This window comes from Anomalospiza imberbis, unplaced genomic scaffold (genome assembly GCF_031753505.1).
Source record: "Anomalospiza imberbis isolate Cuckoo-Finch-1a 21T00152 unplaced genomic scaffold, ASM3175350v1 scaffold_74, whole genome shotgun sequence".
NCBI classification, from domain to species: domain Eukaryota; kingdom Metazoa; phylum Chordata; class Aves; order Passeriformes; family Viduidae; genus Anomalospiza; species Anomalospiza imberbis.
In genome coordinates, this window is record NW_027100356.1 from 315,265 (window position 1) to 456,810 (window position 141,546).

General features: G+C 51.5%; 3 protein-coding genes and 2 long non-coding RNA genes across 5 annotated transcripts; all 5 read left to right on the plus strand.

Moving 5' to 3' along the window:
• Positions 1–8,977: 8,977 nt before the first annotated feature.
• Positions 8,978–13,941, plus strand: LOC137467680 (serine/threonine-protein kinase pim-1-like). Its single transcript, XM_068179120.1, has 7 exons — positions 8,978–8,995; positions 11,185–11,209; positions 11,829–11,920; positions 12,141–12,191; positions 12,396–12,762; positions 13,374–13,550; positions 13,790–13,941. The coding sequence occupies exons 1-7, from the start codon at positions 8,978–8,980 to the stop codon at positions 13,894–13,896; spliced, it is 837 nt and encodes a 278-aa protein (XP_068035221.1). The 3' UTR covers positions 13,897–13,941.
• A 322-nt stretch (positions 13,942–14,263) lies between these two features.
• Positions 14,264–115,698, plus strand: LOC137467671 (uncharacterized). Its single transcript, XR_010995589.1, has 2 exons — positions 14,264–14,347; positions 115,476–115,698. It is a non-coding gene; the product is annotated as an uncharacterized lncRNA (long non-coding RNA).
• On the plus strand, positions 112,007–115,446 carry LOC137467661 (serine/threonine-protein kinase pim-1-like). Its single transcript, XM_068179108.1, has 4 exons — positions 112,007–112,104; positions 112,246–112,857; positions 113,507–113,744; positions 115,443–115,446. The coding sequence occupies exons 2-4, from the start codon at positions 112,602–112,604 to the stop codon at positions 115,444–115,446; spliced, it is 498 nt and encodes a 165-aa protein (XP_068035209.1). The 5' UTR covers positions 112,007–112,104; positions 112,246–112,601.
• A 9,801-nt stretch (positions 115,699–125,499) lies between the features above and the next one.
• Positions 125,500–128,107, plus strand: LOC137467681 (serine/threonine-protein kinase pim-1-like; the record flags this gene model as incomplete). The annotated part of the gene is made up of 6 exons (XM_068179121.1): positions 125,500–125,601; positions 125,760–125,810; positions 126,015–126,381; positions 126,997–127,173; positions 127,415–127,497; positions 128,102–128,107. Coding segments are annotated over 6 exons (786 nt in total), but the record flags the coding sequence as incomplete, so codon positions are not given.
• A 419-nt stretch (positions 128,108–128,526) lies between these two features.
• On the plus strand, positions 128,527–129,164 carry LOC137467672 (uncharacterized). The gene is made up of 2 exons (XR_010995590.1): positions 128,527–128,662; positions 128,946–129,164. It is a non-coding gene; the product is annotated as an uncharacterized lncRNA (long non-coding RNA).
• Positions 129,165–141,546: the final 12,382 nt, after the last annotated feature.

Consider the following 141,546-nt stretch of genomic DNA (forward strand, 5'->3'; position numbering starts at 1 on the left):
AGTAGCCCCTTGGCCTTTGCTGGTTCTGCTGAAGCCTTTGTGCTGGCGACAGAGTGGCTGTGCAGGGCTGGAGCTGCGGGGATCCCTGTCAGACCGGTGCCTGGAGATGGCCACAAGTCCTCTCCCAGCCAGGAAGCGCCATCTGTGTCCTCCTGCCCGTGTGTTGCTGGCTGCACACCCGGGCAATGTGTAGATGCAATGATTTCTGTTGCACATCCTGACCAGTATAAAGTAACGCCTTTGATTCTCTAACCCTGAATTTGCTGTTGGAGATGTTTCATTTTCACACAGTTTCAGTGACAAAGGGACCCCCCCGACTGAAGATGGGATCCTCAAAGCTCACCCCCCCTCCCAGATGGGAGGAGAAAACAGCCTTGGCCCTTTGCTGGAGGGGGGCACCCAGTAATCAGTGGAGGCTCCAAAATCAGCCCCCAGTCCCCTCCCCACTTCTAAAGACATAGAACACGTTGCCCCCCAGCCCTCCCGTATACCCTCTCATTCCAAAATGCTCCCACACCCCCAAGATGCCCTGAAGCTCCCCCAGCCACTATAGTCCCTGCAAAGCCCCCCGAGAAATTGCCCCGGACCCCCTGATACCCCTTCCCACTTCCAAACACATGGAGCCAGTCATGACACAGCTCCCCAAATCCCTCCAACCTCCCCTTTCCCCAAATTCCCCCAGCACTTCCAGATCCTCCAGGCCCCTTGGCCCTGTAGCCTCTTGAAAATCCCACCAGCCCACCCTAGGATGCCCCGAGCCCCCCCTGCACCTCCAGACACGTAGAGCCAGTCATCCAGCAGTGCAGCTGCATGGCTGAGGGGGCTGCAGGGGCTGTTTTGGGGGTGCAGCTGCTGCCAGCCTCCCCTGCAAAGGCTGAAGCTCCGCAGGTCTTTGGTCAGGATGCCCTGGCCAGCTCCCACCTGAAGACCACCAGCGTGTCCCCTCAGGCCATGGCCGTGTGTGAGTGAAATTGCAGGGGGGCAGGGGGGAGAATAAGGGTTTGTTTGAGGTCAGGGAATGTGATATGGGGCTTGGGGGGGCTTTGGGGAAGTTATGGGCAGCTGGGGTGGGGTCTTTGGGGGAGTTACAGCTGCGGGGTTGAAACAGGGGTTGGGAGGTCTCTGGGGCGTTTCCAGGGGCTGACAGGAGGGTTTGGGGGAGCTCTGGCGATGTTCCGGAAGTCTGGGGGACGTGACATGGGAGTTTGGGCTTTAAATCTGCCCTGGGTGAAGAACTTAATATTTATAATCCTGTTAGAAATGAACAGGCTTTTTGACACAATTAAATGGGGACAAAGTCTTCAAAGCAAAAAGAAACTTTGTTGCTATTTGGCACCAAAGGAGTACACAGAAGCTTGATGAGTTCAAGAGAGAAAAAGAGTTAATTTTATTTCTGACTTTGCAATATATAGAATTCTAAAAGTGGCAGTAGATTGGAGGATGAAATTGCCACTTCTGTAACCACACTGGTCAAACTAACAGTCTATTAATTTTCTCCTCCCACAAAGAAGAATGTAAAACAATCATTATTTGCATGAACAGTGCATGAGAACTTTAGTAGAAATATGTAAACATTATCAGAAGGCTAAGGAAGTTTTATGAGAACTTTAAAACTTTCAAAAGAACTATAAAAGAAAACGTAACACTTTTAAAAATGAGGGCAACAACTGTTCATTCATACCGATTCAGCCGGGCCGAATTTGCATGTCCCTCCCGAGAGCAGAACACACACACCTTCCAACAAAGTGGAAAATTTTCGGGCATTTCCCGGCTGGGGCAGTCCCCGTCCCCTTTCCCATTGGCTCGGTACTGGGGCACTTCCATTCTCTCCTGACCACCTGCTTTTCTGTCTACTCCCCCATCATCTGAATTCCTTTTTAGTCAGGGCTTCAACCCCGCCCCTCTCCAGCAACACCCAACAAACCAACCAGAACATATCCAAACCACAAACAACAACACATAGAACCAACAGCTTTCATTCTTTAGCTGAATAATCTTTTGGCTTCAGCAAAATGTCACCTCGTCTCTCACAACCCTATAAAGTCTTTGTTCTTCTTCCCTAAGTTCAGGAGTTTAGCATGGCCTTGGCTGAGGAGCAGTCCATGTCAATCAGTAAAACTCACTAAAAATATCAACTGATTTAGCTAGTTGAAATGATCGTGGATCGTGTGTTTTATAGAGGGCACGTAATGAGGGGGACATGATGGGCAGATCGGGAAGTCCCGAGTACCTTCCAAGTAGCTCAGCCAAGGGGGAAAGGGAATGAAAGAAAATGCAGCCGGGAAAAAAGAAAAGAAGGCTACTTGATCCAAGTGATTGGGAGACTGCGTTGGACACACGCCTGATGCACGCTCTCCCTTTATGCCAATCAAGGGACTTTTACAGGACTCCTCTGTCTCCTTTCTGCACACCACCCTCTAGCCACGTAAATTTGACGCTCTGAGAGCTGTCAGACCTTCACCAGAAGCTGTCAGACATTCACCAGGAGCTGTCAGACCTTCAAAGGAGCTCTCCGACCTTCAGCAGGAGCTGTCAGACCTTCACTAGGAGCTGTCACACCTTCACCTGGAGCTGTCACAGCTTCAGCAGGAGCTGTCAGACCTTCACCAAGACCTGTCACACCTCCAGCAGGAGCTGTCACACCTTCACCAGGAGATGTCAGACCTTCACCAGAAGCTATCACACCTTCACCAGGAGCTCTCTGACCTTCAGGAGGAGCTATCAGACCTAAACAAGACCTGTCAGACCGACAGCAGGAGCTGTCAGAACTTCGGCAGGAGCTGTCTCAACCTCACTAGGAGTTGTCCCACCTTCACCAGGAGCTGTCACACCTTCAGCAGGAGCTGTCAGATTATCAGAAGGAGCTGTCAGACCTCCAGCAGGAGCTGTCACACCTTCAGCAGGAGCTGTCAAACATTCACCTGGAGATGTCACACTTTCACCAGGAGCTGTCACACCTTCAGCAGGAGCTGTCAAACATTCACCTGGAGATGTCACACTTTCACCAGGAGCTGTCACACCTTCAGCAGGAGCTGTCAAACATTCACCAGGAGGTGTCAGACCTTCACCAGAAGCTGCCAGACCTTCAGAAGGAGCTGTCACACTTTCAGCAGGACCTGTCACACCTTAACCAGGAGCTGTCACACCTTCACTAGGAGCTGTCACAAATTCAGCAGGAGCTGTCAGACCTTCAGTAGGAGCTGTCAGACCTTCAGCAGGAGTTGTCAGACCTTTGGCAGGAATGGTCAGAATTTGGGAGGAGCTGTCAGACCTTCACCAGGAGCTGTCACACCTTCACCAGAAGCTGCCAGACCTTCAAGAGGAGCTTTCAGTCTTTCACCAGGAGCTGTCACACCTTCAGAAAGAGCTGTCAGACCTTCAGCAGGAGCTGTCAGACCTTCAGTAGGAGCTGTCAGACCTTCAGCAGGAGCTGTCAGACCTTCAGTAGGAGCTGTTAGACCTTCACCAGGAGCTGTCAGACCACCAGGATGAGCCGTCACACCTTCAGAAGGAGCTGTCACAACTTCAGCAAGAGCTGTCAGACCTCCAGCAGGAGCTGTCAGATTTTTACCAGAAGCTGTCCAACCTTCACTAGGAGGTTTCATAACTTCACCAGGAGCTGTCAGACCTTCACTAGGAGCTGTCACACCTTCACAGGAGCTGTCAGACCTTCACCAGGAAGTGTCACACCTTCAGCAGAAGCTGTCAGACCTTCACTAGGAGCTGTCACACCTTCACCAGGAAGTGTCACACCTTCAGCAGAAGCTGTCAGACCTTCACTAGGAGCTGTCAGACCTTTGGCAGGAGCTGAAAGACCTTAACCAGGCTCATACTGGGAGTGACTGGTCTCATACCGGGTGTAGCCGCTCCCGACCTCAAGACCCCATGATGTCCCCCTAAGGCCCGCCACGGCTGATCTCTGGAGCCCTGCCAGCTCCAAATATCCTCCGCAAAAAACCCCAAACCCAGGCAGCCCCAGGATATTTGGGCCGAGCTCCCCCTCCCCGGGCACCTGCGGGATGGGGGCGATGCTCCCGGGGTGCTGCGAGCTCAGGCAGCGCCAGGGCCACGCGATTCCTTCCCTCCTCTCCTCCGGCTGCTCCCTGCTGCCGCTGCGCCTCTTCCTCCCTCCCTCCTCCTCCTCCCCCGCTCCGGGATCCTTATCCGTGAGGGGAAAGGGGGCGAGGAAAGGGCGGAACCGTGAGGGGAAAGGAGCGGGGCCAAGGGGATGCGCTGTCCTAAAAAAGCCTGGTTTGGTTTAAAATCACCCAAAAGGGCATCAAATGCAACCTACATCCACATGGTTCGGCCTGACATCAGCCAAATGGTATTAAAAGTATCCAAAGGGCTCTAAAATCCAAACAATGGGGTCTAAAATTGCCTCAAATGTTTTAAAAGACACATGAAATGGCTTAAAATCACCCTTAAATCCCTCAAATGCAGCTAAAATCCACCCTGAAAGTACCTGCTTTGGCCTAAAATCACCTTAATGGCTTGGTTTGACCTAAAATTGCCCAAAGAAGCAAAAAAAAACTACTTAAATGGACACTAAATCACAAAAAAGGGACCTAAAATCATGCACACAAGATTAAGATTCACCCATATGGACCTAAAATCACCCAAAGGGATCTGAAATCCCCCCTAAACCCCACCAGATTCGGCCTCAAATCAGCCACAGGGGCTGAAAATCCACCCAAAAAGGCTCGGGATCCCCGCAAGGGATCTGAAGCCGACCCTAAACCTGCCCGGTTCGGCCCAAAATCCCCCAAAGGGGCTGAGCCCGAGGCCGAGCCCGGGATCGGCTCCGGGGTCGCTCCGGGACCTCCGCGTCCGCTCCGGGCAGTTTTGGCCGCGGCCCCGGACGGGCCTGGGCGGGACCGGGAGGGACCAGGGAGGGCTCGGGAGGGGTTTGGGCATCTGGGGCTTTTTTGGGCGTTTGGGAATTGTGTTGGGAGTTTACAGGGAATTATTGGGGTTTCTGGGGAGAATTACTGGGTTTGGACGCAGTTGGGGAATTTTGGGGAGTTTGGATTTTGAGGGGTTTTATTGGTGCTTTGAGTGGGAAGTTGTTTTCCTGGGGGTATTTGGGGCTAATTGAAATTTTTCCTGTTTTCTTTTGACTTTTGGAAGGTTTTACTGGGATTTTGTGGGGGTTTTGTGGGATCCTCTGGAATTATTTCTGTGTTCTATTGGAATGTTTAGGGGATTTGGAGGCATTTTATTGGAATTGTTGGGGCATTTAGTGGGATTCTTTGGGGATTTGGGTTTGTTAGGAATTTTAGCGGGGATTTTGCGGGGGGTTTTGTGGGTTTTTTTGGGTGTTGCCAAGATTTCTTTTGGTCTCGTGAGGATTCTGTGGGGCTTCATGTGGTTTTGGAGACATTTTTGGGGGGGGATTTGTGGGGTTTAATTGGGATTTTGTGGGCTTTTATTGGGATTCGAGGGTGTTCTAATGGGAATTTGTGAGATTTAATTGCGCTTTCATGGGGTTTATTGAGACTTTCAGGGGTTTAAAGGAGACTTTGGTGCCTCTCAGCCCTTCCCCACACCCTGGGAAAACTCCAAAGCCCCCCAAAATTCCACTAAAACCCCCCAAAATCCCCCCAAAATCCCAAGAAAACCCTCCAAAACCCCAAAGAATCCAACAAAATCCCAGTGGAACCCACCAAAATTTAAAAAAAAAAACCTCCCAAAAATTTCAATAAACCCCCCCAAAAAAACCCCACAAAACCCTAAAAAAATCATCGAAATCCTCAATTCCACAAAACCCTGCAAAGTCCCATAACCCCCCAAAGCCAGTAATTCTCTCCAAAATTCACTAATTCCCCCTAAGTTACCAACAAAATCCCCCAATGCCCAAAAATGCTGCCAAAATCCCCCCAGAATCCCCCCAGAGCGCCCCAGACTCACCGGGGGCAGTCCTGGATCAGGGGGCACCGGCCGGTGGAACAGAAGCTGCTTCAGGGGGCCCGCGGAGCTTTTTGGGGAGGGGGCACCATGGGAGACCCCCCAAAAACGGTGGAGGGGAACCCCTGTGGTACCCCCTCCTCCGAATGCCCCCTCCCCCGGTTCAGGAATAGCCAAACTCAAGAAAATGTAAACCAGGCTTGACTTTCCAGAAATTATTTTTGGCTGGGGTTAGCTGCATCCTCCAGGCTCAGGATCACCGGTGTATTTGCAGGTTTTGCTCTGCATCATCAGCCTGCCCAGACTCTGCTCGGTGTTTCACAAATGGAGAAGACAATGGATATTGTGCCAAGCTTCTTTGCAAACAGCAACACCTGCATCAGCATGACAGAAAAGAAGAAAAAAAAAAAAAAAAAGAAAATATTCACCGGTGAGAACAGGGCCAGTGTCCCACCATCTTCCCCTCCACTGTTATTACAGAGGCAAACCTGGGCCTAAAGCTTCCACCTCTCAGTTCCTGATGCTGTGTGACTTCAGCCTTGACTCCCCCTGATCTACCTGACTGCCGTCCAAGTGGGGCTGGGGATGCTCAGCCTGGAAACAGGAGACACTGGGGAGGCCTCAGTGCAGCTCTGCAGGACTGGAAGGGTCCCACAGGAAAGACGGGGACAGTGTTCAGCCGGGCCCGTGGCAACAGGACAAGGGGGGATGGCTTTCAACTGCAGGAGGCTGATTGAAGTTGGATCTGAGGGAGCTGCTCTTTTACACGGAGGCTGCTGAGGCACTGGCCCAGGCTGTGGATGCCCCATCCTTGGCAACAGGGCTGTGAGCAGCATGGGCTGGGGAAGATTGCTCAGCTCGAGACAAGATGCTCTTTAGATCCACTGTGATGTCACAGATGTGATGTTCCAGATGGAACTTCCAGCGTCCAGCAAAGAGCACAACACAACCACTGGCCCTTGTGTCAGCCCACCCTGTGCCAGCCCTCGTGCCAGCTCACCCTTCACCATGCTCCCTGTCACTCTTCTCGTCACCTGCGCCCTGATACTCCCATCAGTCCTGAAAGCTCTCTGTTGCCTGGATTTTGTCATCCGTCCCTGCAGGATGCTCACATTTGTCCTGAGGAAGGTACGGTGCCATTCCATGGAGGTGGACCCCCCCCAGCTGCCCGGCTGGGCTGGAGTTCTGTGGGGATGGGGTGGGACAGGGACCCCACTCTGAGGTGTTGCTACCTCTGCAGGCTGTCACCGAGAGAGAGGACGAGATGGAGGTGGACATGCAGGCTGATAGAGAGGAGGACATGGAAGTGGAAGGCGAAGAGAGTGGAGACAATGCGATGGAGGTGGACATGGAGATTGATACAGAGGAGGAGATGGAAGTGGATGGAGAAGAGAGTGGAGAGGAAGAGATGGAGGTGGACATGCAGATGGATACAGAGGAGGAGATGGAAGTGGATGGAGAAGAGACTGGAGAGGAAGAGATGGAGGTAGATGTGGAAGAGGAGATGGACGTGGAAATGGAAGAGTACCTTGAGGACATGGACATTGATGAGAAAGATGAGGAAGAGGCCATGATCTTGGGATGAAGACCAATACCAGCAGCAGGACAGGCATGTGGTCCCCACAGGCAGAGCGGGTCCCCTGCTGCCAGGCTGGGACTGGGCTGGGTGGTCCCTGCTCAGGGATGTGGGACCCGGTGCATTGGGTTCTGGTGGCCATCCCCAGCCTGTGCTGCGCTTGCTGGGCCAGCCTGGGGGCACATGGAAGAGCCCTCTCTGCCTGATTGGAGTGACTGTGCCTCTTGCTTTTCCTCAAGGACCGATGGAGATCCCGGACAGAGATGCCACCCTTTTGTACATATGTTGTAGAGTTTGTTGTTGTCTTTAGGCTATAGGTTTTAGGGCTTCTTTTTGTCTTCTGTAAATACGTTTCATAGACTTTTGTTAGATATGTTCTTGGGTATATATGTTCCATAGATAGTTGTTGTTACAAATATTCTTACAATGTAAATGTGTTCTGTGTTTTCTTTACTGTTTTTCTGAAAATAAACAAGCTTTATTTTTCACACCCCAGTTCTCTTTCCATTTGCTTCAGGCACAGGTAGCATTTGCAAAGTTGTGGTTTCCGCTTGCTCCAGGTTCCCAGGGCTGGAGGTCAGTGGGGGCGCTGGCACAGCCACAACCTTTTGTTTGGGGGCAATATTGAGAAGGGGGTGGGAGAGGGGGCACAGGGGGAGGTGGGACCCACTGAGGCTCCCCCAGGTCACCCCAGGACCCCCAGGCCCCGTCCCAGCCCCCCCAGTTCCCTCCGCAGCCCCGGCTGAGGGGGGCTCCGCCCAGGAGCCGCCGTCGTTCGGGGCTCCCCCGAGGGCAGCAGCCAACGGGAGAGCTCCCGGCTCGGAGAGGCCCCAGCAGAGGAGGGGATCTTGTCCCTCCTCGAGTGCCCTGAAGGGTCTTCAGGCCCCTCTGAAGAGGAGTTTTTCTCTTTTTAGGGATTTTTGGGGGGACCTCACCACTCCAAGGGTGTTTTTTCCTCCCCATTTTCAGGTGTTTGTGGGGCCACAGCCCCACAAGCCCCTTTTCAGGGGCGATCATGACGGCTTTAAGTGACATTTTTCTGGGGGACTCACTCCAAGCCGCTGTAGGGGATGTTTTGCCCCCCAGGGTGGATTTTTGGGTTTTAATGGCCCTCGCTCTGGTCGGGTCCCACTCTAACTCCCCTGAAGAGGCCAACACCACTCCCGCTGATTCCAGCAGTGGAGCCCGGGGAGGGTTGGGACTCCTGGGAGGATTTAGGGGTACCTGGGAGGGTTTGGGGGTCCCAGGAGGGTTTGGGAGTCCCGAGAGGATCTGGGGGTACCCGGGTGATGCCGATGATGGTGATGGGGACCCCGTGCTGGGTATAAATTTCATGATGGATTCCTGGGGGGGTTTTGTATATCTCCAGGGTTTTTCGGGTTCCGATGGATTTTTGGGGGGTTCCCAGGGGGGTTTTAAGGATTCCCAAAGGGGGGGATTGGGCAATCTCAGGGGGAACCCACGGCTGGTTTGGGGTACCTGCCGGTGACAGAGATGGGGACCCCCTTCCAGGTACGAACCTTCTCAGGGGGGTCTGGGGTGTGCTGGGAGGTCTTGTGGGAATTTTGATGTCCTGGGAGGTTTTGGGGGGTGTCTGTGTGGGGTTTTTGCGGTCTTGGGGAGTTTTTGGAGGGCCCAGGGATGGTTTTGGGGTCCCGGGGAAGTTGGGGTGTCCTGGAGGTTTGGGGGTTCCCAGGAGGGTTTGGGGCTTCCTGGGCAATGCCGGTGACAGAGCTGGGACCCCGTGCCGGGTATGAACCTTCTCACTGCGCACAGGCAGCGTCAGCGTGTCCAGGGAGATCCTGGGGGACCCGGGGGACCCCAAATGCTCAGGGATCCCCCCCAAACTCCCCTCACCGCTGGATCTGCTGCAGGCAGGGGGGCACCAGCACTCTGCCCCCACCCCTCACCATCACAGGAGGCTGTGGAAGAAATCTGGGGGTGCACGGACAGGTCGGGGGGACCCCCAAAGTCCTGGGAAAGGGGGAACACAGGGGAACTCCCAGGAATCCCCACTGGGGGCTTAGGGGAGATCCAGGAGGAGTTTGGGCGAGCTTAATTGTGTCACTATCGTTAGCAAAGGGGACTCCAAGGGTCCCCGGTGTCCCCATTCCCAGCGAAAGGTGGGAAAACCCGGGCTGGCTGGGAATAGGGGTCCCGGGTGTCCTCGGTGTTGAGTAAAGGAGGGTCTGGGCACTGGGAAAGGCAGGAATAGGGGTCCAGGGGGTCTCTGGGTGAAGGAGAAGGGGGCTCTGGGGGCTGGAGAGCCGGCATGGCCGGGAAAGGGGTGCAGGGCTCCCGGGGCCTGGGGCTGCTCCCAGCAGTAGCCCAGTTGCTCCCAGTTCTTCCCCATTATGATACAATTTGCCCCCAGCACTGTCCCCGTTGTTCCCAGAGCCATCCCGTGTGTTCCCAGTTCTCCCAGTTGCCCCTAAAATAGTCCCAGTCACTCCCAGTACGATCCCTGTATGAGTCCAGTATGATCCCAGCCTCTCACAGCAGGGCCCCAGTCACTCACCCTTGTCCCCAGTTGCCCCCAGCGTGGTCCCAGTTACCCCCAGCACATTTCTAGTGGCTCCCAGTGTGTCCCAGTCCTAGTGCTTCTTCTGGTGCTTTCCATGAACTGATTGAACTCTTGATTTATGAACCAATGCACTAGATGTGGAATCCTCTACACTGAACTCAGAAACACATGCCCTCTGTCAGAGCATTTTCATCTTCTAGATCACTTTCAAGATGCCCATGGCGATGTTGCAATGATTTTCACACAGCTCTCCATTTCTGGATGCAGGCTCTGCAGATTCTTTCTCTGCATTCAGTCAGGCTTGCATTCCCTGACAATTCCTGGTAGCCCGTCATGGTTTCTTAGGGCAGAACAGTAACAATGAAAACCTTACCAATGGCACAACTGCCCAGCCCACAAGGAAAAGAAAGAACAAGCTGTCAAGTTCTTCAAACATTTCTCCTGCTGTGCTGCAAGAGTTGAGCTGCACACAAGGTGTGGAAAGCCTAGAGAAGCTGCAGTTGGTGGCACATCTTGTGACAGAAGCTGCACCTCGTTCTCCAGGAAAGGTTCTTGGAAAGAGCAAACAGGAGTGTGGAGAAGATTCTGGGAAAACTGAAACAGCTTTTAAGAAATGAAATGAAAATGGAAAGAAACAACTGAAGATGTTTTTCTCTGTTTATTTTTATGCTCCTCTTTTCCATCTTGCACTACTGCTCCAACCTTAATCCAAATAGATCTCATCTCTAAGATCCATGACTTGGCGAATTTTAGACCCAGTAAAATACCATGAGCTACACACAGTTTGCCTTCCCCGTTTTCGTTTTTGTTTTTGGTTTTTTTTGGTTTTTTTTTGTTTTTGTTTTTTTTTTTTTTGTTTTGTTTTTTTGTTTTTTTGTTTTTTTTTTTTAATCATTGCTGGAGAGGTAAGTGCAGTGCCTGGGTAAGGTACAAATTCTGCATTCAGGGAATGTGCTCCGATAGGGTTTGATCCTCAGCGGGGACAAGGCACAGCAGCGCTCAAGGTGATTCCTACGCCCCTGTGCAGGAGTCCAGACTCTGGGTCTGGGCTGAACAGGGCAAAGTTCCCGTGTTTGGACAGGCTCAGGGGCTGCCCCTGGGGAGCGGGGGGCTGGGCGCGGGGGCGAGCGGGCAACGGAAAAACGGACACGGGGACAAACGGCCCCCGGAGCTTCAGTTGCAGCGGCAGCAGCAGCGGCAGCAGCGGCAGCAGAGAAACCAGATACTCTATCGAGTCCCACTCGCATCTCCTCTCCCTCTCCTGCTGTCCCGCACCCTCTCCTGCTCTCCCTTTCACGGTGTCCCCTCCTCTCCCAGTCTCCCTCTCCCCTGCTGGCCTGGGCCATGTCCCCAGCCCGTCACCGTCCCTGTCCCCGCCCCGGTTCCCGTCCCCGTCCCCGGCCGTCCCGCCGGGGTCTCGCCTCCGCTCGGCTCTGGCCGTGCTGGCGGTGGCGCTGCTGGGCGGGCATCAGTGCGTGGGGCTGGGGCGGCACCGCCGCCCTCTGGCTCCGCCTGGCCCGAGCCCGGCCCCGGCCCCGACGTGGGCTCCAGTCCCGGCCCCGGCCCCGGCTCCTCCTGGGCCCCGCGGAGGACACACGCGGCGCGGCCGCTCCCGCCGCCCCCGCTGCGGCTTCCCCGGCCCGAGCTCCGCCGCTCGGCAGCGCGGGCCGTCGGGCCCCGAGCCGCCACTGTCCCGTTCCAGGGACAGAACGCCTGGGGAGGGCCGGCCCGGGGTGCTCGGGGGGCGCTCGGGGGCCGCTCCTGGCCCCGGGCCGAGCGCTGACAGCCCCGTCCTGCCCGCAGGGAAGGCGCAGGAGGAGGCCCTGCAGGAGCGGTACCGGCTGGGTTCGCTGCTGGGCAGCGGCGGCTTCGGCAGCGTCTTCGCAGCCACGCGGCTCTCGGACGGCGCCCCGGTGAGCGGCGGGGGCCGGGCGGTGGGCGCAGGAGAAGGGGGCGGAGAAGGAGGAGGAGGAGGAGGAGGAGGAGGAGGAGGAGGAGGGAAGGAGGAGGGGGAGAAGGAGGAAGGGAAGGAGGAGGAGGAGGAGGAGGAGGGGGAGGAGGAGGGGGAGGAGGAGGATGGGGCAGGGCAGGGCGGGGTGGCGAGCTCAGCCTGCTGCTGCTCTTGGCTTGCAGGTGGCCATCAAAAGGGTGCCAAGGAACCGCGTCCGGCACTGGGGCGAGCTGGTGAGTGAGCAGGGCCAGCGGCAGAAGCCGGGCCGTGCCGGGAGGCGAGGAGCCGGGGCCCGGCAGGGTGGGAGCCGCTGGGAGCCCTGCAGGGAGAGCGGGCATGGGCTGAGCGGGGCATGCAGAGCATCCCGGGCTGGCTGAGGGGTTCCCCAGCCCTGGCACAGCCTCAGCCCCACTGACGGCATCGCGCTCCTCCCGCAGCCCGACGGCACCAGCGCACCCCTGGAGGTCGTGCTGCTGGACAAGGTGTCCTCTGGCTGCACTGGTGTCATTCAGCTCCTGGAGTGGCTTGAGCTCCCTGACAGCGTCGTGCTGGTGCTGGAGCGTCCGGAGCGGTGCCAGGAGCTGTCGGGTTTCCTGGCGGAGCGGAGGTTCCTGCCGGAGGAGGAGGCGCGGGGGCTGTTCCGCCAGGTGCTGGAGGCCGTGCGGCACTGCACCAGCTGCGGGGTCCTGCACAGGGACATCAAGCCTGAGAACATCCTGCTCGACCTGGCCACCGGGCAGCTGAAACTGATTGACTTTGGCTGTGGCGCCTTCCTCCAAGACACAGCCTACACCCAGTTTGCAGGTGAGCTCTGCCTGGGGATGCTCCTGGGCATCTCATGGCCCAGCCGGGGTGCAGCCCCAGGGCTCCCCCTATTGCAGCCAGGATGGGATTAATGCTGGAGCCAAGCTGATTTGGGTGGGGGTGTGAGGGGGGCCAGCTCCAGCCCTGCCGACAGCCTTCAGCACCCACTGTGGCCTGGGCTAAGGCTGGAGTTGGGGCAGCCAGCCTGACAAAAAACCCAGTGGGGGTAGCAGAGAGGGGCGTCTGACCCCGTGCCCTGGATAGTTTGGTGTGCAGGCGAGAAGGGCTTGGACTGCTCTGCTCCCATTGTTTGCCTTGACTGGTTAACATTTTTGGGGGGCCGTGCAGGCGGGGAGTAGAGCGGGCTTTCTCCACCACTGGATGAGTTTTGCTTTTGTGTGTCATGGTTGGGCCTTTCCCAGGATTTCTGCTGCCCTCTTCCAACACCAGTGGCTTCTTTTCCAGCCCCAAGTCTGTACACAAGTCCCAGGTGCTGGTGAGAGGGCAGCAGTCACCCTGTGTTCCACTGGGGCAGCCCCCACAGGCCATGGGGTGCTGGGGCCAGGCTCTGGGAGCAGCAGAGTCCCCCTGATGAACTCTGTGTTCCACAGGAACCCTGTCCTACAGCCCACCAGAGTGGATCCAGCACCAACGCTACCACGGCGAGGCAGCGACGATCTGGTCCCTGGGCCTCCTGCTGTACCACCTGGTCATGGGGAAGCGCCCGTTCAGGAGGGGCCAGGAGATCATCTGGGGGCGGATCTTGTTCCCACGACGGCTCTCTCAAGGTGGGTCCTCATCTCTGGCCATGGGGGCAATACCAGTGCTGGGAGACAGCAGCAGCTCATGAGCATCCTGCTCTGGCAGCTGCTGAGGAGGTGGCACATGTCCTGCTCTCCTGCTCTCCTCCAAACACAGAATCCATGGGAAGTTTAGGCCAGCTCTGGGCACACCCAGCATGGCCTGGGCATGGGAACAGGGGGGCAACTTCTCCAACTGACTGGTGATTTCTGGTTTGTTTCCCCAGAGTGCCAGGATCTCATTAAGAGGTGTTTGTCCATGCAGCCCTCGGACAGGCCATCCTTAGAAGAGCTTTTCCGTGATCCATGGGTGCAGGGTGGTCTTCTGCCCTAGAAGATGGGAGAGATCAACGTGCACAGTTGGATCCAGGGGCCTGGCAGGTAACAGCTCCACACTTGTCCTGGCAATCAGTGGCAAAGCCAACCAGACTGGTTTTGTCCTGCCTGTGTCACTGCCCAGGGGTCATCAGATGGGAACACGCAGCCCTTGTGCTGGAGCTGAGCTGCTCTGCCCAGCACTGGTGGCCACCATCTGAGCTGGTTTTGCTTGTCCTGGTTCCCTGACAGCTGGGGCCCTGGGCAGAACCTTGACAGCCTGGGCTCACCTCAGGGAAGGAGGAGGCGGCCCTGGAGAAGCTGTACCAGGTGGGGCTGTTGCTGCTGGGGACAGTGAGGACGACATCAAAAATGACAACCTCTTCCTCCACCTGGTCACCGGCAGCTGAAGATGATGGACTTTGATTCTGGCGCCTTCTCCAAAGCCAGGCTCCACAGGGAATTTGCAGGTGAGTCCACACGCAGGGGGATGCTCCCAGATTTGGGCATTGCACAGCCTGGCCGGGAACCAAAGGTTCCCCCTTTGATGGGGAGGATGCAGCTGATCCTTCAGTCGGCTGCCAGGCTGCTTTTGGCAGGGCTGGGGGGATGGGCTGGGGTGCTGATGAAATGGGAGTGGGCTCCTGGCCCTGCCAACAGCCCCAGCACCCACCGTGCCCCGGGCTGGGGCTGGGGCAGCCAGCCCGACACAAAGACACCCCCATGGTGGGAGCAGAGGTGGGACTCCAGAACCTGTGCAGGGGCTGCTTTGCTTTGCAGGCAAGGAAGGGCTTGGGCTGCTCCACTGCCCCTGTTTGCTTTGGGATCACCGTTATTTTGGAGGGCAGTGCAGGGGGAAGGGAGCAAGCCTGGGCTTCCCTCACCTGTGGGTGGGTTTTTCCCTGGCCTGCAGGGGTTGGGCCTTCCTTAGCCCCTGACAGAGATAAGATTTTTGACCTTTTTTCTTGTTCCCCTTTTTGTCTGTAATCTATTTTCAATAATTTGTTGTGTGTTTTTCTAGAGGAAGCGTTCCAGGTGGGGTCCAGTTTGGATGGGGAAATGCTTGGGAGCAGCTGTGGCGTGGATGGGCCGTGCCCTTGGAGAAGGCTGAGGACATCGTTTGGGACCAGCTTTTCTTCCAGCGGAGGATGGCGTGAGGTGGGTCCGGTCTGCTTGGCATGGTGGGATCAGAGCTTTGGGGAGATGGCAGCGAGCACAGGAGCATCCTGCTCTGGGCAGCTGCTGAGGGCTGGATGTGCCGTGGCTGGCTGCAGGCTGGGCACATGTCCTGCCCTCCTGCTCTGCTCCCACAGGCAGCAGGGATGGGCAGCTCTGGGCACAGCTCTGGGCACGGCCAGCATGGCCTGGGCACTGCGGGCGGCTGGGACAAGGGGACAGGAGCCTTCAGCTGACGGGCGCTTTCTGGTTTCTCTCCTTGCAGCCGGGCTCTGTGGGTGCTGAGGCTGCTCTGGGCTCTGCCAGGGCTCTGCTGGAGCTCAGCACCGGGCCGCAATCAGCCAAAGAAGAAATGGGGTGACCTGCAGCACAGACCTGCTTGAGCATTTCAGCAACACAGCTCAAGTTTGCAGAGTGTACACCTCCAAGGGCAAACATGCCACCACCCAAAAATTAAACTTGTTCAATAGCTTCTGAAATGAAATCAATCTGGGATGACCCCAAATGACATTTTGCAGCTTGCTCAAGCTGTAGCTCAGCCCTTCTCTGAACTGTTCTCTCCCCCACCTGCCTTTTACTTCCCAACTGCTCCCTCTTGTCCCCCAGTGAGTTCCCAGCCCATGGCAGTCTCCATCACACTGTTGCCTTCCTTGGTGCCCCTCACCATGAGGAAGGCCGAGCCCCAGGCTTAGGGACTCATCCTGTCACTGGCTGAGGAGCAGCAATGTCTCAGAGGTCCAGTGGGATTTTAGTGTCATTCAGAGCTGCTTTCCAGCCCTCAGCTGTCCTCACTGCTGAGTTCCCACTCCCTTTTCCTCGTCCTTGCAGCAGGATGAGCTCTGTGAATCCCCTTGAGCCTCCCCACTCTTCCCAGCCCACGCACCCACCTCAGTTATGCTGAAGCTGCAGCTTCTCTGTCTCCTGTGGCACACCAGTCCAGTCCCCTGTGCGGGGAGCCCCAGCCCCAGAGCACAGCACTCAGCAGTGCACTCCGGGCTGGAGCAGCTGCCCTGCAGCCATGGCTTGGCTCTCTGTGGCAAGGGAATGCTCCCTGTTTGCAGCTGTCCCTGCAGGATGGCCCCAGGGCAGAGCCCAGCCGGGCTCCCACTGCAGCCCCTGAAGCATGGGGCAGACAGTGGTCCCAGAGCTGGGGTTCACGGGGAGCACCCGGAGCTGTGGCTTTCAGTCAGTGTTGGCAAATGTTGTGTTCTCATCTCCTGCAGCCTGTGGGGAAAGCAACCTGTGCTGCCAGGCCTGTGTGTGCCAGGGGCTCTTGGATGTCTCTGTACCCATGGACAGAAGGCTCTGTGTGTGCCAGGGGCTCTTGGATGTCTCTGTACCCATGGACAGAAGGCTCTGTGTGTGCCAGGGGCTCTTGGATGTCTCTGTACCCATGGACAGAAGGCTCTGTGTGTGCCAGAGGCTCTAGGATGTCTCTACCCATGGACAGAAGGCCCTGTCTGTGCCAGGGTTTCCATAATGTCTCTGTACCCATGGGTATGGAATAGCATGGACACTGAAAGTGTCAGTCCCGTTGCTTGCACGCTCCTTCCTTTGTGCACAAGACACATCCAGGCACACCCCCATGTACAGATACATTAAAAGGACAGGGAGGGACAGAGATTTCCCACAGTACTCCAACTTTGGCATAACTCACCTTTTAGCTGGTGGCCAGGGGATTTTTTTTTCCCAGCTCTGTGTGAGAAGGTGTCCAGGAGCTGAAGGAGCAGCATTTAGAAGCAGTTTCAGGATTTCTAGGCAGGAAGTGGAGCTGACAACCATCCACGTAACTTGCCGTATTCATCAGGATGTGCTGCTGGTTCTTTGGGAATATGGCCCAATGGAGAGACGAGACTTGGAAAAATCCCAGCTCTCTGTGGGTTTGTGCAAAGGGGGAGCAGCAGAAACACTTTGTGTCTGCTTTGGGGACACAAGGTCCAAGGAGCTGCGGTGGCAGAGGGTGACCTGGGCTGGTGGCAGGTGAAGTCCTGGTTCATGGCATCCCAGAGTGGCACAGGACAAAGCTCCAAGCACTCCCAACCCCACTGATGAAGTCTTTGTGATGCTGCACATCCTATAGGAAAAGCTGCTGTCACACAATGCACTGGGATTTCTAAGTTTCATTTTAATTACTTTAGGTCCAAGTTTCAAACTGCAATGTTTTTGTTCTCAAGACACAGTCGTGCACAATCCATCTCTCATCCTCCTATTGCTTCAACACCAATTAAAAAAAATAAATCTTAATATTGGAAACAAAACCCAATGTCTTTAAAAAAAGAATGCTGGGGTCAGTCAGTAAGATGGATCCAGGCCATCAGAACAGGCACAAAGTAAATGAGTTCTCCTTTTAAAAAGATCAGTTACCTCTTAAATCCAAAGTTACAGAAGATTTCATTACACATTTGTTTCTTTTTGTTTTCTCTTTCATATTTTTCTCATTTTTAAAATTTTTTTCTATTTCTTTTTAAGTAGATAACACATCATGTAAAATAGGTAAGATTTTTCAGCAAAAATCAGATTTTTCAGCAAAAATAAGATTTACAGCAAAATAAGATACATTTCTGATAAACAATGAAAATATTTACTCCTCTGTTTAATTTTCTCTGGATACCCTGCGGTAAAAAATCTAGCAGATATGAGAAGAGGTGTCAAGTGTTTGCTTTGGACTAAGCTGGAGTTCAGCACTGCTGACATCCTGATCCAGCCAAGAGTTGCAGAATTCTTTTGCACATCCCGAATGTGTTTGCAGGCACAGCACCTGCAGTGCTGACACACCAGTGCACGTGAATAACTCTGTTATTCCCTCACAGAAGTTGGGCTCTGCCCCAGAGCGAGGTGCTCCAGCCCTTTGCTCCTGGTTCCCGTGGGGAGCAGCTCCCTTCCCTCTGGCTGAGCTGCTCAGGCAGAGCCCGGCAGCTCCTGGCCCTGCAGGGCTGAGGCTTTTCCCCGTTGCTGGGCACAGACTGATGGAGCAGCACCGCTGAACACGGGCACACACAGGGACCAGCAGCAGCTGCCTTTGGCCACCTGAGGCTCCAAGGCCCAAACTCAGAGCAGACAGGGCTGGAAGAGACTCACAGGCTCCCTGCTGGCTGTGCTGCCCCACTTGTGCCCACCTGGGAGCCCCCAGGGCCAGCAGGGACTTGAGATGGCAGCCCTGGGCTCCTGGAGCTTGTGCAAGGAGCGGGGCTGGGGACTCCCTGTCCATGGGGAGCTTCCAGATGGAAAAGGCTGCTGTGCCCAGGCAGCTCCAAGGGCACAGAAAGGAGGGTCTCAACCACGGGATCTGTGCCAGTCCCACAGTCCTGGGCAGCAGCCACCGAGCCCTCGGGGAGCAGAGGGCACAGCAAGAGGGACAAAAGCAGGCAAGGTCAGAGACTGGACAGAGCCAGACCCGGCAGCAGGAACAGCTGCTCCATTGCACTCTTGGAGAAAGCTCTTGGCTGCTTCAAAGCGCTGAAAGGCGTGCAGGGCAGAGAGGAGGCCACACCAAACACTGCTCCTGTTTGCACAGCCTCCCCTCTCCGTGTCCCAGAAGGAATTGGATGGACTGTGCTCTTCTCTCCGAGTGTCTCGTTCAGCACGAGCGGCTGAGCGCCAGGAGCTGAAGGAGCTGAAGCCTCAGGCCTCAAGAGCTGGGCCTGAGGAGACTTTGTGAGCAAATGAATGCTGCTAACATGGACCTGGCTGAATGCAGCAGATGGAATCATGGAATCACAGAATCCTTTCTGTTGGAAAAGACCTCTGAGCTCATCCAGTCCAGCCGGTCACCCAGCAGTGTCGAGCCCAGCACTAAACCACGTCCCTGAAGTGCCAAGGCCTGGACAACAGCCCTGAGTGAGGCCCTGAGCCAAAGGTGGCCTCTGGATGAACCTTCCAACCAAAGGTTATCTTTGCATCTGCTCACTTGTCACTGTAGAGCAGGACGGGAACGAAAATGACTCCAAATCAAAGGCAAAGAGAATGAACTCCGATCTATTTCAAATGCACCGCTCCATTTATAGAGAACATCGTGTGGACTGATTTCATTGGTCTTAGAGTAAAAACATCTCACACCACTGGTGTGCAGTGAATGACGCACGGTGGCAGAACCCATCTATAAACAATGTGAACAACAAGATAGATTAGAGAATTATTTACATTCTTTCCCAACTGTCTCCCAGGCTCTCGCCTGGTTAGAAAACCTTCTCTTTTTCTCTCTGACTGAACTGAGAATATCCACACCCTGCTTTCTGGGATTTCTGGCCCTGCCTCCTGTCCCAGAGTTTGGCAATTCCCCTTGCACAGCGTGCTGAGCTCTCCATGACCAGCTCGAGAGGTTTCTCAGCTGTTGCGTCCTGTGGCACGGCACAAGAATCTGCCTCCAATTAGCTCGGGAGCGCAGCTCCAGACACATGGGTTTGGTTGAGTAAATGCTATTTGTTTGGTGGGTAATGATGTTTTTCTCAGCTTATGCTTTATTCATAGCATGAGTGACATTTCTGCAAGAGGTAGTGATGTGTCTCTGGGTCTTAGTTCTGTTCTGGTTTTGGAAAATACACTTCAAACAGCTATAGCATTACACATTAGATAACCGGCGTATGAGTAAAATTACAGTAATAACTAGGGGCTTATGAATTAAATGAAATAAATATAGACACTAGGTTTTAAAAACAACAGGCCTTTACTATGATGAAAGGAATAATTTCGATTCAAGGGTGGAATAGATCTTGGGTTTGAATTTAATTATATGTTACAGTTTTGCAATTATCATTGTTGGATTACTCATGGGATTAAAATGCACATCTTTTAAAATGAAAGGTAGAAATGCAGCTTTTTAAACATTTCATTTCAAGATCATTAGGTACATTATTACCTCAGCTACAAGACAATTTCATTTTTGCTCTGATCCTCTTTGATTTCTAACAGATAGGAAACAGCCTTCAGTAGTCTCTCTTCATTGTGTTTCTTCTTCTGTATTCCCATGTCTTGGACTAAATTGCTTCTATTGAAGATCTGCAGTGGCCCAAATGACCATATTTGAGCTCTGAATTTGTTGTATCTCTCTTCCTGTTTTTTCTTTTGGCCTGTTTTCAGATTAATAATGTGAGACTAGATAAGCTTCATGGAAAAAAAAAAGAGTCTATTTCATCATGTTAACCCAATAATACTATCAGGCAGCATCAAACAAACAAGCTGTGTGTTTCTCCAGAGCCCTGAGATGAATACCTTTTTTGAAACATGGAGATTTATATTCCTGTGGGAATGTAAGTGATATCAAGGGCAGCAGATTTTGAGTGCAGCTGTAGTTACCATTAACAGAGGTAAGTATTTGAAGGAATTTTGATATTTCAGCCATGGTTTATTATCAAGGGTCTCTTGTGTGAAATATGCCAACCAGAACATAGATGACCATTGATTGCTACATTTGGCTTCATTAAAAAAAAAAAAAAAAAAGGAAGAAATTTCTTAAATGCATTATGTTTTTAATATTTAAGAAGTAAGTTCATGGAAACCTGGAAACTCATACTCAGGTGCTGTGAATCACAAGAGTTTCTTGTGGAACAAAGCACAGCCATCTATACTGTGTGTGTATCTGAGTGTGCGTGGGTTACTTTTTTGTGAATCGTGAATCTTTTCTATCTTTAGATTGTTATTAATAGAAGAACTTTAAAATTCCTTTCACATTGATAGCCAGAATTTTGGATCAAATACATAGAAGTGTGGGCATTTCTGAGGTTCTAGAGTTCCCCATATGACCAAGCAGTAGAGTTTATAATCTCTGTATTTTAACTTTCCTTGTCCGGTAATATGGACTAGAAAAATAAGATTTGTATATAGAGTCTAAAAGCATAGAAGATTAATAGTTTGAAGTACTGCCTTCAGCTTTCACAAAATTCATGGAGAAGTGAAGACTAACAACATTAAGGAGGTGTTCAATAGCTCTGTGTGATTGACCAAAGCAGTTTCATTAGATTTTCTTTTCCCTCTTTTTTTTTTTTTAATAATTTAAGCTGTGCTTTTGCCAAATGCCAGTCTCAGAACTTTGCATCCTACATTCTGACAAGAGGCAGCAGTATAAAAGAGGTGGGAAGAGAGGCTTTAGCAATATATTTTCTCCTTTTGCCATTCTCCCAAGGCAAAACCTGGAGTCTTTCTGAAGCCATTGGCCAGCATTTACTCTTAATCTCCAGCCTGTATCTACATATTAATTTTTTAAAAATTGTATTCAATGGATCATGTAAATAAGTCTGCTGTCCAGCAATTATTCATGTAAGATGCAATGCAACCAAATTGTATTGTGATTTTCCTATTGCAAAATCTTGTCCTTTTTAAAAAAATTACTAATATTTTATTTTTCTGAAGGCAGAGTGGATGCAGACAATGTACCTGCCAAAGTCAGAGAGATTGCAGACAGGGTTTCCAGCTTTTAAGTTTCCAGGGCTTTGTGTATTCAGATTCAGGCATTCTAACTTTGAACATGCAGCCATTTAATCTTGCAAAGACAAAGGTTGTATTGGCATGGAAGCAAATACAGAAATGCACTCTGTAAGGCCATGAAAGAATGTCACTGCATTACAGCAGCCTAACAAGGTATCATACATCAGCTGAAGCATTGTAATTGTCTGTCTGTGCACTTGAGCTTGCCCAGAGCGAGGTAAACATCCATATGCTCCAGGGATTACTCATTAAATGAAGCATTATGGTTTAGTACTGAGAAATCTCTGCTTCCATTTGAGAAGTACTCTCAGAAGTACTGAGAACCTCTGTCCTTCCATTATTTTCTACTTAAATGATAATTTTCTTCTGTATAACAGTAAGTTTTAATTACGCGATTTGCTGTGTGCCTATGTTGGATGTTTTTCAGTTGCTCATGCAGACTGTAGACAAACACATACATGTGTGCAGACACAACATTTTCCCTGCTATAATTTGGTATTTCTGGCACTTTGCAATAGTAGGGTCAAAGCCAAACTGTAGCTACCTCTGGAAAATCTTACAAGTAGCTGTAATTGAAAAAGGCAGTATAACTTTTCTGTTTTAAAACCTAGTGGAGACTTTTTTTCGGAAAATGGAAAGTATTTCATCATTGCTTCAATGTGAGTTTTTGATGAAGTCATGGAACTTTTGAATGTGTGTATTTTTTGAAACAATTCTGAAACTCATTAGGCAGTAACAGAAATGCCTTTACATTATCGTGATCCACTGCTAACTCAAAATTTGACTTTTGATAGATGTAGTAAAAAGAATGAAATTATTCTGAATTCTAAGTAAGTAAATACAACTAGTTTGATCCTCCAGGAAAATTACAGTTTATAATACTGAATTGAAAAGTTTATTGTGGTTGTAAAACAAAAGGAACTTTTTGATAGGGCTTACTGTTGTAGTTCTGTGAGATGCAATCCTTTTGGATATTTCCTACCCCTCATGATTCACTCTGTTGCTAATGAAGCTGTATTCTGACAGGCCTTTAAATTAATGCCTATGCCTGTATGAAGCACAAGTATGGAGTACATAAAGTACAATTGTTTTAAGTATTTATATTTGTCTACTGATGCACTAGAATCTAACAAACTCAAAGGAGGAATCCCTTTCACGAGCTGTAAATTTCAAAAGTTCTGACCTATTGACTTCATGAGAGTAAAAATTCTCCAGTGGGAGTAAGATGTTCATCATGCCTTAACATAAAGTCCAGGAGTCAGGGAAATGCCTGGCTGGAATAAACAAGCAGCTCATCCAGTCTGCCATTCTGGCACCAAGGGCAGGTAAGACCAGATGTTTCAACGGAAGGCATAAATCTTCACAATTTTACTGTTCTGTATTGCAAGATGATGTTTCTTACATCACTCACACCTTGAAACCTGAAGATTAAGAGAGCTTATAACTCTTACTTCCTCATAGTCAGTTTATAACATAAATCTTAAAGCACATTTCTTAAATTATTCAGTAATTTTGAAAGCAGATTTTGAAGATACATTATCAACTGGTGCAAAAGTAAAACGCTTCACCTCCATGCTGCCTTTATTAGAGTAAAAGTTGTGAATATGAGAAATCCTGGTCATTTCAGTAAACTAAAAGTGAATTTTACTGCAGCGTGAGAGAGGCAAAGGGCCTTGTCAAGGAGAGATGTGACAGATCTCCCCAGCTGCTGGGTGCTGGGATGCCTTTTCCATCCTACCTGCCTGCAGGTACTCACCAGTTCATGTGTGGGAACCCTTCTGCTACCAATCCTGAGCCACTGATGGCTGTGAAACTGAAGGGTTTGTCTTTCACTGATCTCAGCTCTGATTTTGCCCCATGTTTGCCAGCCTTGGCAAATGCTTACTCTGTTGAATTGAACTTAGTTTGTTCAAAGCTGATCCTGGATTCTCACCAAAGATTTAGTCGTGAAATATCTCGTCTTGTGCAGTGACCATAGCAAGATATTTCTCTTTGGCAGCAAACACTCATTAGAACTGATGACTACTATCACCTTCTTAACTTTCTCTTGACCAATTTTCACTTAATTTCCCACTCACTCCGTGAGACAATTATACAAAATAAATAATGAGGTAGCATGTGTCATGCAGCTAATGTTGAAACAGTTGGATGAGCATCAAACTAAATCCGAATTTTCCTTTTTTTATTGCCCAATGGGAGCTACTTTCTGGCTAATGTTATGAAGGTGGTGGTGTATGAGGGGAAATTAATACATTATCACATTGCACTATTGGTATTGGAAGTGGTTCTTCACACACTGGGTAGCAGACATATAAACTTGTTTGCCAGATGGTGTTGCAGATGCAAGAATTTTACAAGGGCTCAGAGGGATGCTGGACAAGTACTTGAAAGTGATATCTACTTGGGGGTTGCAAAATAGACAGGCCACAATAGGCTCAGGAAATCTCCTGAGCTGAAAATAGATGGAGAGGAGGGGGGGCACTAAGGGTAGGGAAATATCGTATATAAATGTTCTATATTTATTCTTCTTGCTGTTGAAAAGAGACCACTAGACTGGATGAGCCTTCAGTTTTGCCATTACAAACATTTTTATATTCTTATTTAAGTAACAAGTTGTTGTGTGAGAGGATTTTTCTGGAACAGGAAATTAATGTTGAAGGTGGAGAAAACCCAGAACTGCTTAAATGTAGAAAATTAGTAATATGTTTTGTGATCCATATTGCTAAGGAAAGAAAAATGAGAGACCACTTTAATGCTGAAAGAATATCAAATGTGAATACTTTCTCAGTTACTGACTGCCTAAGTTTGCAGTCTTGCCTTTTTAGCTTTTATATTTCACCTTATATTACCGTCAGGAATAGATCTTCATTGTTTTGTGGTGACTTCTACTGGTAGTTCACCAGGTACATATAAAAGGCATTTTCTGGTCTAGCTGTCTGTCTCCTACATCCTACATGCTTCTTTCTGTGGTAGAACTTAAGTTCCGTAACTTGCACTACAGTACGCATATACTATTGATAAAGGAAAAAACGGCTGTAGCACTATGTCTGCTAAAGATATTCTTCTTTTTCAGAAAGCAGATCCTTATGTGGAACAATTAAAGGAGACATGGTCAAGTTATAGTTCATGGGTCAGTTTAGTGTCTCATGATACTGAAATTTTTTATGCACTTACTTTAATCTTGCTTTTTTCATTTGTCTCATCCTTCATTGGGGTTGGCCTTGCATGCTGAATTCTTTTCTTTTTATTGCTTTATGGTTTTTAATGTCTGCACAAACTCCTCTGAAAAACAAGAGTGTGGTTGAGGTGCCTCTAAAGAAACAGAGATGCCAGGGCTTGAGTGGGCTTTTTGAATTCACTCACTCTGCATGTCCTGACTACCAGAGCTGGGTTATAACTGGTAAAAGTCACTAGAAACAGCTGACTTTCTTATCATCCATAAAATTTAAATTTGCATCTGGCAGACTTTTTGTTGCCAAAAAAGTTTAGGAAAAAAGTTACGGTTATCATTGTTACTATTGCCCTTCTTAATTTTATTAAGATTAATGATGATGGTGAAAATTATAACTGTCCTTACTCCCAGAATTGCTCTACTTGATATTAAGAAGGCCAAAACTCTGCTGCAGTGGTTTCTTTTGCATGTTTTAATGTTTTAATGGGTAATATCAGCTACAGACTTTTATCAGCTGCCTGAAGTTACTGCTTGCTGATCATTAGATTGACTACAACCCATGAGTTTATAGATATCCTGAAACCATTCAAGAATAAGTTCTGCGAGAAGGTATTTTTCCAGAAAATCTATCTGTAAGAAAAACTGCTTTTTGCATCCTGCCAGTGTATTAGTGGTGTGAGACAATAGCAATTCAACAGTCATTTTCTTGGTACAAGTTATTAGTCATCTTTGTTCTTTTGAGGAGATATTTTCAGTGGTTTGGGTTTGGGTGTTTTTTTTGGTTTGTTGATTATCTTCAAGATATTTATTGCACTTTATAAAGTTCATCGGCAAACTTTTGCTTGCTTCTTAAAAGTAGTCTGCTGTGTCATGTAGCCCATTTGACTGGGTAGAAAGAAGCATGTCATGTTTAAGATAGTGACACTGATAATTAGCTGTTAGTATCTAATTCCACTTCTTTTTTTCACTTCAATTCCTCCTAGAATATCTAGTGAGTACATTTAGCATCAGTTTCCCCAGCAGAAATAGTAGGCACACATTTTCTTTACAATGACTCAATGATGTATGTACTAGTTACTGTTATATTTTAAGTTGAATGTATGAAAGGTATTATATAAGTTTTGAAAACTACCTTAATAGTGTTTTATTCTTCTCTAGGCACAGGAATTTTGATTTTGTATTGTGATTTAAATAGACAATAACTAAAAATGAAGGCTTTAGTTTCTTAATTGTTTGTCACATATTTCATTTTAGGGGTGGTTACCATTTAGTTTGGTAAAGGATCCGAAGACTCAGATTCCTTTTGAACAGCCAATATCTAGTTTTTCTGATGATTTATTCATAGCAGTTAGGTTTTTGCAATTCCTTGTGAGGAAATTGCCCTTCATAGGATCTGTCTATGTAAGGTTGTTGTATAATGCATGCTCATTTGCTTAGTTGTATTTGTAAGCTCCAGCTGTGCCCATCACTTGCTAAATCTGTCATTAAAGGATTTTGTTTTTAATTCTGCCTGGCTTTGTTTTCAGATGTCTCTGAATTCCTTCCTGTGTTGAGTCACAGCTGTGAAAAGAGAAATCTCCCTCTTTAATTCAAGGGGTCAGTGGTTTAAAAGCACTAAAGCCTGGTGGGGAACAGCTTAAGGAAGGTAGTTAATCATAGTGACCCCAAGACTTCATAAACTTACACAAGGCTCATCTGACAGGCAGAGTCCTGGATATCTTCAAGCCCTGGTTTCTTTGAGGAGTAACTGTTTTGCCAGGGAGTGGAATCCTCTATGGAACAAGCACCAGTGATGGGTCTTTGCCACCTGCTCAGCTGTGGCTATAGAAACACAGCTTAATCTTCTCCACCACATTTCTTTTTCTAGCTAAGCCAGCATGCAGCCCAATTCCTTTCTACTAGTTTTTTTTCCCTGCAATGTTGAGAAATATTTAATGTGGTAACTACAATGGCTTCCACTTCCTGGTGTCACTGGGACATAATAGACTGGCAGGAAAGAGCTGCTGATCTGGATAGAAAAGAGAGGTCAGGAGGGAACACACAGATGGTCTTGTGTGCTGGGCGAGCAGAAGTCATTGGCGTGGTTTGGGTGTCAATAATTCATCCAGTGGCATTTTTCACCCAACTTCTTCAGACTCCAGTGGGGAAATCTTGGAATAAATCCCCCTCTTGTCTCCGTGCAGGCAAAAGCCTTATTTCACATACCATGTTAATAACTTTGACACTCAGCTGTGGGCTTAGTTTTCACGGGATGGGCAAACCAGGACCATGTGGGTGAACTGTACGTGGAAGCTGTGAGATACTGAATTAAGTGATACAGCTAATGCAGTGCCTGTACCTATGCTGTGTGTACTCCACTTGTCCTATGCACACATTGCTGTTCTTGGTACAGGGGTTGATTATCTGCCTATGGATCAGTTCTTGAATTGCTTCAGCTTTTGGACAGTGTTATAAAAGACAAGTGATCCTGTTTTCAGTCAGATTTTAATAGTGAAGTAGTTAATTCGTAAGCAGCTCAGGTAGACATTGCCCTTATCAGAAGAGTCTTTGGGAAGATAAGGTCACTAGAGAGTAGAAAAAGTCATTTGATGGCTGTCAGACATCCAAGTTTAAGTGGAAGGGTGTTGGATGTTGAGCAAGACCTTCAGTGTGTGATTCAGTTCAGTCATTAATTTGTCCATTAACTGCTAAAGGAAATAGTAGAAAAATTAGGATTGAAGGAGACATGAGGAAGTCATATGATTTTATTTGTATTTCGAAGGATGGATAACTTCAGCTTTGGATTAGATTGCTTAGAGCTATGTCCAGTCAAGCTTCAAATGTCTGCAAAGATGGAGAATCCACAATTTCTCTGAGCTCCTGTTCCAGTGTTGACAATCCTTTCATTCCCTGAGGAATGAAACCTCAGAAGTCCCTCAAGATTGAGATTGCCTCATCATCTTAGGGGACAAATGACTTAGGGGAAAAGGAAATGAGAAGTGTTTTACATCCTGCCTTTTTAATGTTGGACTTCTGGTTATGGAAACTAACTGGTTAACCATCTAAATTTTTTCCTTTTTTTCAGTGAAATACTGATTCATCCTTGCACACTGTGTCCTCACAAGACACAGGAAAGTTATTGTGATTTTAAACTAAAGTGGAAGTATTTCTGTGTTGAATGGAGGAGGTGATGCATGAATTCTTGGTTTCTTTTTCAGTAGGGCTGTTTCAGATTCCAGGAACTGTCATGATAGCACCCCTCATAAAGCAGCTTAAAAACAGCAAAACAACTGTTGCACCAAATATAAAGTGATTCCTGCTGTGTCACAAACAGAAAGGTTTTTGAAGCTCTGAATAGATAGCAGCATGTTGTAACCCTTGAAAATGGTAAAATTGATGATCAGAGGACACAGGGCTGTTAAAGCTTTGATGACCTGCTGTCTGAACCCATACTGGCAGTGTGTTTTTCCTTACACAGCTCTGTGAAGTTCTTTATAGAAAATGAAACTGTGATTGCTTGTAATTTTCTGCAGTTTGCACAAGCACTTAAATCACAAATAAAACACTGTAAAAAGTGGTATGTGAGTCATGGATCTCCCTGCAGGAGTTCCAAGTCTGTTGTCCCTGTGGAGAAGGTTGGCTGTGTGACTAGGGGGATGTGGGTACTGGTCCTGACGGCTAGTGTGATGTTATCCAAGGGATGTCATCTCCGATGGCAGCATTAAAAGAAATCCAGCTACCTCTAACAAGGATAGAGGGTAGAGAATGGAGACATTAAAGCTTTTAAAGTGCTCAGATGCTGTGATGATGAGTACCTGAGGGAAACCCATCAAGAGGAGCAGGTCCCCATTGAGTCAATGACTTGTGTAAGCTCACAAGTGGGATTTTTTATAGAGACTCTGCTGATTCTCTGTCACATATACTCCAAATTTAAATGAAATCAAGTGTTTAAAAAAACCAGGAAGAAAGCAAATGTGTTCAGTCTAACAATAAAATAACTGGGTTATTGGGCCAACAGATGATCACTGCTGTGCAGTGTACACGTTCATATGTGTATCACTTTACATTTTAGCTGCACAAAATGTTGATCCAAAATTAGGTGGACAATGCATTAAAAAAACCCGTCTCCAGTAGACTTCAAGAATATAGTAATGATTTTTTAAATCAATTTGTTGAAAGTGGAAATTAAAATCCTTCTGGCATGTCTTTCCCTATAGTGTAGTTTATATATGAAACCCTGCAGACTGTGCTGCACAGAGTTCACTGACAGTGCATCAAATAATGAGGCCATACGTTGATGAAAGGAATTTTAGTAAAATATGCCATTGGATATACAGCAAACAGATTTGATCAAAGCCCAGCTGCCTTATGAAGTACACATTTTTTTAACCATTACTAAACTGCATTAGCCTGAATTATTTTGAAAGTTATGATTTGACTTCTACACAGCTGACAATAAACTAAATAGTACTGGCAGTTAAGGAAACATGCTTTCAGGATTTGTAAAATAGAAAAAATAAAAAAATATTTTATTATATTAAGATGCCAACTACAACGTGCAGTTGCCTCTACTTAACATTTGTAACATTCTGTTTTTATCGGAGAGTCTCACAGACTTTAGATACAGCTGTGAGTGCCTGCAAGCATTTACACAAAATTACAAACTGTTGGGCAATACATTAATGCTTACATGAGATAATATAGCTACAAATTTTAGTGCAATAAAGCATTAGCTGTGAAATGAAATTTACATTTTAAATATTTATGTAAATGTAAATCTTTGTTCCTTTATTTCTTTCTGCTTTGGGGAGGGTTTGTTTTAGGGTTGTTTTGGTTGAGTTTTTGATTCAGTAGAGTCTGCTGAGTTGTGACTGTGTGCATGATCTGCAGGTTGTGCCTGCACACAGAGTTGGCTGTCTGGTGGTGCCTCAGATGTGTGTATGGCTGAAATGTGTAATCTGTTGCTGTATAGTGTGCAATTAATGGAGCCATACAGCACTAGGATCTGGCTGAGGTCTGGATTGCTTGGATCAAGGACAGGAGAGCCCCACCTACTTGCATCTGTAGATGTATCCATGCAGAAACTCACAGGCTGTTCTCTTTCAGAGTATGCACTGCTATACACCTTGCTGCTGTATCCTGCAGAGCTGTAAGTCTGGATTTGATATATCACAGATTTCACCAGAGTGCTGCACTACTGTCCCTTCAAGCTGGGTTTTTCACAAATGTACAAAAGTCATGATAGGGCAAGTTCAAGTAACTAATCTGTAGAATACTCCATTGCCACTAGTTGCTGGTAATGCCCAAAAATATCAGCCAGTTCAGACTTCTGGTCCCTGCTAGAGGACCGATGCTTCACTCCTGCATATTTTGGAAGGTCTCCTATGAAAGGAAATAGCAGAGAACGGTTTTTCCATAGCAAAACACTGGCAAGAACTCCTGGAGGCGAAAATGAGACTGTAATCCTTCCTTTGTGTTGGCCAAGGTAGGTTTATGTTTCTTCCAGCAGAAGAATGGTGGTTGCAGGGTCAGTGGTTTAGGTGGCTTGACAGTGCTGCCTGAGGGTAATTCAGGCTGCAGCAGGACAAATGCCATCTGCTAGAGTTTAAATGCTCAGGCAGATCTCCCCAAAATGAGCATTTGTTTTCTCTGATGGCCATTGTGACATTTTTCTGGCTTTCCAGTATTTTCTCAAGAGCAGGCCAAGGCTGTTCCACAGGCAGAGCTTCCTGCAAGTGTTGTCTCCTTCACTCAGAGCTGAGCCAAACCACCCCAAGTGCTGCAGGTGATGACAGACATTTCAGAGGAAAATTCTCTGTCTCTCTTCGAAACCCTTCAGACGTCACAGTACTTGGCAGAAAGTGGTTTTCCATCTAGTCTACCTTTTCATTAATGTCTCTAGGAATTTTCATGCTACTGCTTTTTTCTTTTCTTGGATACCAGAATTACAAAACTCATCTTAGAATCACTTTTCATAGCGTTAGTGGCTTTTTGGTCTGCTGGGGAAACATGCTGTACTTTAAATAATGTAACACTGAGGTTTGGCTTAGGGGTCCTTTTGATTCCTATGTGTTGCTAAATCGTGCCTTACACTGCTTTCTTCTTTGGCTTGTGTTTGGGTTTTTTTTGGTTTTTGTATGTGTTTTTTTTTTTTTTTTTTTTTTAATGATCAGAATGTAGGGCATTCTCATGTCTTTCTAAATAAAGAGCCTATAGAAAGCTGTTATGATGGACGTAATTCCTGAAGTCATAGTTCCTTCCCCAAAGGAAACAAGAGGAAATGAGGAAAAAGAATCCATAAGAGATACATATGCATCTAACTATAGAGTGAAAGGCATGTTGATATTTCTGTGCAAAGATCCCAGCTTCACATCTGACTGGTGGGACATTTTATTTATGTCCCTACCTCCTCTTGGAAATACAATTTTCAGATGACAAATTGCTTTCCATCCTATCCTTTTTCTTGAACAATAGATACTGTGTTTGAGAAACAGCCTATAGAATGTAGAAAGCAGTGAGTCTGGTTGTTTTTTGGGGTTTTTTTTGGGTGGTTTTTTGGGGTTGTTTTTTTGGCTTTTTTTGTTTGTTTGTTTGTTTGTTTTTTGGGTTTGTTTTTTTTTTTTTTTTTGAGGAGACACAATATACAAATAATTAGGGTTAGAGAATAGCATTTGCTTTATCATCAGTCTTGGATTTATGTGTTACATGTCCAAAATATAGAATGCCACAGATAAAATTTCTCAGAATCACCGTTTGTAATGATACATAACATGTCTGTGTGCATGGCTGTCTATCTGTCACTTTCTGAAAAGATTACTTCTGTGTCTGTGTGAAATTTTTGAGTGCAATCCTGACCTCACTGACATTGACCTGAAAAAGATCCTGATATCTTTTGAGGATGTAGTGCTCATTTCCCATGTGTATAATTTTAGGTGCCCAACAGTAAATTTCATGGTCAGATGAGCTCTTCAGAGCAATGTGACACAGACCATTCTGTAAGGTTTCTACCATTTCAACCAGTGTTTATCTCCAAACAGACTACATGCCTGTTAGAAATGATTCCACCAGCAGATTCCCTTCAGAAAGATGCTGAAAAGTATGAAAAAGTAAACAAAGTAAGGGAGTTCCTTCCTCCTTCTTCTCTCATTTCACTTCCTTAGTCACCATTTTTTACTTGAGCTTGAGTTCATCTCAACAAAAAATCCAGTGTAATCCTCAAATGTATTTTCTCTCTCTATTGGAGAGCTTTATTTATTATCAGATGGTTCTCTGCAAGAAGATTTTTTTGCTGACTCTGTTTCCCTCAGTTGTGTCCTCATTGTCTCTCAGACCCTTCATTTTTCTTTGCTCGATTTGGTTTTTCTCAAGTGGGAATCACAGCGGTGATTTTTCTTGCCAAGTTATTGGTGTTGAATGGATGGTGTGTAAATCCTGTGAGGAGCTCAGTAAAAGTTAAAGCCTTTATAGTATTGCAAAACTCAATGTAAGCTGGGTTATGCTTCTTAGGAGTCTCTGCTAATTGTTTGGGTATTTAACAATAGCGAAGACTGCTGCATGGCAAAGCCTCATCTAAACCAGGTAGACTAAACCCAGTGATTTATGCAACATAAAATGAAAAAAAAATCACGTACTGCAGGCTCACATAATGCTTTTTGATTGTACCGTTGTATTTTTATTCATCAATTTCTCCTGGTGTTAGGAAGTGAGGTAATGCTGATCTGGGGTTTGTGTAAAAAGCAGTATTTTTCTGAATCCTGAAAGGGAACATTTTCTGGACTATAAACAGCACAAAACCTACTTAATAAGTAGGAGAATAGTGATGAATAATACTGCTTACCAGTTCTTGGATGGAGTTAGCTTTAACTGAGATTTCACAATGAAGAGAAAAGCATTTTCTGCCAAATAATAAATAGACCATCTATCTAAGGGCTACAAGAACATAGTTTCATTATGCTCTGGATCAATGTCATCTTTGTTATTGCAGAACTAAGTTAAGATTGTTAAGTAAGTCTGAAGGTGTAATTTTATTTTTAGTCTATTTGACTTTCTAAGTTACTAATCTAAGCCATGTATGCTTACAGTTTTCCCTCTTACTAACAAAGGCAATTCAATATCCAGTTCATGATTATAGTACAGTTTTGAACCACACAGTAGACAACCACAGTAATTTTTCTTTTGGAATTTGTATGATAATTTCAAGGTGAGATATCTGCATAATGCATTGGACACACATATCTGTATACTTGTAGTTAAAATACCGTGCTTTAAATTTGTGTGCATATAGATTTTCTACTTGTAATAGTAGAAAATATTCTATCTAAATAAAAAGATATTGATCTCTTAATAAAGAGATGATAAAGGGATAATGTACCTTTCAATAAATATGAATCGTAGGTGGGGTAATTTTTGTTTATATTGTAGCTGGTTAGTTTTAAATCTTTTAAAGCAATATATTTGTCTGAAAGGCCACTCATGCTATTTTGCTGATGTCTGGAAGGGACATTTTTTGCTCTCTTCTGACTCCATTGACCAAAATAAAATAAAACCATAAGATGTCAAACAAGGATAGATGAGGAGAAGAAAGAAAAACTCTTGCATCAGTGATAGAAAATTACGTATTGAAGCTACGTGGCTTAGGCAACTTACTTATTAGGTTTATAATTAACTTATAAGCTTATAGTGACTAGATTTTATAAGCTATAGTGGCTAGATTTATAAGCTTGGAGTGACTAGATTTTATCTAGAGTTTGTAGCTCTAGATTTTCAGTTGTCACAATTTGCAGCATTGCTATTAGATTCACTAAAACTGAGCCACAACTCTTTATTGGAAAATAAAATTCTGAATTTTAAAATGACCTTGGAAAAATAGTGCTGGAAACAGGTTTTAAATTATCCGCCAATTCCATAAAGGCTTTTTTCACAGAATTAACCGAGAGTTTCCTGAATACAGTTTAAAAAGTGTGTGTTTGCAGATGGGTCACAGTCGTTTCAGCTCTGGACGTCTTGACGCCAGGAGAAGTCGGAAACTACACAGTATTTGTGAATGCAAGATTTTGCATTTAGATAGGTTTGGGCTGTACGATCTGAAAAAGCTCCCATAAGCACAGAGCTCCTTACTGTCTGTGTGTTTGAGAAGGCTGAAGAGCTCTGTTTATTGCCACAAAGGGCCTGGAATAAATTATGTTTAGTAAATTGGCCCCAGGTTTTCTTGTTTCAGACAGTAGCTTCGGAGCAATCTGTTTTATAGGCTCCACTAGATGTGACCAATTGCAGGGAGGTGACACCTCGTTTCGGGACGTGCCATGGCACATGTGCCAGTCAGGTCTGGCCCCTCTCTCTGTCAGGATGGCAACCCACCCGCAGCTCCACTTTCTGTCTTCTGGCAGCGTTACCCACAGCCCGGTCCCAATTTATGGGCCCTGCTGGGAGGTCCAAGCAGGATGGAGCCAGGCTGCTCAGCCCCTCTCAGCCTTGTGCCTCCCGCCCCTACATGGGGCAAATAAAAGCTCCTTTATTCCGCTGGAAATGTCCCCTTTTCAGCGAGGTGTGTGCATGGCTTCCTTCCCTGGTCGGTCTTGCAGGTGATAATTAACACAGTGCAGTGCTATTTCCTAGCTGAAGCCAAGGTGGGGAAGCAGCTTTAGCCTCGGCATTTTTCTTTTCAGACTCTTTTTCCTCATTTATTTTGGATCTCTTCATGGTGAGGAAGTTTTAGAAGGTGTTGGTCCTTAGCTCAAGTATCAAAGAACTGAACAAACCAGTAATTTTTCCTTCTCTGACCAAATTCTTCTTACTTTTGAGGGGAGGAAGGAACGGGGTAGTAGAATTTGCTTTTAGGATTTATGTTTTATTTCTGCTCATGGGACTGTTTGCTTCGGATCAGTGTGACTGTGGGTCTTTTCAGCACAGGACACTAATTGACATTGCTTATGTTACAGAGAGAAAGGATATTTCCTGAAGATTAATGGCAAGTTAGTTGGCCTGAAGTTCATTAACCTGAGCTAGACTGTTGGAAGGACTCTGTGTGGAAGCTGGAATTGTTTTAGAGGATCATCATAAACTAAAAATATATGTGACAATCTGGCCAGATTGCAATGAATCTAAAGACAGGGTTGGCTCGAGCCCACAGAGCAGCTGCCTCCAGTGTAAACTAACCAACCGCCTTGTGAAGGCAAATGGTTTTTCAGAGACATTATTCAAATAAAAGGAAAAAGAGGGGAAAAAAAAAAAAAAAACAACCAAAAAACCCTGAAGGTTCCCATTAGAAAAAAATGCCTAAATGAAAAAGTGAGGTTGTGAGCTATGGCCAAAGGCCTGAGTTTGGTGCTGATTCTCAATCAATTCAGCAAATGACAGTGCATCGACAAAACTGGTTTTTTAGTCAAATTTAGTCTTGATTCTTCACAGTAATTTGCCTCAAGAAAATGAACCCCAAATCCTTTGGTGAATTCCCTGTTGACTGAGGCCCAGACCTTCAGGCCATGACGTCTCAACATGCTTGCAAGTGAGACTGGCTCCCACTTAATTGCTTCTTTTTGAAGTGTGGTTTGTCACTATCATCCTGCTGAAGATGGACAGGGCTGGTGTCTCACCTTCATATATTCTTACCCCTCCTCCCCTCCCACTCTGTTCCTCTTCTTCCCCCTAAATAGATTTTTTAAAGGCAGTTTAACCCTACGATAGTCCAATCCACATCAGTCTTTTGTGGTGCACCCTCAAATAGATGTGTTGGCACAGAAGAAGTAAGGGCCTTCTCTTCAGATCTCATTCTGTAATAAAGGGAAGGGAAAGATGAAACAGGCATTTCATGTTTGTCTGTTTTCTCGCCATGTCATCTCATGAACATGCACTCCCCTTGGCCAAGAGTAGTACATTCAGACACTGAATGTCAGTGTTGAAGAGGGGACTGAGAAGAATGAAGCTCAGTGTTCCGCAATAGGAGCTACGCTTTGGGCATTTTACAAATTATTTCCCTCTTTCTCTTTCACCACCGTGCTCTTCTTGCACACTTCTTTGTCTTTTACTATTAACAGAAGTTCTGGAGGCTCAGAAAGCCCAAGTTTCATCTGAGAGAGATTTCCTCTGTTGGAGAAAACTGTTTCCATGCTTTCATGCCATGGTTCTGGGTGCTGCTGTAGCTCAGAGTTGCCTGACCCCGGGCTGCAGGAGCTCGAATGCTAGACCAGGGGCCACGAGCTGTGCTGCATCCCTCATGGGCTTGTAAGGAGCCTCTCTTTTGATGTCTGTGCAAGTGCTGGCTGACGTGGGCGCTAGGATTGCTCTTTTAATCAGGCAGTTCCAGTACCTTTCAGAAAATAATTTTCATGGCAAGTCATGAGCCATTAATCTCTCGACTAAGCATAACATTTCTTTACTCCTTGGTTTTACAGCATTACTCAAACACTGATATTTTTTATTTCACCAGCTGTCTCCCTTGACCTCTAGCATCATGCACTTGCAGGAGGAAGGATCTGGTCTTACAAGTATTTTCATACTCTGATCTCTGTGATTTATTAACCATCAAGTTTTGCCTTCAGAACTCAAGACACCATTTAAAATAATTTCTTGTGCAAAAGTGGAGTTATTGGGCAAAAGAGATCCTTGACAGCTGGGTACAAAGGACACCAGGATTGTTGTTGCTGTTTTCTTTTCAACTACTGTGCTGTGTGACCTTGAGGAAATAGGTTCACTGCAGCTTTATGGTTCTGTTTTTGCATAGGGAAAATAAGGACAGGGATAATTGCTTTCATTTGTAAAACACTTCAAGATTTATGGACTATGAATGACACTTATTAAGTGAAAAGTGCTGCAAAGCTGGCTTAGTTGCACATTGTGCTAACAAAATCTCATATCAGCCTATTGACCCCAGCCTGAAACACTCATTAAAGTTTATAGGACGTTTTGGTGGATGAGTTGCAGTTATTCTGCTGGAAATATCATACTGAAAGCACTTTTAAATCCATCATCTGCACTGACTTTTTTTCTATTAAAACTAAACACAACTGCTTGTTCTACCCAATTTTCTTAGTTTATTTATGAAAGTTTTGATGGGTATGTACTCATTGTTAACGCTGCTTGTACCCCCATGGCATCTGAGACCTTACAGTTCATTCCAGTCATAGCATAAACATAAAATAGCTTTAGTACTGAGATAAAAAGTTATAAAACATTAAGATATCCAGTCAACTGGTATGAACTAACAAGTTGCGTGGTCACTTTTGAATGGCAAATATTCTTTGTGTGGATACTGTATTAATTTAATTTGTGCTTGAACTTTAGCTATGCTAGACACTGGTGTTGAAAAGTTTACATATTTTTCCAATGTCAAAATGTGTAAATTTAGTATTAAAGAAACAAAACATTTTTACTTGTACTGGAGAAAAAAAATCCTTTTGTAGCTAAGAAATTAAATGAGCTGCTCTTTAAAGGTAGGTCTGGCTTGCTTACAGAATTATTATTTATGCAGTAATGCAGGTCTACAGATGTTTTCCTTTTTTTCTTCCAGATAAAACTTGGGTTGTTTGAAAAGTGGGGAGATAGTGCAAAAGAAGATGCAGAAGAAGAGAGCAGAATGAGAACTTTGCAAGTGCCACATGCCTGCAGCCTGCTGTCTTTAGTGATGCTGTTCCTTCCAGTCACTGGAATGTCAAAACAAAATATCCCAAGACTGAAGCTTTCCTAGAAAGGTAAACTTTTCAGTGTTTTTTTCTGATTCTGCTGCTTTTGTTTTGATGTGATGTTGCCAGCAGTTAATTTGTATTACTTACCAGGAAAACAAATCAGACATACAAAATAGAAGCCTTAAAGATGGATAAATTCTGCCTAGGGACGGTATTAAATTCTGGTTGTTTTTTTTTTTTGTCATGTAGAGGCACATGTTTCTGAAATAGAGCTGTCTTTTTAAACTATTATTTCTGTTTGCTCCAAGAGGATGTTAACAGACTACATAAATTAGAGGGGAGTTATACTTGAAACACTCTGAGCTGCATTGGAGATATTTCCATGTGGCTGGTGGGGATGATGTGAGACATGGAGGACATTCACGTCTTCCTAGAGCATCAGAGAAAGTTGAGAGCGCTGCCTCAAGTGTTTCAAGGGGCCTGACATTTATTTTTGTAATTCTTTTTCTATCACTACGTTGGTATGTTAAACTCCACATATGTGGTTTTCTTTCTCCTTGCCTCTTTGGATCACCAAATCGTGTTTCTCTGTGGAATTTCTTAGTCTTGTGTGTAGTTCTAGTTGGGAAAGGTATCTGAGGAGTTTCAACACAGACACATTTATGTATTAATGGACATTTTTTTAAAGGAGATAGATTTCATGTTGCTTTGAATGTAGATTACACCTCCACAGGCACAGAGATGTGACACTGATGCTGTCTTCTTCAGCTATAACAAACGCTCTCCAGTTAGTTATGTTTCATCTATGTCAGCACCCTGCCCTTACGGGACCTATTTCTGCTCTGTTTTTCAAACTTATGTCTTCCTATGCATGGCAGAATTGCACTCAGGATGGTGTGATGGGACAGGCTGTAAACCCTTCATCGGGGCTTATGATACGTTTGTCATGAGTTTAACACCCAGAGGAATTTATTGAGTAAGCAGAATGACATGCTATTTATTTACAAGCTTCTCTTTTGCTAGATTTGCATGCCACTGTGCATGCTATTCCACTGTGTAGAGATGTGTTTGGATGTGTTTGTGTGAGAGAGACGGAGGAAGCAAGATCAAGGGATCTTGACAACATATTTATAAATTCAGGAAACAGTTGCACTCACTGAAGCCAATGAATACAGAAACTGAAAAGCTGACATGAGTTATGGAAGTTAGCAGTAAAACCCTCCTAACATACAGCCAGCCTTCTCACAGCTAGGCCTTTTGAGATAATTCCCAAAAGCAGCACATACCATATGGCAATGGCATTTATTGTGGATTTGACACTCACGATTAGTGAATTCCTCTCAACTTCAAAAGCAGATAGCCTTTGGCAAAATCCTGATGGATGCATTTGGCAGGTAGAGAGGGGGAGAAAAAAAATTGTTGAGGTCAACACAGGAAAAAAAGAAATGTCTGAAATCTTAGTTTAGAATAGTGGCAGAGACCTGCTGGGAGTGGTTGGGAAAATGCCTGAGCTTGTTTAAAAAGACAATGAGCAGATGATTGATATTTAGGCCCTGACCCAAACTTTTATTAGCAACTTTATAAACCTTTCAGTTTGGCTTGAGGGATACTGTTTCCTGTCCAAACTTATCCACCTCTAACCCTGTGGGGGGGCAAATCAACAAGAGATACAGATGCAAAATAGCACATAAATCTTAATTTGGAGAGCTGTGATGGAACTGAAAAGCCAGAAGAAAGAGAATTACGAGAATTTATTGTGCCTTGTCTTACTTTTCTTGGGGGGGTGGAAGGTGTGTATTTTTCCACATGGATCAAGAAAAAATTCATTGCAGTTTTTTCACACTTATGTATTGTAAATGATAACAGTATGGCTTATCATAATTAAACCATATTTTTGTTGTTGATATCAGGATTTCAGATGTACTGAATATTCAATAAAGTTGTCAGAATTAAGTCCATCTTGCTTCCCCCAAGTGTTTCAGACAAAATAATTCCAAGGTTTCTGTAGGTTGTAGGAGAAATGAGCTGTCTTGCCAGTTCTCATAAGATTGTTAGTCATGTCACTGACAAGTCCTGGCATCTCTGTTCTTTGGAATTAAGACTTGAAATATCATGAGGAGGAGAATACAAGGTTCTTTCCCTTCTTTGTGGAAAACAGACGAAAACTGGCAACATCAGGCAGTTCCGGAAAGCTGGTCACATGTGTGTGTTTGAAGGGAAGTTTTCATTCTCTTCCAGGTGCAGTGTGTTTATGGCATAGATCCATCTTCCCAGAGGAGCTGAGCATTTGCTGGGGCAGGAGAGCTGAAAGTAAGCAAGATTTTGCTCCACAGTTACTGAATCTCCCAGCTGCATCAGTCAATGGTGGATGGGGAAGAGGGAGAGGGTGGGGTAGTTAAAGATGTGTCTGTAACTGCAGGAGTGCTTCAAGAAACCACAGCATGTCACAGCTCCTTTGTGTTCAGACAGCAATTAAAATTTTAGACCTTCTCTTAATGGCAGTTACAGGTTTTCATCTTCCCTGGGTTTTCATCTTCAGAAGTGGGAATCTGTTCTGGAAATGTTAAGATATTCCAGCGAGTCATGTGGGGATCAATGCAGTACAATGCATTTCCTTTATTGCATGCCCTACTCTAAAAATGTGTTCTAAAAAATTGTGCATGTATAAAACTAAAGCTACACACAACTCAATTGAAATGTGTTGTAATACAGAATCAAAGTCATATATTCTCCACCTCTGCTAATGTAATACACTATGATCTTTAATCACATATCCTTTGTTCCCACATTTTCCCTGATCCATTAGTTGAAAAATTCTCTTCTTCACTTATACTTAACTTTTAGATACTGATTCATGTCATTACTATCCCAGAAATTGTCACTGCTTGCTCTTGTGATGTTTTTAGGGTGCTCGCTCTGCATAGACATTACTTAATCTATGCATCTTAGACACTTCTACAAGTTTGAGGTGCTTCTATTTTTATGTTATAGCTTTAATATGCGGAGGAGCTAACAAACTGTCTTCTAATAGAAGATTGACATCTTTAGAAAACCAGGGGATGAATTATTCCTGATTTTCATACTCTTTGTCTAGCTCTGCTTTCAGTCTAGGAGAAACTGTGTGTATTTATCATTCATTTTCGTGCACCTGGACATAGCCTGTGACCTTCATCCAAACTGCAGAACTCCTTAAGCACAGAAGTGACATTCAGCTTCCCTAAGAAGTGCATCCTCCTTGTCTGCTGCATCATTTAACATGCTCATTCCAACGTCTAGAGCAGATGCAGAAGGTTTTCATATACCAGTCTCATTCATTAATGTCATTTTCAGGACAGCATCAGTTTTGTTACTAAAGAATGGAAGAGTCTGTGTCCTAATTCATGTATGTTTAATTCATACAGTGTAGACAGTCGTGTCTCTATCTTCTGAGTAATAATATTTTTTAATTAATTGAGAGGTACTTCCATACATATTTTCTGAGTGTATCTCTAGGTTCTACTTTATAGGGAAAAGTAGACTAGAGCCAAACCAGAAGATTGATTGCCGTCTCAGGAAAAAAACCCAAAAATTAAACATTTTCCACTTTGTGGCTATCCTAAAATTTCCCTGCAGAAATGCAGATTCCTAACTGCAAATGTAACCCTATTGATTTGATTTACTTTGCTGATTTTCATGGACATCTTAGTTAGTGTAGTCTTTTTTTCTCAGTGAATGCAGTTATTTTACAGAAGTGTGCACCCTGGTTTATTGGCTGAGGGAGATGCCCCAGCCCAGATTTGGATGTTGTCCCCAGTGACATCCACAAACATATATCATTCCCATGTGGGAATGTGGCCACGCCCCAGAGCAAGCCATGCTTGCTGTGAGCAGTGGTGACTTGGTCACAGAACCAGGAATCCTCCATTGTGACACAGTACATAGGAAAAAGCACAACTGAAGGTAACCTTTGGCTTTTAGAAGAGGATTTACTTAGCACTGTTAAAAACAACTATGGTAGTAATATCAATCTAATCAACAAGAGCATTATTCTCAGCTGATTTGTTTTTCTCCACATTGAATGAGCTAAGATGCAGTCTCACTTCCACTGAAGTCATGGCAAGTGTTTGGCCACTGAAGTAAATTGAAGCAAGATCAAATTCACACTCCTCACATTCTTTCTTCATCTTGCATAAGTAAACTGAAGACAGGCAGTTCTTTCTCCTCTGCTGAAGGATGACAGTGCTAAATCATCAGCTCCACATGGAAATTAGCCACGTTTAAAGCATTGTTTAGTTTCATGCAGTGTTTTGCACACAGGAATTTTTTTCCCCTAAGAGTGATCCATTCTTTTACCATGGTGAAAAAGCAAACAGAGAACATTTTGGTGCCAGGAATTCTTTTGAAAATTTGACTGGATGAGTACACTTGCCTAAAGTTCAGAAATGGTCCTTTGAACATGCTACTTTACAATGTCATGCATTCTGTTCTCTATTGTTTTTGCTTTAAACCTGTTTCATTTTATAACTGATGAGATGCTTGACTGTTGCATCAGAGCAGTTAGTTTGTTCAGTTTCAGTACAGCTGGCTTATCTCCATGTCACGCATCATTTAATTATCCATACGAAACATAGTTAAAATTATGTACAGCTCCTTGAGCCTCACTTCAACTGTCTGTGACACTGCAGTAATCCCAGTTCCCTGACGGGGTGTTGCACAACTATGACTGGTTGGAATGTACTAAACTGGTGATGTAGAAGAGAGCCTAGAAATGAGTTTGCATTTTGCAGCTGTGCTTGCTCTGCTGGAAGAGGAAGCAAAACCAGACAAAGCCCTGCTCCTGTGGTAGTATCAGCAGCTGTAAATCTGAATGCTTATGAAAATCAAGGAAAGTGTGTTGAGTGAAGAAATGGGGTTTTCCTCTTGTTTGTTATTTAATTAATTTTTGGTGGTTTGTTATTTCTCAGAAAAATCTATCTCAGATTCCTTTGCGGAAAAACATGAAGTGTTTATGTGAGAGTGAAGATCCTACTACTGGAAGATTGTATAGTTACGCAAAAGAATTTGCCTGTTTTGTCTCAAAAATGCTTTCTGGAGGCAGTTATTATTGAGACTTATAATATACCCGAGATTGATGATGGATGGGCACTGCTGTCCATGCAAGGAAAGGCTCTTGTATGTGCATAAACTAAATATAAATGTGAAGGCATTTATAAATAGAAAAACCAGCAAATTTCTTACAGACTTTTTTTTTTTTTAAGCTAGTGAACTTGAAGGTCAGATCCAACTATATGTTGCATTTTCTGTCATATAATTATCATATATATAATGTCCTGGAGAGCAGCTTCCAGTCACTGACATCAACAGTTTACATAGCAGTTGAACTAAGAATAACCTGGGAGAACTGACCCATATCAACCTCTTAAGTGTAAACTGTAGCTCACAACAGTTTTTTGTGTTTTCATGGTCACAGAAGGGCCTCAATTGGGTAAAGGAAGAATTGTGTTCAAAAAACACAGAACTATTCTGCTGAGTGTTCACTTTATTAAATCTTGGAAAATGAGAGGAAACAAATCTGGAAGAGTGATACTTGGCAAATAATTTTTGCTCCCTTGTAAAAAGAAGGAAGGGACAACATCAAAAACAGCTTCCCTAGAAGAATGCGGGGAAGATACATGATAAGTGGCATCAGCTCGGAAGAGAGTTTAAAACTCTTTATTGGAATACTGTTACTAATGACATCTGTTAAGCAAATCCAATTCAGAGCAGTTTTAGCAATCCCAACATTATTCTGCTACACACCAAGGGGAGAGCGTGATCAGCCTGACGTCAGTGTCTGTCTAGCAGTGGCCATCTGTGGTCACGATGCAGGTACTCAAGTCACATCCTGTTTCCCTTTCCTCCCTCCCCATTTCTGCAGTTCCATTTAGAGATGAGTTCCCCAAAGAAAGGTCGAGGAGTATAATCTCTCCTGTACTCACAGTCCTTTGGAGATAAATACACAAAGAGATGGCAGAAAGAGACAGAAGTTCCTTTCTCAGTCAAAGAGATTGGCTAACACTGTTTAAGGGAGACAATTTTGAAGATGATGGGAGTGACAGAGGTACATCTTTGCACCAGTTTGAAAACACAAGTCTTGTCAGTGTATAACTATTCTGCAAAGTTACCCTTAGTGTAGAGAAATACCCTACTGTAGTTGCTTGTCTGCTTTTAAATAATACTTGAGTATCTATGTTTGAGAAATTAATAAAAGAAAATAAGTTTCTCAAATTGCCTGAAACGGGTCATTCTTTGCATTTAACCCTCTGTATTTAGAGACTGTCCTTCCTATACCCCTATCTGAAATAAAAACTTGTTGCAAACAGAGATGTTGGATATATGAAGTATGCTGTCTCTCAAGCATTTCCATAGAAACGCTTGAAGCTTGAATTGAAAATGCCCTGAAGTGCCTGAAACATTGCAGCAGAGTACTCCTGAATTTTTAGGAATATTTGGAAAAGTTTTCTTCACACAGTCACTTTTATACGCTCCTGGGGAACAATTCAGTCCTAAGAGTTGAAGTCAGAGAAGTCCCTAACTGCAAAACATGTGGTTTAATACATCTTTTTTTTGTCTTCTCATAACCAAGGTTTTGGCACAAAATTGTGACAGTAGAAAGTCATTTTTCTGTTTTTCTCTTTTCTCTATTCTTGGTTATCTGTGTCCTTTCGGAGAGGCCCTGCTGGTCTATTAATATAACCTTTTCCACCAGGCCTATATAATATTGTCTAGCAGCGAGAGCCACTTTCCATGCACAGCTTTATCCATGGTGAGATGCAGCTAAACAAAACATGATTTACTTCTTGCCATACATAGTAGAGATTCATGGTCGTTTCGAAGTATTTATTCTCTTTGTCTTTGCACCGATACATCAAAGAACAAACAGTGAGATTGCAGGGTGACATCTCAGAGTCTTCTGTGACATCACAGAGCAGCTGTCTGACATCACAGGGCGACATCTCAGAGTTGTCTCTGTGACACCACAGGGGCTGTGTGACATCACAGGGGCTGTGTGAGGTCACTGGGGAGGTGACTCTGCCCCAGCCCCCCCTCCCAGTTCCCCCAGAGAAGTCCAACGCAGCTCGTGCACAGCGGGGTCCCCTGTCCCCCCGGGTCCCCCCGCCCCTGGCGCCGCAGCCTCCCCCAGAGGATGTTCCACGAGATCGAGCCCAGAGCCTGACACAGGGCCATGGGGGGCGGGACAGGGGACAGGGACCCCCGGCAGCGTCCCCGTGTGCCCCAGGGCCAGAGCCTGGCCCAGGGCTCCTTCACCCTGTTGCCAACGAGGGCTTGAGAGCGCTGAAAAAATCCCCAGCAAGGGAGCAGCAAAAACCAGATTTAATATTGAGCAACAGCACCACAAAGTTCCTTGGCAAGAGTCACTCTGCTCCTGACTGGACACTTCAGGCACAAAAAAGGAAACAAAGCAACAACAAAACCAAACAGAATCCAGGCAATCAAACCAGAAATGAACCGAGAACTGTCCCTGTGTGAGTGTGAGACACAAGGAAATGAGGGCAAGGATAAAAGGAATACAGGCCCAAGAGCTTACAGAGCTCAAACTTAACAGAACTTGACTTATACCTTAACCTTAACTTCCACCTTCAACTTCACAATTTAGCAAAAGAGCAGCACTTTACAGTATTTAACTTAACTTATGATCTATGACTTGGCAATTTCACTGAGAAATAACATTTAACAATATTCAACTTTGCTTATATTTTAAACCTAACAACTTAGCAAAGAACAACTCTTAGCACAAATTAACTTAGCTTAGACCTTGTGATTTAACCCTACTGACAGGCCTGACTGGCTCAGCTATCCAAGGCACTCAGACCCCTCAGAGAGCAGCATTTCTGCCACATTTCCCGAGCACAGGCACTCCTGTGTGCACACAGACACAAAGAGTCAGTGCAAGGCACCTGTGAGAAATTCCCCTGAGGGCAGGGAAATGCTCCCTGCCCATGCTTTGGCATCTCCCCAGCGGGGGAAGGGTTGAGCCTGGAGGAGTGGGGGGATCGGCCCAGGCTCCCTCGTTGTTGGGGATCCCCGAGTGCAGCAAACGGGAGAGTTCCCGGCTCGGAGAGGCCCCACTCCGAGGGAGTCGCTGGCCCAGGAGAGCTCCAAGGGGCTCCTTTTGGAGCGCTGTCTGTAGGGCCCCAAGAGAGGGGCTTCAGTGCCAGCAATGTTTCATCCTGGCCGCACTTGGCATCCACAGCTTTCTTTGGCAGGGTGAGAACAGGGCTGTTGTGCCACCGAGGGAACAAAAACACTTCCCGGGGCTGCTCCTAAAGCAGCCAGGAGCTGGTTGGGCAGCAGCAGTGCCTGGAGCAGACAGTGTTTGTGATGAGCTCCAAGGAGCTGAGCCCAGGGGCTGTTGGCCAAGGCCGAGGCCCAGCGAGCATTTCTCAGCTGGCAGGGCGGCCGGAGAAGGTGGAGGCGGGGGAATAATTCACGCCCTCAGAGTGCTCCCAGTCGCTCCCAGTATTTCCATGTCCGTGCCCCAAGTGCTGCTCCCAGCCCTGATCCCTGGGGATGGGAATGTCCCGCTCCCTTGCCGGGGCAGGGTCACACCCGAGCCAGGTGTGCAGGGCAGGCCCTTGCCCTGACCCCCAGCACTGTCCCAGCTGCAGGATCTGCTTCCCACCGGCCTCTTCCTCCTGCGGCCCCGAGCCCAGCTTGGTGCTGAACAAAGGGGCTGGGCCGGGGCCATCCCCCGGCGGGGGCTGCACACCCCCCTGCCCCCTCCCCAAATTCCCTCTGGGGGAGCAGGAGCTGGGGCTGGAGCCCTGTGGGGAGGGACAAGGGGGTGACAATGGGATGGGGGGTGTCACACACGCTCTGGGGGGACACACACGGCCCCGGGGACCCCCCCATATCTTCTGCAGAGCCAGGACAATGAACCCCAACATGGAGCCACTGACCTCTGGCAGTATCTTGGGGGGTGGGGTCTGGTGGCAGCTTTGGGAGTCTGGGGGAGTCACAACCACCCAAAAACGCCCTCCCAGCCCCACAGCCACTCCCAGACTCCTCAAACCACCCCACAGCTCCCAGCCAGGACCCCCCACCACCAACTACTCCCTGCAAGATAAATGACCCCAAGAACCACCAAAACCCGTTTCCATCTCCCCCAGGACCCACCCAAATTCTCTGCAAGCCACACAGCCCTGTCAGGGACCCAAATCTCCCTCATAGACCCTGCCAAGCCCCCTCCCAGCACCACAAATGCCCACAGGATTGACAGAAGCCCTTCCCAGTCCCCCCAAGAGCCCCTAAACTCCCACCTCCCATGGCACTGACCAGGAGAGGTTGGTGGACAGGAACATTTACAGCCAGGACCAGCTCGGGCACTTCAGCAGTGATTTGGGCACTTTGGGGGAACATCCCGGATAGGGAGACCCAGGCCAGGCACTGGGACAGACAATTAGAATTCTTGGAGAACAGGCGGGCTCAGGTGGACACCTTTTGCCGGCACACCTATGAGATTGTGGACATGTCCCCTGCCTTTGATAGCTTCAGAACACCCAAATCCTCCCAAATATTCTATTGAACCAACCCCAAATTCACCCCCAAATCCAGGTAAATGGTGCAGCTTTAGATCTCTTTGCTCAATTTCTTTATTTTCACCCCAGTTCTGGTTGTTTAGACAGGGTGAAGAAAGAAATTATTGAAATGGAAAAGACCTCCAAGATCATGCAGCACTGCTTGATGCCACCAGAAGAAATAACTGGACAGAGCGGGTGAGATTTATTTGGGGTGTAAAGTCAACAAATCGCTTTCTGCCAGTGAATTTCCAGTTTAGATCAGAGTCCTGATGGATGTTCCTGCCCCTGTGTTCATCCAGGTGCCTATGGGGAACCAGGAGGACGTGGAGACCACCTTCCAGGTGTCTTCTCAGCAGGGATCACTGGGAATGTGGGTCACCAGGGCTCTGACCAAAGTGGGTCCTCCCATGGGGGATGGAGTTGGAGCAGGGCACGAAGCTCTTCCCACAGCTGAGGCATTTGCAGGGCTTCCCTTACCGGTGCCTCCGTTGGTGTTGGGTCAAGGTAGAGCTCCTGGAGAAGTTCTTCCCACACTGGGGACACTTGTAGGGCCTCTCCCCAGTGTGGATGCGCTGGTGGGTGACGAGGTGGGACTTTTGTTTGAAGCCCTTCCCACAGCTGGGGCAGCGGAAGGGCCTCTCCTCGTGTGAATCCGCTGATGTACAAGGAGATGGGAGCTGGTCTGAAACCTCTTCTGACACTGGGCACACTCATAGGGCCGCTCCACAGTGTGGATCATTTGGTGGATGATCAGCTGGGACTTTCTGCTGAAGGTCATCCCACATTCCCCACACTTGTATTGTCTTCCCCAGTGTGGATCCTCTGGTGGCTGATCAAGGGGGACCTCTGGCTGAAGCTCTTCCCACATTCCCCACACTCATAGGGCTGTTCCCCAGTGTGGATCCTCTGGTGGCAGATCAAGTGGGATCTGCAGCTGAAGCTCATCCCACATTCCCCACACTCGTAGGGCCTCTCCCAGGTGTGGATGCGCTGGTGGGTGACGAGGTGGGACTTTTGTTTGAAGCCCTTTCCACAGTTAGGGCAGCGGAAGGGCCTCTCCTCCGTGTGAATCCGCTGGTGCCTGAGGAGACTGGAGCCGGTCTGAAACCTCTTCTGACACTGGGGACACTCGTAGAGCCTCTCCCCAGTGTGCATGCCTTGGTGGGTGGCGAGGTGGGAGCTGCAGCTGAAGCCCTTCCCACACTCCCCACACTCATAGGGCCATTCCCCGGTGTGGATCATCTGGTGCTGGATCAGGTGGGAGCTCTGCCTGAAGCTCTTACCACACTCCAAGCACTTGTAGGGCTTCTCCCCATGGTGAACCTGCTCATGGCCCACCAGCTCCGAGCTCTGGCTGAAGCTGTGTCCACCTTCCTGGCACAGGATGCCAGGGCTTTTTGGGCTCCCAGGGTCCCTTCTCCCCTCCCTCTCTGCTTTGGGCTGCAGGGGCTCCAAGGAGTCCCCCCTGCCCCTCTCCAGGCTGTTGAGGGTCCCGCCAATGACGGCGCTCCCCCCTCTCTGGGCTCCCCACTTTGGGCTCCTGGGGGACACAGGGCTCTGCTCCTCCAGGCTGCCTCTGCTGTCAGCCGCCACTTGGACCCCCCAGTGTCCCCCCAAGGGGCCTTTTCCACTCAGCTTTGCAATTCTTCATTCTCCAAACATCCCCCCCAAAAACCCAACCCAGGGACCCCCCCAGGATATCTGGGCCGAGCTCCCCATCCCTGGTCACCCATGGGATGGGGGGTGATGGTCACAGGGGGGCTGCGAATTCAGGGAGGGCTCCACCTCATGATTCCTTTTTCTTTACCTGATCCTCCTTTGTCCCTTCTCTTCCTCTTCCTCCCATGCCTCCTCTTCCCTCCCTCCTCCTCCTCCCCCAGGAGCAGCAACATCCTCGGTGCCCCGTTCCCGCAGCCCTGGCAGCCCGCGGCAGGAGCGGGGATGGAGCCGGAACAGGTCGGGATGGGCAGCGCGGGGCTCACGGCTGCTCCCACCCGCTGGGGGCGGGGGGAACCCGGCCCGGGAAAAAGGAGAGGCACACTGGGAAAACTGGGGGCTGCGCATCCAAACTGGGCCTTGCTGGGGACCCTGCCAGGGGACTGCCAGCCCTTGGGGCTCCTCTCGGGAGATCTGGGAGGGGGGAACGCAGAGAGGGCTGGGGGATCCCAGGAATGGCAGCACTGGGAGTGACTTTTTTATACTGGGATCGTACTGGGATCATACTGGGAGTAGCTGGGCCCATGTGGGGGCAGACTGCGCTCACACTGAGGGAGACTGGGATCATATTGGGATCATACTGGGATCACACTGGGACAGAGTAGGAGCCTGCAGCGGGCAATTGAGACCATGCTGGCGTAAATAGGATACACTGGGAGTGACTGGGATCATTCTGAGTTTGACTGGGAGCAACTGTGAGCAACTGGGATCATGCTATGAGCAAGTGGGAGGAACTGGGAGTCACTGGGTGCATGCTGGGGGTGACTGGAAACAACTGGGCTTATACTGGGATCAACTGGGATCATGCTGGAGGTGACAGGGATCATATTGGCAGTGAGTGCAACTACACTGAGGCTGAGTGGGAGTGGTTGTGAACAAATGGGATCATGCTGGAAGGAACTGGGAGTGACTGGGAGTATGCTGGAAGGAACTGGGGTACACTGGGAGAGACTGGGAGTGACTGGAACAAAAGTGAGGGTGAAAGGGAGCAACTGGAACCATGTGGGGCACAACTGGTTCATACTGGCAGTGACTGGGAGCACACTGGTCTCATCCCTAGACCATACTGCAAAGGACTGGACTAATACTGGGAGTGTCTGAGACTGACTGGGAACACACCAGGCACATCATCCCCCATACTGGGTGTGACTGGGAGCAACTGGGAACACACTGGATGAAAGTAGGAGCAACAGGGACTGTGCTGGGGCAAATTGTATCATAACAGGGAATGACTGGGAGCAACTGGGCTCCTGCTGGGAGCAGACCCTGGCGGCCCCGGGAGCCCCGCACCCCTTTCCCGGCCATGCCGCCCCTCCAGCCCCAGCACCCCCCATTGCCGGGGTGCCGGCACTGCCAGGGGTCCCCCCTCTCGGGTTCCCCGCTGGGGCTTCTGGGGCTCTCCTCTCTCGGGGCTCCCGCTCAGGGCAGCCGCGGCTCTCCCGGGGCTCCCCAAAACCGGTGTCCCCCTGACGGGGCTCTGCCGCCACCCACACTGGGATCCCCCGAAAACACCTCTCGGGGACCCCCCGATGTCCCCCCGAGGGCCAGCTGCGGCTCGGCTTTGGAGCCCTGCCAGCTCCAAACATCCCCCCAACAACCCCAAACCCAGGGAGCCCCGGGATATTTGGGCCGAGCTCCCCCTCCCTGGGCACCTGCGGGATGGGGGCGATGCTCCCGGGGTGCTGCGAGCTCAGGCAGCGCCAGGGCCACGCGATTCCTTCTCTCCTCTCCTCCGGCTGCTCCCTGCTGCCGCTGCGCCTCTTCCTCCCTCCCTCCTCCTCCTCCCCCGCTCCGGGATCCTGAACCATGAGGGGAAAGGAGCGAGGAAAGGGCAGAACCGTGAGGGGAAAGGAGCGAGGAAAGGGCAGAACCGTGAGGGGAAAGGAGCGAGGAAAGGGCAGAACCGTGAGGGGAAAGGGCCGGGGCCAAGGGGACGCGCTGTCCTAAAAAAGCCCGGTTTGACCCAAAATCACCCAAAAGGGCATCAAATGCAGCCTACATCCACATGGTTCGGCCTGACATCAACCAAATGGGATTAAAAGTATCCAGAGGGCTCTAAAATCCAACCAAAAGGGCTTAAAACTGCCCCAAGTGTTTTATAGCCCTCAAGAAATGGCTTAACATCACCCGTAAATCTTTCAAATGTGACTAAAATCCACCCTGAAAGTATCTGGTCCAGCCTAAAATCATCCAAAGGTATCTAAAATCACCAAAATGTCCCTGACACCAACACAAGAAGACCTAAAATCACCCTAAAAAGGTTTGGTTCAACCAAAAATTGCCCAAAGAAGCAAAAAACCCTACTTAAATGGGCCCAAAATACCCAAAAAAAGGGACCTAAAATCACCCCCACAGGATTAGGATTCACCCATATGGGCCCAGTTTTTCCTAAACTCACCCAAATGGGCCCCAGCCCCACCCACATGGGCCTAAAATCATCCAAAGGGGTCTGAAATCCCCCCTAAACCCCACCAGATTCGGCCTCAAATCAGCCACAGGGGCTGAAAATCCACCCGAAAAGGCTCGGGATCCCCGCAAGGGATCTGAAGCCCACCCTAAACCTGCCCGGTTCGGCCCAAAATCCCCCAAAGGGGCTGAGCCCGAGGCCGAGCCCGGGATCGGCTCCGGGGTCACTCCGGGACCTCCGCGTCCGCTCCGGGCAGTTTTGGCTGCGGCCCCGGATGGGCCTGGGCGGGACCGGGAAGGACCAGGGAGGGCTCGGGAGGGGTTTGGGAATCTGGGGCTTTTTTGGGCTTTTGGGAATTGTGTTGGGAGTTTACAGGGAATTGTTGGGGTTTTTGGGGAGAATTATTGGGTGTGGGGGTGTTTGGGAATTTTGGGAGTTTGGATTTTGAGGGGTTTTCTTGGTGCTTTGAGTGGGAAGTCTTTTTCCTGGGGGTATTTGGGGGTTAATTGATTTTTTTTGTGTTTTCTTTTGAATTTTGGAAGGTTTTACTGGGATTTTGTGGGGATTTTGTGGGATCCTCTGGAATTATTTCTGGGTTTTATTGGGATTTTTAGGGGATTTGGAGGCATTTTATTGGAATTGTTGGGGCATTTAGTGGGATTCTTTGGGGATTTGGGTTTTTTAGGTATTTTAGTGGGGATTTGGGGGGGCTTGTGGGTTTTTTTGGGTGTTGCCAAGATTTCTTTGGGTCTCGTGAGGATTTTGTGGGGCTTCTTGTGGTTTTGGAGACATTTTTGGGGGGATTTGCGGGGTTTAATTGGGATTTTGTGAGCTTTTTTTGGGATTCGAGGGTATTCTAATGGGAATTTGTGAAATTTAATTGCGATTTCATGGGGTTTATTGGGACTTTCAGGGGTTTAAACCAGATGTTGGTGCCTCTCAGCCCTTCCCCACACCCTGGGACAACTCCAAAGCCCCCCAAAATTCCACTAAAACCCCCCAAAATCCCCCAAAAATCCCAATTAAAAACTCCTAAACACCAAAGAATCCCACAAAATCCCAGTGGAACCCACCAAAATTAAAAAAAAAAAAAAACCTCCCAAAAATTTCAATAAACCCCCCAAAAAATAACCACCCCAAAACCCTAAAAAATCCCCAAAATCCAAAATCCTCAAATCCCACAAAACCCCTATAACCCCACAAACCCAGTAATTCTCTCCAAAATCCAATAATTCCCCCTAATCTCCCAACAAAATCCCCCAAAGCCCATAAATGCCGCCAAAATCCCCCCAAAATCCCCCCAGAGCGCCCCAGACTCACCGGGGGCCGTCCTGGATCAGGGGGCACCGGCCGGTGGAACAGAAGCCGCTTCAGGGGGTCCGCGGTGCTTTTTGGGGAGGGGGCACCATGGGAAACCCCCCAAAAACGGGGGAGGGGAACCCCTGTGGTACCCCCTGCCCCGAATGCCCTCTCCCCCGGTTCAGGGATAGCCAAACTCAAGAAAATGTAAACCAGGCTTGACTTTCCAGAAATTATTTTTGGCCGGGTTTAGCTGCACCCTCCAGGCTCAGGATCACCGGTGTATTTGCAGGTTTTGCTCTGCATCATCAGCCTGCCCAGACTCTGCTCGGTGTTTCACAAATGGAGAAGACAATGGATATTGTGCCAAGCTTCCTTGCAAACAGCAACACCTGCATCAGCATGACAGAAAAGAAGGAAAAAAAAAAAAAAAGTAAATATTCACCGGTTAGAACAGAGCCAGTGTCCCACCATCTTCCCCTCCACTGTTATTATAGAGGCAAACCTGGGCCTAAAGCTTCCACCTCTCAGTTCCTGATGCTGTTTGACTTCAGCCTTGACTCCCCCTGATCTACCTGACTGCCGTCCAAGTGGGGCTGGGGATGCTCAGCCTGGAAAGAGGAGACACTGGGGAGGCCTCCCTGCAGCTCTGCAGGACTGGAAGGGTCCCACAGGAAAGACGGGGACAGTGTTCAGCCGGGCCCGTGGCAACAGGACAAGGGGGGATGGCTTTCAACTGCAGGAGGCTGATTGAAGTTGGATCTGAGGGAGCTGCTCTTTTACACAGAGGCTGCTGAGGCACTGGCCCAGGCTGTGGATGCCCCATCCTTGGCAACAGGGCTGTGAGCAGCATGGGCTGGGAAAGATTGCTCAGCTCGGAACAAGATGCTCTTTAGATCCACTGTGATGTCACAGATGTGATGTTCCAGCAGGAACTTCCAGCGTCCAGCAAAGAGCACAACACAACCACTGGCCCTTGTGTCAGCCCACCCTGTGCCAGCCCTCGTGCCAGCTCACCCTTCACCATGTTCCCTGTCACTCTTCTCGTCACCTGCGCCCTGATACTCCCATCAGTCCTGAAAGCTCTCTGTTGCCTGGATTTTGTCATCCGTCCCTGCAGGATGCTCACATTTGTCCTGAGGAAGGTACGGCGCCATTCCATGGAGGTGGACACCCCCCAGCTGCCCGGCTGGGCTGGAGTTCTGTGGGGATGGGGTGGGACAGGGACCCCACTCTGAGGTGTTGCTACCTCTGCAGGCTGTCACCGAGAGAGAGGACGAGATGGAGGTGGACATGCAGGCTGATAGAGAGGAGGACATGGAAGTGGATGGAGAAGAGAATGGAGACAATGCGATGGAGGTGGACATGGAGATTGATACAGAGGAGAAGATGGAAGTGGATGGAGAAGAGAGTGGAGAGGAAGAGATGGAGGTGGACATGCAGATGGATACAGAGGAGGAGATGGAAGTGGATGGAGAAGAGACTGGAGAGGAAGAGATGGAGGTGGACATGGAGATTGATATGGAGGAGGAGATGGAAGTGGATGGAGAAGAGACTGGAGAGGAAGAGATGGAGGTGGACATGCAGATGGATACAGAGGAGGAGATGGAAGTGGATGGAGAAGAGACTGGTGAAGAGGAGATGGAGGTAGATGTGGAAGAGGAGATGGACGTGGAAATGGAAGAGTACCTTGAGGACATGGACATTGATGAGAAAGATGAGGAAGAGGCCATGATCTTGGGATGAAGACCAATACCAGCAGCAGGACAGGCATGTGGTCCCCACAGGCAGAGCGGGTCCCCTGCTGCCAGGCTGGGACTGGGCTGGGTGGTCCCTGCTCAGGGATGTGGGACCCGGTGCATTGGGTTCTGGTGGCCATCCCCAGCCTGTGCTGCGCTTGCTGGGCCAGCCTGGGGGCACATGGAAGAGCCCTCTCCGCCTGATTGGAGTGACCGTGCCTCTTGCTTTTCCTCAAGGACCGATGGAGATCCCGGACAGAGATGCCACCCTTTTGTACATACGTTGTAGAGTTTGTTGTTGTCTTTAGGCTATAGGTTTTAGGGCTTCTTTTTGTCTTCTGTAAATACGTTTCATAGACTTTTGTTAGATATGTTCTTGGGTATATACGTTCCATAGATAGTTGTTGTTACAAATATTCTTACAATGTAAATGTGTTCTGTGTTTTCTTTGCTGTTTTTCTGAAAATAAACAAGCTTTATTTTTCACACCCCAGTTCTCTTTCCATTTGCTTCAGGCACAGGTAGCATTTGCAAAGTTGTGGTTTCCGCTTGCTCCAGGTTCCCAGGGCTGGAGGTCAGTGGGGGCGCTGGCACAGCCACAACCTTTTGTTTGGGGGCAATATTGGGAAGGGGGTGGGAGAGGGGGCACAGGGGGAGGTGGGACCCACTGAGGCTCCCCCAGGTCACCCCAGGACCCCCAGGCCCCGTCCCAGCCCCCCCAGTTCCCTCCACAGCCCCGGCTGAGGGGGGCTCCGCCCAGGAGCCGCCGTCATTCGGGGCTCCCCCGAGGGCAGCCGCCAACGGGAGAGCTCCCGGCTCGGAGAGGCCCCAGCAGAGGAGGGGATCTTGTCCCTCCTCGAGGGCCCTGAAGGGTCTTCAGGCCCCTCTGAAGAGGAGTTTTTCTCTTTTTAGGGATGTTTGGGGGGACCTCACCCCTCCAAGGGTGTTTTTTCCTCCCCATTTTCAGGTGTTTGTGGGGCCACAGCCCCACAAGCCCCTTTTCAGGGGTGATCATGACAGCTTTAAGTGACATTTTTCTGGGGGACTCACTCCAAGCCGCTGTAGGGGATGTTTTGCCCCCCAGGGTGGATTTTTGGGGTTTAAGGGCCCCCGCTCTGGTCGGGTCCCACTCTAACTCCCCTGAAGAGGCCAACACCACTCCTGCTGATTCCGGCAGCGGAGCCCTAGGAGGGTTGTAAGAGTTGAAATTTTTAAATTTCATTTTTATTCTATTTTATTTAAATTAGGATTTATTGATTTTTAGTTTTATTATAACTCGTTGAGAGGACAGCAAGGACATTCAAGGGCAGGAACATTTTTTCCTGGCTGGTGACTGGAATTTCAGACCCTGGCAGTGTGTGCAGAACCACACAGACTGGGATCAAACATGGGCTGGGATCACCTGGACTGAGATCCTATGGACTGGGACCATATGGAATGGGACCATAGGGATCAGGACGGTACACACTGGGATAAACTGGGTTGAGATTATATGGACTGGGACCACATGGACTGGGATTGCACAGACTGGGATCCCATGGACTGGGAAAAAGCATTGGCTACCATTGGCTACCATCCACATAGAAAGGTGGCCACCTCAAGTTGTCTTGATCCTTTTTGGGTGTCCCATCCCCCTCTTTCCCCCGCCTTCCCCATCGTTCCCCCAATCCCCGCTCCCCTCCCCCGTGATTGGTTTTGGGGGTTCCAGGCCCCTCCTGCTCCGTGGGAGGGTCCCGATCCCTCTTTGGTTTAATTTGGGGCCCCCAACCCCTTCTCACCGCGACCCCCGCGGCCGGGGGGGCTCTCAGCACCACCAGTGCCACCAGTCCGGCCCCAGCTGCCCCCGCACGCCCCATCCCCATCCCCAGGGTCACCTCCCCCCTCCCCAAATTCCGCTCCCGGGGAGCGCTGGGCGCTGCGGGTCCGCCTGGCGACTGAGGAGTCATCGAGAACAAGCGATCTGATTGGCTAGAAATGGCCCCGCGCAGTCTCTGATTGGCTAGCGCATTGAGAAGCGTTTTGATCTGCCTGGCAACCGATGAGCAGCGCTATCGCAGGCGCTGATTGCCTGAAAATCGCCGGCCCGGCAACTGAGTTGTCAGCAGCGCCGCGCGCTCTGATTGGCCAGGAGCTGTTTTGGGGTGGGGACGGGGGGAACTGGGGACCCCCAGGAGCCCCCCGGCTTTGGGGGTTTCCATCCCCCCTCGGCCCTCGGGGCGGCCCTGGGGCCACCCCAACACCCCCAAAGTGGGGAGGGTCCCCGGAGCCCTTTGGATCCCCCAAAAATGGGCTGGAAGCGGCAGGAGCCGCCCCAAAAAGGGATTGAAGGGTCCAGTCCGGGAATGGGGGAGGCTCCGGGGATGGCTCCGATCCGGATCGGGGCGGGCTGGGATTGAGGGAGGGTCCGTTCAGCGACTGGGGAGGGGGACTGGGTCAGGGGCTGGCATTGGGGAGGGTTTGGGAATTGGGGAGGGGTCTGGGATTGAGGGGATTGCTCCATCCCGGGATTGGGGCAGGGTCGCTCCCTGGGGGCGGGGTCCATTATTGGGTCAAGGTTTCTCCCCTTCCCGAGCCCAATCCCGTTCCTGATCCTGTTCCCGATCCCAATCTCATTCCCATTTCTGTTCCCGTTCCCGATCTCATTCCCGACCCCGATCCCACTCCCATTCCCGATCCCGATCCTGTTCTCAGTCCTGGTCCCGCCGCTGTTTCCAGGAAATGGCTCTGCTCTCAACCCCGACCCCAAACCCAGCGGGTCAAACACCCCAAATCCTGGGGTCAACTCCCCCGACCCCAAATCCTGAGGGTTCAAACACTGGGGGGGTCAAACACCCTCAAACCCAAACTCTGGGATGTCAAGCCCCACCCCCAGCCCCGAACCCCAAATTTTAGGATCAAACCCTCCAAATCCCAGATCCTGGGGTGTCAAAAACTCCCCAATTCCCAAACAATGGGGTTAAATCCCCCTGACCCCAAATCCTGGGGTTTGAAACATTTGGGGTGTCCAACACCCCCAATTCCCAAAAGCTTGGCTCAAATCCCCCCAAATCCCAAATCCTGAGGTGTCAAACACCCCACACCCCCAAAGTTTGGGGTTAAAACCCCCAATCTCCAACTTCCTGGGGTTTGAAATATCTGGGGTGCCCAACCCACCTCCTCCCCAAAGTTTGGGCTCAAACACCCCAATACCCAAACTTTGGGGTCAAGGCCCCCCGATCCCAAACGTGGGGGTGTCAAATCCCCCTGATCCTCTCAACTTTGGGGTTAAATCCCCCTTAAATCCTGGGGTCAATGCCCAAATTCTGGGGTCAAAACCCCCTGACCCCAAATCCTGGAGTTTGAAACATCTGGGTTGTCCAAACGCCCTGATCCCAAAGTCTGGGGGTCAAACCACCCTGATCCTCAAATCCTGAGGTCAAAAACCCCAAATCCCAAACCCTGGTGTCAAACCCCCCCAAACCCCAAATTTTAGGATCAAACACCCCCAATTCCCAAAGCTTGGGGTCAAAATCCCCCAAACCCTTAGGCGTCAACCCCCCCCCCCCCCCCCCTAAATTTTAAGATCAAACACCCCCAATCCCCAAAGTTTGGGGTCATGACCCCCCCAGTCCCCAATCCCCTCCCCCCAAACCCCCTCCAGCCCTGGGGGGCACAGTGGGGTTTGGGTTTATTTGGGATTTTTTTGGGGTTATTTGGGGTTTGTTTAGGTTTATTTGGGGTTTGTTTGGGGTGATTTGGGGTTATTTGGGGTTTGTTTAGAGTTATTTGGGGTTTATTTGGGGTTATTTGGGCAGCTCCAGGTGCAATGTCTGCAGAGACCCTGGGTCCAACGCTGGGGAAAAAAAGGGGATTGGGGTGGGAATTGGGGGATTCAGGATGGGGAAAGATCCTGGGTGGGAAAAGGGGATTTGGGGTTGAAAAAGAGATTTGGGGTGGGAGAAGGGGATTGGGGTGGGGAAAGGGGAATTGGGGTGGTAAAGAAGATTTGGCATGCACAAAGAAATATTTGGGGTGGAAAAGGGAGATTTTGGGATGGGAAAAGGGATTTGGGGACACACAAAGGATCTGGGGTGGAAAAAGGAGAATTTGTGGTGGGAAAATGAAATTTGGGTTGCACAAAGAAGGATTTGAGATCAAAAAAGGAGCTTTGGGATGAAAAGATATTTTGAGGTTGAAAAAAGGAAGATTTGGGACAAAAAAGGGAGGATTTGGGATAAACAAGGGAGGATTTAGGATAACAAAGGAGAACTTGAGATAAAAAAAGAAGGATTTGGGATAAAAAAAGGAGAATTAAGTACAAAAAAGGAGGATTTCGGATGAACTGAACTTACCTGGGGGAGTGGGGGCGTGCAGGGGGGTTTGGGGCAGGGTCAGGACCATTTTTGGGGCAGTTTTCTGGGATTTTGAAATATTTCGATGGGATTTGGGGGCAGGTCTATGGCATTTGGGGACAGTTTGATGGGATTTATGGTGTGTTGGGGTGGTTTTGAGGGATTTTCAGGTGTTTCTATGGGCTTTTGGGCTGGTCTGGAGGGTCTTTAGGGTGTTTCTATGGGATTTTGGGGCAGCTTGAAGGATTTGGGGCAGCTTTAGGGTATTCAGGGGCAATTTTGAGGGGTTTTGGGGTGGTTTGGTGGGATTTCAGGACATTTCTATGGGATTTTGGGGTGGTTTGGTGGGATTTTGGGTGTTTTGCGGCGGTTTTTGGGTATTTAGGGGTGGGTTTGATGCAGTTTTTTGTGATTTTTGGGTATTTCAGGCCCGTTTTTTTTTAGTTTGGGGTTATTTTGGAGTTATTTTGGAATGTTCCCCCAGATACCTGGGAATGTTCCCCAGACACCTGGGAATGTTCCCCCAGAAACCTGGGAATGTTCCCCAGACACCTGGGAATGTTCCCCCAGAAACATGGGAATGTTCCCCAAAAACCCAGGAATGTTCCCCGAGACACCCGGGAATGTTCCCCCAGAAACCTGGGAATGTTCCCCCCAAATCCAGAAATGCTCCCAAAAAAAAAAAACCAATATCCTGAAATAGTCTCCCAGAAATTCAGAAATTTTCCCCAAAGAAATCCAGAAATGATGCTCCAAAAAATCCGGGAACATTCCCAACAAACTAGGAAATTCCTCCAGAAAATCGAGAATTATTCCCCCCCAAAGAATCCAAACCAAACCTCGTTCCCCATCCAGAAACATTCCCCAAAAAATCCAGAAATTCCCCCTTGAAAAAAATCCAGAAATCCCTCCCCAAAAACTAGTAACTCCCCCATCAAAACCTTAGAAATTCCCCCCTAAGAAGTCCAGTATTTCCTTCCCCCCCCTCAAATTTGGTATTTTCCCCCCAAAATCCAGAAATTCCCCTCTAAAAACCAGATATTCCCCCCAAAAATCCCGATATTTTCCCAAAATATCCAGCCCCAAGCCCCCCTCATCCTCTCTCCCCCCCGAGCCCCAAAATCCCCAAGTGCCCTAAAGCCCGGCCGGAATCCCCGGAATGCCCGGAATGCCGGGACTGCCCCAGACCTCACTGGCTGAGGAGCACGGAGAGCATCAGCTCCTGGGGCTGCTCAGGGAGCTCGGGCAGGAACAGGATGTGCTTCGGGGCTTCCCACAGCTGGGGGAAACGGGAGAAAAACCCCAAAATCAGCCCCAAAGCTGCCCCAATCAGGCCCAAAATCTGCCCAAAGTCACTCTGGATACACACCAAAAAAATCTGTCCAAAATCCCCCAAAATCCTAAAAAAAACACCCACAAAAATTGCCCAAAATCCCCAAAAAAACCAAAAAAATCACCCCAAAATCCCACAAAAGTCTTTCCCAAACCCCACAGAAACCCCACCTAAATCCAATAAAAATCTCCTCAAAATACTCACCAAAAATCCCATCAAAAATCCCACTAAGAAATTCACAACAAAATTCCACAAAAATCCCCTCAAATGCCCGCAAAACTTTCACAAAGAATCCTCAAAAATCCCACAAAATCCACCCAAAATTCCAGGTAAAGCCCCACCAAAATTCCACAAAAGTGCCCCAAAATCCCCCATAGAATCCTCCCACTAAAAATCCCCACAAGAATCGCCCCAAAGCCCACACAAATCCTTCAAAATCCCAACAAAAATCACACCCAAAATCCCCCCTAAATCCCACAGAAAAATCTCTCAAAAAGTCCCACTAAATCCCCGTGAAAATCCCACAGAATCCACACAGAAAAATCTGCACAAAAATCCCCCCAAAAATCTCCAAAGCACACAAAATCCACACATAACATCCCTCCAAATCACCCAAAATATCCCACAAAAATTTCCCCAGAAACCCCCCAAACTCCACCAAAAATCCACTCAAAAAATCTGCACCAAAATCCCACCAAACCCCTCTCAAATCCCCCAAAAATGCTCCCAAGTCCCTTCAAATCCCACCCAAAGTCTGAGAAAATCCAACCAAAAAATCCCTACAAAAACTTCCCTCAAAATCCCACCAAACCCCAACAAAATCTCACAAAATCCACCCCAAATATCCCACAAAGATCACTCAAAAAAATTCCTGCAAAAATCCTCCAAAATCCTCCTCACAATCCCCAATAAACCCTCCCAAAAATTCCAGTGAAAACCTCCCATAAATATTCCGCCCATAAAATCCCATATGTCTGGACTCAAGGGCTCAGACGGGAATTGGTCCCTAATCCAAATCCCTTAAATCCCATTAAAATCCCATCAAATACCCAAAAAAATCTTATCAAACCTCATTAAAATCCCATAAGATTCCATTAAAATCCCTTAAGTTCTCACTAAAATCCCATAAAACCTCTCTGAAATCCCACAAGTCCCCTCAGTCCCTCAGGTTTTGGGGTCACTTGTTGGGGAAGATGAAATAGGAAAACCTTATAAATATGATTGCCTGGCAAAAGATTTGGAAAATACAGACATTGAGATGAGAACTAGATTTGAAATAACAAACCTTGACTACTGAATAACTAGAAAATAATAGTATAGCCAGGCTGAAAGCAACCCCCCCTTCTGATTAAACAACGCCCTATACCTGCAGATAGGTCCAAAGGTCAAATGGAATGCTCTGTCTCACCCCCAATGTATGGTTCATCCCACACCTGTGATCCTCCCCTGAAGTATCAGGTATCTGTGACCCCATTGGCCCAAGACCTGTTCCAGCCCACCTTGAAGCCCCCTGATAAGGTGTGCCCGAGGGACCAGACTCTTTCTTGGACCTTCCCCTGGGACCCTCACCTGGAACCCTCGCTCTCTCCCTCTCCCTGGGCCTGCCACGAGTTGGGCCTGGCAACTCCAAGCAGGGCCTTTGACCCCTTTTAATAAACCACATCTTCCAAGACCTGACTTCAGAGAACTCTCATCCATCCAAACCGTCCTGGAGTCCCGCGCTCTCTGCAGAGATGAAGATGGTCAGAGTAACAAGAAGACAGAGTGGCAATGCTACAGATGCCCTGAGGAATTCAGTCCATGTTTGGCATCCTTTAAGGGAGATGAAAAAAATGAACTCTTGCTTTTTTCTTCACTGGCAATGGAACAAAGCTATTTAATTTTAGAACAAAGCCATCTCATGTCTTTCTTCTAAGGACAAGCAAAGGAAGGTTGGAAAGCCACAAATCCACAGGCAAAGCCATGGCTGTGTCACTGCTCATCACCAAGGAGTGGGGACAGGTGACAGGTCTGGAGTTGAATCCACCTCCACCATGCCAGATATATCCCCAGTGTGATGGCACCCTCAGGCTTGCTCCCTTGGCCAACATGATCCTAAAACTGCCAGAACAGGCAGCCAGGGGGGAGCTTTGCTCTGGTGCACCCTTGTCTTACTGCACACACATCAATCAGTGAGGAATGACTTTGCACTCGAGTTCAGATTCCTGTTGAAACTCCTGCTTTGGACACAAACCCATGTAACTGTCTCCAGATGCAAGGGTCACAGCTGTACAGTCATGCTGCCAGATGTCTACCATGGCCAGTTACCAACCACTGATTGATTCTCTTAATTCAAGTGCCAGATCCCTCCTATTACAGCTCCTCTCCCCCTTGATGCCTTGCATCACAGCCAGCAGACTATCCTTCATCCTGAGGATCTAGGGTGCTCTTTGCCAGCTGCATCCAATCTTGCATCTATTCTTCATCTCCATTGCCACTACCAAATTACTGTGAGATAGCTCTTCATGCAGATGAAGGCTGAATGTTAATTAATAGTGTTAATATCTGCCAATGTGTTTCCTTATCATCTCCACCAAGCTCTTTTACCAAGACATAATCAGCCTGTTTTACTTCTATCCTGGCTCTTATCCTCTGTCTGCATCTCTTGTTACCAGCCAGTCCTTCTACATCAGGTAAGTCCAAAATCCCCAATAGAACAAAACCAACACTCTTTCTCAAAAAGATCATATTTCTCTCTTTGCATGAAATCAATCCAGCTATTTGCATCTAAAAGAGTGAAATGTTCTTTTTCTTCTAGAGTGACTTTTTAGCCAGTCCTGGATCTTAAACCACTATTAAAACCTATTATTTTGATTGTACTGCCCCAATGCACAAACCTCACCTTCTCCCACATTTCCCCCTGCCTGCTCTTTCATTTCTCTAGGCCATGTCCCAAAAACTTGGCTTTCTAACACAATCATATTATTCTTCTCCAACAGCAACTTCCATTTGCTGCCCCATCCCTGTATTTTCCAATCAACATCTCAGCACACAGTTTTCCAGCCTTATCCTCCCCCAGTTTTACTAGGTCTTCTCTCATTCTCCACTTCACATTGCCCCACAAAAAGAAAAGCTTCCTACCTGGTTAGAACACATTTCTACCCCAGTACTGGTTCTTCAGTGGTAGAAAACATTTCAGACCACAGCAGATTTTCTTTCAATTGAGATAGCTCAACATCAGCTTCTCAAAGCTTACCAACAACCAAGGCTCAGCTTCTCTGCTGCAAGAAACTCAGCAGACTACTTAAAGCTTCACAAACTTCTGCAAAAGACCCTCAGCTCTCTACACATCCCTCATATCCTTTCCTGGTCATTAATCACTCCTTCCACCTGAGAGGGCAGGAAATTGCAGACAGATGGGTCCCTTTCAAGGGCCTCTTGACACCCTGAGAGCTTCCCTCATCTTCCTTCAAACTGCCTTCTTCTGCTTCTCCCCATACCCTAAAATCAGTGCTCATCTCCTGTGTTTGTGCCCATCTGTATCTTCTTCAACCTTTATTTTTTTTCTTCCTTTCAAAGGTAAATTGTCTAAATCACAAAAACCTTTACTTGGCTGAATGGAGTGATCGCATAATCAATGGATCTGTAAACCCCGTGTTTCTGCTGCTCCTTATCGCCTGTTCACACCTTTAAAACAGCAGCAAACATCCACCCTACCTCCTCCCTGAGCGGGGCCACTGCAATCCCGTTATCTGACTCCTACATAAAGCACTCCAGAGCATTCCTTGAGACACCTTCTGCCTCCCAGAAGGTGTCTGGGATGGCTGAAACAGTTCTTTAAACCAGGAATCAAACACTTCTCTTTAAAGCATTTCAGTGCTTGATAGAGAAACATCGTACATCGATTGCAATTAACAGGGAGGAGACATCTCCTTGCTCCACACGAAAACGTTGTCAGCCATTAACACCTTCAGGAGGCTCTGCTTGAGTGGAAATAGTGCACCTTGGGATCTCGGCTATCAATCTGCTCAGCAGGGGAAGGGGTCAGAATGGTGAAAAAACAGCTATTTGGGCCTTCAAAACAGTTTCTCTTGCAAGTCATTCTCCCCTTGAGTTTCTGTTCTAGTTAACAAATGGTGAAGCTGCCACACTTCTGATTTTCCACAGAGCTATCCTCAGTAAAAGCTGTCATGTCAATGTTTCCACGACATAGCCCTGGGGGCGGCGGGAGCGGGCTTGCCCGCTCCGACCCCGGGCTCGTCCTGCGGGGCAGCGGCGTCTCCCGTTCCCGAGCCTGCGCAGCCTGCTGGGCGTGCGGCGGCTGTGGGAGCCGCCGGAGCCGGGGCGCTGGCCGCTGTTCCGTCGGGCCCCGGCCCAGCAGGCGGGCAGCCCGCCCCGCTCCGCCCGGCGGGGGCGGTGCCCGCTGCGCGGCTCCGCGGCACGGCTCCGCCGCTCCTTGGGCCGTGCCGGGCTCCCTCGTGTCGGCCCGCGGTGCCGCGGCTCCGCACACCGCGTCTCTCTCTGCGCCCCATCCCTGCCCCGCGCCGGGGGCGGGGGGCGCCGCGCCGGGTCTGCGTTCCGCGCCGGCGCCTGTGTCCGCCGCGGTGCCCTCTGCCAGCGCTGCGGCGGGCGGCACCGCCGAGCTGCCGGCTGCTTCGGCCCCGCTCCCCCGCCTGCCGCGGGGGCTGAGGCTGCGGCGGGGCGCGGGGCTGTTTACCTTGAGCGCGGCTGCTGACGCGGCCGGCGGGAGGCCGGTGGGTTCCCGTGGCCGCGGACCCTCCCCGTCGGCTTTGTGGACCCTCCCCGCCTGCCAGGTGACCGTGCGTCCGAGGCACCGCGGGCGGTTTTGGCAGGAGGTCCTGGGTAAGGCTGAGGAGATGTGCGACTCTGCCTCCTCGCAGCGCCTGCAGGATCGCGGAGGAGGCTCCTCTGGCTCTGCTGCTGCTGCGGGGAGCGTGGTGTCAAGTGATGCTGCGCTGCCCCGCAGTCTGGCGGCTGCTGCTGTCCCTGTGGAGCCCACGGGACGGGACACGGCAGGTGATGCGACCTTGCCAGGGGGTCCCCAGGCTTTCCCTGTGCTTAGGGGCGTTACTCACGGCACCCATCAGCCTTTATCGTTTAAGATGGTGAAAGAAATCCGTGACACCGTTGCCTTGTGTGGTGTCGGGTCTGCTGAAGTTATGCGGACGATCCGAATGCTCCTTGCTGAGATGCTGACACCTTCCGACATCCGTTCTGTGGCACATGCTCTTTTTGACTCTGTGCAGTTTGAGGTTTTTGAGGCCAAGTGGGCTCGTTTGGCAGCCAGCGCAGTGCAAAGGAATGCTGTGCTCGGGCCGCAGGATCCCCTAGTGAGGATGACCTCATGCAACAAACTCTGTGATGTCACAGCCCAATCTGTGACCTCACACAACCCACGCTGTGCTGTCACACAGCCCCTCTCTGACATCACAGCTGCTCTGTGCCTCCATGACACAGCCACAGAGGTGCTGCTGTCACAGATTGGGCTATGGCATCACAGAGTTTGTTGTGTGAGGTCATCAAGCAGCTAAGGCATGATAGAGGGGACAGTGTGACATCAGAGAGCAGGCTGTGACATCATGGCATGGCTGTATGACATCATAGAGCGGGCAGTGAGGTCAAAGTGTGTGCTGTGACATTACAGAGTGGCAGTATGACATCACAGGGAGGGTTTTGTGACATCAGAGAGTGGACTGTGACATCATAGAGTCAGGTATGAGGCCATAGAGCAGATTCTGCTGTCATGGAGGGTTGCTCTGTGACATCAGAGTGTGGGTTGTGACATCACCGGGTGGCTGTGTAACTTCATAGAGCAGGCTGTGACATCAAAGAACAAACAGTGAGATTGCAGGGTGACATCTCAGAGTCTTCTGTGACATCACAGAGCATCTGTCTGACATCACAGGGTGACATCTCAGAGTTGTCTCTGTGACATCACAGGGGCTGTGTGACATCACAGGAGGTTGTATGACATCGCAGGGGCTGTGTGACATCACAGGGGCTGTGTGAGGTCACTGGGGAGGTGACTCTGCCCCAGCCCCCCCTCCCAGTTCCCCCAGAGGAGTCCAACGCTGCTCGTGCACAGCAGGGTCCCCTGTCCCCCCAGGTCCCCCCGCCCCAGGCGCCGCAGCCTCCCCCAGAGGATGTTCCACGAGATCAAGCCCAGAGCCTGACACAGGGCCATGGGGGGCGGGACAGGGGACAGGGACCCCCGGCAGCGTGCTCGTATTCCCCAGGGCCAGAGCCTGGCCCAGGGCTCCTTCACCCTGTTGCCAACGAGGGCTTGAGAGCGCTGAAAAAATCCCCAGCAAGGGAGCAGCAAAAACCAGATTTAATATTGAGCAACAGCACCACAAAGTTCCTTGGCAAGAGTCACTCTGCTCCTGACTGGACACTTCAGGCACAAAAAAGGAAACAAAGCAACAACAAAACCAAACAGAATCCAGGCAATCAAACCAAAAATGAACCAAGAACTGTCCCTGTGTGAGTGTGAGACACAAGGAAATGAGGGCAAGGGTAAAAGGAATACAGGCCCAAGAGCTTACAGAGCTCAAACTTAACAGAACTTGACTTATACCTTAACCTTAACTTCCACCTTCAACTTCACAATTTAGCAAAAGAGCAGCACTTTACAGTATTTAACCGAACTTATAACCTATGACTTTGCAATTTAACTGAGAAATAACATTTTACAATATTCAACTTGGCTTATATATTAAATGTAAAAACTTAGCAAAGAACAACTCTTAGCACAAATTAACTTAGCTTAGACCTTGTGATTTAACCCTACTGACAGGCCTGACTGGCTCAGCTATCCAAGGCACTCAGACCCCTCAGAGAGCAGCATTTCTGCCACATTTCCCGAGCACAGGCACTCCTGTGTGCACACAGACACAAAGAGTCAGTGCAAGGCACCTGTGAGAAATTCCCCTGAGGGCAGGGAAATGCTCCCTGCCCATGCTTTGGCATCTCCCTAGCGGGGGAAGGGTTGAGCCTGGAGGAGTGGGGGGATCGGCCCAGGCTCCCTCGTTGTTGGGGATCCCCGAGTGCAGCAAACGGGAGAGTTCCCGGCTCGGAGAGGCCCCACTCCGAGGGAGTCGCTGGCCCAGGAGAGCTCCAAGGGGCTCCTTTTGGAGCGCTGTCTGTAGGGCCCCAAGAGAGGGGCTTCAGTGCCAGCAATGTTTCATCCTGGCCGCACTTGGCATCCACAGCTTTCTTTGGCAGGGTGAGAACAGGGCTGTTGTGCCACTGAGGGAACAAAAACACTTCCCGGGGCTGCTCCTAAAGCAGCCAGGAGCTGGTTGGGCAGCAGCAGTGCCTGGAGCAGACAGTGTTTGTGATGAGCTCCAAGGAGCTGAGCCCAGGGGCTGTTGGCCAAGGCCGAGGCCCAGCGAGCATTTCTCAGCTGGCAGGGCGGCCGGAGAAGGTGGAGGCGGGGGAATAATTCACGCCCTCAGAGTGCTCCCAGTCGCTCCCAGTATTTCCATGTCCGTGCCCCAAGTGCTGCTCCCAGCCCTGATCCGTGGGGATGGGAATGTCCCGCTCCCTTGCCGGGGCAGGGTCACACCTGAGCCAGGTGTGCAGGGCAGGCCCTTGCCCTGACCCCCAGCACTGTCCCAGCTGCAGGATCTGCTTCCCACCGGCCTCTTCCTCCTGCGGCCCCGAGCCCAGCTTGGTGCTGAACAAAGGGGCTGGGCTGGGGCCATCCCCCGACGGGGGCTGCACACCCCCCTGCCCCCTCCCCAAATTCCCTCTGGGGGAGCAGGAGCTGGGGCTGGAGCCCTGTGGGGAGGGACAAGGGGGTGACAATGGGATGGGGGGTGTCACACACGCTCTGGGGGGACACACACGGCCCCGGGGACCCCCCCATATCTTCTGCAGAGCCAGGACGATGAACCCCAACATGGAGCCACTGACCTCTGGCAGTATCATGAGGGTGGGGTCTGGTGGCAGCTTTGGGAGTCTGGGGGAGTCACAACCACCCAAAAACGCCCTCCCAGCCCCACAGCCACTCCCAGACTCCTCCAACCACCCCACAGCTCCCAGCCAGGACCCCCCCCCCAACTACTCCCTGCAAGATAAATGACCCCAAGAACCACTAAAACCCGTTTCCATCTCCCTCAGGACCCACCCAAATTCTCTGCAAGACACACAGCCCTGTCAGGGACCCAAATCTCCCTCATAGACCCTGCCAAGCCCCCTCCCAGCACCACAAATGCCCACAGGATTGACAGAAGCCCTTCCCAATCCCCCCAGGAGCCCCTAAACTCCCACCTCCCATGGCACTGACCAGGAGAGGTTGGTGGACAGGAACATTTACAGCCAGGATCAGCTCGGGCGCTTCAGCAGTGATTTGGGCACTTTGGGGGAACATCCCGGATAGGGAGACCCAGGCCAGGCACTGGGACAGACAATTAGAATTCTTGGAGAACAGGCGGGCTCAGGTGGACACCTTTTGCCGGCACACCTATGAGATTGTGGACATGTCCCCTGCCTTTGATAGCTTCAGAACACCCAAATCCTCCCAAATGTTCTATTGAACCAACCCCGAATTCACCCCCAAATCCAGGTAAATGGTGCAGCTTTAGATCTCTTTGCTCAATTTCTTTATTTTCACCCCAGTTTTGGTTGTCTAGACAGGGTGAGGAAAGAAATTATTGAAATGGAAAAGACCTCCAAGATCATGCAGCACTGCTTGATGCCACCAGAAGAAATAACTGTAAGGAGCGGGTGAAATTTCTTTGGGGTGTAAAGTCAACAAATCGCTTTCTGCCAGTGAATTTCCAGTTTAGATCAGAGTCCTGATAGGTGTTCCTGCCCCTGTGTTCATCCAGGTGCCTATGGGGATCCAGGAGGACGTGGAGACCACCTTCCAGGTGTCTTCTCAGCAGGGATCACTGGGAATGTGGGTCACCAGGGCTCTGACCAAAGTGGGTCCTCCCATGGGGGATGGAGTTGGAGCAGGGCACGAAGCTCTTCCCACAGCTGAGGCATTTGCAGGATTTCCCTTACCGGTGCCTCTGTTGGTGTTGGGTCAAGGTAGAGCTCCTGGAGAAGCTCTTCCCACACTGGGGACACTCGTAGGGCCTCTCCCCAGTGTGGATGCGCTGGTGGGTGACGAGGTGGGACTTTTGTTTGAAGCCCTTCCCACAGTTAGGGCAGTGGAAAGGCCTCTCCTCCGTGTGAATCCCCTGGTGCCTGAGGAGACTGGAGCTGGTCTGAAACCTCTTCTGACACTCGGGACACTTGTAGGGCCTCTCCCCAGTGTGCATGCCTTGGTGGGTGACGAGGTGGGAGCTGCAGCTGAAGCCCTTCCCACACTCCCCACACTCATAGGGCCATTCCCCGGTGTGGATCATCTGGTGCTGGATCAGGTGGGAGCTCTGCCTGAAGCTCTTCCCACAATCCAAGCACTTGTAGGGCTTCTCCCCATGGTGAACCTGCTCATGGCCCACCAGCTCCGAGCTCTGGCTGAAGCTGTGTCCACCTTCCTGGCACAGGATGCCAGGGCTTTTTGGGCTCCCGGGGTCCCTTCTCCCCTCCTTCTCTGCTTTGGGCTGCAGGGGCTCCAAGGAGTCCCCCCTGCCCCTCTCCAGGCTGTTGAGGGTCCCGCCAATGACGGCACTCCCCCCTCTCTGGGCTCCCCACTTTGGGCTCCTGGGGGACACAGGGCTGTGCTCCTCCAGGCTGCCTCTGCTGTCAGCTGCCACCGGGACCCCGCAGTGTCCCCCCAAGGGGCCTTTTCCACTCAGCTTTGCAGTTCTTCATTCTCCAAACATCCCCCCAAAAAACCCAACCCAGGGACCCCCCAGGATATCTGGGCCGAGCTCCCCATCCCTGGTCACCCATGGGATGGGGGCTGATGGTCCCAGCGGGGCTGTGAATTCAGGAAGGGCTCGACCTCGTGGTTCCTTTTTCTTTTCCTGATCCTCCTTTGTCCCTTCTCTTCCTCTTCGTCCCACTCCTCCTCTTCCATCCCTCCTCCTCCTCCCTAAGCCCACCTCCTTCTCCTACTTCCATCCCTTCTGGCTCTCCTCCTCCATCCCTCTTCTTCCCTCCCTCCTCCTCCTCCCCCAGGAGCAGTGACACCCTTGGTGCCCTGTTCCCCCAGCCCTGACAGCCTGCGGCAGGAGCAGGGATGGAGCCGGGACAGGTCGGGATGGGCAGCACGGGGCTCACGGCTGCTCCCACCCGCTGGGGGCGAGGGGAACCCGGCCTGGGCAAAAGGAGAGGCAAAAGGAGAGGCAAACTGGGAAAACTGGGGGCTGCACATCCAAACTGGGCCTTGCTGGGGACCCTGCCAGGGGACTGCCAGCCCTTGGGGCTCCTCTCGGGAGATCCGGGAGGGGGGAATGCAGAGAGGGCTGGGGGATCCCAGGAATGGCAGCACTGGGAGTGACTTTTTTATACTGGGATCGTACTGGGATCATACTGGGAGCAGCTGGGCCCATGCTGGGGCAGACTGCGCTCACACTGAAGGGAGACTGGGATCATATTGGGATCATACTGGGATCACACTGGGACAGAGTAGGAGCCTGCAGCGGGCAATTGAGACCATGCTGGTGCAAATAGGATACACTGGGAGTGACTGGGTTCATTCTGAGTTTGACTGGGAGCAACTGTGAGCAACTGGGATCATGCTATGAGCAACTAGGAGGAACTGGGAGTCACTGGGTGCATGCTGGGGGTGACTGGAAACAACTGGGCTTATAACTGGGATCAGCTGGGATCATGCTGGGGGTGACAGGGATCATATTGGCAGTGAGTGCAACTACACTGAGGCTGAGTGGGAGTGGTTGTGAACAAATGGGATCATGCTGGAAGGAACTGGGAGTGACTGGGAGTATGCTGGAAGGAACTGGGGTACACTGGGAGAGACTGGGAGTGACTGGAACAAAAGTGAGGGTGAAAGGGAGCAACTGGAACCATGTGGGGCACAACTGGTTCATACTGGCAGTGACTGGGAGCACACTGGTCTCATCTCTGGACCATACTGGGAAGGACTGGACTAATACTGGGAGTGTCTGAGAGTGACTGGGAACACACCAGGCACATCATCCCCCATACTGTGTGTGACTGGGAGCAACTAGGAACACACTGGATGAAAGTGGGAGCAACAGGGACTATGCTGGGGGCAAATTGTATCATAATGGGGATTGACTGTCAGCAACTGGGCTCCTGCTGGGAGCAGCCCCTGGCGGCCCCGGGAGCCCCGCACCCCTTTCCCGGCCATGCCACCCCTCCAGCCCCAGCACCCCCCATTGCCGGGGTGCCGGCACTGCCAGGGGTCCCCCCATCTCGGGGTCCCCGCTGGGGCTTCTGGGGCTCTCCTCTCTCGGGGCTCCCGCTCAGGGCAGCCGCGGCTCTCCTGGGACTCCCCAAAACCGGTGTCCACCCGCCGGGGCTCTGCTGCCCTCACCGCCCACCGGGACCCCCGAAAAACACCTCCCGGGGACCCCCCGATGTCCCCCCGAGGACCAGCTGCGGCTCGGCTTTGGAGCTCTACCAGCTCCAAACATCCCCCCAAAAAAACCCAAACCCAGGGAGCCCCGGGATATTTGGGCCGAGCTCCCCCTCCCTGGGCACCTGCGGGATGGGGGCGATGCTCCCGGGGTGCTGCGAGCTCAGGCAGCGCCAGGGCCACGCGATTCCTTCTCTCCTCTCCTCCGGCTGCTCCCTGCTGCCGCTGCGCCTCTTCCTCCCTCCCTCCTCCTCCTCCCCCGCTCCCGAAGCCCCCGCAGCCGCGGGAGGGGCGGGGATGGAGCTGGGACGGGTCGGAACGCAGAGAGGGCTGGGGGGGATGCCAGGAGTGGCAGTGCCTGGGCTGTCCTGGAATCATACTGGGAGCGGCTCCTGGGTGACCGAGTTCTACTGGGATCATACTGGGATCGTACTGGGAGTGAGGAGGAGCAGCGCGATGGCTCCAGCGCTGGGGCTGGGGGCGGTCCTGGGGCCCCGGGGGGGCAGCGAGAGGTGAGGGGGACCCCCGGCACCGGGACTCCTTGGTCGCCCATTCCGGAGCACCGAGGGGCCCCTGAACCCCCATTCCAGGGCGCCACCATCCCCCCGCACCCCCATTCCCGGCCGGGATTCCACCCCGCACCCCATTATCCGGCACCGGCAACCCCCGCACCCCTTTCCCGGCCATGCCACCTCTCCCAACCCCAGAGCCCCCTTTTCTTTCACCCAGAGACCCCCTGGACCCCTATTCCTGCCTTTCCCAGCGCCCAGCCCCTCCTTTCCTCAACACCGAGGACACCTGGGACCCCTATTCCCAGCCAGCCCGGGTTTTCTCACCTTTTGCAGGGAATGGGGACACCGGGGACCCTTGGAGTCCCCTTTCCCTACGATAGTGACACAATTAAGCTCGCCCAAACGCCTCCTGGATCTCCCCTAAGCCCCCAGTGGGGATTCCTGGGAGTTCCCCTGTGTTCCCCCTTTCCCAGGACTTTGGGGGTCCCCCCGACCTGTCCGTGCACCCCCAGATTTCTTCCACAGCCGCCTGTGATGGTGGGGGTGGGGGCCGAGTGCTAGCGCCCCCCTGCCTGCAGCAGATCCAGCGGGGAGGGGAGTTTGGGGGGGGTCCCTGAACATTTGGGGTCCCCTGGGTTTTGGGGTGACCCCCGGGCCCCCCAGGATCTCCCTGGACACGCTGACGCTGCCAGTGCGCAGTGAGAAGGTTCATACCCGGCACGGGGTCCCAGCTCTGTCACCGGCATTGCCCAGGAACCCCCAAACCCTCTCGGGAACCCCCAAATCCCCCGGGACACCCAGACCTCCTCGGGACCCCAAAACCATCCCTGGGCCCTCCAAAAACTCCCCAAGACCACAAAAACCCCACACAGACACCCCCCCAAACTATCCCAGGACATCAAAATTCCCACAAGACCTCCCAGCACCCCCAGACACCCCTGAGAAGGTTCTTACATGGCAGAGAGTCCCCATCTCTGTCACCGGCAGGTACCCCAAACCAGCCTTGGGTTCCCCCTGGGATCGCCCAATCCCCCCCTTTGGGAATCCTGAAAACCCCCCTGGGAACCCCCAAAAATCCACCGGGACCGCAAAAACCCTGGAGATAGGCAAAACCCCCCCCCAGGAATTCATCATGAAATTTATACCCAGCACGGGATCCCCATCACCATCATCGGCATCACCCGGGTACCCCCAGATCCTCTCGGGATCCTGTGCCTGATGCAAATGGAAAGAGAACTTTGGAAAGGGGTGTGAAAAATAAAGCTTGTTTATTTTCAGAAAAACAGCAATGAAAACACAGAACACATTTACATTGTAAGAATATTTGTAACAACAGCAATCTATAGAACGTATATACCTAAGAACATATGTTATGGTTTGACGCTGGCGCGATGCCAGCACTCCCATGAAAATGCACTTTTTAAAATAATTGCTGTGAGATGTGATCAGGAACAGAGCAGAGCAGGCTCAAGCTTAATAACAAAGAAAAGAACTTTATTAAACTACTACTACTATAAAAACACAGACACTCAATCCTGGACGAAGACCTTCCAAAACACTCTTCCTCCTCCCAACTAATTCCCACCTAATTTCCAAATGGAACCACAGTGAGACACCACCCGGGTCCTGATCAAGTTGCCACCCTTCAGATATTCAAATACTCAATCTTTCAAGGGAGACAGGAGTCTCCCCTGTGCCACAGACCCCCCAGGAAACACAATTGCCACCCTTGTGTTTCCATGTCACACATGGCAACCACCTGGAGAAAATCTGCCATGGTGACACTCTCCTCTCCATGTCACAGTGCTCTCACCACCGTGCATGGACAGACTGCTCATAGGGCTCCTTTAAGGATGCTTTGCCATGGACCAAAAGAGACAACAGTTCAGTTTCTCATCTTGGGACTACAGTCCCCCCCATTTTCCCCCTGGGGCTGAGGGTCCAAGAACAGAGGTCTTCTTCTCCTCTTCTTCTTCCTTGACGATAGAGGGCTTCTCCACACTTTCTCCAACTCTCCTCTGTTCTCTCTACTCCTCTGCTGGTAATCACTAATACAAGTCTCTTGGCTCACCAGACCACCCCCCTAAGTGCAGCTTCTGTCAGGAGAATTTGGTTCAGTCTATGGCTAACAAGAAAAGTCCAGCCACAAGCCACTCCATCATCTCCTTCCAACTCAACAATTTCTTCTTCCATCATCTCGGATCCCAGACTGTCTCTCTTCTACTTCATATCAAGGAGGAGTAATATTTTACAAAGCCTTCATTTCTCAGGAAAGGGTTAAAAGCTCAGACTCCCTGGATGGCTGATATCTCTGCCCAGCAGCGGATTCCCAAGGCCAAGGCTGGGCACCTTCCCCCACCCCTTCTCCTCCGCGCCGGCAAAGTTACAGGTGCCGTCTGGACTCTCTGTCTCTTCCCTCTTGGCGGGGGGAACGACAAAGGCATCTCTGCTTCTCTCCACCCTTCTGTCCACAGGAGCTGGCTCGGTTCCAGTCCTTCAGCCCCCTCGGCTCACCTCGACAAGACCGCATGGCTTCCCCTCCCCCACCCAGCCCCATGGCTGGGCAGGGGAGATCTGCACTGCACCCTGACCGGAACCAAAGAGAGCGAGCTCTTGGGAGTTCCTGCTTTTAACCCCCTGTGTTCTCAGAGGCGTATCCACACCTTTAGTGGCCACTTTAGCTGCCAATATCCAAACTTGACTACTGATTGGTTTGACCCAACTTCCTGAAAGAATTCACTTCCATGTCAAACCACAACAGCATATCCAACAAAAGTCTATGAAACGTATTTACAGAAGACAAAAAGAAGCCCTGAAACCTATGGCCTAAAGACAACAACAAACTCTACAACGTATGTACAAAAGGGTGGCGTCTCTGTCCGGGATCTCCATCGGTCCTTGAGGAAAAGCAAGAGGCACAGTCACTCCAATCAGGCAGAGAGGGCTCTTCCATGTGCCCCCAGGCTGGCCCAGCAAGCGCAGCACAGGCTGGGGATGGCCACCAGAACCCAATGCATCGGGTCCCACATCCCTGAGCAGGGACCACCCAGCCCAGTCCCAGCCTGGCAGCAGGGGACCCGCTCTGCCTGTGGGGACCACATGCCTGTCCTGCTGCTGGTATTGCTCTTCATCCCAAGATCATGGCCTCTTCCTCATCTTTCTCATCAATGTCCATGTCCTCAAGGTACTCTTCCATTTCCACGTCCATCTCCTCTTCCACATCTACCTCCATCTCTTCTTCTCCAGTCTCCTCTCCATCCACTTCCATCTCCTCCTCTGTATCCATCCGCATGTCCACCTCCATCTCTTCCTCTCCAGTCTCTTCTCCATCCACTTCCATCTCCTCCTCTGTATCAATCTCCATGTCCACCTCCATCTCTTCCTCTCCACTCTCTTCTCCATCCACTTCCATCTCCTCCTCTGTATCAATCTCCATGTCCACCTCCATCGCATTGTCTCCACTCTCTTCTCCATCCACTTCCATCTCCTCCTCTCTATCAGCCTGCATGTCCACCTCCATCACGTCCTCTCTCTCGGTGACAGCCTGCAGAGGTAGCAACACCTCAGAGTGGGGTCCCTGTCCCACCCCATCCCCACAGAACTCCAGCCCAGCCGGGCAGCTGGGGAGTGTCCACCTCCATGGAATGGCACTGTACCTTCCTCAGGACAAATGTGAGCATCCTGCAGGGACGGATGACAAAATCCAGGCAACAGAGAGCTTTCAGGACTGATGGGAGTATCAGGGCGCAGGTGACGAGAAGAGTGACAGGGAGCATGGTGAAGGGTGAGCTGGCACGAGGGCTGGCACAGGGTGGGCTGACACAAGGGCCAGTGGTTGTGTTGTGCTCTTTGCTGGACGCTGGAAGTTCCTGCTGGAACATCACATCTGTGACATCACAGTGGATCTAAAGAGCATCTTGTTCCGAGCTGAGCAATCTTCCCCAGCCCATGCTGCTCACCGCCCTGTTGCCAAGGATGGGGCATCCACAGCCTGGGCCAGTGCCTCAGCAGCCTCCGTGTAAAAGAGCAGCTCCCTCAGATCCAACTTCAATCAGCCTCCTGCAGTTGAAAGCCATCCCCCCTTGTCCTGTTGCCACGGGCCCGGCTGAACACTGTCCCCGTCTTTCCTGTGGGACCCTTCCAGTCCTGCAGAGCTGCACTGAGGCCTCCCCAGTGTCTCCTCTTTCCAGGCTGAGCATCCCCAGCCCCACTTGGACGGCAGTCAGGTAGATCAGGGGGAGTCAAGGCTGAAGTCCAACAGCATCAGGAACTGAGAGGTGGAAGCTTTAGGCCCAGGTTTGCCTCTGTAATAACAGTGGAGGGGAAGATGGTGGGACACTGGCTCTGTTCTAACCGGTGAATATTTTCTTTCTTTATTTTCTCCTTTTCTGTCATGCTGATGCAGGTGTTGCTGTTTGCAAGGAAGCTTGGCACAATATCCATTGTCTTCTCCATTTGTGAAACACCGAGCAGAGTCTGGGCAGGCTGATGATGCAGAGCAAAACCTGCAAATACACCGGTGATCCTGAGCCTGGAGGGTGCAGCTAAACCCGGCCAAAAATAATTTCTGGAAAGTCAAGCCTGGTTTACATTTTCTTGAGTTTGGCTATTCCTGAACCGGGGAAGGGGGTTTAAGGGGAGGTGATACCACAGGGTTTCCCCTCCCCCGTTTTTGGGGGGTCTCCCATGGTGCCCCCTCCCCAAAAAGCTCCGCGGGCCCCCTGAAGTGGCTCCTGTTCCACCGGCCAGTGCCCCCTGATCCAGGACTGCCCCCGGTGAGTCTGGGGGCTCTGGGGGGATTTTGGGGGGATTTTGGCGGCATTTTTGGGCGTTGGGAGATTTTGTTGGTAGCTTAGGGGGAATTACTGGATTTTAGAGAGAATTACTGGCTTTGGGGGGTTATGGGACTTTGCAGGGTTTTGTGGAATTGAGGATTTCGATGATTTTTTTAGGGTTTTTTGGGGTTTTTTTTGGGGGGGGGTTTACTGAAATTTTTGGTACTTTTTTTTTTTAATTTTGGTGGGTTTCACTGTGATTTTGTTGGATTCTTTGGGGTTTTGGAGGGTTTTATTGGGATTTTTGGGGGATTTTGGTGGGTTTTAGTGGAATTTTGGGGGGCTTTGGAGTTGTCCCAGGGTGTAGGGAAGGGCTGAGAGGCACCAACATCTGGTTTAAACCCCTGAAACTCCCAATAAACCCCATGAAATCGCAATTAAATTTCACAAATTCCCATTAGAACACCCTCGAATCCCAAAAAAAGCTCACAAAATCCCAATTAAACCCCACAAATCCCCCCAAAAATGTCTCCAAAACCACAACAAGCCCCACAAAATCCTCACGAGACCCAAAGAAATCTTGGCAACACCCAAAAAAACCCACAAAACCCCCCGTAAAATCCCCGCTAAAATCCCTAACAAACCCAAATCCCCAAAGAATCCCACTAAATGCCCCCACAATTCCAATAAAATGCCTCCAAATCCCCTAAACATTCCAATAGAACACAGAAATAATTCCAGAGGATCCCACAAAATCCCAGTAAAACCTTCCAAAATTCAAAAGAAAACAGAAAAAATTTCAATTAGCCCCAAATACCCCCAGGAAAAAAACTTCTCACTCAAAGCACCAATAAAACCCCTCAAAATCCAAACTCCCCAAAATTCCCCAACTGCCTCCAAACCCAATAATTCTCCCCAAAAACCCCAATAATTCCCCATAAACTCCCAACACAATTCCCCAAAGCCCAAAAAAGCCCCAGATGCCTAAACCCCTCCCGAGCCCTCCCTGGTCCCTCCCGGTCCCGCCCAGGCCCGTCCGGGGCCGCGGCCAAAACTGCCCGGAGCGGACGCGGAGGTCCCGGAGCGACCCCGGAGCCGATCCCGGGCTCGGCCTCGGGCTCGGCCCCTTTGGGGGATTTTGGGCCGAACCGGGCAGGTTTAGGGTGGGCTTCAGATCCCTTGCGGGGATCCCGAGCCTTTTTGGGTGGATTTTCAGCCCCTGTGGCTGATTTGAGGCTGAATCTGGTGGGGTTTAGGGGGATTTCAGATCCCTTTGGGTGATTTTAGGTCCATATGGGTGAATCTTAATCTTGTGTGCATGATTTTAGGTCCCTTTTTTGTGATTTAGGGTCCATTTAAGTAGTATTTTTTTGCTTCTTTGGGCAATTTTAGGTCAAACCAAGCCATTAAGGTGATTTTAGGCCAAAGCAGGTACTTTCAGGGTGGATTTTAGCTGCATTTGAGGGATTTAAGGGTGATTTTAAGCCATTTCATGTGTCTTTTAAAACATTTGAGGCAATTTTAGACCCCATTGTTTGGATTTTAGAGCCCTTTGGATACTTTTAATACCATTTGGCTGATGTCAGGCCGAACCATGTGGATGTAGGCTGCATTTGATGCCCTTTTGGGTGATTTTAAACCAAACCGGGCTTTTTTAGGACAGCGCCTCCCCTTGGCCCCGCTCCTTTCCCCTCACGGTTCCGCTCTTTCCTCACCCCCTTTCCCCTCACGGTTCCACCCTTTCCTCGCCCCCTTTCCCCTCATGGTTCAGGATCCCGGAGCGGGGGAGGAGGAGGAGGGAGGGAGGAAGAGGCGCAGCGGCAGCAGGGAGCAGCCGGAGGAGAGGAGGGAAGGAATCGCGTGGCCCTGGCGCTGCCTGAGCTCGCAGCACCCCGGGAGCATCGCCCCCATCCCGCAGGTGCCCAGGGAGGGGGAGCTCGGCCCAAATATCCTGGGGCTGCCTGGGTGTGGGGTTTTTTGCGGGGGATATTTGGAGCTGGCAGGGCTCCAGAGATCAGCCGTGGCGGGCCTTAGGGGGACATCATGGGGTCTTGAGTTCGGGAGCGGCTACACCCGGTATGAGACCAGTCACTCCCAGTATGAGCCTGGTTAAGGTCTTTCAGCTCCTGCCAAAGGTCTGACAGCTCCTAGTGAAGGTCTGACAGCTTCTGCTGAAGGTGTGACACTTCCTGGTGAAGGTCTGACAGCTCCTGTGAAGGTGTGACACTTCCTAGTGAAGGTCTGACAGCTCCTGGTGAAGTTATGAAACCTCCTAGTGAAGGTCGGACAGCTTCTGGTAAAAATCTGACAGCTCCTGCTGGAGGTCTGACAGCTCTTGCTGAAGCTGTGACAGCTCCTTCTGAAGGTGTGACGGCTCATCCTGGTGGTCTGACAGCTCCTGGTGAAGGTCTGACAGCTCCTACTGAAGGTCTGACAGCTCCTGCTGAAGGTCTGACAGCTCTTTCTGAAGGTGTGACAGCTCCTGGTGAAAGACTGAAAGCTCCTCTTGAAGGTCTGGCAGCTTCTGGTGAAGGTGTGACAGCTCCTGGTGAAGGTCTGACAGCTCCTCCTAAATTCTGACCATTCCTGCCAAAGGTCTGACAACTCCTGCTGAAGGTCTGACAGCTCCTACTGAAGGTCTGACAGCTCCCGCTGAATTTGTGACAGCTCCTAGTGAAGGTGTGACAGCTCCTGGTTAAGGTGTGACAGGTCCTGCTGAAAGTGTGACAGCTCGTTCTGAAGGTCTGGCAGCTTCTGGTGAAGGTGTGACAGCTCCTGGTGAAGTTCTGACAGCTCCTGGTGAACATGTGAAAACTCCTGGTAAAGGTCTGACAGCTCCTGCTGAAGGTCTGACAGCTCCTTCTGAAGGTCTGACACCTCCTGGTGAATGTTCGACAGCTCCTGCTGAAGGTGTGACAGCTCCTGGTGAAAGTGTGACATCTCCAGGTGAATGTTTGACAGCTCCTGCTGAAGGTGTGACAGCTCCTGCTGGAGGTCTGACAGCTCCTTCTGATAATCTGACAGCTCCTGCTGAAGGTGTGACAGCTCCTGGTGAAGGTGGGACAACTCCTAGTGAAGTTGAGACAGCTCCTGCCGAAGTTCTGACAGCTCCTGCTGTCGGTCTGACAGGTCTTGTTTAGGTCTGATAGCTCCTCCTGAAGGTCAGAGAGCTCCTGCTGAAGGTGTGATAGCTTCTGGTGAAGGTCTGACATCTCCTGGTGAAGGTCTGACAGCTCCTGCTGGAGGTGTGACAGGTCTTGGTGAAGGTCTGACAGCTCTTGCTGAAGCTGTGACAGCTCCAGGTGAAGGTGTGACAGCTCCTGGTGAAGGTCTGACAGCTCCTGCTGAAGGTCGGAGAGCTCCTTTGAAGGTCTGACAGCTCCTGGTGAATGTCTGACAGCTTCTGGTGAAGGTCTGACAGCTCTCAGAGTGTCAAATTTACGTGGCTAGAGGGTGGTGTGCAGAAAGGAGACAGAGGAGTCCTGTAAAAGTCCCTTGATTGGAATAAAGGGAGAGCGTGCATCAGGCGTGTGTCCAACGCAGTCTCCCAATCACTTGGATCAAGTAGCCTTCTTTTCTTCTTTCCCGGCTGCATTTTCTTTCATTCCCTTTCCCCCTTGGCTGAGCTACTTGGAAGGTACTCGGGACTTCCCGATCTGCCCATCATGTCCCCCTCATTACGTGCCCTCTATAAAACACACGATCCACGATCATTTCAACTAGCTAAATCAATTGATATTTTTAGTGAGCTTTACTGATTGACATGGACTGCTCCTCAGCCAAGGCCATGCTAAACTCCTGAACTTAGGGAAGAAGAACAAAGACTTTATAGGATTGTGAGAGACGAGGTGACATTTTGCTGAAGCCAAAAGATTATTCAGCTAAAGAATGAAAGCTGTTGGTTCTATGTGTTGTTGTTTGTGGTTTGGATATGTTCTGGTTGGTTTGTTGGGTGTTGCTGGAGAGGGGCGGGGTTGAAGCCCTGACTAAAAAGGAATTCAGATGATGGGGGAGTAGACAGAAAAGCAGGTGGTCAGGAGAGAATGGAAGTGCCCCAGTACCGAGCCAATGGGAAAGGGGACAGGGACTGCCCCAGCCGGGAAATGCCCAAAAATTTTCCACTTTGTTGGAAGGTGTGTGTGTTCTGCTCTCGGGAGGGACATGCAAATTCGGCCCGGCTGAATCGGTATGAATGAACAGTTGTTGCCCTCATTTTTAAAAGTGTTACGTTTTCTTTTATAGTTCTTTTGAAAGTTTTAAAGTTCTCATAAAACTTCCTTAGCCTTCTGATAATGTTTACATATTTCTACTAAAGTTCTCATGCACTGTTCATGTAAATAATGATTGTTTTACATTCTTCTTTGTGGGAGGAGAAAATTAATAGACTGTTAGTTTGACCAGTGTGGTTACAGAAGTGACAATTTCATCCTCCAATCTACTGCCACTTTTAGAATTCTATATATTGCAAAGTCAGAAATAAAATTAACTCTTTTTCTCTCTTGAACTCATCAAGCTTCTGTGTACTCCTTTGGTGCCAAATAGCAACAAAGTTTCTTTTTGCTTTGAAGACTTTGTCCCCATTTAATTGTGTCAAAAAGCCTGTTTATTTCTAACAGGATTATAAATATTAAGTTCTTCACCCAGGGCAGATTTAAAGCCCAAACTCCCATGTCACGTCCCCCAGACTTCCGGAACATCGCCAGAGCTCCCCCAAACCCTCCTGTCAGCCCCTGGAAACGCCCCAGAGACCTCCCAATCCCTGTTTCAACCCCGCAGCTGCCTGTAACTCCCCCAAAGACCCCACCCCAGCTGCCCATAACTTCCCCAAAGCCCCCCCAAGCCCCATATCACATTCCCTGACCTCAAACAAACCCTTATTCTCCCCCCTGCCCCCCTGCAATTTCACTCACACACGGCCATGGCCTGAGGGGACACGCTGGTGGTCTTCAGGTGGGAGCTGGCCAGGGCATCCTGACCAAAGACCTGCGGAGCTTCAGCCTTTGCAGGGGAGGCTGGCAGCAGCTGCACCCCCAAAACAGCCCCTGCAGCCCCCTCAGCCATGCAGCTGCACTGCTGGATGACTGGCTCTACGTGTCTGGAGGTGCAGGGGGGGCTCGGGGCATCCTAGGGTGGGCTGGTGGGATTTTCAAGAGGCTACAGGGCCAAGGGGCCTGGAGGATCTGGAAGTGCTGGGGGAATTTGGGGAAAGGGGAGGTTGGAGGGATTTGGGGAGCTGTGTCATGACTGGCTCTATGTGTTTGGAAGTGGGAAGGGGTATCAGGGGGTCCGGGGCAATTTCTCGGGGGGCTTTGCAGGGACTATAGTGGCTGGGGGAGCTTCAGGGCATCTTGGGGGTGTGGGAGCATTTTGGAATGAGAGGGGATACGGGAGGGCTGGGGGGCAACGTGTTCTATGTCTTTAGAAGTGGGGAGGGGACTGGGGGCTGATTTTGGAGCCTCCACTGATTACTGGGTGCCCCCCTCCAGCAAAGGGCCAAGGCTGTTTTCTCCTCCCATCTGGGAGGGGGGGTGAGCTTTGAGGATCCCATCTTCAGTCGGGGGGGTCCCTTTGTCACTGAAACTGTGTGAAAATGAAACATCTCCAACAGCAAATTCAGGGTTAGAGAATCAAAGGCGTTACTTTATACTGGTCAGGACGTGCAACAGAAATCATTGCATCTACACATTGCCCGGGTGTGCAGCCAGCAACACACGGGCAGGAGGACACAGATGGCGCTTCCTGGCTGGGAGAGGACTTGTGGCCATCTCCAGGCACTGGTCTGACAGGGATCCCCGCAGCTGCAGCCCTGCACAGCCACTCTGTCGCCAGCACAAAGGCTTCAGCAGAACCAGCAAAGGCCAAGGGGCTACTTTTCCCTTCCCCACTGCTGGCCTGGGCCGCTTGCTGAGCACAAGGACCCGTTTTCCCCTCTACCCCTGTGCTCTGCAGACCCTGGGCAGCAAATGAAAGATCCTGGGAGTCTGTCTATTACAACATATCCTACATTTATATGCTAAGGAAAAAGGAAAATAAGGAAAGAACAATGTTGAACAAATGAAACATTGCTTCTGGCTGAGGTGGCCCCAGCAGACAGAGCTTCTGGGATCAGCTCTCTGCAGAGCTCCAGCAGTGCAGCCAGCCGAGCCCTGACAGACGAGGCCGCGTCCTCCATGCCCTGTGGAGCTGATCACGCAGGCTGTCGAAGATGGAATATCGAGCTCTCTCTACTGCCTGGAGGACGTACAGTGTTTGAATTGCCAGGCTTCCGACGGCGACGCTGATGTCATCTGCCATGCCTTCAAGGGCTGAAAGAGAGAGGAACAGAGCCATGGTCAGTTCCCGGATCTGAGGGGACCCGAAGAGACCCCCGTTCCAGGGCCGTGCCAGCCGGCTCTAGCCATGGCCAGCAGGGAGCAGGGACCAACAGGATCAGCCCGAAGCTGCTGGCCACGAATCCCCCAGGTGGCCCTGACGTCTCTGTGTGCTCTGCCCACACCGCCCCTCGTCCGCACAGGGAGCAGAGCCCTCGGCAGCCGGGGCAGGGCTTGCAGCTCCCCCGCCAGCCCCCGCTGACAGCCCGCTGCCCTCACTCACCCTCACAGATGAGCTGGAGCTCTTCCTTCTTCCCCCTGAGGTGCTGCCCGGCCATCCCTGTGAACACAGAGCCTGTCACGGCCCAGCGGCACAGCTCCCTGCCAGCGGCGCTGCCAGCCCTGTGGCCACACGGCCTCCTGGCCCGGCAGGGCTCAGCCCGGGCCCTTGCCGCACGCTGCCGGCCCAGGGCACGGCTGCGAGAGGGCGGCAGCAGCGCCGAGGCCAGGCGGGGCTCCACGGCGCCGGGCCCGGATGGCGCTGCCGGGGCAGCAGCCGGGGCTGGGGCCGAGCTGCGGCGGGGCGGGGAGGGAAGGGGAGCCCGGGCTCACGGCTCACCGATGAACCTGATGGCCTCCTCTCGCAGGGACTGCTGCGGGCTGTCCAGGTACTGCAGGGCCCGGCGCAGGTGCTCGGCCGCTCGGCTCCTGTCGTCGGCCAGCTGCAGAGAGCGGCAGGAGGGAAGGGTTGGCGCGGGCTCAGCCCCTGTGCCGGGCGCTCCCTGCGCCCAGCCCCGGCCTCCCCTGCCCGCACAGCCCTGAGGCGCGGCCAGCAGCCGCGGGCGCCGGGCTCTGGAGGGGGCAGAGGGGCGGCTGCTGCCCCGGGAGCCGCGGCGCCGCCCCGCCCCGCGGCCCCGCCGGGCCGGGGCTCCATCGGCCCCGGCTCGGGCCCACGGGAGCCTGGAGAAGAGCCCGCGCAGCCTCTGGGTGCAGCAGCGGGCAGGGGCACAGCTGCCAGCCCACACACTGAGCACCGCGCTCAGGGGGCTTCTCCAGCCTGAGGCTGGCACTTCCAGGCCGTCCTTACCAGGCACTCGGTGAACTTCCACAGCTTCTTGTTCTTCACCAGTTTTTGAAGATCCCTCCTCTTCAGGAACTCAGCCACACAAAGCAGCGTTTCCTGAGAAACCTGGAGAGCAGCAGAGATGCGGAGATGGCCCCACAGCCCAGGGCGCAGGACCTGTGTCCCTGTGTCCCTGTGCCAAGGCCTGGAGGAGGCTGCAGCCCACGAGGCGCTAGGGCAGGAGGCAGCTGAGCCCCCTCCCAGGGGGACAGCAGCAGCCCATGAGTCCTCACCTGTGCCACATGCTGATTCTCATCATGGCAGTGGAAGAAGAGTGGCAGCAGGCTCTGGCGCACGTGTGTCTTCAGGGCCTTTTCTTCCTTTTCCAGTGGAAGAGACATCAATGTTTGGAAGAGCAGTATGGAGAGCAGCTGCACATGGCTATTGTCCTGTATGAAAGGAAGAAAAAAAGACCTCAGCATCGGCTGCACGGGGCTCAGCTTGGCTCAGGCCTGCAAATCCACAGGGCACAAAGTGTCCAGGCAGCAGTCAGTGGCCGTGGCTGGGGGCAGCGAGCCTTACGTGGTCAAAGAGTGGCAGGAGCGCCTCAACCAGCTGCAGTGCGATGGGGCTGGGTATCAGCATGGCCTTGTCCCAGAAGATAAAGCTGAGGAGCCTGACTGTCATGCTGACTATCTCTCCATCTGCGTCCCACAGGAGCTCCACAAGACTTTCAGTCAGGCTCCACATTTTTTCGCTCTGTGCAGAACACAAGTTTGTGAAACGCCATCCTGCTGCCGCAGGGCCTAGGGGCCAAAGGGCTGTTCCGAAGCACTTGGGCAGTTGAACCAGGAGGCAGGAGAGCTGGGAGCAGCTGCCCCAGCGCCCAAAGCCCAGCCAAGCCCAAGCGACTGCATTCCCAAGCGCAGCCTCAGCCGCTGCCCCCTTCTCACCATCAAGGGATCATCGATGAGCACAAGAAGGGCCCTGAGCGCCAGGCGACGCCTCTCCCTGCACTCGCTCCGCAGGTGCCTTGACAAGATTTGCAGGATTCTCTTAGCACCGCGTTCACTCAAGTTCAGGCACTCAAGAACCTGAAAGGCACAGGGCAGTGACAGGGGACCTGGCCGGCAAGAGCCCGGAACAGCACAGGGCTGGGCCCAGGCAGCAGCGCAGGGCGCGGGCACCGTCCCAGGCAGCTGCGGCTACGAGAGGGCAGAGAGCTGGGAGGCAGCTGAGCGAGGCAGCGCTGGCCATCAGGCTCACCTCCACAAGGAACGCCAGGGCGGGCAGTTCCCAGCGTGGCTCCTGTGTGCTGAGCAGCCGGAGCAGGTCGCGAGCGATCCTTGAGCACAAGGGGATGGAGACACAGGACATCTCCCTGGCAGGAGAAAAAGAAACCAAGACTTTGGGCCGGGGGACAAACCTCTCCCAGGACTGACTCACAGAGGTCTGGCCTTTCCCCAGCATCCTGTAAGGGCCCTGGGCTATTTGGGAGGTGGCTCCTTGTGGGCCCCCTCCTCTCCCAGCCTTTTCCAGTCGGCTTGGCTGTTCCTCGGTGACAAGGCCCTCTGGCCCACGACCACGGGGACTGTGTGGGGCACCCTGGGCACTGAGCACAAATGTCAGAGGCAGTGGGGAGAAGGGGGTCTCACCTGGCCAGCAGACCCACGGCATAGTGGTGGGTGTCAGCACACAGCAGCGTGTCCCAGCCACACTTGCGTTCTATTGCCACCACCACATCCTCGTGCTGCATTTGGCAGAGCAGGGACTTCAGGGTCCGCACTGCAAACCTGCATGCAGAGCAAAGCCCAGGTCACGCTGGGAGCACTGGCTCCTGCCCTGGGCACCTGGCAGGGACAGGAGGACTGGCATGGAGCACCTGTTGGGGTTGGTGGCAAGGCCGTATTGCTGCTGGCATCCCTTCCAGAAGGTATCGACCTCCGCTGGCACATCCAACGTGCTGAAGAACACTTGGAAGAGCAGATGCACAAAGAGGCGGGGGAAATACACGGTCACTACATGTGGGACACAGGGCATCTGGAGGATCTTCCACATCACCACAGTTGCCTGCAAAGGACAGAGCAGCCCGAGACAGTGCTCAGTGCCGAGGTGTCCGTGTGGCAGGGCCCGAGCATGGGAGGGAGAGGCCCGGAGAGACACAGGGGGAGCACCGGGCCTGGTGGCCCTGAAGCTGCCCCGAGGCCAGGTTTCAGCCCAGCGCCTGAGGCAGGGAGATGCAGTGGGGGAAGGAGGATGCAGAGCTGCTGGACAGGTGGCCTTGGGGCCAGCAAAGGCCAGTGTCAGAAACTCACAGCCAGGACAAAGACACCCGTTTTGTCCCCATCGGAGGTGCACGTGCTGTGCTCTGGCCAGCTCCCCAGCACATCGAGGAGCATCAGCTGCGCCGGCTCCGCAGTCCTGGGCGAGCACATGATGCTCTTCCACATGGTCAAAGCAGCTCTGTGGGGTCAGAGCTCTGTCTCAGAGGAGTCTGGGACACAGCACCGTGGCCTGGGCGGCAGCGGGGAGCTGAGCTGGCTGCCAGCCCTGCCTCTGCCCACTGCCCCTCGCCAGCAGCACCCAGACAGCCCAGCCCTGTGGGGACAGGTCCCTGAGGGCCAGCGAGGAAGCATGGCAGAAGGCTCGGGGGCTGACGTGCCAGGGCTGGCAAAGGGAGCAGCCAGAGGGCCCTGGAACTCTCTGTTGGTCAGACACCTGGGACAGGCTGTACAGGCTGATGGGCTGGGGAGCCCTGAGCCCTCTGGGCAGGTGGGCCCCATACCTGTCACAGGATGGGGCCACACGCAGGAGCGTCATTACTACGTCAGCAGGCTGCTCTTTGGTGAGATCCAGCAGGGCCCTGTTCAGCCTGTGCTCAGCAAACTGATTGGCCATGAGCCACTGGTGGATGTACCTCACCATGGCAGGCACCTGGAGAAGGCACGGGGAGACTTGGAAAGCTGCCAGAGGGAGGAATGTCCCCAGCTTCCCCAGAGAAGTGCTTCCCTTGCCACCCCACTGCCATGGCCCTCAAAGCCAGGGATGTTCCACAGAATGCTCCAAGCGCGGTGCTCGGCTGAGCAGTGACAGCAGGCCCAGCCCAGGTGGGGATGGCTGCAGGTACCTGCGCTGTTCTGCGGAAGAGGCCACGGGTGCGTTCCTGCTCTTGTGTGCGCTGCACGGCTGCATCTGGCAAAGAGCGAGCGCAGCCTGAGCTGAGGGGCTGCGGGCGAGGCCGGAGAACACAGCCCAGCCCTGCGCTCCCCAGGTAGGAACAGCCCCGGGATGTCCCAAGGGATGGAGCACGGCTCTGGGGTGTCTGTCCTGGCCCCTATTCCGTCCTGTCCATGGGCATGTCCCCAGGGGATGGGATGGGATGGGATGGGATGGGATGGGATGGGATGGGATGGGATGGGATGCAATGGGATGCAATAGGATGCAATGGGATGGGATGTGGCCAAGCTGGCTGCAGCCACCAGCCCTGCAGCCCAGCAGCCCAGCTCTGCCACTCACCCTCCTGCAGAGGCTTGAACCGCACCACCTCTTCAGTCTCCTGTGCTGGGCCAGCTCCAGGGCCTTCTTCCTCTTCCTCCACCCAGGCCAGCTTGGGCACTCTCAGGGATCTCTGCTCCATGTCAGTGACTGGATTTGTGACGACTCACAGGAGAGATATCTCAGAAATCTCCGAGTCAGCAAGGCCTGCAGTCGTGCCTGGAAGGCACCTTCAAGAGAGAAGCCTCAGGAAGGCTACAGGACAGCAAGTCCTGCACTCTGGTCTCGAGGGCTCCTTGCCACAAGGACAGGAGACTCCTGTCAAGGATTGTGGTCTGGCCTCGAGGGCACTGGTGGCAGGGATGGGAGATGCCTCTGGGGCACCAAGTCCCACGGTCTGCCCTCGAGGACACCTGCAGAAGAGAAGCCTTGGGAAGGCCACGGGTCACCAAGTCCTGTGGTCTGGCCTCGAGGTCAGCTGCAGGAATAGCACCTCGGAAAAGCTCTGGGTCAGACACGAACAAGTGTGCTGTGCGGGGGCTCCTCACGGCACCGCTCTGTCCCGTCCTGTCCCGTCGCGTGCTCCGAGCACTGTGGTGTGGCCTTGTCACCACCAGCTCCTATGTCACCCCGTGTCACAAAGGGCCCTTGGACACGCTGTCCCGTTCCATGCCACGGTGACCATGCTGCACCATGTCACAAAGGGCCCCTGCACACACTGCCCCCTGCCCTGGGACCACCCCCAGCCCACCCAAAGTGGCTCAGGTTGGAAGGAATCCCTCACCCCAAGTGTCTAAGACACCCCGACAGGATCTTTAGGAACGGCTCAAACCATCAGCAAACGCTGCCCTGCTCTGCGGGCTCAGGGCAGCAGAAGGAGGCCCCAGGGCTGCCGACGCAGCTGCACTGGGAAGGGCATGGGGCCTTCCACAGAAGCTGGCACGGCCTCCTTGGGACACGTCCTGGCTGGTGGCCATCCTAAGCGTGGCCGTGTGACACAGACGAGGAACGTGTGGGCCAGGGCAGGAATGCTGCTCTGACCCCTTGCGCCCGGGGAGCGCTGACATCAGCAGGTGTGGCAGGGTCCCTGCCCAAGCAGACCTGCCACCCCCGAGCCCTGGCAGCACCAGTGCCTGTCTCCTGCCCCAGAGACCTGTGCCCCTGGGGGGCTTCTGTGCCAGAGGGAGCCAAAGCCCACGTGCATTGGGGGCTGCACTCCTGCCTGCAGGGGCTGTTGGCAGGAGCACCTGGAGCAACTGCTGGCAACACTTGGGTCTCTGTCAGAAGCTCTTACTCCATGCTGAAATTATCTTCTCATTGAAGTTATTGCCTTCAGCACAAAACCACCTCAGCGGCGAAGGCACAGAAGAATCTGGCAAGTAAGAATCCTCAGTTCAGGAATGCTTTACTTCCCATTGCTCGACTCAAGTAGTTCCAAAAAGTTGCAAACTTCCCAAATTAATTGGGATGGCCTGAGGAGGTGAAGATTTGTAATTTTGCTTCCCATCTCAAAGCAGCAACTCATTTGCCTTAACTTCATCCACTGAGGGTCACTTTACAGAACATAACACTACACAAAAAAAGGGCAAAAAACAAGGGCCATGCTTTGGTTTTCTAGGAAGGGATGATAATATCCTAATTCTCTTAAGGAATAAAAGCTCTCAAGAAATGAGAGTCCACTCAGTGGTACAAAAGTAGCCCAAAGAAATGAGTAGATTACAAAAGGGCTAATCCTCCCCCTGGTACAGATTTCTAAGTGGCCAGTAAAGTACAGCTCTCCCCTCTTGTTCCCTGCAGGAGAATCAGGACCATGAAGAGGAAAAGTCACAGATATTCTTTCTGCCCTCCCTAACCAAAACTGTGCCAAAGCACAGATGCTGCCTTCAAACTGACTCAAATTCCAGCCTAGACCTCTCACCTTCCAGACAACTCCTTCTCCAACACCCCCCCAACACCAACCCCCCCAGACTCCCACACAGAAGCCCTCAACACCCCGCCAGGAGCCCCAGCTGTCCCCATCCCTCCGCAGAGCTTTCCCACCCTCCAGCAAACGCCCTGGTTCCCTGCAGGTGCCGTGGGATGGCACTCAGGAGGATCTGCTCCAAGGCCTTCCCCTGGAGCACGCTCAGGCTGCCAGGCCTATGGATCCTGGATCATCCTTCCCACCGAGCCTTCCCGTGCACGGCTGTTCCATTTGCACCTTTGCGCTCAGCTCGGACTTCTCCACTTCACCAGGAGTGCTGGGAAAGGATGGAGAGCAGCCGGGCAAGCTCTTTCTCCAGCTCCCTCTTTACCCTTGGGGAGGGAGAACATTCCACAGGAAAGCAACTGGTGCCACAAGGAGCGGGTGGCCTCAGGCACCTTTGGGGATGGAACAAGGCCTTTGTTTGACATAAGTAAGCACAAGCAATGCACATGAGTAAACAAGTAATTAGCACAGACATACCTAAGTACTTAGCACCAGTTAGCATAAGAAGAACCTGGTGGCCTAACTTGACATAAGAGTGACCTGACAAAAAGCTTTAGACATAGTCTACCAGAAGAACTAAGGGCAAGTGTGGAATCAGCCCTGTGCAGGGAAGCTGTGATGAAGACTTTGTGCTGCTTTGGGGCATCGAGACCGCTCCTGGCCAGCGCCTGGAAATCAGCTTCAAGTTTGGGAATCAGACACCATGTATTTCTAACCCCCTGCCTATCAAATCACCACAGCCGTGTAAAGAAGGACGGTATGTTTGATACATTCCTACATCAACCCACTTAAATTTATATGTGGCAGAGAAACATTTTAGTGGGTGCAGACCCCTGCCCTCCCGCCAGGTCAATAAAAGGGCTTTTGGTAGACCATACATTTGGCTGCCGATTTGTTTGAACGAGGGAGACCCCTCAGGACTGCTGTATCCTGAGGGAACACCATTGGCCTTGGCCTGTAGGCACCTGCACAAGCTTAAAATCAGCTGCCTCAGCTTCCAGGACCTCTCTTGGCCAGCATCCTGACGTGGATGCAGGACTGCTGTGAGGCACTGCTGGGACCCAGCGGGACAGGACCGGCTGTCTCGTGTCCACGCAGCACCCCTCACACAGCCAGGGCCATCCCAAAACCAGACAAACACTCACGTGTCAGCAGAGGGGAGCAAGGAGCACTGGGCTCCTCTCAGGGTATCTCAGCTGGGCTGGCTCCACAACATGCCCCCACTCTCAGGCCTGCTGATGCCCAGCTGCCAGAAATGCCTACCTTGTTCTCTCCAGGATGTACAGGGAGAGCCAATGAGCAGGACGCCTTGGGAGGCAAACCTTCCCAGCCTTTTCTGAGGCCAGGGACACACCAAGATCAGCCAAGACTCTCCACGCTGCCTGGCCCACACAGCCCAGCTCTGTGCTGGCTCTGGGCCACAGCAGCTTCCACTAAGCAAGAGGCAAATGCACATTGCCAAGAGTTGAAACACAGCAGACAGGGAAGAGGTGAAAAGTGTGTGTGTAAAGGCCTTTTAATTCACAGCTCTCAGAGAGAGCTCTGGGGCTCACGGCTGGACAGAGATGCTCCTGCTCATGCCTCTGTCCAAAGGGGGAACACACCCTGCTGCAGGTGCTTGGGTTGGTCTCTGCAGGTCCAGGCAGATGCCAAACCCGCTCTTCACAGCCTTCTCCCTTCCCTTGCCACTCTGCCACAGAGAGCCAAAGGGGGACCCTTGCACCTACCTCACTGGGAGCTCCCTGGGAAGCACTTTCCTTGAGAAGCAAGCCCTTTTCCTCCAAAGGCATTTCCCCAAATGAAGCTTTCTTGGGCAACACCAACACACTCTTAAGAAAAGCTGGAAAGGCTTAATGACTTCAGGTCCTTTCAGGACAGGCACTCCAGCTGTAGCTCATATTCTCCCAAGTGTGTTTCCAGGTGGAGGTTCAGAGGGGCAGCCCCAGGCCCTCTACAAACACTAGCTGCCTGCTGCCTCTTCACCTGCCTCAACTCCTGCCTGCGGTCATGGCACCAAAACCAGGCTGTTCCAGCCAGAGCCCAGAGCCCTGTTCCCGCAGGAAGCTGTTGCCAGCACCTTCCAGGACTCTCCGCTGTGCATGCAGAGCTTTTCATGCCCGCTCCCAACAGGCATTGGAAGGCAGAGCACAGCCTGGCTGGCTCTGCCACCAGCACAGCCCAAACACTGGTGGAGGAAGAAGTAGCAGGGGTTGTTTTGCGGCCATGCCCAAGAGAAACTGGAAGGGTGCCCTCCCTCTGGTCTCACTTGGTTGGCTTTCTGACTGGCTCTGAGCCTGGGGCTGCCATTGCTCAGTTGTGGGGACCAGAACCACACCCGGGATCCCGGCACTGCCTGACCGTGCTCCGGACACTCTGTGCAGAGATAAACAGTGTGTATCAAGCTTAAAAGGGGCCTTGACCAAAAGGGCTGCTGGTAAGCTGCTCAGAGACATCTGGTGCACAGCTCAGTCCCTGTGTGAGTAAAGGTTTGGGGCTTGCAAGCAGTCGCCAACCAAGCATGGCCGGAGGGAGGGGGAAGGGTCCATTTGCCAATAGAGCGGCAGGAGGAAGGGATATTTACTGTTCAATTCTGTGACCACTAGTGATCCTGGGGGTGGGTCAAGTGAATCTGGACCTTAATGCTGTGATTCTACTTACTGCTATTGTGCGCTTATGGTGTCTGGACATTGTGGTTAATGTAGGTGGGTTTTTGTGATTGTGTGAGTGAGTGCCTTTGTGGGCTCAGTTATACGAAGGAGGGGGCGAGTGAGTGAGTGTACCCATGGTGCGGGGCGGGGAGGCTCTGCCCACTAGTGAGGCGGCCAAGTGAGGCCCAGGGTGCCGGCTGGGAGGCTGTGTGGGCAGATAGCGTCCCACGGGGAGGCAGCTGGGGAGAAGCAGAGCAAGCAAAGAAGTGTGGGTGAGGACACGTGGCACGTTTGAATGTGTTTGTGTAGATTGTGCATGTTTTAACTGTGGCTAGACGAACTGAGAGGATTCCACTGCCTCAGTGGTTCGGGTTTGACCCCTGGGAGTTTGTAAATCCAGTGAATCACTGGATAGATAAAGGGGATGAATGGGTTTATTTAGAGGGACTTTATTGGACCTCAGCTAATGGTAACATAAAGGTAATTTACATCGTTTCTCTAGATTGGAAGCAACCCACTGTGGAGAATTTAGAAATTCACGAAGGAGTAAGTGGAATAGCCTGCCTTTGTGGGCAATTCTTGGGAGCCTTGGGCACCTCGAGAGACTGGCACCCTCCATGGGCACTATTGCAGTGCGGAGTTTGTGAGAAGTGTTGGTATTGCTGTTCAGCAGGCGGCGGGGCATATGCTCTGAGTGTGGATGGATGTTTCCTAATTGAGCCCATTTTGAACCTCAGATTTTAAAGCTTGTGTGTGGAAAATCACATCTGGTACCTGTAACCTGGGGTTGCACGTGGGAGGAGAATTGGGAAAGGACTGTGAGGCTTTGTGAAGAGAGTTTTGGGTGGAAGTGAGAAGGAGAAGGAGATAATGGGAACGCACCAGAGCAAAGAAGTTACCCCGAGCTAGCTCTTTAGGGTGTATCTTAACCCACTGGAAAGAAGTCACCAGTAGGGGGGGATTGGAGAACAAGATTTAATCCAACACTGCATGCGGTGGTGGCCATTATACAGGCTGGAAGATTGAGCCAAGTGGCCACCGGCAGGAACTTTAGATTGTAATACCTTGTTGCAGTTAATGCGGTTTTTAAGACAGGAAGGAAGTAGGATGAGGTCTCTTATGCTGATATGTTTCTCACCTTACGAAATCATCTGGAATGGGAGAGGCACTGTGGGCTCAGCGCTCCCTCAGACCCACTGGTGTTAGCCCTTGAGAAGGAAAACAAAGGAAATAGAGGGCAAATTAAGCAATGTTGCTCAGCGTGCAGCATAGGACAGCCATGTACCAAATCAGATAAGGTCTACCGTGCTGCAGCTCAAGAACAAGATGCAATAGATTTGCTGAAAGTGCCTCCTAGGAGACGGGAGGATGAGGATGAGGATGAGGATGAGGATGAGGATGAGGTGGACTTTCCAAAAAAAGAGGATGCAGGCTTGGAAGGGACATCTACTCAAACCCACTCCCCTCCTGGCAGTCCGGTTTTGTCCAGAACCAGGAGACAAGCAGTGTTACAGGCCGCTCTGCGAGAGGCAGTGGGACCAGAAGGAGGGAGACTGATGGTTAAAGTACCATTCTCCACCCCTGATCTAGAGGCGTGGGAAAGGATTGCTAAAAATTACCACAACAACTCGACACTTATAGCGAAGCATTTACAATATGTTATCAAACAACACAACCCAGATTGGAGAGACACCCAGGTATTACTGGATACTTTCACTGAAACAGAAAAGCAGCTGATCCTGAGAACAGCAGGGGCTTTGGCAGAGGATCACCGTAAAAGCCAGTGATTGGATGTAAGAGAATTTTTCCCTCTCCAAGGGATCCTAAATGGGATCCAAATATATCGGCAGAGTTTCAGAAATTAGCAGATTATCAAGATTGGATAGCACTGGGAGTGGAGAGAGCTATCCCAAACACCAAAAAATGGTCTGTCCTGTATTCTGTTAAGCAGGGGCCTTCCGAGACTCCATCTGAGTTTCTAGAGTGTCTAAGGGATGCTATGCATCGCCATGCATCATTAGACCTGGGGTCTGAGATAGGAATTGTGGTGCGGAGAATCACAAATGGGACATCTCGCCATGATCAATATGATCAAGTGAAGCCAATTTTATTGTACAGAGGCCTGTATTTAGAATCAGTTCTGCTGTGCAAGAGTCTCTATCTAATACATGATTGGTTAATCCTAGCTGTTTATGCGTCTAAAATTAAATGCTGGTTGGATCACCCGATTCTTCATGCGTCTTGCTTTGGTTGTCTGGCCCACCCTGAGTTCTCTTTTTTATTTTGCTGACAACTTTGCGGATTCCTCTGACTTCTTCTTTTCCTGTCGTCAAGGATTCACTGACCCCGTTTCTAGAACTGGTTCCTTTGTTACCAGAAGGCTGGACTGTGCATCTGCTGAATGTGTCCATTGTCCTGCAAAAAATCCTCAACAGGGGATGTTCTATTAGTTCCAGAAGCAGGGTGAAATCTATTAGGGTGGGATTTACAGGTGCAGTTAGACATTGGAGTACTGCCAGAGGAAGGAAAAATGGTGGTTAAACTTCTCCAATTAACAGAAGAGAATGAGGACAAAATTCATGAGATGGTGCGGGCAAAACCAAAAAATCAAGGTAAATTGAACATGAAACCTGTAGTAATAAAAACAGTTGATGAGAACCATCCAGTTCAGGTATGACAATACCCACTCTCCCTGGAAGGGAGACAAGGACTGCAGCTGGCCACCCAGGACCTACTTGAGTAGGGTGCCTTAGAACCATGTATGTCCCCCATAATACACCTGTTTTACCAGTAAAGAAGTCTGATGGGACTTACAAGCTTGTCCAAGATTTAAGAGAAGTTAACAAAAGAACAGTGAATCAGTACCCAGTAGTGCCTAAGCCCTATACACTACTGAGTAATATCCCCCCAGCACACCAGTGGTTTAGTGTGACAGACCTAAAAGATGCCTTTTGGGCATGTCCACTGGCAGGAGAAAGTAGGGATATGTTTGCCTCTGAATGGGAGGACCCCGATTCAGGGAGAAAGCAACAGCTTCGGTGGACTAGGTTACCACAAGGGTTTTCCAAATCCCCAAACCAAACAATTCTCCATCAAACCTGAGATAAAGATCATCCAGTATGGAGACGATTTGCTTCTCTCAGGACGGGAAGAAAACAAAGTTCGAGAATCCACCATAGCATTGTTAAGTTTTCTGGGGAGCCAAGGACTTTGAGTATCAAAAGGGAAACTCCAATTTGTAGAGAGGGAAGTAAAATGCCTAGGAGGTGTGATTTGTCAAGGGAGCCAGTGGCTGAACCCTGAGAGAATTGCAGGGATTGCCTCACTCCCACGGCCAAAATCTAAGAGAGAAGTCAGAGGGCTTTTAGGCCTGTTGGGATAGTGTAGGCTATGGATTGAAGGATACATGCAGGCCATCAGGTTCTTGTTTGAAAAGTTAATAGAAGAAGAGATAAGGTGGGAAGAAGACGACAAGCAAATTTTGAAGCTTTAAAGAAAAAATTAGTCAGTGCAGCAGCACTGAGTCTTCCTGCCTTAGACAAACCCTTCTATCTGTTTGTGGATATAGAAAAAGGGGCAGCACATGGAGTGTTAGCCCAGGACCGGGGAGGATCCAGGAAACCAGTGGCCTGTTTATCAAAACTGCAAGACCCTGCCAGCTGTGGGTGGCCAACCTGCAGTCAGGCGGTGGCAGCGAGCGCCCTACTCGTAGAAGAAAGCAAAAAATTAACCTCTGGGGGAAAATTGAAAATATATACCACTCACTCAGTAAGGAGTATCCTCAGCTAAAAGGCTGAGAAATGGCTCACTGATTCCCAAGTGCTAAAATATGAAGCCATCCTAATAGACAATGGATAATTAGAGTTAATTGTGAGTAACCAACTGAACCCTGCCCAGTTTTTAGATGGAAATCCAGGTGAGGAATTAATATATAATTGCCTAGAGGTTATAAATTATCAAACTAAAGTAAGAGAGGACCTAACACATCAACCATTCCAAGGAGGGAAATGATTGTACATTGATGGATTTCCACAGGTAATCCGGGGACAATGGGTATCAGGATACATTATAGTAGATGAAGAGTTAGTGGCCCTAGAAAAAGGAAAGTTACCTTCCAACTGGTCAGCCCAAGCATGTGAGTTGTATGCCCTAAAGCAAACTCTGGAAATATTAGCACAGAAAAGAGGAACAATATATACAGACTCAAAATATGCTTTTGGAGTAGTGCATACCTATGGGAAAATCTGGGAAGAGTGTGGGCTATTAAATTCAATGGGGAAAGGAACTAAAAACTTATTTTAGAAGTGATAGAAACCTTACAAATACCAGAAGAAGTGGCAGTAGTATATGTTAAAGGACATAAAAAAGGGGTGACTCAAGAAGAACAGTGGAACCATTTAGCAGATTTAGACGCTAAGAATTCAGCCAAATCAGGGTCAGAAAAACTAATGATAGCATTAACCCCTGTGGGAGAAATAGAAGAAGTTCCCGTATTCAGTGAGACAGAAGAGAAAGAATTCCTTAGAATAGGAGCTAAGAATGATAACAAAGGGAAGTGGAGATTAGCAGATGGGAGACAAATGTTGAATAAACTCCTTGCCAGGAAAATGTTAGAAGGCATACATGGAACAACACATTGGGGTACACAAGCGCTAAGTGATCAATTTCTAAGGGACTGGGGCTGCATTGGAATTTTTTTGGGATAGCTAAGCAAGTAACTGAAAGGTGTGTGATATGCCAACAAGTGAGTCAGAAAATCATGAGGAAAACACCCAGAGGAGGGCAAGAACTAGCCTTAAGACCCTGTCAAAACATCCAAGTAGACTTTACCGAGCTTCCCCATGTACAACGGTGGAAGTTTTTACTAGTGATAGTAGGCAACTTGACTCACTGGGTAGAGGCGGTACCCACGGTTAAAGCCAATGCCAATGTTGTGAGTAAAACACTTCTAGAATCAATCATTCCCCAATATGGGATGGTGAACAGGATTGATTCAGACCAAGGAACTCATTTCACCTCTAAAATATTGCAAAAAGTTGTTCAAACCCTGGGAGTAAATGGGAATTACATACTCCATGGCATCCACAGAGTTCTGGTCACACTGAGAGGATGAATCAAACTCTTAAAAGAGCTCTAGTTGAGCTGATGACTGAAACCCACGTCATAGATAAAATGTCTCCCTTTGTCCTTATTAAAAATTAGAAACCAACCCCGGTCAGATCTGGGGGTGTCACCCTATGAAATGACATTTGGTTACCCTTTTTGACCTCACCCCAGAGCATTGCCATCTATGAGGAAGGGGAAGCCAATGCCAAGAAATATGTTATGTCTATAGGAGAAACCTTACAAGGGCTATAACATAAAGGAGCAATTCCTCAAACTAACACCCTGGATTTCAGAATCCATAATGTTAATTCTGGGGATTGGATCAAGTAATGATCAAGTCATGGAGAGATCAACCTCTAACTCCTCAGTGGGAAGGTCCCTTTCAGGCACTGTTCATCACCGAATCAGCCGTGTGAACTGCAGAGTGGGGATGGACTCATGCCAACAGATGGACTCATGCCAACAGTTAAAGGCCCGGTAGAAGAACCCAAAGAGTGAACTACAACATCCAGACTGGGTGAAACGAGATTGACTCTTAAGCAGAGACTGAAAGACAACCAGAAAGACACCAAGATGCCCAAAGTCAAGCTTCCACCAACCAGTTTGAGGACTGTCTTCCTGTGTTAATGGGTGAGAATTATCAGCATCTGTTGATGGGAAGTACACAAGGGTCTGTAAAAGGTGATGGGACAGCTTCTTTAAGAAAATAAGACAAAGGAAGCAGGGCAAGACCCCTTTGTTCACTACCAAGAAGACCCCATAGCCCTGCTGTGGGTAGCAACCCCGTAGGCATGGTAAGGTAGGGACAAAAGGCCATACTGGACATCTGTAATTCCCCAACTGTCTTTGAATACAAAAGGGACTGGAGGGCGAGACCGAGCTGGCCTCTGGACCCCTAAGATACAATGACTATGGATCGCAACCACATAGGCACGGTAGATGGGAGTCAGAGCCATACTGGACCTCTGTAAGGCCCTTTTGTCCATTCCAAATAAGTGTGTCTAAGGAAAACCTGAGATTTTTCTCCTGTTCCCACTGTCCTTGCCCACATCAACAGCTGCTAGTATGACTCATTCAAGAGAGAGAGAATTTTTTTAATGTAATTGTTCAAGCAAAATGACTTATAGAAAAAGAAAAGGGGGTTTGTTATAGATGGGTAATCCTATTGTTGACTCTCACAATTAAGGGGTGAATATTAAGTATATGTTAAGAGAAGTTGTGTAGGTGTATAGTTATCTTTCCCCTCCCTCTTGCATTGTTATCACGGGATGCCCTCAGTAGTCAAGGCATTTGGGAGGGTCGGCTTGTTGCTATGGCAGCGCCTGACCTCCAATCAAGCTGTAAGAAAGTGATCTCCACCACTGGACAGTGAAGAAGAAGTGGATTGACAAGACTTTGGGAGGGGCTAGAGGTATAAAAGACAGAGCATCCATTTTGTAGATGAGCACAGGGTGACTGAATGCTTTGCTTCTGGCACTGTATTTATTCTTTATTCACTCTTCTGTTGTATTTTGATAAGGTCGTAATAAACCATTTACATTTGTGAAAGTGAAAATAGTTTCTCACATGGGGTTAGGGAATGTGGGGCAAGGTGTCCACACTGGGTCAGACCTCAAGTTAAACTTCTCTGACCTGGCCAGACCTCTTTAGGAGCGGCCCTACATCAATATCAATCACAGAATGCTGCAATCACCTCTTCTCTAATGAGAACAGTAATAAAAGACACTCTTTAAAATAGGAATACATATTTCTTAGAAGCTCTTTGAAATATTTCTCCATAACTGTATAAGGAAACCTTCTTAATGAACTACATTAGAGCAGAGGGAAATCAAGGCAGAGCCATGGTTTGTCAGAAGTTGCTTGATCCTAATGAGCCCTGTGGTGCATTTGGAGCTGAGCCCTGGAACCTCAAGGCCTGAGAGGAGATTGCACAAACCTTTCCAGGAGTCAAAGTCAGAGGAAAAACCCAAAATGTCTCAAAGCATTAATGGGTGCCACTGAGGTCCATCCCAAACACAGGCTCCTCATGGACTCCTTGGAGGAGAGAACTGGAGGCCAGGATGGTAAAAAAAAAAGTCTCAGAAACTCAGTGTGGAAAGGAAAATCCAAAGTACCTTAAACTCCTTGAGTATCTCAAAACATCAATGAGCCCCACTGAGTGTCAGTACAAAGCTCTCAAGGGACTCGTTAAAGCAGATAATTGGGGCCATGATTGCACAAACCTCTCACAGAGTCTGGATCAAAAGGGAAACACCAAGTACCTTAAAAGAACTGAAGTACCTTGAAGCATTAATGAGCCCCACTGAGTGTTGTTCCTGACAAAGCCTCTCCAGGGACTAATTACAGCAGATAATTGGAGGCCATGATTGCACAAAGCTCTCAGAGACTCCAAGGCAAAAGCCAAAGCCAAAGTGCTTTGAAAAACCTGCAGTCCCTGGGAGCATGAAGGAGCCCCCAGGGCCATTCCTGAGCAAGGCTCCCCAGGGACTCCTTCCAGCAGATCCTTGAGGCCACTGGGATGTGGGCTAGGGGGGGATGCTGAGGGCAGGAAAAGGGGGTGACAGTGCCCAGCCTGGCTGGGGCTGTGCCAGGAGGCCCCAGCCTCAGGACAAGGTGTCTCCTCACGGCCCTTGGTGGCACGGCCCTTGGTGGCACAGATGCTGCTGTGCCCCAGGGCACCAACACTTGGCTTCTCTTTGTCCCCACCTGTCATCAGTGCCTCCAGTTCTCTGCTCTGCCTGGGGCCTGGGGACACTTTCTCAGTCGTGTCCCTCAGTGGAACCCATTAAAAGTCAAAGAAACTTTGGAGTTGGATTCTGTCTTGGAGTTCTGGAGAGGTTTCTGCAGCTCCCTCTCAGGGCCTGATGTTCAGGGCCTGAGCACAAAGCCCCAGAGGGTCATTAAAGTCCTTGTGCTGTGTCTGTGCTGCTGAGCTGGGCCGGGCTCCTGGCACAGAGGGTGATCCTGGTAACCAAGGAGAGCTTCAAAAGCACATTTCTCTGGATGAGCAGCTCTGCTCCCAGCCCAGCAGGGCTGGGGCACTGCCTGCAGCCAGCCCGGGCACAGCACAGAGGCACAGAGAGCTTCCATCAGTCAGGGCTGGGAAGGTGCTGAGAAGTGCCTGGGGCAGAATCAGTGCCAGCCCTTGGCACAGGAACCTCTGGCTGCAGGACAATGCAGCTGCAGCTCCTGGAGTGATCTCCTACAGCTGGAACATCCCAATGCCCACAGACCCTGTGAGTACATTCTCTGATCATCTCTTATGCAGAGCAGCCAGGGGTGCCCAGGGCTGTCCTGCAGAGCAGGGTCCTGCAGCTCAGGGCGCTGTGCTGGGCCAGGGACTCTGCTGCCTGCCAGGGACAGCTCTCAGCCGGCCCGGGGAGCTGCTCCCAGCGCTGGGGGACAAAATGTGGGTGGAAGGAGACAGCTGGAAAGGCTGGAAAGTGTTCTTCTTGTGTGGTGAGGATTCTGTATTGCTCAGGATTGCTCCCAGCATGACATTTACCTCCAGAACATTTCCAAGCATATTAAACAGGGAGCACAGCCAGTCATGGGCTACAAAATGGGAAAATCCTGCATTTTTAGTGTACTGATCTGTGTTGCCTGTATGGGAAATTGCACATAGATATTAATTTCTCAGTTCACCATGAGAAATATAAAAAAATTGTCTCAGATCTGAATAAACCAGGCAGTGACAGAAATGAGCACAGGGCCCCTTAGAGGCAGCATCAGTGTTGCTTTTCCAGCCTCCTCAGGGTTGCTCTGACATTGCCATCAGAGCCTGCAGAGCCAGAGCTGCCCCTGGGCAGTGCCTGAGCTGGGAGGGGTCTGCAGGGCAGAGCTGAGCCCCCAGGGCTGGGCTGGGCTCTGGCAGCACTGGCAGGGCCCAGCCCTGGGCACAGGGGAGCAGCTGCTGGCAGGGCCAGCTCCAGGCAGCAGAGCCCTGGGCAGGCAGGGGGGGGAAGTGCCCCCAAGCTGTGCTGGGATATTTAAAGTCCTCTCCAAACCCAACTATTCCATGATTACTTTTATTACAGAACCCCATGTGCAGCCACAGCCAATGTCCAACAGCAGCTCCAACAGCCACTTCCTCCTGCTGGCACTGGCAGACACGCGGCAGCTGCAGCTCCTGCACTTCTGCCTCTTCCTGGGCCTCTCCCTGGCTGCCCTCCTGGGCAACGGCCTCATCATCAGCGCCGTAGCTTGCGGCCACCACCTGCACTCGCCCATGTTCTTCTTCCTGCTCAACCTGGCCCTCAGCGACCTGGGCTCCATCTGCACCACTGTCCCCAAAGCCATGCACAATTCCCTCTGGGACACCAGCACCATCTCCTACATGGCATGTGCTGCACAGCTTTTTCTGATTATCTTCTTCCTTGGGACAGAGTTTTCCCTCCTGACCATCATGTGCTATGACCACTATGTGTCCATCTGCAAACCCCTGCACTACGGGACCCTCCTGGGCAGCAGAGCTTGTGCCCACATGGCAGCAGCTGCCTGGGCCAGTGCCTTTCTCAATGCTCTGCTGCACACGGCCAATACATTTTCCCTGCCCCTGTGCCATGGCACTGCCCAGGTCTTCTGTGAAATCCCCCAGATCCTCAAGCTCTCCTGCTCCAAATCCTACTTCAGGGAACTTTGGCTCATTGTGGTTAGTGGCTGTTTAGCTTTTGGCTGTTTTGTGTTCATTGTTTTCTCCTATGTGCAGATCTTCAGGGCCGTGCTGAGGATCCCCTCTGAGCAGGGACGGCACAAAGCTTTTTCCACCTGCCTCCCTCACCTGGCTGTGGTCTCCCTGTTCCTCACGACTGCCACATTTGCTCACCTGAAGCCCCCCTCCATCTCCTCACCATCCCTAGATCTGGCCTTGTCAGTTCTGTACTCGGTGGTGCCTCCAGCCCTGAACCCCCTCATCTACAGCCTGAGGAACCAGGAGCTCAAGTTTGCAGTGAGGAGACTGATGACTGGATGCTTTCAGGAACATTAAACTGCTGGCCAATTTCTGCAAATCACTTGTAATAAAAGTTATCTTTGATGCTTCTTGTTGGTTTCATTTTGGAGGTTCTTTTTCTTTGTTTTACATTTTAATGTTGTCCACAAAGAAATGTCCTTGTTTGTGCCATTTCTCATTTTGTTTCTCTCCACCTTCCCTGTGGCCACAGACTGTGTCAATGAGGGGCTGTGCTCTTGGTGGATTTAAAGGAACTAAAGGGTCTGCCAGCAGAATTTTCAGCAGAGATGCCCTTTTGTTGCCTTCTCTGGAGCTGCAGCAGCAATGTCTGTGTGCAGAGCGGGGGACAGAGTGTCTGGACAGCAGCCAGGCAGAAAGGGACCTGCAGGGACTGATGGACAGCAGGCTGGACATGAGCCAGCAGCGTGCCCAGGTGGCCAAGAAGGCCATTGGCTCCTGGCCTGGATCAGGAACGGTGTGGCCAGCAGGACCAGGGCAGTGATTCTTCCCCTGTGCTCGGCACTCGTTGGGCAGCACCTCGAGTGCCGTGTCCTGGCACTTGGACTTGTTAAACCTCACCTTGCTGGATTTGGGCCCTGGATCCAGCCTGTCCAGGTCCCTGTGCAGAGCCCTCCTCCCCTCCAGCAGATCAACACTCACAGGCAGCTTGTCATCTGCAAATTTCCTGATGGTGGACTCAGTCCCCTCATCCAGATCATGAATGCAGACATTTAAATCCAAGCTGGCTGGCTCTGACCCCTCGGCCATCCTGTGGGTGCCCTGTGATGGCACTCAGGGTGATCTGTTCCATAACCTTGCCAGGCACCAAGGTCAGGCTGACAGGCCTGGAGTTCCCCAGATCCTCCTTCCAGTTTTTCTTGGGGATGGGCTCACACTGGCTCCTCCAGTACTCTGGGACCTCCCTGCTGAGCCAGGACTGATGGTAAATGATGGAGAGCAGCTTGGCGAGTTCATCCACCAGCTCCCTCATCCCCCTAGGATGGATCCCATCTGATCCCATACACCTGTGAGCATCTGAGTGTCTCAGCAGGTCCCCAACTGCTCCCTCCTGGACTACAGGGGGCTGTTCTGCTCCCTGTGCCTATCTACCAGCTCAGGAGATTTCTTGTCCTGAGGACAACCTATCCTAATATTGAAAATTGATACAAACAAGGTGTTAAGTTACTCAGTCTTTTCTTTATCTTTACTTACTATATTCTCCACTGCATCCAATAAAGATGTTCTCCTTATCCCAGATTTTGCTATTAATTTATTTACAGAAACCTTTTCAATTTTTTTTCACAGAAGTGGCCAACTTAAGCAGTAGTTGAGTTTCACCTCTCAACTTTTCTTTCTCCATGACCTAATAACATCCTTTAACACTTCCAAAGTTGCCTGACATTCTGTCCAAAGTTAATGCACCCTCTATTTTTCCTTTGAGTTCCCACAGAAGCTCCATGGGCAGTCAGGGCAGTCATTTTCCTCACCAGCTCATCTTTTGCTACACTGGCACAGGCTGCTCCTTCCCCTGTAAGATTACTTCCTTGAAATGTGTCCATCCTCCCAGGACGCCTTTGTTTTAAAGGGCTGTTTCCCTTAAAAAAATCAGTACCTTATTCGGTACTCCCCAAATCTGCATCCTAAATAGGCCAAAGTCTGCCCTTCCTAATTTCAATGTGGAAGTTTTGTTGCTACCCCTCCTTCTTTCACAAAACATTGAAATCTTGATTATTTCATGGTCACTGTGCCCCAGGCAGCCTCCGACCCCCAAATCTGCCACCAGCGCTTCTCTGTTTGTGAGCAGCAGGAGACAGAGCTTTCCTTGGGAGTGGAGTGTTTCCAAAAATTCAGTAAAACAGAAAACTCCTTAACCCCAATGCAGCATTAAGAAGCAGCATTCTTTATTCAGCCGGATGCACGGGGGATAGCTCCTCCCAAAGCCGAGCGTGCTGAGTACAGGAAAGTTTCTGTTCATATTCTGTATTTTGCACACATATTCATTGATTGTCCTGGACTAAACACACATCTGATAATCATTCCCCCAGAATCATTAACGTATTTCCCCTCCCCTTTTGCATGCTCTCTTCTGTTCTGGGGGTCTCTCTGGTGGTCCCTGGTGGTCGTGGACCCCAGTGTTCCAGTGGGCCTGGCTGAGCTGGCAGGACACTGAGGCTGGTGAACTTCCAGTTCCCCTTCTGACACAATGGGAATTGTGTGGTTTCCATAGGCCTGGGGTTTTGGAGAACAAGCTCTGGTGTTAACTCACCTGGTGTAGATAATTTATCATCTGGTAACATGAGGTCACAGAGTTATGTGAGGTCATCGAGCAGCTACAGCACCATAGACTGCCTCTGTGACATCCCAGAGCCTGCTGTGACATCATAGGGCAGAGGTCTGATATCCCAGAGCAGGCTGTGACATCACAGAGGGGCTGTGTGACATCCCAGGAGGGCTCTGTGATGTCACTGGGGTGGTCACTCCGCCCCAGCTCCCCCTCACAGTTTCTCCCAACAAGTCCAATGCTGTTCATGCCCAGCAGGGTCCCTTATCCCCTGGTATCCCCCCGGTCCACCTGGAGCCACAGCCCCCACCAAAGGACATTCCACAGGATCCCCCCCAGAGCCTGACATGGGGAAAAGGGGCCAGGGCTGTGTGACCAGGACATCAAGGACGTGGATTATCCAGGTCCCTGTGGCCTGGGCTGGGTTCCCCAGGGCAGGAAAGATGTCTGGCAGCTGGAGCAGGATTAGGGAAGGGCCTCCAAGGTGGGGCTAGAGCCCTTGGGCTGTGAGCAGAGGCTGAGGGAGCTGGGCTTGTCCAGCCCAGAGCAGGGAAGGCTGAGGGGCTCCTCATCCTAGCCTGGCAGCGCCAGCAAGAAGGGGATGGAGAACACAGAGCCAGGCTCTTCACCCTAAGACAGCTTTGTGGCTGCCCCGGCTTTGGGATGGGCCCTGGGCCTGGAGCAGGAGCAGCTCTGGAGGGCCCCAAGGCCGGGCTCTTGTGCTGGCCTGGGCAGATGGGATGGCAGCAGGGGCTGCAGAGCTCTCAGCACCTCAGCCCGAGGGGAGCAGGGCACCCAAGGAGCCTCCTTTGGCCTTGGCCAAGCCCCTTCCCCCATGGCTGGGGCTGAGTCCTGGCTGAGCTGCAGCTGCTGCTGTGCCCTGGCCAGGGGCTGAGGCCGTGGGGCCAGTGGCCAGAGCAGCCTGGGCTGAGCAGAGCTGTGGGGCCAGAGCCGGCTGGGCTGTGCTGGGGAGAGGCCCTTGGTGCTGCACAGAGCTCAGGGCAGCTGGCAGAGCTTGCAGGGAGCTGGGCTGGGCTCAGAGAGCCTGGCACAGGAACCATCAGTGTCCATCCCAGCCTGGCTGAGCGTGCAGGGCAGGACTCAGCCCAGGCCTTGTGGGGCAGGGCCAGCGCCTGTGCAAGGCATGGAAAACAGGCAAGTGTCTGAGAGAGGAGGCTGCTCTGTGCCCTTGGGGGCATGGACACAGCAGGGAGGGGGCCCAGGACATTTGTCTCCGCCCACCTCTGTCCCCAGCCCTTGGCAGCCCTGGCTGCTGAGCCCAGCTTTGCCCTGGGCTGAGTTTGGCTGTGGCCCAGCTCCATCCTCCTGCGGGGCTCAGGGCCTGTTCCCGGCCATGGCCAGCCCTGGCCGGCCTCTCTGCTGGCCCAGAGGCCGGCAGAGCCCGGGGCAGGGCTGTCTGTGCAGTCCCACAGGTGCCACGGGCTCTGCAGGAGCTGGCAGAGGCTGCCCAGCAGGGAGGCCATGGGGCACAGAGCCCCAAGGCTGCTGTGGGCACCATGGCACAGGGGCCGTTCCCAGCCGCAATGCTCCTGTCCTGGGCTGGGCCTGCACAGGGGCTGTGGCACCATGGCCGGGCCAGCACAGGGTCACAAAGGGGCCACGCAGCCGCTGCCGGGGCTGGCAGCAAGGCCAGGCACAGACAAGGAATTGCTGAGCATGGCCTGCGCTGGCCAGGGCTGACTGTGCCAAAGGCAGAGCTCAGCTGCCCTTGGTGGCTGCAGGAACACTCAGGAGCCCAAAGAGCCTCCATGGCTGTGCTGGAGACCAAGGCTGGAGCAGGGAAATGCAGGGCTGCTGCGCCATGGGGAGGGCATTGAATTCCAGCACACACCTCAGCTCTCTGATGATCCCGGCACCATGCTGGGCCCTGTTTCAGACTGGAGCAGAGCAGATGTTGATGGCACAGGAGCCCTGCGGGGCTGGCAGGGACCTGCAGCTTGCAAGGTGCTCTGCTCTCCCTCAGCTCCTCTCTGAGAGATCCAATCCCAGTTCGGCACCTCAGGGCACAAGTGGCACTGCCTGTCCATGGGCACACAGCTGATATCTGCCTGGAAAGGGGCACAGGTTTAAATTCTTGTACATTTCATAATATACAAGGACATTTTTATTATCTGGGTCACTTGAGTACTTTTAAGAAATACCAAAGTCTTCCCTCCAGGAACAGGAATTTCCTGGAAGTGTATTGATGGGAGAAGGAGAAGAAATACTGATCTTCCCCTTTACTTGAGTCACCAATATTGTTTACTACATCTCTCTCTTCCTTCAGGTATTTCCACCTCTTCTGTTGAAATGGCCATGTCTAAGGACATCTCTTCACTAGACCAGCTGGATCTATGTCTTTCCTGTTACTCCCAGATTTCCTCCTCCAGATGCTCTCTGGTCACGCAAGGGTCTCTCAACTGACTGGTTACGTGCTTTGAGCTTCAGGGAGTTGCCCAATCTTTAAGAAGTTCAAATAAATATCACATTAATCAACACCTTACTTATATTAATATCTGTCACAGTATTGCCTTTTCTTATGTCTCTGTCTAAAGCTGTTCCTGTATGGAAATCCCTTGGGGGTGGGGGACATGTCAGATGCTGCTGGGACATCACAGAGAGCTGAGGGAAGAGCTGTGATGGTTATTAAACTGTTCAAATGTTCAACTTGTGTTTGTTGGCAAGAAACCTTTCTGTGCTTCTGAGTGTCACCAGTCCCTGAGCCCAAAGGACACAAACCTGATGAGTTGTGGTTCCCTGCAGGGGCCCTTGGACCTTGGCTCTGCCCAGGAGAGCTCTTCATCCACTTTCCCGCTTTTCCTCCCTCTGGGCATGGAAAGAGCTCGTGCCTTCAGTGTGTGACTCGTGTGTGCAAAGAGCAAATCTGGGCAGAATTGGGGCAGGGAGGGTTTGGGGGGACCTTGGGACCTGTGCTGGGCACAGAAGGTGTTTTCCATTGCTCTGAGACTGTCTGCTGTGCAAAGTGGATTTAATATCCAGCAGAGGAATGAGTTTTGCATTTGATGGAGCTGTGCCTTCCCTTGGCTTTGCTGACTGACAAGAAATGAACATCCCTCTAGGTCTGGGGCAGCTCCTTCTCCAAGGAAAGCAGGTGGGAGTTGGAGCCAAGGAGCTGAAACTTTGGCAAAAGCTTTAATAAGACATTCAATGAACACAAAACACTTCTCAAAGCTGTATATTGGTCCAGTCAACTTCACAAACTCTAAGCCATCTGAGTTTTAAGTTGCTCAAAATTTTCAAAAGGTCAGAAATAAAAGAAGAAGAGACAGAAATAGAGAATGATGAAAAAGATTTAGAGAACCACACACAGAGCTACCAACTGCTGGGTTCCAGCACTGTTCAGATCGAAATTCCAAGAGGAGGTAGGGTCAAGATGTGTGCTCGCCTTGTGCTCAGCCTTAAATACCCCTTGGTCTTCCTGGGCCCTTCCCCCAGGTGGGACTTGGGGTCATTTGGTCACTCAGGAGCTGGGCTGGGGGCTCCAGAGGTGGCTGTGGAGCATTGCCTGTGCTGTGCCAGGGACTGGCAGACACTGCTGGGCTGGGATAGAGGCCCTGGGGGGATTGGGGTTCCAGGGCAGGGCAGGGCTGGGGTTCCAGGGCAGGGCAAGGCTGGACCTGCCCCTTCCTCCCCCACACACAAAATGTTTCCAGCCCACAATCTCCTCCAGTCTGTCACAACAGGCAGTGTGGGGGGTGAAATCCCAGCTGTGGCCATGGGCACCTGCAGGAAGAAGGACAGTTCTTTTCCATAGGAATGAAAGCCCCAGTTCTCGGTTTATTTCTGATTTAATTGCCTGGAATTTATTTGGTTTTGTTGTTGCATTGTTTCCTTTTTTGTGCCTGAAGTGTCCAGTCAGGAGCAGAGTGACTCTTGCCAAGGAACTTTGTGGTGCTGTTGCTCAATATTAAATCTGGTTTTTTGCTGCTCCCTTGCTGGGGATTTTTTCAGCGCACTCAAGCCCTCGTTGGTAACAGGGTGAAGGAGCCCTGGGCCAGGCTCTGGCCCTGGGGGACACGGGGACGCTGCCGGGGGGTCCCTGTCCCCTGTCCCGCCCCCCATGGCCCTGTGTCAGGCTCGGGGGTCGATTTTGTGGAACATCCTCTGGGGGAGGCTGCGGCGCCGGGGGTGGGGGGACCCGGGGGGACAGGGGACCCCGCTGTGCACGAGCAGCGTTGGACTTCTCTGGGGGAACTGGGAGGGGGGGCTGGGGCAGAGTCACCTCCCCAGTGACCTCACACAGCCCCTGTGATGTCACACAGCCCCTGTGCTGTCACAACCCACCCTTGGATGCCACATAGCTCCCTTGTGATGTCATAGGCCCAACTCTGCGATGTCACTCTGTGATGTCACAAAGCTGTGCTGTTACAGAAGATTCTGTGATGTCAGAAATTCACCCTGTACTATGACATCACAAAGTCATCCTGTGACATCACAGTCTGTTCCATGATGTCATAGCCTGCTCTATGATGTCACACAGCCAACTCGGTGATGTCACAACCCACACTCTGATGTCCCAGAGCCACTCTCTACATGACGGCAGAGTCTGCCCTATGGCCTCACACTATGATGTCACACCCTGCTGTGTGATGTCACAAGCCCCTCAGTGATGTCACAAAACCCTCCCTGTGATGTCATACTGCCACTCTGTAATGTCACAGCACACACTTTGACCTCACTGCCCGCTCTATGATGTCATACAGCCATGCCATGATGTCACAGCCTGCTCTCTGATGTCACACTGTCCCCTCTATCATGCCATAGCTGCTTGATGACCTCACACAACACGCTCTGTGATGTCATAGCCCAATCTGTGACCTCACACAACCCACGCTGTGCTGTCACACAGCCCCTCTCTGACATCACAGCTGCTCTGTGCCTCCGTGACACAGCCACAGAGGCGCTACTGTGACACAGCCCCCTCTGGGACACCCCACAGCCCCTGCCAGTGCTGAGCCCCTGTGAGCTCTGTCTGCGCCCTGCTCGTGTCCCTGCGATGCCCTGGCAGTGCCCCAGCCCTGCTGGGCTGTGCACAGGAGCTGCTCCTGGCCACAGCTGTCTCTCTGCAGCGCTGCCCTTGCCAGGAGCTGCCTCTGGGCCAGGAGCCTGGCCCAGCTCAGCAGCACAGACACAGCACCAGGACGTTAATGACCCTCTGGGGCTTTGGTGCTCTTTGCATCGGACCCAGACCTCAGAGTGTGCTCAAAGAACTTCTCAAGAACTCAAAGTCAGATTCAAAGTCCAGACTTTCTTTAACTTTTAATGGGTCCCACTGAGGGACACAACTCATGTGAAAGTGTCCCCGGGTTCCAGTTAGAGCAGAACACTGGAGGCAGTGATGACAGCTGGAGACAAACAAGGCAAAGGTGTCTCTGGTGCTGAGCAAACCTGGATATCACCATGGTGTCCTTGGACCTGCATTGTCACACTGACCCACGGTTCCATGAGGTTCCCCAGTGTCACCATGGTCACTGTCAGAGGCTGGATGAGATCAGTGTCCCGAGACACCTTGGGTTGAGCTGTCAATCAGTCCCACAGCTGGGACAGCGCTAACCCGGCTCTGAACGCCCGAGCAATCACAAGTCCCAGCTGGGGGGAGGCCCACGAAGGCCCAGGGGCTTAAAACCAAGGAGCACAAGGTCAGCCCCTGCTATGGACTCTGCCTTCTCCTGGGGCTTGTGTCTCACCCACACTGGAACCCCAGAAGCTGGGAGCCACATGTGTATCTTTCTGTGGAGCTTCTGTCTCTCTGTCTCTCTGTCTCTTTCCTCTCCTTCTAATGCTCTTTCTATGGAACATTTTTGGGTCCCTGAACAACTGAAGTGTTTAAGGCTGAGAGGTCCAGCTTGTTCTGGTGCTTTCCATGAACTGATTGAACTCTTGATTTATGAACCAATGCACTAGATGTGGAATCCTCTACACTGAACTCAGAAACAAACGCCCTCTGTCAGAGCATTTTCATCTTCTAGATCACTTCCAAGATGCCCATGGGGATGTTGCAATGATTATCACACAGCTCTCCATTTCTGGATGCAGGCTCTGCAGATTCTTTCTCTGCATTCAGTCAGGCTTGGATTCCCTGACAATTCCTGGTAGCCCGTCATGGTTTCTTAGGGCAGAACAGTAACAATGAAAACCTTACCAATGGCACAACTGCCCAGCCCACAAGGAAAAGAAAGAACAAGCTGTCAAGTTCTTCAAACATTTGTCCTGCTGTGCTGCAAGAGTTGAGCTGCACACAAGGTGTGGAAAGCCTAGAGAAGCTGCAGCTGGTGCCACATCTTGTGACAGAAGCTGCACCTCGTTCTCCAGGAAAGGTTCCTGGAAAGAGCAAACAGGAGTGTGGAGAAGATTCTGGGAAAACTGAAACAGCTTTTAAGAAATGAAATGAAAATGGAAAGAAACAACTGAAGATGTTTTTCTCTGTTTATTTTTATGCTCCTCTTTTCCATCTTGCACTACTGCTCCATCCCCTTAATCCAAATAGATCTCATCTCTAAGATCCATGACTTGGCGAATTTTAGACACTCTAAAATACCATGAGCTACACACAGTTTGCCTTCCCCGTTTGTTTTTTTGGGGTTTTTTTGTGTTGTTTTTTATTTTTTTTAATCACTGCTGGAGATGTAAATGCAGTGCCTGGGTCAGATACAAATTCTGCATTCAGGGAATGTGCCCCGATAGGGTTTGATCCTCAGCGGGGACAATGCATGGCAGCGACCGAGGGGATTCCTGTTCCCCTGTGTAGGAGTCCAGACTCTGGGTCTGGGCTGACCAGGGCAAAGTTCCCGTGTTTGGACAGGCTCAGGGGCTGCCCCCGGGGAGCGGGGGGCTGGGCGCGGGGGCGAGCAGGCAACGGAAAAACGGACACGGGGACAAACGGCCCCGGAGCTTCAGTTGCAGCGGCAGCAGCGGCGGCGGCAGTCGCAGCAGCAGCAGCAGCAGCAGCGAAAGCAGCAGCGAAAGCAGCAAAACCAGTCACTTTGAGGACTCCCTCGCCCGCTGTCCCGCACCCTCTCCCGCTCTCCCTTTCCCGGTGTCCCCTCCTCTCCCAGTCCCCCTCTCCCCTTGCCGGGCCATGTCCCCAGCCCGCCCCCGGCCCCGGGCGGGGCGGCCCCGTCCCCGCCCCGGTTCCCGGCCCCGTCCCCGGCCCCGGACCCGGCCCCGGCCCCGCCCCGGTTCCCGGCCCCGTCCCCGTCCCCGTCCCGGTTCCCGGCCCCGGCCCCGTCCCCGTCCCCGCCCCGGTTCCCGTCCCCGTCCCCGTCCCCGTCCCCGGCCCCGTCCCCGTCCCCGCCCCGGTTCCCGTCCCCGTCCCCGGCCCCGGCCCCGGCCCTGTCCCCGTCCCGGTTCCCGGCCCCGTCCCCGTCCCCGGCCGTCCCGCCGGGGTCTCGCCTCCGCCCGGCTCTGGTCGTGCTGGCGGTGGCGCTGCTGGGCGGGCATCAGTGCCTGGAGCTCGGGCGGCACCGCCGCCCTCTGGCTCCGCCTGGCCCGAGCCCGGCCCCGGCCCCGACGTGGGCTCCAGTCCCGGCCCCGGCCCCGGCTCCTCCCGGGCCCCGCGGAGGACACACGCGGCGCGGCCGCTCCCGCCGCCCCCGCTGCGGCTTCCCCGGCCCGAGCTCCGCCGCTCGGCACCGCGGCCGTCGGCCCCGAGCCGCCGCTGTCCCGTTCCAGGGACAGAACGCCTGGGAAGGGCCGGCCCGGGGCGCTCGGGGAGCGCTCGGGGGCCGCTCCTGGCCCCGGGCCGAGCGCTGACAGCCGCGTCCCGCCCGCAGGGAAGGCGCAGGAGGAGGCCCTGCAGGAGCGGTACCGGCTGGGTTCGCTGCTGGGCAGCGGCGGCTTCGGCAGCGTCTTCGCGGCCACGCGGCTCTCGGACGGCGCCCCGGTGAGCGGCGGGGCCGGCGGCGGGCGCAGGAGGAGGGGGCGGAGGTGGAGGAGGAGGAGGAGGAGGTGGAGGAGGAGGAGGGGGATGGGGCTGTGCAGGGCAGGCGGGCGAGCTCAACTCGCTGCTCTCCCTTGCTCGCAGGTGGCCATCAAAAGGGTGCCACGGAACCGCGTCCGGCACTGGGGCGAGCTGGTGAGTGAGCGGGGCCAGCGGCAGAAGCTGGGCAGGGATGAGCCGAGGCCCGGCAGGGTGGAAGCCACCAGGACACCTCGAGGGAGAGCGGGCGTAGGGCCAGCGCAGGGCGCAGAGCATCCCGGGCTGGGTGAGGGGTTCCCGACCCCCGGCACGGCATCAGCCCCACTGATGGCATCGCGCTCCTCCCGCAGCCCGACGGCACCAGCGCACCCCTGGAGGTCGTGCTGCTGGACAAGGTCTCCACTGGCTTTCCCGGTGTCGTCCAGCTGCTGGAATGGCTTGAGCTCCCCAACGACATCGTGATGGTGCTGGAACGCCCAGAGCACTCTCAGGACCTGCACCATTTCATTCGGGAACGGGTGGTCCTGTCCGAGGAGTTGGCGCGGGATCTGTTCCGCCAGGTGCTGGAGGCCGTGCGGCACTGCACCAGCTGCGGGGTCCTGCACAGGGACATCAAGCCCAAGAACATCCTGGTTGACCTGGCCACCGGGCAGGCCAAATTGATTGACTTTGGCTGTGGCACCTACCTGCAGGACACAGCCTACACTCGCTTTGCAGGTGAGCCCACACAGGGGTGTGCTCTCAATCCCGTCATCTCATGGCCCAACACCTCACAGCCCAAGCTGGGTGTGGCAGCGGGGATTCTCCCTTTTGCTGCCCTTCATGGCACTGAGATTTCAGCTGAGCTGCTTTTGAGCAGGGCTGGGTGGGGAGCCAGCTTCCAGCCCTGCTGGCAGCCTTTGCCCACCACTCTGGGCAGGACTGAGGCTAGGGCTGGGCAGCCAGCCCAACAAAAACACCCCTGGGTGGGGTAGCAGAGAGGGGTGGCCAGAACCTGTGTCCCAGCCGGTTTGGGGTGCAGGTGAGAAAGGGCTTGGACTGCTCCACTCACCTGGTTTCTTTTGGCTTCATAATGGTTTTTGGGGCAGTGCAGGCAGGGAGGATGAGGGCATGGTTTTCCCAAGCACTGAGTGGGATTTTCCTCCTCATGGTCGGGCCTTGCCAGGGCTTCCACTGCTCTCTTCCAACCCCAGTGGCTTCTTTTCCATCCCCGAGTCTGTACACCTGTACACAAGTCCCAGGTGCTGGCGAGAGGGCAGCGGTCACCCCGTGTGCCACTGGGGCGGCCCCCACACACCCAGGGATGCTGGAGCCAGGCTCAGGGAGCAGCAGCGTCCCCCTGATGAACTCCATCTGTATTCCATAGGAACACGGTCATACAGCCCCCCGGAATGGACCCAGTTTGGCTGGTACTACGGCAAGCCAGCTACCATCTGGTCCCTGGGCATCCTGCTGCACCAGATGGTCTGCGGGGAGCACCCTTTCAGGAGGGGCTGGAACATCAGCTGTGACCATGAGCTCTCGCTGCCAGGACGGCTCTCTCAAGGTGGATCCTCATCTCTGGCCACGGGGGCAATACCAGTGCTGGGAGACAGCAGCAGCTCGTGAGCATCCCTCTCTGGCAGCTGCTGAGGAGGTGGCACATGTCCTGCTCTCCTGCTCTCCTCCAAAACAGGGAATTGATGGGGAAGTTTACGCCCAGCTCTGAGCACATCCAGCATGGCCTGGGCACGGGAATAGTGGGGCAAAGCCAACAGGAGCCTTCTCCAACTGACCGGTGGTTTCTGGTTTCTCTGTCCAGAGTGCCAAGATCTGATCAGGAGGTGTTTATCCATGCTGCACTCGGACAGGCCCTCATTAGAAGAGCTGTTCCGTGATCCCTGGCTGCAGGATATTGATCTGCCCTAGAAGAAGGGAGAGAGCCACAGGCACACTTTGATGCAAGGCCCTGGTAAGTTACAGCTCCGCACATGCCTTGGCAATCAGAAGCAAAGGAACGCAGACATTTTGTCCTGCCTGTGTCACTGCCCAGGGGTCATCAGATGGGAACACGCAGCCCTTGTGCTGGAGCTGAGCTGCTCTGCCCAGCACTGCTGGCCACCATCCGAACTGGTTTTGCTTGTCCTGGTTCCCTGACAGCTGGGGCCCTGGGCAGAACCCAGACAGCCTGGGCTCACCCCAGGGAAGGAGAAGAAGCCCCTGGAGAAGCTGTACCAGGTGGGGCTGTTGCTGCTGGGGACAGTGAGGACGACATCAAGGATGACAACCTCTTCCTCCACCTGGTCACCGGCAGCTGAGGATGATGGACTTTGATTCTGACACCTTCTCCAAAGCCAGGCTCCACAGGGAATTTGCAGGTGAGTCCACACGCAGGGGGATGCTCCCAGATTTGGGCATTGCACAGCCTGGCCGGGAACCAAAGGTTCCCCCATTGCTGGGGCGGATGCAGCTGATCCTTCAGTCGGCTGCCAGGCTGCTTTTGGCAGGGCTAGGGGGATGGGCTGGGGTGCTGATGAAATGGGAGTGGGCTCCTGGCCCTGCCAACAGCCCCAGCACCCACCGTGCCCCGGGCTGGGGCTGGGGCTGGGGCAGCCAGCCCGACACAAAGAAACCCCCATGGTGGGAGCAGAGGTGGGACTCCAGAACCTGTGCAGGGGCTGCTTTGCTTTGCAGGCAAGGAAGGGCTTGGGCTGCTCCACTGCCCCTGTTTGCTTTGGGATCACCGTTATTTTGGAGGGCAGTGAAGCGGGGAAGGGAGAAAACCTGGGCTTCCCTCACCTGTGGGTGGGTTTTTCCCTGGCCTGCAGGGGTTGGGCCTTCCTTAGCCCCTGACAGAGATAAGATTTTTGACCTTTTTTCTTGTTCCCCTTTTTGTCTGTAATCTATTTTCAATAATTTGTTGTGTGTTTTTCTAGAGGAAGCGTTCCAGGTGGGGTCCAGTCTGGATGGGGAAGTGCTTGGGAGCAGCTGTGGCGTGGATGGGCCGTGCCCTGGGAGAAGGCTGAGGACATCGTTTGGGACCAGCTTTTCTTCCAGCGAGGGATGGCGTGAGGTGGGTCCTGTCTGCTTGGCATGGTGGGATCAGAGCTTTGGGGAGATGGCAGCGAGCACAGGAGCATCCTGCTCTGGGCAGCTGCTGAGGGCTGGATGTGCCGTGACCGGCTGCAGGCTGGGCACATGTCCTGCCCTCCTGCTCTGCACCCAAAGGCAGCAGGGATGGGCAGCTCTGGGCACAGCTCTGGGCACGGCCAGCATGGCCTGGGCACTGCGGGCGGCTGGGACAAGGGGACAGGAGCCTTCAGCTGACGGGCGCTTTCTGGTTTCTCTCCTTGCAGCCAGGCTCTGCGGGTGCTGAGGCTGCTCTGGGCTCTGCCAGGGCTCTGCTGGAGCTCAGCACCGGGCTGCAATCAGCCAAAGAAGAAATGGGGTGACCTGCAGCACAGACCTGCTTGAGCATTTCAGCATCACAGCTCAAGTTTGCAGAGTGTACACCTCCAAGGGCAAACATGACACCACCCAAAAACTAAACTTGTTCAAAAGCTTCTGAAATGAAATCAATCTGGGATGACCCCAAATGATATTTTGCAACTTGCTCAAGCTGTAGCTCAGCCCTTCTCTGAACTGTTCTCTCCCCCACCTGCCTTTTACTTCCCAACTGCTCCCTCTTGTCCCCCAGTGAGTTCCCAGCCCATGGCAGTCTCCATCACACTGTTGCCTTCCTTGGTGCCCCTCACCATGAGGAAGGCCGAGCCCCAGGCTTGGGGACTCATCCTGTCACTGGATGAGGAGCAGCAATGTCTCAGAGGTCCAGTGGGATTTTAGTGTCATTCAGAGCTGCTTTCCAGCCCTCAGCTGTCCTCACTGCTGAGTTCCCACTCCCTTTTCCTCGTCCTTGCAGCAGGATGAGCTCTGTGAATCCCCTTGAGCCTCCCCACTCTTCCCAGCCCACGCACCCACCTCAGTAAGGCTGAAGCTGCAGCTTCTCTGTCTCCTGTGGCACACCAGTCCAGTCCCCTGTGCGGGGAGCCCCAGCCCCAGAGCACAGCACTCAGCAGTGCACTCCGGGCTGGAGCAGCTCCCTCCCAGCCCCAGCCCAGGGACTCCTCCGGCCCCGGGGCTTGGGGCACTGTCAGCACCCGCTGCTCCAGCCACCGCTTCTGCTGGTCCTGACAGCAGCACCCAAAGTGGGGCTGATCCCGAGGGAGCAGCAGCAGGGCCTGGATCTGATCCCTGACTCTGGGGCAGGGCTGGACAAATGACACCCAGCCGCAGCAGCAGCACATGGAGCTGACTTTCAGCACAGCCCCTGCCACTCTTGCCTCCTGTGTGCAGCGGTGTCACAGCAGCCTGAGGCACCTGGGAGCACCCTGAGCCATGCCAGGGTCAGTGCCAGGAGCATCCCCTGGCGCTGTTTAAAACCGGCTCAGCAGGAACTGGGGATGCAAACAGGATGAACCTGAGCATCTCCCACCAGCAGATACCTCAGAGCTTACACAGTAACACGGCCGTGACTCTCCCAAACTGGATTTAGGAATGGCACACCTACTGCAGCCATTGGATCATGAGCTGCCCAGATCCCTTTGGGACTCCTGCTTTTGGTGTCTCTGCCTCCTCTCCCTGCCCCAAGGAGGCTCCTCTCTTCCTCTCCCTGCCCTGACAAGACAGTCACACAAATAAAGACATGGGATTACCAGGTGCTGAGGAGCTGTAGAAGGAGCCTTCTCTAGGTCTGGCCTGTTTCCAAAACCCGCACAGTCTCCCTCAGCAAGGAACCTCCTTGTCCACCCTCTCCAAGGGTGTCAAGCTCAGGAAGGGATTCCTGACACCCTGTCCAGCTGGGAGAGCTCCCGTGTCTCCATACCAGGGGATAAAACCAAACCCAGGAACCCTGGGGGGACTGAGATTGTGGCATGGGGACATCTGTATTTATTTCCCAGTGGCAAACAAAAATGTGGAATGGTGCCAGAGCTTGTTTTGATCTACATCAGCTTTTGATAATTGTCCCTCCTCCTGACAGCGACTCCTCTGCAGCTGCACTGGGAGATCTCTGGGGCTGAGTCCACTAAGAGGAGATTTCAGTGGGGCTGAGATGCTCGAGGGGGCCCATTTCAACGCTCTGCTGAAGTCCAAGGACATTGTGTTTCCCCGAGGAGCAATGCTCCTTTCTGGCACTCACTGCCCCGTGAGGGACATTATTCAGTTGCTGCCATTGGGTGAGTTCCAGCCACAGGGAGAGGGAGGAGGAGATGATCCCACCCATGGCTGCTGCTGGGTCCAGACTCTGGGTGAGATAAAGCCGAGACAGAGCTTCAGCATCTCCCCCAAAATCACAGAATCACAGAAGGGCTTGGCTTGGAAAAGACCTTCAAGTTCATCTCGTTCCATGCCCCCTTCCACTATCCCAGGCTGCTCCAAGCCCTGTCCAACCTGGCCTTGGACACTGCCAGGGATCCAGGGGCAGCCACAGCTTCTGTGGGCAAGCTCTGATCTCTGCCCAGGTGAGCAGGGACAAGACCCAAGGGAACGGCTGGAGCTGGGCCAGGGCAGGGCTGGGCTGGAGATCAGCAAAAGCTTCTTCCCCCAGAGGGGGCTCAGGCACTGCCCAGGCTCCACAAGGAATGGGCATAGCCCAGAGGCTGTTGGAGTTCCAGGAGCCGTTGGACCCCGCTCCCGGGGCTTCACGGGCTGCGATTGTTGGGGCGTCTGTGCAGGGCTGGGGGCTGGACTTGATGATCCCAATGGGTCCCTCCCAGCTCAGCCCCTTCTGCAATTCTCACCCTTTGGATCAGCCTTTGTGTCCCTTCGAGGCGCTGGCAGAGCTGCTGGGGACAGGGCAGGAGCGTGGCAGCCCCAGTGTTCCCCTGTCTGTGACACCCAGAAGTGACAGCCCCAGCGCTCCCCTGTCTGTGACACCCCAGCGGTGACAGCCCCAGCGTCCCCTGCCTGTGACACCCCAGCGGTGACAGCCCCAGCTTTCCCCTGTCTGTGACACCCCAGCGGTGACAGCCCCAGCGCTCCCCTGTCTGTGACACCCCAGCGGTGACAGCCCCAGCGTCCCCTGCCTGTGACACCCCAGCGGTGACAGCCCCAGCGTTCCCCTGTCTGTGACACCCCAGCGGTGACAGTCCCAGCGTTCCCCTGCCTGTGACACCCCAGCGGTGACAGCCCCAGCGTTCCCTTGTCTGTGGCACCCCAGTGGTGACAGCCCCAGCGTTCCCTCCCTGGAGTCGCTCCAAGGGAAGTGTCCAGAGCCGCGTCCAGTCAATGGAACTGACCGGCCACTGACCAGCCCGGCCTGGGCTGATGTGGATTGCTCTGCAGACAGCTCGGGGAAGGTGTAAGAGGCCGTCTGAAGCCCCCACATTTGCCTACCGGTTGCCACAAGCAGAAACCCCTTCCCCCATTACAGTACCGGCTTGGAGAGAGCGGCAGTGCAGGTGCAGTTGCTGTACCGTTACGTTAGCTGTTCCGAACAAGGCCTGGCAAGGAGTTGGCAAGGAATTGGCAAGGACTTGGCATGAACCCACCAAGGAACGGCCTACTGCATATTTGCCCACTCTCCTCCTGAATCTGAATGAACTTTTAGGGTGACCCTAATCATCTCTCACGGAAGACCTCTCATCTGCCCCGTGACCACTGTGACAGACGGACGGAGATGGAAAACCCTCCTCCCAAGGACTGAGACTGAGACCCCTCCCACAGGGAGAGGGGAAACCACTAATGACACGACCTGTTCTTCTTCAGTAATTCCAACGGACTTATTCTTCATTGTGTTTGTCCTGCCTTGGTGGTTTCAGTGGACTCACCTGTTCCCCCACAGCAATCACAATAGACTCTCACTGTCCAGCATGTTCCCCCCTCTTTCCTCTGTGGACTATAACTGTGAGGATCTCGCCTGTGTTGGTAGCTATTCCCATCCCCCTCTTTTCTCTCTCTCTCTCTCTCTCTATCCTTTTATCTCCTTTCAGATTCCCACTATCGCATTTACTGTTTTGGCCCTTAATAAAGGTGCATTTGTTGTGATTAACTGATAGTCTCTTGCTGTTTGCCGTTTTGCACTTTTGGGATTGGTGAAAAGAACCATCACGACACCCCGCACAAGCAGATCGTGACAGATGGCCAGGGTGTCAGACCCAGCCAGCAGGGGTTTAGGAGGGCTAGGTCGTGTTTGACCAACCTGGTCTCCTTTCATGACCAGGTGACCGTCCTGGTGGATGCAGGACAGGCTGTGGATGTGTCTGTTTGGACTCCAGCAAGGCCTTTGGCACTGTCCCCCACAGCACACTCCTGGAAAAGCTGCAGCCCACGGCTGGGCCAGGAGCACTCTGTGCTGGGTTCAGAACTGGCTGGATGGCCGGCCCAGAGAGTGGTGGTGAGCGGTGCTGCATCCAGCTGGGGACAGTCACCAGTGCTGTCCCTCAGGGCTCTGTGCTGGGCCAGCTCTGTTCAATATTTTTATTGACCACATGGATGAGGGCATTGAGGCTTTCATTGGTAAATCTGCAGATGACACTAAGCTGGGAGCACGTGTCCATCTGTTGGAAAGCAGGAGGGCTCTGCAGGGACACCTGGAACAGTTGGATGGATGGGTAGAATCCAATAGGATGACGTTTAATAAATCCAAGTGCCCAGTCCTGCATTTTGGCCACAATAACCCCCTGCACTGCTCTAGGCTGGGGTCGGCGTGGCTGGACAGTGCCCAGGCAGAAAGGGACCTGGGGCCACTGGTCGACAGCAGGCTGAACACGAGCCAGCAGTGTGCCCTGGTGGCCAAGAAGGCCAATGGCTCCTGGCCTGGATCAGGAATGGTGTGGCCAGCAGGAGCAGAGAGGTCATTCTTCCCCTGTGCTTGGCACTGCTGTGCTTGGCATTCCTCCCCTGTACTGGCACCCTACCTCGAGTGCCGTGTCCAGTTCTGGGCTCCCCAATTTGGGAAGGACATGGAGGGGCTGGAGCGTGTCCAAAGAAGGACAACAAGGCTGGTGAGGGGTCTGGAACACAAGTCCTGTGAGGAATGACTGAGGGAGCTGGGGTTGTTTAGCTTGGAGAAGACTCAGAGGTGACCTTATCACTCTCTACACTCTCTGAAAGGTGGTTGCAGTCGGGTGGGGGTCGGTCTCTTTCTCCTCACAGCAACTGACTGAACAAGAGGACACAGTCTTAAGCTGCACCAAGGGAAATTTAGGTCAGAGATTAGGAAAAAAGTTTTTTTTATGGAAAGGGTGATAAATTACTGGACTTGTCTGTCCAGGGAGGTGGTGGAGTCACCATCATGGGATGTGTTTAAAAAAAGACTGGATGTGGCACTCGGTGCCATGGTTTAGCTGAGGTGGTGTTAGGGCATGGGTTGGACTTGATGACCTTAAAGGTCTCTTCCAACCCAGCAATTCTGTGATTCTGTCATTGTGTGACATCACAGACCAGGTTGTGGCATCATATAGTTGGCTGTGACATCTCTGGTTTATTATGCGACATCACAGAGCAGGCTGTGACATCAGAGCATGCCTGTATGACATCACAGAGCAGAGCAAGCTGTGAGGTCAAAGAGTGTGCTGTGACATTATAGAGTGGCTGTGTTCCATCACTGAAGGTGTTGTGACATCACACAGTGGGTCTGTGTGACCACAGAGGTGCTGTGTGACATGTTAAGTGAGTTCTGCCATCACAGAGCAGGCTGTGACATCACAGAGCAGGCTGTGACATCACAGAGGAGGTTGTGATGTCACAAAGTTGGCTGTGACATTACAGGCTGGCTGTGTGACATCACAGAATGGGCTGTGAGGCCACAGAGAAGACTCTGCCATCATAGAAAAGGGCTCTGTGACATCACAGAGCAGCGGTGTGATGCCACAGAGAAGGCTGAGACCATAGAGAGTGGGTTGTGACATCACAGAGCTGACTGTGAAGTCACAGAGCAGGCTGTGACATCACAGCGAGGCTGCATAACATCACAAAGGTAGCTGTGACATCATAGAGCTGGCTGTGACATCACAGGGTGGCTGTGACATCACAGCCTGGGCTGTGACATCACAGGGCAGATGTTGTGACATCACAGAGCACACTGGGACCTCAAAGAGCAGGCTGTGACATCACAGGGCACCTGTATGAAATCACAGGTGGCCTGTTACATCTCCGAGTGGGCTGTGTGACATTACAGGGCAGCTGTGCGACATCACAGGGGCTGCGTGACATCAGAGGGGCTGTGTGACATCACAGGCGGTTGTATGACATCACAGGGGCTGTGTGGCATGGGGTTCCAGGGCAGGGCAAGGCTGGACCTGCCCCTTCCTCCCCCACACACAAAATGTTTCCAGCCCACAATCTCCTCCAGTCTGTCACAACAGGCAGTGTGGGGGGTGAAATCCCAGCTGTGGCCATGGGCACCTGCAGGAAGAAGGACAGTTCTTTTCCATAGGAATGAAAGCCCCAGTTCTCGGTTTATTTCTGATTTAATTGCCTGGATTCTGTTTGGTTTTGTTGTTGCTTTGTTTCCTTTTTTGTGCCTGAAGTGTCCAGTCAGGAGCAGAGTGACTCTTGCCAAGGAACTTTGTGGTGCTGTTGCTCAATATTAAATCTGGTTTTTGCTGCTCCCTTGCTGGGGATTTTTTCAGCGCTCTCAAGCACCCTCATTGGCAACAAGGTGAAGGAGCCCTGGGCCAGGCTCTGGCCCTGGGGGACACGGGGACGCTGCCGGGGGGTCCCTGTCCCCTGTCCCACCCCCCGTGGCCCTGTGTCAGGCTCTGGGCTCGATCTCGTGGAACATCCTCTGGGGGAGGCTGCGGCGCCGGGGGCGGGGGGACCCGGGGGGGCAGGGGACCCCGCTGTGCACGAGCAGCGTTGGACTTCTCTGGGGGAACTGGGAGGGGGGGCTGGGGCAGAGTCACCTCCCCAGTGACCTCACACAGCCCCTGTGATGTCACACAGCCCCTGTGCTGTCACAACCCACCCTTGGATGCCACATAGCTCCCTTGTGATGTCATAGGCCCAACTCTGCGATGTCACTCTGTGATGTCACAAAGCTGTGCTGTTACAGAAGATTCTGTGATGTCAGAAATTCACCCTGTACTATGACATCACAAAGTCATCCTGTGACATCACAGTCTGTTCCATGATGTCATAGCCTGCTCTATGATGTCACACAGCCAACTCGGTGATGTCACAACCCACACTCTGATGTCCCAGAGCCACTCTCTACATGACGGCAGAGTCTGCCCTATGGCCTCACACTATGATGTCACACCCTGCTGTGTGATGTCACAAGCCCCTCAGTGATGTCACAAAACCCTCCCTGTGATGTCATACTGCCACTCTGTAATGTCACAGCACACACTTTGACCTCACTGCCCGCTCTTTGATGTCATACAGCCATGCCATGATGTCACAGCCTGCTCTCTGATGTCACACTGTCCCCTCTATCATGCCATAGCTGCTTGATGACCTCACACAACACGCTCTGTGATGTCATAGCCCAGTCTGTGACCTCACACAACCCACGCTGTGCTGTCACACAGCCCCTCTCTGACATCACAGCTGCTCTGTGCCTCCGTGACACAGCCACAGAGGCGCTACTGTGACACAGCCCCCTCTGGGACACCCCACAGCCCCTGCCAGTGCTGAGCCCCTGTGAGCTCTGTCTGCGCCCTGCTCGTGTCCCTGCGATGCCCTGGCAGTGCCCCAGCCCTGCTGGGCTGTGCACAGGAGCTGCTCCTGGCCACAGCTGTCTCTCTGCAGCGCTGCCCTTGCCAGGAGCTGCCTCTGGGCCAGGAGCCTGGCCCAGCTCAGCAGCACAGACACAGCACCAGGACGTTAATGACCCTCTGGGGCTTTGGTGCTCTTTGCATCGGACCCAGACCTCAGAGTGTGCTCAAAGAACTTCTCAAGAACTCAAAGTCAGATTCAAAGTCCAGACTTTCTTTAACTTTTAATGGGTCCCACTGAGGGACACAACTCATGTGAAAGTGTCCCCGGGTTCCAGTTAGAGCAGAACACTGGAGGCAGTGATGACAGCTGGGGACAAACAAGGCAAAGGTGTCTCTGGTGCTGAGCAAACCTGGATATCACCATGGTGTCCTTGGACCTGCATTGTCACACTGACCCACGGTTCCATGAGGTTCCCCAGTGTCACCATGGTCACTGTCAGAGGCTGGATGAGATCAGTGTCCCGAGACACCTTGGGTTGAGCTGTCAATCAGTCCCACAGCTGGGACAGCGCTAACCCGGCTCTGAACGCCCGAGCAATCACAAGTCCCAGCTGGGGGGAGGCCCACGAAGGCCCAGGGGCTTAAAACCAAGGAGCACAAGGTCAGCCCCTGCTATGGACTCTGCCTTCTCCTGGGGCTTGTGTCTCACCCACACTGGAACCCCAGAAGCTGGGAGCCACATGTGTATCTTTCTGTGGAGCTTCTGTCTCTCTGTCTCTTTCCTCTCCTTCTAATGCTCTTTCTATGGAACATTTTTGGGTCCCTGAACAACTGAAGTGTTTAAGGCTGAGAGGTCCAGCTTGTTCTGGTGCTTTCCATGAACTGATTGAACTCTTGATTTATGAACCAATGCACTAGATGTGGAATCCTCTACACTGAACTCAGAAACAAACGCCCTCTGTCAGAGCATTTTCATCTTCTAGATCACTTTCAAGATGCCCATGGGGATGTTGCAATGATTATCACACAGCTCTCCATTTCTGGATGCAGGCTCTGCAGATTCTTTCTCTGCATTCAGTCAGGCTTGCATTTCCTGACAATTCCTGGTAGCCTGTCATGGTTTCTTAGGGCAGAACAGTAACAATGAAAACCTTACCAATGGCACAACTGCCCAGCCCACAAGGAAAAGAAAGAACAAGCTGTCAAGTTCTTCAAACATTTGTCCTGCTGTGCTGCAAGAGTTGAGCTGCACACAAGGTGTGGAAAGCCTAGAGAAGCTGCAGTTGGTGCCACATCTTGTGACAGAAGCTACACCTCGTTCTCCAGGAAAGGTTCCTGGAAATAGCAAACAGGAGTGTGGAGAAGATTCTGGGAAAACTGAAACACCTTTTAAGAAATGAAATGAAAATGGAAAGAAACAACTGAAGATGTTTTTCTCTGTTTATTTTTATGCTCCTCTTTTCCATCTTGCACTACTGCTCCATCCCCTTAATCCAAATAGATCTCATCTCTAAGATCCATGACTTGGCGAATTTTAGACACTCTAAAATACCATGAGCTACACACAGTTTGCCTTCCCCGTTTGTTTTTTTGGGGTTTTTTTTGTGTTGTTTTTTATTTTTTTTTTAATCACTGCTGGAGATGTAAATGCAGTGCCTGGGTCAGGTACAAATTCTGCATTCAGGGAATGTGCCCCGATAGGGTTTGATCCTCAGCGGGGACAATGCATGGCAGCAACCGAGGGGATTCCTGTTCCCCTGTGTAGGAGTCCAGACTCTGGGTCTGGGCTGACCAGGGCAAAGTTCCCGTGTTTGGACAGGCTCAGGGGCTGCCCCCGGGGAGCGGGGGGCTGGGCGCGGGGGGGAGCGGGCAACGGAAAAACGGACACGGGGACAAACGGCCCCAGAGCTTCAGTTGCAGCGGCAGCAGCGGCGGCGGCAGTCGCAGCAGCAGCAGCAGCAGCGAAAGCAGCAGCGAAAGCAGCAAAACCAGTCACTTTGAGGACTCCCTCGCCCGCTGTCCCGCACCCTCTCCCGCTCTCCCTTTCCCGGGGTCCCCTCCTCTCCCAGTCCCCCTCTCCCCTTGCCGGGCCATGTCCCCAGCCCGCCCCCGGCCCCGGGCGGGGCGGCCCCGTCCCCGCCCCGGTTCCCGTCCCCGTCCCCGGCCCCGGCCCCGGCCCCGTCCCCGTCCCCGTCCCGGTTCCCGGCCCCGGCCCCGTCCCCGTCCCGGTTCCCGGCCCCGTCCCCGCCCCGGTTCCCGGCCCCGTCCCCGTCCGCGGCCCCGGCCTCGTCCCCGGCCCCGTCCCGGTTCCCGGCCCCGGCCCCGTCCCCGTCCCCGTCCCCGGCCGTCCCGCCGGGGTCTCGTCTCCGCCCAGCTCTGGTCGTGCTGGCGGTGGCGCTGCTGGGCGGGCATCAGTGCCTGGAGCTCGGGCGGCACCGCCGCCCTCTGGCTCCGCCTGGCCCGAGCCCGGCCCCGGCCCCGACGTGGGCTCCAGTCCCGGCCCCGGCCCCGGCTCCTCCCGGGCCCCGCGGAGGACACACGCGGCGCGGCCGCTCCCGCCGCCCCCGCTGCGGCTTCCCCGGCCCGAGCTCCGCCGCTGTCCCGTTCCAGGGACAGAACGCCTGGGGAGGGCCGGCCCGGGGCGCTCGGGGAGCGCTCGGGGGCCGCTCCTGGCCCCGGGCCGAGCGCTGACAGCCCCGTCCCGCCCGCAGGGAAGGCGCAGGAGGAGGCCCTGCAGGAGCGGTACCGGCTGGGTTCGCTGCTGGGCAGCGGCGGCTTCGGCAGCGTCTTCGCGGCCACGCGGCTCTCGGACGGCGCCCCGGTGAGCGGCGGGGCCGGCGGCAGGCGCAGGAGAAGGGGGCGGAGGAGGAGGAGGATTAGCAGGAGGAGGAGGAGGAGGTGGAGGGGGCGGAGGAGGAGGAGGATGGGGCTCGGCGGGGCGGGTGGTGCGCTCAACCCACTGCTCTCCCTTGCTCGCAGGTGGCCATCAAAAGGGTGCCACGGAACCGCGTCCGGCACTGGGGCGAGCTGGTGAGTGAGCGGGGCCAGCGGCAGAAGCCGGGCCGTGCCGGGTGGCGAGGAGCCGGGGCCCGGCAGGGTGGGAGCCGCCGGGAGCCCTGCAGGGAGAGCGGGCATGGGCTGAGCGGGGCATGCAGAGCATCCCGGGCTGGCTGAGGGGTTCCCCAGCCCTGGCACGGCCTCAGCCCCACTGACGGCATCGCGCTCCTCCCGCAGCCCGACGGCACCAGCGCACCCCTGGAGGTCGTGCTGCTGGACAAGGTGTCCTCTGGCTGCACTGGTGTCATTCAGCTCCTGGAGTGGCTTGAGCTCCCTGACAGCATCGTGCTGGTGCTGGAGCGTCCGGAGCGGTGCCAGGAGCTGTCGGGTTTCCTGGCGGAGCGGAGGTTCCTGCCGGAGGAGGAGGCGCGGGGGCTGTTCCGCCAGGTGCTGGAGGCCGTGCGGCACTGCACCAGCTGCGGGGTCCTGCACAGGGACATCAAGCCTGAGAACATCCTGCTCGACCTGGCCACCGGGCAGCTGAAACTGATTGACTTTGGCTGTGGCGCCTTCCTCCAAGACACAGCCTACACCCAGTTTGCAGGTGAGCTCTGCCTGGGGATGCTCCTGGGCATCTCATGGCCCAGCCGGGGTGCAGCCCCAGGGCTCCCCCCTATTGCAGCCAGGATGGGATTAATGCTGGAGCCAAGCTGATTTGGGTGGGGGTGTGAGGGGGGCCAGCTCCAGCCCTGCCGACAGCCTTCAGCACCCACTGTGGCCTGGGCTAAGGCTGGAGCTGAGGCAGCCAGCCTGACAAAAACCCCAGTGGGGGTAGCAGAGAGGGGCGTCTGACCCCGTGCCCTGGATGGTTTGGTGTGCAGGCGAGAAGGGCTTGGACTGCTCTGCTCCCATTGTTTGCCTTGACTGGTTAACATTTTTGGGGGGGCGTGCAGGCAGGGAGTAGAGCGGGCTTTCTCCACCACTGGATGAGTTTTGCTTTTGTGTGTCATGGTTGGGCCTTCCCAGGATTTCTGCTGCCCTCTTCCAACACCAGTGGCTTCTTTTCCAGCCCCAAGTCTGTCCACAAGTCCCAGGTGCTGGTGAGAGGGCAGCAGTCACCCTGTGTGCCACTGGGGCAGCCCCCACATGCCATGGGGTGCTGGGGCCAGGCTCTATGAGCAGCAGCGTCCCCCTGATGAACTCTGTCTGTGTTCCACAGGAACCCTGTCCTACAGCCCACCAGAGTGGATCCACCACCAACGCTACCACGGCGAGGCAGCGACGATCTGGTCCCTGGGCCTCCTGCTGTACCACCTGGTCATGGGGAAGCACCCGTTCAGGAGGGGCCAGGAGATCATCTGGGGGCGGATCTTGTTCCCACGACGGCTCTCTCAAGGTGGGTCCTCATCTCTGGCCATGGGGGCAATACCAGTGCTGGGAGACAGCAGCAGCTCATGAGCATCCTGCTCTGGCAGCTGCTGAGGAGGTGGCACATGTCCTGCTCTCCTGCTCTCCTCCAAACACAGAATCCATGGGGAAGTTTAGGCCCAGCTCTGGGCACACCCAGCATGGCCTGGGCATGGGAACAGGGGGGCAACTTCTCCAACTGACTGGTGATTTCTGGTTTGTTTCCCCAGAGTGCCAGGATCTCATTAAGAGGTGTTTGTCCATGCAGCCCTTGGACAGGCCATCCTTAGAAGAGCTTTTCCGTGATCCATGGGTGCAGGGTGGTCTTCTGCCCTAGAAGATGGGAGAGATCAACGTGCACAGTTGGATCCAGGGGCCTGGCAGGTAACAGCTCCACACTTGTCCTGGCAATCAGTGGCAAAGCCAACCAGACTGGTTTTGTCCTGCCTGTGTCACTGCCCAGGGGTCATCAGATGGGAACACACAGCCCTTGTGCTGGAGCTGAGCTGCTCTGCCCAGCACTGGTGGCCACCATCTGAGCTGGTTTTGCTTGTCCTGGTTCCCTGACAGCTGGGGCCCTGGGCAGAACCTTGACAGCCTGGGCTCACCTCAGGGAAGGAGGAGGCGGCCCTGGAGAAGCTGTACCAGGTGGGGCTGCTGCTGCTGGGGACAGTGAGGACGACATCAAAAATGACAACCTCTTCCTCCACCTGGTCACCGGCAGCTGAAGATGATGGACTTTGATTCTGGTGCCTTCTCCAAAGCCAGGCTCCACAGGGAATTTGCAGTTGAGTCCACACGCAGGGGGATGCTCCCAGATTTGGGCATTGCACAGCCTGGCCGGGAACCAAAGGTTCCCCCTTTGCTGGGGCGGATGCAGCTGATCCTTCAGTCGGCTGCCAGGCTGCTTTTGTCAGGGCTAGGGGGATGGGCTGGGGTGCTGATGAAATGGGAGTGGGCTCCTGGCCCTGCCAACAGCCCCAGCACCCACCGTGCCCCGGGCTGGGGCTGGGGCAGCCAGCCCGACACAAAGACACCCCCATGGTGGGAGCAGAGGTGGGACTCCAGAACCTGTGCAGGGGCTGCTTTGCTTTGCAGGCAAGGAAGGGCTTGGGCTGCTCCACTGCCCCTGTTTGCTTTGGGATCACCGTTATTTTGGAGGGCAGTGCAGGGGGAAGGGAGAGAGCCTGGGCTTCCCTCACCTGTAGGTGGGTTTTTTCCCTAGCATGCAGGGGTTGGGCCTTCCTTAATCCCCTGACAGAGATAAGATTTTTGACCTTTTTTCTTGTTCCCCTTTTTGTCTGTAATCTATTTTCAATAATTTGTTGTGTGTTTTTCTAGAGGAAGTGTTCCAGGTGGGGTCCAGTTTGGATGGGGAAATGCTTGGGAGCAGCTGTTGCGTGGATGGGCCGTGCCCTTGGAGAAGGCTGAGGACATCGTTTGGGACCAGCTTTTCTTCCAGCGGGGGATGGCGTGAGGTGGGTCCGGTCTGCTTGGCATGGTGGGATCAGAGCTTTGGGGAGATGGCAGCGAGCACAGGAGCATCCTGCTCTGGGCAGCTGCTGAGGGCTGGATGTGCCGTGGCCGGCTGCAGGCTGGGCACATGTCCTGCCCTCCTGCTCTGCTCCCAAAGGCAGCAGGGATGGGCAGCTCTGGGCACAGCTCTGGGCACGGCCAGCATGGCCTGGGCACTGCGGGCGGCCGGGACAAGGGGACAGGAGCCTTCAGCTGACGGGCGCTTTCTGGTTTCTCTCCTTGCAGCCAGGCTCTGCAGGTGCTGAGGCTGCTCTGGGCTCTGCCAGGGCTCTGCTGGAGCTCAGCACCGGGCCGCAATCAGCCAAAGAAGAAATGGGGTGACCTGCAGCACAGACCTGCTTGAGCATTTCAGCAACACAGCTCAAGTTTGCAGAGTGTACACCTTCAAGGGCAAACATGACACCACCCAAAAATTAAACTTGTTCAATAGCTTCTGAAATGAAATCAATCTGGGATGACCCCAAATGACATTTTGCAGCTTGCTCAAGCTGTAGCTCAGCCCTTCTCTGAACTGTTCTCTCCCCCACCTGCCTTTTACTTCCCAACTGCTCCCTCTTGTCCCCCAGTGAGTTCCCAGCCCATGGCAGTCTCCATCACACTGTTGCCTTCCTTGGTGCCCCTCACCATGAGGAAGGCCGAGCCCCAGGCTTAGGGACTCATCCTGTCACTGGCTGAGGAGCAGCAATGTCTCAGAGCTCCAGTGGGATTTTAGTGTCATTCAGAGCTGCTTTCCAGCCCTCAGCTGTCCTCACTGCTGAGTTCCCACTCCCTTTTCCTCGTCCTTGCAGCAGGATGAGCTCTGTGAATCCCCTTGAGCCTCCCCACTCTTCCCAGCCCACGCATCCACCTCAGTTATGCTGAAGCTGCAGCTTCTCTGTCTCCTGTGGCACACCAGTCCAGTCCCCTGTGCGGGGAGCCCCAGCCCCAGAGCACAGCACTCAGCAGTGCACTCCGGGCTGGAGCAGCTGCCCTGCAGCCATGGCTTGGCTCTCTGTGGCAAGGGAATGCTCCCTGTTTGCAGCTGTCCCTGCAGGATGGCCCCAGGGCAGAGCCCAGCCGGGCTCCCACTGCAGCCCCTGAAGCATGGGGCAGACAGTGGTCCCAGAGCTGGGGTTCACGGGGAGCACCCGGAGCTGTGGCTTTCAGTCAGTGTTGGCAAATGTTGTGTTCTCATCTCCTGCAGCCTGTGGGGAAAGCAACCTGTGTTGCCAAGCCTGTGTGTGCCAGGCCTGTGTGTGCCAGGGGCTCTTGGATGTCTCTGTACCCATGGACAGAAGGCTCTGTGTGTGCCAGGGGCTCTTGGATGTCTCTGTACCCATGGACAGAAGGCTCTGTATGTGCCAGGGGCTCTAGGATGTCTCTGTATCCATGGACAGAAGGCCCTGTCTGTGCCAGGGTTTCCATAATGTCTCTGTACCCATGGGTATGGAATAGCATGGACACTGAAAGTGTCAGTCCCGTTGCTTGCACGCTCCTTCCTTTGTGCACAAGACACATCCAGGCACACCCCCATGTACAGATACATTAAAAGGACAGGGAGGGACAGAGATTTCCCACAGTACTCTAACTTTGGCATAACTCACCTTTTAGCTGGTGGCCAGGGGATTTTTTTTCCCAGCTCTGTGTGAGAAGGTGTCCAGGAGCTGAAGCAGCAGCATTTCGAAGCAGTTTCAGGATTTCTAGGCAGGAAGTGGAGCTGACAACCATCCACGTAACTTGCCGTATTCATCAGGATGTGCTGCTGGTTCTTTGGGAATATGGCCCAATGGAGAGACGAGACTTGGAAAAATCCCAGCTCTCTGTGGGTTTGTGCAAAGGGGGAGCAACAGAAACACTTTGTGTCTGCTTTGGGGACACAAGGTCCAAGGAGCTGCGGTAGCAGAGAGTGACCTGGGCTGGTGGCAGGTGAAGTCCTGGTTCATGGCATCCCAGAGTGGCACAGGACAAAGCTCCAAGCACTCCCAACCCCACTGATGAAGTCTTTGTGATGCTGCACATCCTATAGGAAAAGCTGCTGTCACACAATGCACTGGGATTTCTAAGTTTCATTTTAATTACTTTAGGTCCAAGTTTCAAACTGCAATGTTTTTGTTCTCAAGACACAGTCGTGCACAATCCATCTCTCATCCTCCTATTGCTTCAACACCAATTTAAAAAAATAAATCTTAATATTGGAAACAAAACCCAATGTCTTTAAAAAAAGAATGCTGGGGTCAGTCAGTAAGATGGATCCAGGCCATCAGAACAGGCACAAAGTAAATGAGTTCTCCTTTTAAAAAGATCAGTTACCTCTTAATCCAAAGTTACAGAAGATTTCATTACACATTTGTTTCTTTTTGTTTTCTCTTTCATATTTTTCTCATTTTTAAAATTTTTTTCTATTTCTTTTTAAGTAGATAACACATCATGTAAAATAGGTAAGATTTTTCAGCAAAAATCAGATTTTTCAGCAAAAATAAGATTTACAGCAAAATAAGATACATTTCTGATAAACAATGAAAATATTTACTCCTCTGTTTAATTTTCTCTGGATACCCTGCGGTAAAAAATCTAGCAGATATGAGAAGAGGTGTCAAGTGTTTGCTTTGGACTAAGCTGGAGTTCAGCACTGCTGACATCCTGATCCAGCCAAGAGTTGCAGAATTCTTTTGCACATCCCGAATGTGTTTGCAGGCACAGCACCTGCAGTGCTGACACACCAGTGCACGTGAATAACTCTGTTACTCCCTCACAGAAGTTGGGCTCTGCCCCAGAGCGAGGTGCTCCAGCCCTTTGCTCCTGGTTCCCGTGGGGAGCAGCTCCCTTCCCTCTGGCTGAGCTGCTCAGGCAGAGCCCGGCAGCTCCTGGCCCTGCAGGGCTGAGGCTTTTCCCCGTTGCTGGGCACAGACTGATGGAGCAGCACTGCTGAACACGGGCACACACAGGGACCAGCAGCAGCTGCCTTTGGCCACCTGAGGCTCCAAGGCCCAAACTCAGAGCAGACAGGGCTGGAAGAGACTCACAGGCTCCCTGCTGGCTGTGCTGCCCCACTTGTGCCCACCTGGGAGCCCCCAGGGCCAGCAGGGACTTGAGATGGCAGCCCTGGGCTCCTGGAGCTTGTGCAAGGAGCGGGGCTGGGGACTCCCTGTCCATGGGGAGCTTCCAGATGGAAAAGGCTGCTGTGCCCAGGCAGCTCCAAGGGCACAGAAAGGAGGGTCTCCACCACGGGATCTGTGCCAGTCCCACAGTCCTGGGCAGCAGCCACCGAGCCCTCGGGGAGCAGAGGGCACAGCAAGAGGGACAAAAGCAGGCAAGGTCAGAGACTGGAGAGAGCCAGACCCGGCAGCAGGAACAGCTGCTCCATTGCACTCTTGGAGAAAGCTCTTGGCTGCTTCAAAGCACTGAAAGGCGTGCAGGGCAGAGAGGAGGCCACACCAAACACTGCTCCTGTTTCCACAGCCTCCCCTCTCCGTGTCCCAGAAGGAATTGGATGGACTGTGCTCTTCTCTCCGAGTGTCTCGTTCAGCACGAGCAGCTGAGCACCAGGAGCTGAAGGAGCTGAAGCCTCAGGCCTCAAGAGCTGGGCCTGAGGAGACACTGTGAGCAAATGAATGCTGCTAACATGGACCTGGCTGAATGCAGCAGATGGAATCATGGAATCACAGAATCCTTTCTGTTGGAAAAGACCTCTGAGCTCACCCAGTCCAGCTGGTCACCCAGCAGTGTCAAGCCCAGCACTAAACCACGTCCCTGAAGTGCCAAGGCCTGGACAACAGCCCTGAGTGAGGCCCTGAGCCAAAGGTGGCCTCTGGATGAACCTTCCAACCAAAGGTTATCTTTGTATCTGCTCACTAATGAAATATGCATGGTCATTAGCGCTGTGATCGATGTATCCACTCATTAGTGAAACATGGATTGACCTTTCTGTGTTTAGAAGCCGGACAAGGCCATGAAATCTGACATCTGGCCTTGTCTGGGGCTAAATGGTCAAAGTCACCTCCCTTGGTTCCTCTTGGGCCCTGGCCAGGCTTTGGGAGGAACCCAGGAGGAGGATGAAACCAGATGTTCCCGCACCAGCAGCGCTGTCAGTTTGTTCATTCAGCACTGTCAGAGCTGGGCCCTCTCCCAGCGAGGCTGGAGCCTCACCTGTGGCTGGAGGCACCTGCAGGAATTCCCAGTGTCCAGGAGTGGCTCTGCAGCCCTTGGCTGTGACAGCTTCCCCAGCTGCTGTGTGGATCTGGGGCATGGTAAAGCCTGAGGGTAACTGGGGCTGGATCTTTCTTAATCACTGCTGCAATCTCTGGTGCTGCTGGCTGGGTGCATTGCTGAGCTGCTCCTTTTGTGATTCTTTGCTGCTTTGAGCTACAGTCAATGACACTGAGTCCTTCAGTTGGTGTCTGTGTCTTTGGTGCTGACCCTGCCCACTGGGGAAACAAAACTGGCACAGTCTGGCCAGATCACAACAAAATGTCACTTTTTAAATGTAAATGTGAGGAATCAGTCCCATCAGAAATTCCCAGATGGGAAGCCCTTCCCTGGAGTTCCCTGCCTCTGGAGTGGGCTGAGGTCAGAGCACCCTGTGAGCAGTGGGGCACTCGGTTAATAGAGGCTGAACCCCTGGATGTCTTCAAATGCATCCCAAAATTGCATATGGAAGAAGGAAAAGAACTTGTGGGTTTGGGAAGATGAGGGAGAATTTTCTTAATGGCACATTGGAAACAGCACCAACAGAAGGAAGAATTGGTTTTGGAATGCTCCCACATGGAGGGACAGAGGAAGGTTTAAATCTTGGGCTCAGGTTCATTTGTGCAAGTGAAATATAACATTATTATTATTGTCATTAATAACAGTTATATAAAAAATATAACATGATTATACATTTTTTCAGATAGAATTAAAAATTGATACTGTGAAATAAAGGCTGACAATGCTAATATGTCAGCTTTGGCTGCTCAGTGTAACACTAAATACCCTACAGAAAAGGACTGGCCAAGACCCAAATGTCACAATTGAACTTTGTGAATTGTGTATAATGAATAAAGGAGGAAGGGATGATGTGGAAACCCAGGACACCGGGAGTATTTCTCTGTCTGCCCTGTGTTAAGTATTTATTCTCTATCTATTGATATGATTGATAACATCTTCCACTTACTACCATACTGTAAAATAAGCAATTACGGCTCGATCAGGATTTCAGTTTCTTCCCAGAAGTTACAGTGATTTTATTTTTCACAAGCCCACAAGATTTCAGGCGAGCTATGTTCAGTGTCCTAAAGAATTCTTTTCTCCAAGGGCTATCCTTGAGGTCCAGTATTTTTCTGGCTCCCATTAAAAAAGACCATAAGCCTTCTGCCTTGTTATTTACCTTCTTGCTTTCCACAGAGCAGTTACATTGCAGTAGGAAAGCCAGCACCAGCTGTATTCATGCTTTAAAATCTTTAGGAATTAATTACATTGATATAAGTGCCAAGAAATTTTATTCTTAAGACTGTATTTTACTACCCTTTCTGCTGGAGCCAATCTTTGCACCCCACATGCACACACACAAGCCAAAACCCAGAAATGACTGTACTCAGCAACGTGGCTACAAACCTCATCGGGAAAACCAAGTACATTATAAACATTAATTAATTTCAGCCACATGCCCTCCTCAGTGAAGTGGGTAATTACTACCCCCATTTAGCACAAGTGGGAAAACTAAAGGAGAATTATTTGTCCAGGTCAAACAAGGTGTATGGCACAGAACAGAGCGCCCATAACCCTAGCCAGCAGCCATCCTTTTCATCCTATAACCCACCTAACTAAATTCTTTCAGTCCAGTAGGCAAATTACCAGAAGTCCATATGATAAAAGCAAGGCTACTGTTTCTTCCTCAAATATAACTAATATGTCCATCTCCTCACTTGCCTACTTTAAGTATTCTCATGAATATTCACAGCAGAGTTTCCCCCTCAGAATGTTCTGGAGAAAGAAAAAAAGAGGAATGACCTACTTTAAAAAATCTATATCTAATGACCTACTGCAACCTGGAATCTTTAATTGGCTGTAAGGTGATTAACTGTGTATGCACAGCCTAAAAGGCAAAAACCAAAGTTCGTGGACTGGCCTGCAGTAAGGAGGCTTGAACTGGCAACCTGACAGAAGCTTAAGAGATTCACCTAATTTACATATATATTTGGATTTTTTGCTTTTCAGGGGGAAGAGGGAGGGACAGGGTACAGCATAAATAAACCCAGTTTCCTTACCACAGCAATAAAGCACTTTGTTAGCTGATTTCATCAGCAGTATAAACCTGCACCTAATTGTTTCTCTCTGCACTCTGGGCTTAAAGGAAATAAGTTAGCTGATGGGTTAATTCAGGAGAATTAACTCCCATAAACACAAAGAACAGTTGGGTTGGAAGGGACTTTAAGGATCACCTGGTTTCATACCATGCTTGCCACCCTGTTCCCCTCACAGTCTCAACTTCCCTTCAGCCTGTCTCAACTCCTTCATGGGTTAAAGTGGAGGGCACTAAAATTTTTTATAGGGCTGGGTGGAATAAAAAAAGCCCACAGTGCTCTCCAGAATCACTAGAAGAAGTCAGAGCCTGCTGTGCTGACTCTGCCACCAAGCTTTTTCCATCAGCCTCAGGAGCCCCACCTCACATCCTTTTATCACTACTTTCCATTTCCTTACCTCAGCAATTGTGTCAGATGTGAGCAAGGGATGTGGTGGTCACACTATCTCAGCTCATCAGTCCACCACTAATGCCTTCCTGTGTAAAGATGTCCCTTGGTTACATAATATATCCTTGATACCATTTCCGTTTACATTAAATTAAAATAAATCAGCCAGGCACTTGCCACAGCAATCCATGTAACTTAGCTTGGCAGCTTGATATTATCAGTGGCTCAGCAACATTAGCTTTGTAGGGTTAGGATCTCCTGGGGACTCCTTCCACGAGAGGACTGCAGGTGTTGTAGTCATAAAACATTATGCTCCCTCCTAAGCATCTGTATGACAACCTCTTCCAAGGACAGCAGAGAAAACTGCAACGGCAGCTCAAACCTGATTTATTAGCGTGGGCATCACAGGTACACAAGTCCTTAAGCTATCAACTCACCCTCCAGCAAGAAATGCTACAGTTCATTAACCCTTTCAGTAGGTGTCCCAGTGCAGGTCTGCCTACTGTCAGACATCAGACTGAGTCACATCAGGGAGGCTTTAATCAAGTTGGCCTTTTCCTTACTTATTCTGCCCCCAAGATGTTCAATTCTTCAGACTATTGATGCAAATTATTCCCAGGTGTTTACTAGCATTTTAGTTCCTAACTACTGTAGGGGCAACCCTGCTTTGCTGTTGTCAGATCAGTTGCCCACGCTGAGCTGCTGGGTATCAGCTGGCAAGGGCAGACCACAACATCTTCTGGTGACCTGCTTATTTACTAGAAAGAAATATCTGTAAACATCCCTGAACCCATGCCACAGGATTCGGATAAACCATTTTTGGGACAAAACTAAACAAAAAAGACACCAATGCATGAAAAGAAATTCTTTAGAAACTAAGTTTTCGGTCTCTGCTGCTGTCTTAAAGATTGGCATGGTCATTTCAAAGCCTGTTAAGGATAGCATCAGAACAGTCAGGACAAACAGTGACAGTCTTTGCACCCAGACAAGCAGATTGTCCCAGTCAGAGGAAAGGTTGCCTAAAGGTACAGCTTCTGCCAGAAGACAGAGCAGCTGTTGCACTGGAAATAGAATCAACTTCAGCATTAGATTACAACCAATGTGACAGGGTTTTGTTTTCCCTTTACATTCTCTGTTAGCCAAAGAACATTTCTGTGCTTAGGTTTCATCCCATCTAAAGGCAGGCTATTAACCAGGATGGTTTCCCAGGAAAAGGGCAAAACACACATACAAACAAACAACACTTTTTTTTCAAAAAAAAGAACATTTTTCCTACTACTAGTTTCAGTGCAGTGAATAACCCAAGCCAACCTATACATTAATAATTTTCCTAGAGACAGATATGCTTCACTCTTGACCTGCAATTGCTAACTTGTCTAGACACTTGTGCACATGTGTACATGCATGCAAAAACATTTATATAAATCTATACTTGTGTGTGAAAAAAGACTTGTTAAATCAATGCAAACCCCACTGACATCCCTCCTTTCCATGTTCATGGAAAAAAAAATAATTTTCCCATCTGAAACAATTCATTTCCCTGCCAGCACTGCAGTGATAATATTTTTTTTTTTTGTAGTTTTAAAGATAAAACTTTTTTTTCTGGTGTGGAGAGATTTAGAACAATTTGTTGAAACCTTAATTAACTTGAGAAACCATGGGAGTTGCCAGACAAAAAAACTACTCTTGTTAGAAAAAGCCAGGAAAATATGAATACTTTCTTCCAGCTTGGAAGTCTGCTGCTTCATTCTTTAATTAGTCATATTGCTGAAGGTTGGATTACTCATGGAATTACCTAAAAGGTGTCATAAAAAAGATTTGCAATTTTACTACTGAAGTTACACATAGGTTCTAAGATTTGAAGAACCTGACATTCATATCCATATATTATGATGCTGAGGAAAACTCGAGACAATACCTGCTACCTTTAAAAGGCTCCTATACCTGAAAAAGGAGGGAAAAAGATTGTTAAATTATGCTAAACCTAGCCAAAGAAGAAGGATGTTGAAAGTGAATTTTCAGTAAGATCTGAAGATGAGAGAAAAGGGCCAAACTCTGTGCTTATGAAGAACAAGCGGTTCACAGTCATTATTAGGCAGCAAAAATCCAGGGATTTCACAAAGATCTGATTCAATCACATTCAGTGGAAGTGCAGTGTTTTCACTGCTGCCTTTGCCACTCTGAGTACACAGGTGGCTACAGGGGAACAGGCTGAGGCTGCACTCTGACCTGACATCTGTTTAAAATCTTCCCCAGTTTTGTTATTGTTACAACTGGACCCAGCCAGTCTGTTAACTGTGCTACTGAAATAAGGGTTTAGAGAAACAGAATCAAATCAAGCATGGGATATAAATCACTCTGCTTAAAAGCAAGTGCCTTTATTCTCACTGTTAGAGTCCTAGATCAACTCAGCAGATCTTTCAGACCCCCAGCAGGAATGGGCACAGCCACTTTTTGTGTGGTTTCATCGTAACACACACAGGATTTCAGTAGATCATCCGTAAACCTGAGCTGCTGAGAAAGAACCAAATGTGTCAATGCACAGTGCAGTGCCCAGGAAAGGTCAAAACGAGGGACCAAGGGCAGTGTGGACCATCAGCCATCATGAACCATGCTGAGAACACTTTCTTTGCTTCTAGAGTACCTGCACCATGTTGGTCTTTCTTAGCCACAATAAGAAGAGATCAGAGGGATGAACATTAAAGTGCCCCCTTCTTTAGGAGTTCCAGCATTCTCTCAAGTATTTTCCTACAGCAATTATCAAGACAGCATCCTCTGCTGTCATGTTTTATTATGGCTCTAAATCTGCATTCCAAAACCAAACTGCTAGTACCAACAAGATCTCTGTGTGAGTGGCTGTGGGGGCGTGAGAGTTAAGGAATGGCAACAGAACCACCCAAAAAGAAAAGCTTTCCATTCTGCAGTCCCAACCTACCCACCACTGACTGTACCTTGTAAAAGCAATATAAACCAGTAAACTCAGTACCAGCAGGCCACACTCCTGTAAAATACTAAAATAGCAATGCTGCAAGTACTACAGACTAGAAGAGGATGTGAAACTGCCAACAAACTGCATTTAAGCTGGAAGAGAAGAGACTTGTGTTTGTCCTTATTACTGTGAGGGAGAAAAAAATAACATATTCAATGTAGCACATCCAGAGCAACTCCATTTTATCATCTCAGGCTTCATCTTTGCAGCCAAAGAAGGATTTCTGCTGATTGATTGAAAGCATTACCTAGAGTTTGTGCTATACTTTATTTATTTATTTGCAAGGAAGGAGTCTCAGCACTCATTAGGTCTTTATTCCATTGACCTGTCTTATCAAGGCTTTTGAAGTGCTATAAAACAGGCTAATCAGGTGAGCAACATTTATATTCATGGTCAGAGTGGCTACAAATGAATTGATCAGGTCCAAGGAAGCTTTCAATGGACGAGGTTTGAGGTTTTGCAGCCCAACACTCCGAGATGCTGAGGCTCTTCTAAACGTTACCTTAGGGATAATAACTGGGAACCTCCCTGTGTGAAAATGAACTGCTCAGCAAGTTTGGTTTTCCCCAGAGAGGGTGGCAAACTTTGAAGAGCATGATTCCAGTATCATGGAACTGGTACATCTCTAACCCACGGATGGGAGGAGCAAATTTGTGTTTACAATAATGACAGGAGAGTCACTACAGCCACTGGGCACACCTGCAAGGACAAGGCTGACCAGCTTCAGACACGTTGTGGTATTTAGAAACATGTCCATAAGAACACAGTGCAACTGCAAGAGCAGGACAGAGCAAAGGCACCGTGCATGTCCAGCTGCCAGCTGGGATGGAACACGTCCAAAAAGGCATGGCAGTACTTCACTTGGTGTTTCCTTCCAGTACCCTGCAGTGTAAGGACAGCCAGCAGAATTTTTAAATTTTTATTTACAAAATAACGGCATCATTTTTTCATCCAGTGCTGAACCAAGCCATCTTGTGCTGTGCTTCAGGAATTGTTACCTTTCAGATCAGATGTGAAGCCAAGCCAATGCCCTAATCCCAAGAAGCATTAAAGACCACTCCTACTGCATTTTTTCATTAATGGTAATCCTGATGCCCTGGCCATATTCCCACCAAGATAATTGCTATTTACCTCTGCAAATTCCTCCCTTTGTTTCAACAGGGCCTAAGCAGACAAAAATCATCCCTATGTAACAGCACCAGCATGTTTATTCTGTTCTTCCCCCAGGTTCTCTGCTTGCTGTATTGGGAACATGGTGCACTCCTGTCTCTTTTAGCAGCAGCATTACCCTGTGTCATTTCAGCAGGGGATGGTGCAATGCCACATGCAGAGTGGAAAGAGGGCTTTTGTCAACACTAGACTGAATATCCTCCAGGTGCTAAGAATTTCCTGAGTAAGCTGAAGCAAACACACATTAGTCAATGTTAAGTTCAAATCTCCCCAAGCACAAGAAGGAAAAAAACCCAAGCCTGAGACCAATGTGACTTTTACCAGAGAGAGTACAGAAGACAAATGCTTGGTGAGGAGTGAGTGGCACTCGAGTGTGCAGACACCACACTGCACCACCCAGGACTCTGGCACCCAACCCCAGCTTCAAGGTTCAGGGAGATGGTACACTTGCATCTTCCGTCCTTCAGCCTCATTTTTAATGGCAATTATTTTATGTACAGGTAGGTTGTTATTCACTAAGGCGGAATTCATCTCTTGGAAATTAAGCTAAACTTCAGGAATGAAACCTGGTCATGTTGACATGACCAGGAAATTGGTGAGGCACTCCTAGAGGGAAAAGTCTTTACAGAAACATTTAAGACATTTCCTGGCTCACCCTTTGCAAGTTGCATCACCTCTTAGCAGGAGCTCAGGCAGTAGTTTTTACAGTACAGACGTTTTTTCTTTCCTACTTTTAAACACAGAAGAGGTGTTTTACTTTAAAAAGGTATTTGTCCAGAGCAAGTGTAGCAGAGATTAATCTCTGCATTCTTCAGAGCTGGCAGCACAGTCCCTCCCACAAACATGAGAGATGTGGGAACTATTTAAAGGAACGCTCAGCCAGCTGCATGCAGCACACTGCATGAAACAATATTCCAATCATTAAATACACCCCATGGAACATCCTTTCCTTGACATTACTGTTTAATGGCACAAGGTAATAGCCATCAAGTTACTGTATGAAATCCCAAAATATTCAAAACAGAGGGAAGGGACAAGGGGGTAAACCTATTAACTGTGGCCTGTTAATGGGGTGTTGGCTTCTGCTCAGGTTCCAATAATCCATGGGCACAGGGGGTTCACTTTTTACCCCCTTAAGCTGGCATAGGCCAGAGAGACCATGCCCTCCTTCATGGGTCACCAGGCTGCAGGTGCCAAATACTTTTTATTTTCTGGGCAAGCAGCAGGTCTCGAATCTGCACATGGCATACTCAAGACTGCTCAATGCATATTAAAGTACCTTCTTTTTGCAACCTCATCTCTCCCTTAGGCAAAGCATGGACAATTTTAAGGAACAATTTTCAGATTTTTTCTCTCACTGCTGAGCTAGCACAGCCAATAGATCATCACTCCCATTTTCCTCCTTCCATCATGGCTTGTCAGTCACAATTAGAACCATTGCTCAGCTCCTGGATTGCTGCCTATGAACAAAGGCAACTTTGAAAAACAAAAAAAAGTCAACTTCAAACCATCTGATCTCTGCTTTCATCCCTAGCCAACAGCAAACAACACTAAAACACAACAAATCCAGATGTTCATGCATTCAACAGAAATGATCAGAACATGTCACTGTCCTAATCCAAGCATTAAAAATGCAACAATCAAAATGAGGTATTAACAAGGGACAAAAGGATTTAGAGAGTACCCAGTGGCGTTCCTATCATTACCCAGAAATTATTTTTACAGTTACTGTGCTTTTTGAAAGTTTTGTAACAGATCATTAATTTGACACAGAGCAGAAACTTCCCAAAAACAGTCCTAGTTTTTGAGCGGCACTAATCCAGCTGTACAATTTGTCAAAATTTTATCCAAATTTATGAAAACAAATTCTTTACTATATTCCAGAAGATGAAAAACACTCTGCAGATGGAATGCTGGATATAATTCAGTCAGTAAAGACAGTCATGTTCATCAGAAATCAAAGGTATTAAATGAGGTTCAGCTTTGCACAGGATGTGCAGAAAAACATCACCTGCCTCAT

Bases quoted from the DNA above. Each gene is read 5' to 3' on its own strand.
- LOC137467680 (XM_068179120.1), top strand. The intron at 12,763-13,373 runs GTGAGCTCTGCC...TGTGTTCCACAG, and splicing joins AGCCTACACCCAGTTTGCAG to GAACCCTGTCCTACAGCCCA. The intron at 13,551-13,789 runs GTGGGTCCTCAT...TTGTTTCCCCAG, and splicing joins CCCACGACGGCTCTCTCAAG to AGTGCCAGGATCTCATTAAG.
- LOC137467661 (XM_068179108.1), top strand. From the start codon at position 112,602: ATGGTGCTGGAACGCCCAGAGCACTCTCAGGACCTGCACCATTTCATT. The intron at 112,858-113,506 runs GTGAGCCCACAC...TGTATTCCATAG, and splicing joins AGCCTACACTCGCTTTGCAG to GAACACGGTCATACAGCCCC.